At 39.0% G+C, this 144179-nt stretch overlaps 1 protein-coding gene across 3 annotated transcripts; it reads left to right on the top strand.

The window, feature by feature from the left end:
- Positions 1-40353: 40353 nt before the first annotated feature.
- Positions 40354-140182, top strand: LOC131140021 (leucine-rich repeat and fibronectin type-III domain-containing protein 2). Of its 3 annotated transcripts, XM_058090067.1 has the most exons (5): positions 40355-41042; positions 76538-76627; positions 109931-110065; positions 134078-135474; positions 137136-140182. In XM_058090067.1, exons 4-5 carry the CDS (start codon positions 134099-134101, stop codon positions 138124-138126), a joined length of 2367 nt encoding a protein of 788 aa, XP_057946050.1. In that variant the 5' UTR covers positions 40355-41042; positions 76538-76627; positions 109931-110065; positions 134078-134098; the 3' UTR covers positions 138127-140182. The 3 variants fall into 3 exon arrangements, with proteins under 3 accessions (XP_057946052.1, XP_057946050.1, XP_057946051.1); XM_058090069.1 differs by lacking the exon at positions 109931-110065 and having other exon boundaries at positions 40354-41042; XM_058090068.1 differs by lacking the exons at positions 40355-41042; positions 76538-76627 and adding an exon at positions 102839-107725.
- Positions 140183-144179: the final 3997 nt, after the last annotated feature.

Raw genomic sequence — 144179 nt, 5'->3', positions numbered from 1 at the left:
GGGCCTTCTGGGATATGATTGTTTATCATTGTATCATCATAACATCCAAGCATGGACGAGTGAAGAGTCACAATCGCTCGCTGCCATGGTGATTTTTTTTTTTTTTGTATGACAAAGTAGTGTGTTTTTAGAATTCATAAGTGGTTACAGTTTAAAACAATTTGTTGTCCGTGTGCAGAGTAAAAATACAAGGTGGGCTACATGCATAAAATGGAAACATCTCCGCGGCCTTTGTGTTTTCTTTGTCACAGCTAATGCATGCAACAATGTTATTGGGGATTATTGGGGCATGGTCTGTCATGTTCACAACATCAAACAAGCATCTCTGTGTGTGTACTAGTGATGCAGCAAAATAGAACCGCTGCAGTTCACAACATCCAGATGGAGGAGAAAACAATGCAATAGCCTAAATTTTGGCTTATACAGGTTTAAGCATGCCACTGACCATAACCTCATTGAGGTAAATCACAGTAGCTCACAGTAATCACCTTTTGCACAATTGATAGTAAGGTTGATGCAAAATGCTGTTACCTAACTGCTGAAAAATCACGAGCAATAAATACTAAAGTCCTAATAAGTACTAAGATCGATACTTAGATGTAGCTTATAATAGCTTAAATGGTCAGGTTATTCTGAACACATGGATATAATGAAGGAACTCTTTTTTTCTGGTAAGTTTATACTAACAAATCAGGATAGCATCCAGTGTGTTGAGTGTACATGACACTCTGTAGAGTTTGAGTCATTAAGGGGCTCTCAAATCTCAACGTGTCAATACCTTGGCTGAGTGAAGGAGCTCAAGCAATGGATGCCATTGACCATTCAGAGGAGAATTGCTTGTTTATAGTTGTCCTGGTGGAGGAACAAAAAAATGGGCATAGTTTAAATCCTTATTAAAATTAGATCAGTATTTTATTTCATAACGAGAGACACCAAAGACAAGGTTGTGTTTGGAAATGCTTAATATTTTTAGTTAAATTTTTGCACGCAAAAGATATATGATTATATATACATATATATGAAGTGGATGCTTCAAATGTTGAAAATATTGATGTCTGAGAATAGTACAGTCAATGATATTCAGCTGATTTGTACAAATTGCCTCAGAATACAATCGTGCACAAATTTGAAAGTGAGACCTTTCAATGTAATCAGTTTGTTGATAGTTAATGTCGACACCTATTTTAAGCATCTCAAACTAATCTGTTAATCCACTGCTCAAAAACGTATACAAAGCATCCTGACTTGTTCTTACACTTACTCTTCTTTGATTATGGCAAATATGCACATGGGATGATGTGTTTGTTTCTGTTACAATTAAAGAAAATAACATTCAAGATTCAGGCAAACATTTTCATCAATGTATATTTTGCCAGAATACTTTCCCTAAAGAGCCAGACAGATGCTACTTGCCAAAGTCTTATCCCTCAAACCCCCTTAGCTGAAAGCTTTAAAATCATTCATTCTGAGTGAAGTGGTTCACATATCAAATTAAGCCTTAAAAAAGTGTGTTCCAGTGATTTTAATTGCTTGTCTGTGTAATGACATTTTGTCAGGAACAGCCAATTTAATAATCGCAATCTGACAGGCCGTAGTATGTTTCTTCTACACAGCACCACTGACAGAATTTCTCTTTTTTTCCGGACCACCACTAAATGTAACACCTAAACTCCCTTGACCACTTATAGCAAATTAATTTGGTCAATTTCAGGATAACACAGCAAGACACTCTTTTAGAAGGATTTCTGGAAACTAAGATCAATAGTTTCTTTTGTTAGTTGCCTTTACTGAAAAAAACTCTGAGAAGAGGAGTAGTTCACAATGGAAACATTCAGAAAGCTAACCTAATACAACAGGTCTGTTTATTGGTGCTGTATTTTGACAGTCCAACATTCTAGCCAGAAATTATTTTCCATTGTTCATGAATTACACTGCAAAACATTGCAACAGATTGCACTGTAGAGCTGCCCAATGTGCAGCCTGTGCAGAAAAGCTTTCTCAGTTTGATTCTTTTCTCCACTGATGTAAAATGTCCCAGGTTTTTGAAGTTACTGTACATTATTTCTAGAGTTGCTTGATCCCGTCTTTCTTACTGATAATGAAAATTCCAATATTGTCCAGCACAATGTACACATCAGGTATTCTCTCTCAAGCTAAATGATGCTTTTTCAACTGGATGCATTTCACAGTAGTAAGATTATTAGTAGAAGTAAGATTATTATTATTATTTTTCCCCTTTTGCATAACTGCATAAACTGTGCTTTGTATCCGCTTGAAAGTTTGGAATTTAGTTTTGGAAGTTCTTAGTTTTCTAATTGTTTCCTGTTTTCTCCTACTTTGATTTTCTGGCTTGATGCAAAGCTCCTAATATCTCATTTATACGGCAATGATGGCCAATTTTATCGGATAGCCCTTATGTTTCCAGAAGCACACTTGACTATGACAAAACAGTATTTTTCTTTCTAAGCACACTTTACATGCAAATGAATTATCGGAACTGCGGTATATGTTTTACTTTGTATTTTCTCTGAAGTGAATGACAATCATGTCCCTTTCCATGCCTCATTTCACATGAATGAAATTATCATTCAGGAGTACCCAGGAAGTTAATCAGAAATTTAATAAGAAATATTTGTCTTGCTGTGACAACTCTACACCGAATTAAATGGAATGTTTTAAAACATCATAGCTTCTATATGAAACAGTTATTTATGGATATTGTGTATGATCTGTCATATAGTCACTGATGTATATAACATTTCAAATCAGAAACTGTGAAAACAACAATCAGTGCAACAGATATTAATTGTTATTGACCGCAATTCTAATTCTTGTAAACTGTAATTTTTTTTTCCACAGGAGTACACTTTAAAAGTTTAGTTCTTTTGTTTGCTTCCTCACCATTTAACTTAGCTCATCTGGTAGCCCGTCTGACTTTCAGGTAGTTTTTATTTTCTCTTTATTGCCTTGATTTTTTCCCCTTTGATTTTCCTTATTAAATATTCTTACCTTGGGTTGCCTCACCTTGCATTCTGGGATCATCTCCACAGACCTCTTGTGACAGAAATTCCCCTAAAATAGAAATATACATTTTCAAAAAAAACCTCAGTCATGTGTACCTGCACCATTCTTGTTAATCACTTTCTTGATACAAGTGTTTCCAGAAAACTAGTAGGGATGTTGCTCCAGGCGGTGAAGGTGGCTTCTTGGAGGCCTTCCACTGTAAATTTCACTTGCCATTTGTCCCCAAATGTTATTGATTCAGATTCATAGTATCTAGGGACAATTTGGAGTCGCCAATTAACCTAGCATGTTTTTGGAATGTGGGAGGAAGCCGGAGTGCCTGGAGAAAATCCAACCATGCACGGGGAGAACATGCAAACTCCACACAGAGATACCGCACGGAGAATCCAGCCGAGGTCTTCCCGATCTCCTGACCACTTTGTGTAAATTCCAAATAGGCACTTTTGTGGCACTGAGGGAGACAAAGACATTTTCTGTTCTTAAAACTCTTCTCTCGCAGATGCCGTCGGCCCCAGTGGTGAAAATCTGGCACTGTGAGAAAATAAAACACTTTGTACTCAACAAGCAGGATCAAAACTGTCAGTGCTGGACTTTCCAATCACAGCAAACACACCCAACATAGGGGATGTTTACAAAAGCAACCGCTTGTTGCTCATACAACAACAAGACAATGTTACAAAATGTTCTACATATAACAGACATCAATGTTAAACAAACCTTTAGATGGATACTGCTTTATTATGATCATGAACCTTATCTTCAATTTTCTATCAAATGAATATGCACACTGAAACCATAGCCACACTGAGTGGACAAAAAAGTAAAGCTCAAAGGTTGTCTATTCAAATGAAATGGATGCAAATGGAAGGATGCCAACATCAGAGTGGAATAAAACATATGCAGGATGATAATTTGTCTATTCATCAGTGCTCATGTCAAAATGTATCCTCATGTCACCATACAAAGTAACAGTTTTTCACTCGGAATTACTATGAAATGGATTAACCAGCGAATTATGTTCAATATTTCAAGTTAATTAACATAATAAGGTTATGTTTTTGAAGTGTGCAGGAGTAGGGGCTACATGGCTTCAGGTGAAATGTCTGAAGGGGTACGTGATGGTAAAAAGTTTGGAAACCACTGCTCCACCCTAACGTTTTTTAATCCTGTTCCCTCAAACTCTTGTGAGAAAGTCAGAGGACAAAAAGTTCACAAAAGGTGGACTCTTTGAGAAACTGGGAACAAGGATGAAGCTCGTTATTTTGAACTCCTGTAGAGTGTCAGGGGGGATTTAATACAACCCCTCTCAACAATCATACATGTCATTTTTTAAAGTTTGACACGTCTTTGTTGAGTGTAAAATGTCAAATGTCATGTGATACAAAACTATTTTTGTCCACTCTTATTTCAAAATGATAATCTCTCCTTGGCTCCAAATTACACTTTTACACCCCAAAAACGTAAGAACACCACCGCTCGCTAGCATATTACTAATAGTGGTTCTAGAAAAAAATTGCATACAAAAAACTTTCTCTATTCTTCACAATTAAACTGGACATTTATCATTCACCCAAAAACGACTCATTATGTCTGTTTTGTGTACATGCATACGGTCATGCTTTGTTTATCGTTGTTTTAAGTTAGTTCCAGACATGTTTGGGGTAGCAGTGTTGTTCAAGATACTGCTGTAAGTGATGATGATGATGGCTGGGTGTGCTTGAGAGATGAGTATCGTGGAAACAGGGATCAAATTCTGAGCCTGATGACATCGTAGTATGCAATTTAGATGAGTGAATTAACTTCCATCACAAACTTTGGTTCATACTGATGATTTTTGGGATTTACAGTATGCCTTTATTTCTGACCATTTTCAAACTGCAACCTTTTAAAAACCTGAAAAAAAACCCTCTGAGTGTAGACCGATACTGATGGGAATTTCTTGTTTGATTTGTGGTTGTTTTGTTTGTTTGTTTGTTTGTTTGTTTGTTTGTTTGTTTTTTTATTGCTCAAGGCAGGACACTGAGAAAATGGACATAAAAATTGACTAAACACAGTCATGAAAGCTTTACCTTCCTTACATTTAAATACATAAACCCTTTGTTGAGACAACGTTTAGCAAGTCGACATTTTACATGGCTGAAGTTACAAAATGATGCCCAGCTGTCAAAATGTATTTTGAGAAGAATTTTGATATTGGCAGATGAAGTGAAGACGCATAAAGGATGAGAAAGGAGCCAGATAATAAAGAGATAAGCCTGATGTATGACATACTGAACAAGAATCAACAACATTCTGGCAGTAAGCAGATGGAGGCCTAAAAGCTGGCCTAAAACTATGGCCCAAAATACTACTGGGTGATGAGTAGCAGGTGTGAAGTACTAATTCTAGTCATGTGAGAGCTGAGTCTGCAAAGGTAAGATGGAAGTCACATTGATGCCAGGAAACTCAAAGATTTTTTTTTTGGTTCCTTAGTCTGTTTTTTTGGACTCTTATGACATTAATGTGGTGCCTTGTGCTACCAGTGCACTACACTTGGCATAGATGGAACTAACCAATGTGTTAAAATGTAATTTGACATTTGTAGCATGTGTGTTACATTATTCAAACACAGTATACTGGAGGTACAAAGCAACAACACTTAAGAGTTGGCCATTTTTCAGAAGCTTTAGAAGTAGAAAGTAAGAAGGCTGGCACACAAAATTAAGTTTTGGTGTTGCCATATATTATATAGAAAAAACAGACAACAAATAACAAATTGGATACGAATGGCAATTAACCTATGAATTAATTCATTCATTCATTTTCTACCGCTTATCCTCACGAGGGTGCTGGAGCCTATCCCAGCGGTCCTCGGGCGACAGGCGGGGTACACCCTGGACTGGTCGCCAGCCAATCACAGAGCACATATAGACAAACAACCATTCACACTCACACATTCACACTTTTTGGAATGTGGGAGAAAACCCACGCATGCACAGGAAGAACATGCAAACTCCACACAAAGATAGCCAAGGGTAGAATTGAACACGCTAGCTGTAAGGCCTGAGTGCTAACCACTCATCCGCCATGCAGCCTCAATTCACAATTCAATGAAAATCATTTTCACAATTCAAGGCATTCAATAAATGATCAGTTATTCCAGGAAGCTCAATAGCAATGCAATTCAACAGTTCAATGGCCCGAGCAACTGAGTGTCCAGTGGTTATGAGTGAAAGAGGGGACACTTCATGTCAAGGGCCAATAAGGAGCAGGTCACAAAAGGACAAAAGAGGAAAGGGATGGCTGCAAAGCCTCTCACCGGTCCAACCAGAGCAAGTGGATGAACGTGTCCAGGCGAGCGTCCAGGAGAGCTCCAGGGTGTTTGCCTTGGTGCAGAGCTTTTAGCACGCCACAAAACCTGGCCTGTATAAAACAGCACCAGCCTAAATCTGTGTCAACTTCACACATTCTAATAGTTAGAGTTGGTATTCATATTCCACCAGTTCTTGCACTTTCTATCAAAATTTGACCAGATTTTCCTCAAAAATCCCATCTGGCGATTGCACATCTACGTGGTCGTCCCTACCGACCTGTACATGACACCCACTTGGTGTCTGCACAGCACGATCACTGTGAGAGAGAAACCATTGCCCTGTTACGCACATGTCAAAATCAGATACACCTTTGATAGTCCGTGTGATAATGTTCCCAAGACTCAGATCCACTGAGAAGTGAAAGACAACTACAGTTGATATGAGTATGTTGATCAATAACATAACCCACTGGAGATGGAGATGAATGAGAATTAAAACACAGGAATTTTGTGTCACTTTTGTGTCATTTTGTGTTTTGTGTGTAATCTCAAAATGTGCTGTGATTGTACATGTGATATTTATGTTCATTTTCATGACATTGACAAATGGGTCCCAAGAGAAAGTGGATCTCTCTCTTGTCCCCCATGTGCAAGCTTGTAAAAGAATGTCTCTGTCACTTCCCTTTTGTTGTGGACAAAAAGCCTAATAGCAGGCTGTCATTTCTCTTTGTTGTTACACACACCAGTCCTGATTTGTCCTCCACTGAGTGTCCGTTCACGTCACAAAGAAAAACCTTGAGTCACACTTTCAGCAACTTTGTGGGAATTGTTTGAGGAAGGCTTGCTTTTATTCCAGTATAAATTTGATTCTGTCACAGCATAGACAGATGAGTTTGGTGTTGAAGACGTCGAGACCCTAACCACAAACCAGATATTATAAGTAAGTCTTTCAACAGGACAATACTGAACAATTTCTACATAACTGACTGCCAACTGATGCCAACTTGAAGCTCCACCTTTAATCTGAACTGTGGGAATCTCTGGCTTTTGAGTCTACTACTTCACTTTTTGTCCCGTAACCTTCAGAATATTTAAATACATTTAAAATCACTGTCTGACTGTGCAACCTCTGCAGCTATGGTGCTAACACTGCATTATAATAATCTTGGCACATTTTAAGGCACTTTTTGCTTTTGCCATCAGGATGTTATGAATGAATGTTTTCAATAAATTCACAACTCTCTATTTTTTGTCTTTTCCCCCTGTTTCTATTCTATTCTAGTCTATCTAATCCCTCATTTATCATGGTTAATCGGTTAAGGAGCCAACCCTGATAAATTAATTTCCAATATTCATAGTTACAACATAGAAAAGCTGTTTACGACCTTCTAAATGTGGGATTTAACATTATTAGATCCCTGAAATAACACCTCACCACCCTACCTTTATAATTATATTGTAGCAGACATGTATGTAGGAGATATGATACAAGAAAATACGTCATTTACGGCATAAATGAGACACGAGATCATGTGTATTGTTGTAAATGCGTTCTGGTGATAGGGGAGTTGGGAGGGGCAAAGACAGGAAATGACGTCAAGGGGTGTTAGAATTGAGTTTTAGCTTGCCGTGGATTACGATCACAACAGTAACCTGTGTTAAGGATTATTGTGCCTGATAATTCAAACCTGAAATAAAAGCCTGTTGTTCCAGCAATCAAGTCCGGTTCTGGTGTGCCAGGTTAGAATAGCACATATCATCTTTCTAATGTATTTTATTCATCTTTTTATTAATGTACTTACAATCCACCGGTACAAGATACAGTATGTATACTGAGTGAAAACACGTAATCGAGTACTAAAAGTATGCTTTTGTACAATTAAAAATTTGTATTTAGATTTTCACACTACTTTGATGCATGCCAGGCTATGGTTAAACTGATATTGTGTTCATGCTATACGACTATGCGCAATTTAGCTTGTGTCAGCCAATATTAACCTATAGTATTTGTTGGCACACATGGAAGAGCTCCTGGCTGGTACCACCGTGATTGCATATACTTTCCATTTCCAACACTAAAAGAGTCATATTTTTTATATGAACTCGATGGAATGAGAGGCAGTAAAACAAAGTAGTCAAGAGGGACACCTGAAAGAAACTAAACACTACATTGCTACTGATATTTTAGAAGCTCCAAAGACACAGAGAGCTGGACACAAATGACTTTGTCTACCCTGAAGAGACGTTATAAATCCCACAACAGTAAACTACAAAGGCAAGTACATCTTTCAGAAATATCACCTTGCTTTGTCTTTCTCTCCCAAGTAACTGTTTACAAGTAGCTGGCCAAACACACAGTAAAATTGACTAACAACAGTAACCTTATAGTTTTGAGCAACATGAATGTTTTTTTGGCACTTCATGACCCCTGTCTCTGATCAGCTGCTCTGTGTTGAAGCTGTTGTGTGTTGACCAACCAATCAGCTGACGGAAAAGTGCTGATGTCACTGTAGGCCAGCTTGCTGTCCCTGACAGGTGAATCTGAAGTGTGATTGTCTGAAACAAAAACATCCACATTAGATTACACATAGGGTGTATGTGACATGGCCCAGTACTCCTGCTTCCGAAGGTCCTGGTCACATTACATTGACATGAGAACACATACAAGCTGAAATCTGATTGGACAAAAAAATTGAATTGCAACATACAAATATACTAGTGGAAGTATCAGAATTGAAGTTGTACGCCAGTGCTTCTGATTTTTGTTGTTGTTGTTGTTGTTTCTTTCCACCTTTTTGCCATAGCGGATCTTTTGATCCGCATACTGATTTTGGCCTGAGCAATTTATATTCCGGATGCCCTTCCTGACGGAATATAAAGTGATTGTGTTTAGCTATTACTCCTTGGCCACAAATTAATGTTTTTCAACTAAGAAATACAAGAACACCACAACCGGTTAGCATATGTTATCAATAGTGGTGTCACAGTGTTCTCTGACATTGTACAAAAAAATCGTACAAACAATGTTCATATCAATCACAAATATAAGTCAAATCCATTTGTAAATTTTGCGTTTCATCATTTTCATGTTAGTCAAACACACATATAGCACATACAGCATATTGAGCACGTACAAAAAAAAATTATATTTGAAATAATAATGTTTGGATTGACGGCAAATTCATTTTTTAAAATAATATAAAATATAAAATATAAAATATAAAATATAAAATATAAAATATAAAATATAAAATATAAAATATAAAATAATAGTCAGATATTCATCTTTCAGTATAGTAAATAAATAAATAATGGTTTAGTTGCCACACATGGATTAAATACAATGCATGCCAATTTTATTTTGGACTGCTTTTTCATTCATGGCATATGACAACAGTGTAATCATGGCATTTTTAAAATGAGTAGTTTTTTAATGGTTTGCAGGTGTTTAAACAATTCTAAGGATATTTAACGTTTATTTGAGTTTTGTGATTTTTCATCATAAGTTTTTAGCCACATGTTATTGAAATATGAATAATTTATGTGGTGAGACCCTATAATTGACTAATATCAGGCCCTTGTGTTTCCACTTGTGCAACATAGCTATTTGACTGCAGTAGCAACTGATAAATGTTGCAAATTATTCTCTCATTTGAGAATATGCTTTCCTGTGTTTGTAGACACAGTAATTGTAATAAATGAAGTCAGTCGAGAGTCTGATTTGATGCTTTTCTTCCACATATGAATACCAATTAATTCCTTGTTGAAGGGCTCCAGCCGAAGACAAATGGCTTTTCCTTTCTGGTACACATAACACTAATCTTTGCCAAAGAGTTAATGCTATGCAAAGAGCTGCTGACTGCAGAATATTTATCCCTGCAACACAACACTAAACACGATTTGATTTTGTTTTGTGCAGGTTATTGTTTTTTTGACAAAATCTAATTTGACAAAAAACAAATGGGGCCAAGCCTAAATAGTCGCATTCCAGTGTAATTTATTTTTTCTCAGATGCAATTATTTAATCAAATAGTAACTCATGAATTTGGGAAATGTATGTAAAACCGAAAATTATTCATTTAAAAATGTTCTTAAATGAAATTTAAAATGTTCTTATATTTTATCTATGGCACCATATTGCTTCGTTTCTTCGCTTCAAAGTTACATGTTGTACGAATTCCCTGTGCCTGTGTGTTTTCTCTGGATTTTCTGGTTTCCTACCAACGTCCAAAAACACAATGTTAATTGAAGATTCTACCCATAGGTGTGAATGTGAGTGTGAATGGTGGTGCATTGTGATTGACTGGCGACCAGTCCAGCGTTTAGTTGTGGGCTCCAACTCACCCATGGTCTCTGGCGTATTGGATGTGGGACAGCAGCAGAAGCTGACCCAGCCTGGAGAGGAAGTGACCATGACAGTCTTGACATCTTGGCCTAAAGCACCTCCGTCGGTGTTGTTAGGTCAGTTACAGGATCATCAGTTGGTGCTGTCGTTCACTGATGTTTCTCCCGATGGCGTAAGGGCAAGTAGTGTAAAAAGAGATGTCGCCTCACCAACCCCTGCAGCTGCCTTTACTGGGGTGTATACCCCCAAATGTCGTCCTTTCTCCTCAACCACAACCAGTATCTTGTCTTTTCAGCATCTGTCCGTCTGCCACTTAGACCAGCTGGACTGTTGATCTTCCCACATATCCGTGGCATCCAACCATATCAGTGTAAATCTTGTCTTTCCAGCAAGTCTCTTAGCATTCTGCTGCCAACTCATATTTGAGGCGTTTCTGCTTGTATGCGGCTGCCATGCCTTCTTCCCAGGGGATGGTGAGTTTCATGAGAAGGACCATCCTCTCCACCACAGACCACATGATGATGTCTGGTTGTAGCATTGCTGTTGCAACCTCTCTTGGGAAAACCACCTGTTTTCAAGAGTTGACTTTGTCAAATACAGTAGCTCCATGCCATGAATTGACATAAGTGAGTTTCTAAAGCAAGCAGTTTAGCTGAAATATTTTATATGTCTCACACATTCCACACTAATTAGATGGATAAATGGGTAAAAGATCTAAAGGAGTTCTTATAATACTCTCAAAGTATTGTCAATACTATAGGACATTATTGCATACATGCATGATGAGCCATATTAATGGAAATGTGCCAATTTTTTAAAGTGTGTGTGCCTATTGTGCTTTTTCCACTTCCCTGACATATAAATGCAGTTAGAATGTTGTATTCTCATTCACAATGCCAAAGTTTCAGATAATCTGACAAAGTGTGTCCGACAATGAGTGCACCTCCTCAGGCAGGCGAGGTTTGGAGGCAGTGACCACACTTCCCGGTTCTCCTAAGCAGTGCTTGTGACAAAGTGTGTGCGACAATGAGTGTTCCTCCTCTGGCAGGCGAGATTGTTTGAGTTTATACACGGTAAGTTAGGGGTCTCCAGCCAGTAGCTCATGAACTGCCAATAGCTCCTAAATACTTTTTGAATTAGCTCTCTAAAGACTTTATTCATTTATTATCAACTCCAATACCCACTATATTAGAAAGTGGGGTTTGTTTGTAGTTAAAAAGCAGTTTTTCTTGATTAAATTGGTTCTGATGGGTGATAACAGAGGCAGCCATCTGCAGCATCTGCCATCAACGTCCCTGTGCTTGGGTGTCACAATCTCCTGAATCGAGCACGCCCACAACTCCCTCATCAGCTTGTCCACAGGTATGTTCTACATTCATGTCCGCATATGTGTTTCAAACCCTGTGTTCTTGATTGAGTAGGGTTAGGTAGGGTGTTCTGTATCTGTCTTTATTCTTTCTTTGTTTCTCCTCTTATTACTCTGTCATCATTTCTTTCTATAAAATTTTGATGCTGGCTGAACTGGGGTTTCATGAGATATGCTGAGGTCTAGCATTAAGACACTTCAATGCCCCAGTTTTCTTGACATTTCATACGCACTGACCAGTGTTTTTTGTTTTTTTTAAACACATTTCAGGTGTTCTTTGGTTGTCACTGAACTTGGATAACTAAGTGGCAAAAAGACCCACTTTTGAAATATACCAAAATATTAGTTCATCACCTTGTTTTGTGTTGACTTCACTTCATTTTAGATAATGTGTTTTCTGAAGCACACACTGTGAATACATTCATATATCCTTGTGGAAATTTTCTGAACATGAATGATCATGCACTACTTTAGCAGGAAGATGTCAGAGTTAAGTGTCTTCCATCATTCTGTCACTATAACCTACCACAAGGCTTTCTGCAAGCCTTCCTCACTTTTGATTGAATGCCAGTCAAAAAAAGGCAAAGAGTTGAGGGATTTTTTTGTATGCTTAGATATAGAGCTTGCGAAAGTCAGCTTCTCACTCCATCAATGTAAGTCAGTTATTTACACTAGAGAGACCAGACGAAAGCAATTAACTTCATGGTAGACAGGGTCAGACAGGGAACAAAGCTGGCTCAGGTCATTTTATTTTATTTATTTTTTTTGTCGACCAGTCCATTGCCTAAACCCCTGGCGAGAGAGGTTCACACTCTTGCATTCAAAATGTTTAATACCATCATTGCAGCAGGAGAAATAGCCGGCTATATACAAACAATTACAACTAAAAAAGCTGGAAGGCAACAGCCTAGTAACTGAATATAAACAGCACATGTGCCAAGTTTGAGCTTAAAGCATGCTCAACTCAACATGCACAGTCAAAGGTCAACTATCATGAAATGAAAAACATAGGGTGAACTAAAATAATGCAGAAATTAGAGATACTTGATATTGGCTTTCATACCAATATCCAATATTGTCCAACGCTTAATTTCCGATACCAATACCAACCTATAACAAAAGAGGCAGCAGTGCTTACCTCAAGCTAATATCAATTATTCAATAAATGAACACATTATGCTTCCTGGACTGTGATACCACCGGATGCATTTCATAAATAAATTTAAGTTATAGAAAAGTATAACTTGAAAATTAATTGCAAAAAATGTTGTCTCAACAAAAATCCCTTAAGAAATCATGGCCAGTAGTCAACTAAAATGAGTTGTTTTCTTACTATCAACAAGTAAGACAGTTTGTTTTAATGAATTCACATATAAGAATCCAATTAAATAATGCCGGCATCTTTACCATTTGGAAAGCTGCACATCTCTATCTGGCACTAACATCCATATATGTAAAGTATGAAACTCTTGGCTAATGCAATCAGTGAAATTACAAACTGCACTCAATCAGCACATCGTCTGCACTTATTATTTTGCTGCTTGAATGCAACTGATTGATTCTTCCAGCGGTGTTATATTAAATGGCCAACACCCAATATTATTGGATATTCTCGCTGAAATACAATTGTAAGGGTGACATAGTAAGTGAAATTTCAGTAGCTACATGTATTATACTTATATAGGTTATATACATACATAATGCATGCTGTAGTTGTCTCCTTCTTATCTCCCATGTTGGGGGAAGTTGCAGAGCTTTCTTGTGTCTTGTAGAAGGAATAATTTTCCTTCACCAGCGTGCAGAACAGACAGCAGTCTGCCAATGAGCATGCCCTTTGCCTTATTATTGTGGGTATTCTTCGCAAAAGAAATGGACCAGTATTACCTATTATTTTGTCTAGAGGCAAATCACTGCACTAATGGAATCCTACAGATGGAATCCTCGTCTAATCTCCTTGCACTACACTGCCACTGGTACTAAGTACTCTTGAAAGAAATTGGCACCCATTCTGACTAAAATGCAGGTTTGGGTTTGAAATGCTCATTTCATCGTTTGTACATTAGTCACTTTACTTCTAGATCTATTTGAGAGGTCCACAATCACCTCAAAATACACTTTGGCGGAGGTCATAGATTATGGTATAATAACTACAGGTTATCAGGTGCCCAGTATGCTCTTCATATTTCACAGTTACATAAACTGTAACTCTGCACATCAATGTATGTCTGCTTGCTGCAAATTGTATCTGGTCATCCATACATTCATCAAAGAGCCATTATAATTGTTACAGCATATGACTGTCAGCAGTCATGCCATCAAAAAAAATACCATCATTATGCAACACTCGATGACCCACACTTTCCCATGTATTACAAAACCTCTAAATACAAAGAAATAGTCCACTGCACTAATGCCATGTAAAATGCAGAAATGCCTGAGCCTGACATCCCTGTATACATCTATGTATCGTTACAGTATGTGCTGGAGGTTAATAAGAGGTGTGCAAGTCGAGCAGTCAATGTAATGATTTGAATTTGCAAGTAAATGCAATGCAGTAATTTGATTATCAGAAAACGTATGTTAGAATACTGCAGCAGACACTATATATTCCATAATGAAAATGCTGCTCTCCTGACTTCATATTAACTACGTAGACAGTTCCCTTTTCTATTTTATGGCCTCAGTCATTTGTCTGTGTTATATTATGTCAGTATAACGGTACCAGTAAATTAATTTCATTGAAACGTATCAAAAACAGAAATATGACACTTCAGCCTGTTCTCACCATTCTCACTGCATCTACAATAATGTGATAATATTCATTGTTAGTACCGTACTTTTGAATTATTTTTAATTGCTCAAGTGTTTCAGTGTGATGTGATGTTAATACGTACTTTTGAATTATTTTTAATTGCTCAAGTGTTTCAGTTTGATGTGAATGGACTTATAGAGGTTACCTTTTGCTCATTAAAACAGTACCAAGGCAACTTGTGTATTTGGCAGTCTGACTTACCCCACATCTTCCCGGTGTTACCATTTTAGGAATTTTGTTTGCATTTTGTTTCCATAAATCTAAAGTTAATTTAATCCTTTTGGATTTGTCGTAAACTGTTTCTTTACTCTTACGATATCTACTATTGAGTAATATGATTGTAAAGCTTTCTGAATCTTCCAGATTTTGGCACCTATTCCAGCTGTATTGCCTTGGATTTCCAAAATGATCTGTTTTAATTAATTCCACCCATGGCCCCCCTCCGGGCACATCCACACCGCTGTGATTGGCCCCACTCCGATTGTACAGCTAACAGCTTGAACCCGGGCACGGCCATAGGAAGTCACCGGCTGGATGGGCTGGTGACTCACAGGGCTCACTGTGAAGTCACAGTGAGTCGATGTTAGAGAAACACTCTGAGTTTTTTTTAACCGAACGTTCAGAGCCATCCCAAACTTCTTTCAGGGCTCACTTCCAAATGAGCAAACCTCATCTTATCTGAAACTTTTGCATTAACACAAGAATACAACATTCTAACAACATTTATAGGTCAGAAAAGTGGATACGCATAATAGGTCCCCTTTAAAGAATACATAATGAACAAAATAAATTGCAAACAATACAACAAAAATAGATAATTAAATGAGAAAGGTTAGACAATAACAATGCTACATTTTGGAATACGCCAAATATGACTGTTTGAATCCACACATATACAACAGAATGGAAATTGGACTACTAACGTGGTTCTCGGGTTTTGAACTGCTGTGATACTAGCGTGCATGTCTGATAGTGCTGACAAAAGTTCACTGAATTCTCTAGTTATTTGTGTCTATGTTCAAACACTTGACAGATTAGGTGGCACACTGATTGGAGTTGAGGTATTTTCTGTCTTTCTCGCGATTGCAATCTTTCAGGCTGAATAAACAGACATTTGGACACACGCTTAACATGATGTTAGCCACATTTGATGGAGATTCGCTGATGGCTGATGAGGCTGCAAATGTCAGTTTTGGGATGGTGCAGAGATTTTGTTGTTTTTATACATTTGTCCTTGAGGGAGGCTCTGCAATCAGACTCAAATAAGGAGAGTGATTTGTGAACAATGGTAGTGGCTACGTCTGACCACTGGTGAAGGTCAATGTGGCAAACACATTTATTTAGGGAGCCCTTAATCTTTTCTTTGGTTCTCCTCTGTTGCAGGGGTAGTGGAGAGTTCACGAGAAGATATCTCCATACTGGAAAGTGGGCAATATGATCGCCCTCTACATACATATATATATATACTTCAGTGGTGTTTTCAGGACTTTGTTTTTCCCATCATGATGGTCAAGTCTGCCGAAAGCACTCTTGGTGTTGGCCAATTGGGTGTCAATCTTTTCGTCAATCTTTGCATTACAGGAGCTGGTGCATTCCTGGTACGTGAACTCTTTACAGACTTCAGTTCAGACCTGCCAAATATAATGTGAGGTGCGCAGTACACTTCCCCAGGTGCAAATTGGTGGAGAACCTCTGTTTTCTTCATTAGTATGACGAAAGACAAAAACACAATTTCATGCATTTCACAAACAATTTTTTACATTTCATAAACATTTGTATCCATTTCACAAACAATTAAAATTAATCAGATGATTTTCAAAGAACAATCTATATATTTGCATAGAGGCCTACTATCAACAACTGTCAGTCCTCTGCATCAATCTCCTGGTATGGCTGTTAATCCAGGTTAATCATTTTTTTAAGGCTATGAGATTATTAGAAAACCCATAAAAAAATCTAAACTAAAACTAAAATCTCTTACCATGATGTTAACTACTCCCTTCAGAGAGCAGCACAAACTGGGTCTAACAAGGACAGAAAAAGGAGTGGGAGAAAGAAAAAAGCTAATTTTTTAGTCAAAAGTGAGGTGTTTTAACTGAAACCACCCTATGGTCTACTGTCGATTTATATTGACCAAAAAAGATGAGATTTTTTTTCTGATGAAATAAGAGAGTTTAAGGTTTCTTCACATAATTTATGTAGTCCTAAAAACTTTTTGGTGGGTCTTGAAAGTTCAGCAAAATTGCCCCAAAACTCTGGCAGTATGGCGGTCTCTACTCTGAAAATGGCTGGCAGGCAAAGAGTTGATGAAGTGCTGGACAATATTATCAGTAAAAAAAAACAAACAATAACAAGCATTTCTACATTTATACATAACAGTATGTAACAAAGAAAAAACGGATGACTTGTGTGTACGTTTATGGGAAGTTATGCCGTTGACACATTTTCCCTTTCCCTTTCCAGTTCCCTTTCATAAATCATTCAGACATGCTTGCTGAATATTCATTTTCCTTCATGTTTTTAAACACTGTACGATCTGATGATCTCTCCGTGGGTGTCAACACTCGATGTAATTTGTGACTACACCAAACTTAACAAATTCTCACTTTAACTTCTGTTGAGGCTTTTCCTCCTACGCAATGTTTTTTTGAATGGTGTTGACACACTTTTACACACAGTTATTAATTCCCTTTTACGATGACCTCAAAGAACAGTATTTTGCTTGAAAGACAATCAAATGTGGTCTCTCCGTCTCTCTGGAAGGTTTATGTGATTCTGTACCTCATTCAGTGTGACTGCAGTTTAAGCAAACATATTTCTATCCATTCATATTCTATGCTGATTATCCTCACTAGGGTCGTGGGTATGCTGGAGCCTATACCAGCTGACTTTAGGTGAGAGGCGGGGTACACCCTGGACTGGTCGCCAGCCAATCACAGGGCACATATAGACAAACAACCATTCACACTCACATTATGAGTGTGGACTATGAACAATCTGGAGTCACCAATTAACCTTTTTGGGGGATATGGGAGGAAGAACACCCACACACAAGGAGAACACGCAAACTCCACACAGATAATATGCCCAAGCGGAAAATCGAACCCAGGTTTTCCCGATCTCCTGACTGTGTACATGCAATACACTTACCACCGCGCGGCCACAAACAGATTTTATATATGTTATCAAGCTGAATTTCACTGAAATGCTTCTGTACCTAGCTGTTTAGCTGCATTTTGGCCATGCACACATGTTATATAATGTCAGGGAAGTATATAGAGTGGTCATCGCTCAACCTGAATGTTGTGTGTTCGATCCTCCGTCCTGCCGTGATCATGTCGAAGTATTCTTGGGCAAGATACTGAACCCCCCAGCTCCTGATCGTCATCAGTCATCAGTAGGTAAATGTGATAACAGTGTCAAAGCGCATTGAGGCCTTGGAGGTGGAAAAGCACTATACAAGTGAAAGACCATTTAACGAAAGTCGAAAGAATATATTGAAACAATATATTATACCTAAACACGCAGAATATGGCAATATGGTATATAGGCACTAAAACACAATTAGTAATTGGTAATTAGTAAAGTGGGACACAGTAGAAGGTTATATATTTGTTCTTACTTCAAGATGTTCCTTTCACTTCCAAACCACATTCTTAAAAATATATTCAGCTTCCAACTGTAGCTGTATCTGACTAATTTGAAAGTCAATGCGGTCTCGTATTTTTTTCCCCCAACCACACTTCAAGTACTGCATGGAGGTTCAAAACACTTCATCTGTCATGTGCCACCGTGCTGCAATCAGCCATAACATTCCAGGTATATGGCTCATGCGGCGCTATTCATGGACGCTAATTCGCCTATAGACATTAAGATGTGTAACAATGACACAAACAGGCTGTGTTTATCTTTAGCCTTTTGAACACAGTATAATTAATTTCTTCTTATTTTGGCTTCAATGAATACCTTACGAGCGGCACGGCGGTCTAGTGGTTAGCACGCAGACCTCACAGCTAGGAGACCAGGGTTCAATTCCACCCTCGGCCACATCTCTGTGTGGAGTTTGCATGTTCTCCCTGTGCATGCGTGGGTTTTCTCCGGGTACTCCGGTTTCCTCCCACATTCCAAAAACATGCTAGGTTAATTGGTGACTCCAAATTGTCCATAGGTATGAATGTGAGTGTGAATGGTTGTTTGTCTATATGTGCCCTGTGATTGGCTGGCCACCAGTCCAGGGTGTACCCCGCCTGTATCTCGCCTGAAGACAGCTGGGATAGGCTCCAGCACCCCCCGTGACCCTCGTGAGGAAAAAGCGGTAGAAAATGAATGAATGAATGAATACCTTACTTCCAACTTTTTATCTTTTCAATGGCTTGTAAGGAACAAACCATCAGCTGTGCAATTGCAATTCACTCGTAATGACAAGGAAGCAGACGATGAGGAATCTTATAGCAAAAACAAAACCAAGGACAGCAACCAACATCAGTGAACTCAACTGTCTGCTCTGCACGCAGCCGTTCTCCCCGTCACCCACACACACAGTCAGGACTCCACCTCTCACTTTTACAGCCAGTTGAAAATCACCATATTTTTTCACACGACACAACTGCAAGGTTGCTTCAGTATCCTGGATCATGTTAATGACCTGCTCCTATGAAAACAACAGTTATGACTTTAGTGGTTTTATTGAGACGATTTACAGTTGTCTCTCGTTTACAGTATTACAGTTAATTAGTTGCAGGCCAGACTGCAATTACTAAATCTCCGCGCAGTGGGATTTAATATTTATATAACAAATGTTTTTGTAGTTAGCGCATGGAAGCATATGACTTTGTAAATATGTTTTTGTAGATATGAAATAAGACCTCTATAATCACCTTTACACTCCTATAACTCTTTGTTTACACCACATTGCACAGGCTGCGGGATCACTGTAGGGACATAGACATCTGCTGCTAGCATAGCGAGTTACCGAGCTTTCCAATTTGGTTATTCTGAACTTAAAAATGTGTTTCAAACAAAGTGGAGAAGAAAGGCAAAATAAGAAGCCAAAACCACTTCCACACGGAATGGGAGGATAAACATTTTTAAGTCAAGCCGGATGTACCATGGCTGATCATTGATGCCTAGTGACCAGAATATTACAAATAACTTGTCTTTCAATATTTGACTAATAATAGTGTGTAGTCAACCACAAAACAGTGATTATTAATTAGTTAAGATATGTGACATTACTATGTATCTGGTAAGACGCCTAACATAGAAAATGTATTGTATTTAGGATTATATTTCAATTATAGCGTTGAATGAAACAGGATTTACATGAATGAATCTTGTGTAACGCATTCCTTGCTGACATCAACCCTGTACCTATTTTATGCCTGCATCAGCATGTTGGACGACCATCTTCACCACTACCAACCACACACCAAAGTGATATTGACAGCCACTTTGTCCAGCGGACATCTGCAGTTACCTGCTTCTATCGCCATCCATTATCATCACAATACAACACATGGTCCAAGAAAGGTGTCGGGCAGAGTTTCTGAGAATTGCATATCATTGATTGAGATTGATCCCCTTCATGTCCACCATCCACCACCATAAATTGTATGTTGTCCCAGTACACACATACAGAATATCCAGCAGTGGAATGTCAACTCGGTTACTTTTTAGTGAGAAACAGATTGGACTTTTTTATAATCTTCCAATTGTTTTAATATTTTCTTAAGTAAAAATTGCAGCACATTTCAGATTTAAGATGAAGCTTCCGCTAGTATCTTCTCTTTCTCTGCCTTCGTCTCCGAGTTGGATCATGGCGCATGCTATTTTCTGTTTGTTTGAGAAATGTCATAGGCGGAGGAGCTGCAGCACTCTCCTCAAGGGGCAGGGGTGTGCGTGAGCCAGAAGGCGCTTATCACCGCTGTCCCTCCATAGAGAGGAATAAACAGGGATTTTTTGACAGGCAGCTGTAGAGCGGCAAGTCAAATGCATTACATTGATTTTTATACAAGAATGAATAATCTTACCTGTCAAAATAGAGGATCATATATCCAAGCTCACCAGAAGTTCACAACAAAATTCTCCTTATCCTCGAGATAAGGTGCATGTACAAGTGCATGTAAATCATATATAAATTTTGCATGTGAATTTTGACAATGCTGACACCAAACTGCAATGTTGCACTCGCTGTTGAGTCCTGTGAACAAATCCTGATAAGCTGAAACTGGACTGAAATGCTGTAGCTAGCATCCTAACTGTTGGCATGCTAACACATAACCCTGATGAGCTGATGCCAGACTAAAATGCTGTAGCTAGCATGCTAACACCTCGCCCTGGTCAGCTGACACCAGACTGAAATGCTGTTGTTAGCTTGCTAACTGTTCGCATGCTCACACCTCGCATGAATTTCATGCTAATGTTAGCATACTAGCAATGCTAACAAGCAAGCTGTTGGTAACACCTAATAAGAAACCCCTGTCAATATAACGTTATACTTTTGAAAATAGCTAAATAATATATAATATGCTAATTTTAGTGTGCTTCTAATGCTAACATGCTATCTGTTTACATGCTAACACCAAACATGAATACATTGTCTTTATAAGTTTCCACCTGAAAATAACAAAAAGCTAACATGCCAATTTCAGCATGCTAACAATGCATGCTATTGCCTCGTATAACAGCGCTTGATCTTTATATACGTTCATAAATATGAAAATGGCATAAATGCTAACATTAGCACACTAGCAATGTTAACATACTGACTCTTAGCAGATGGCATCTAAAGAATTGGGGTCTCAGAAAAAAAAAAACTTAAATTCATAATCTGCAATGAAAGTGCCGGAAGTAGGGCGTCTTCCTATATTTGAGACAAAATAAACCTTTTTGATAACATACACCGCATATTTTTGTATTTGTCTTATTTTGCACAATTTGTCTTGTTTTGTGAAATGGATCCTTTGGCATCACAATAAAAGAAGCATCATGTGATCATTAATTACAAGATGTGACTTTAGTTAGAGGTAAGAGTTGCTGCCAATACTGGTATCAGTAAAGAAGTGCTGGATTATAGATAATGGTAAAAATCCAACATAGAGCATCTCTAAAATTAATGAATAGAAAATAAAATGTTGAACCTTTGCTTGAAATCATGAACATGTTAACAATATCGTGAATATTCCCACATTTGTTGTGTACTTCAAAGTATTTTTGCAGTGTTTCCAGAGAATCCACCATGCTGCAGCTCGTGGGTATGTTTGGATTTTTTTTGCTCACAGACAGGAATGACTCGGAGGCACCTTCATGCTATAAATACTCAATGGAGAGTGGTGCTTTGTTTCCCCATCTTGTGTAGGCAGATGTTTATTGCGCTCTGCCTGTATTGGCATGTCTTATGGTTGCTGCTTCCACTGAACCAAGAGGAGATGTAAAGTGTTCATTAGAGGCTTTTATAGGTAGTCGTAGGTGGATTTTATGATCACCGTATGGAGTCAGGGGAGTTGTTCATTCCTGCTCATGCAGTAGACCTTTGCTCATGGGTAAATTTATCATTTAGACATTAACATAGTGATGCTCATCTCATCTGACATTGGCAACAATGTCTGGTCTGTTTCTGATTAAATGGTTGCGACTGTTGCTTCCTCAAAATGAGAGGGCAACCTCAAGTGGCACCAGATAGCAGTAAAAAACGAGTTAGCTTAATGGGATGTCAGCATGCTCTATACCTGCCGTGATAAATAGACAACGTTGTATGTTTGTGGAAGCGATGATGAATCCTGAAATTTTATTTTGTTTTTCAGCATTGGTAGAGTTGAGTCTTGTAAAATCCATATTCCTTATTACTAGTGTTATGATAACGGTTTTCCTCCTTTATAGCTTGTATGGTGTACTTGCAATATTATTTGCTTCAGTGCCATGCCTTGGTTTGGCATTTTTACAGTATTTGCTTTATTTGCTTTATTTTCAATTACAAAGAGCTTCAGTATTATGCTGTTTTAGTATGACATGTGAATGTAATGTAGTGGAAATGGATAATCTAGAGTAATTTTACAAGAATAAAGTCAAAATATTAAGAGAAGAAAGTTGTGATTTGGGGAGAAAAGGTCAGAATTTTACGAGAATAATGTCATTCTATGAGAGAAATAACATCATTTTAGTAGATTAAATGGTACGAATAAAGTTAGAATTTTGAGAAGAAAATTTATAAGAAGAAAATTGGCATAGTTGGAAATTTAAAAAAATATAAATGAAAAAAACAGCAACAAAAATACCATCAATGATGCAGTTTATTTATATGTGACTTATATACTGTATATCTACTTAGCATATCTACATATGTTACTTTTCAAAATATTAAAATTATCATTGCATTCTGTCATTATTCACTATGTGTCCCTTGGTGGAAAAAGTTTGGACACCCCTAATGTAATGCATTAAACTTACAGGCAATAATGCCGAAAAAGCAACAACAACGTTATATGTGCCTTTTCACCTTCTTCTTACACAATGTGCTTTTACATTCACAGAGTAAAAGATATATTCAAAAATAATCATAGGAAATGTGCATTTGTGTCTGAGTGGAGCTCTAGATGAAGTTACTACAGTAATAATTAACATGCACAAGCACTGAGACATCATGACCAATCAGTGGTGCGGCTGATTGAAGGAGCAATGACTGAAATGCTGGCCAATCATGGTACAGGCCCTAGAACAGAAGAGAGGACACAATGATGCAGAGAAATCCAGCTGGCTGAGGAAAATTCTGTCACTTACATTTGTTCCTATTCTGATGCCCTGTCTTGCTTTTATAATGCAATTAAGTTAAGAAATGCATAAAGATTGTGGAACCTGGAAGGATATTTGCAAATCCTTGTCAGATACTATGGATGTGCTCGTGGCGAAATGGCGTTGTGGTCGTACTAAAACAATATTTTCTTTGTAAACAGCTTCCAGAGTGGGAAAATCTGACAAGGCCAGCTTGTAGTTTTTGTGTAGACAGCCGATAGCTAAAGTGAACTTTGAGGACAAGCCAGCATCATCTAACTTATCTTATCTTAACCCAGTCGTCATTCTCCTGCTATTTTGTTGTCTTATTCTACAAAACTACTCTTTATGTTATTCCACTTCGCCATAACTCTAGATGAGACTTGTAAACCAGAAGACGGCAGATTTATGCACATACTGTATGTGGTTTTGATTGAGTGTCTGTTTACAGCACCACACAAAGGTGTGACTTGTGTATTACTTTTTGCCAGTGGTTCATTCCTGTCTGGATGCAACTATTAGCTATTTACTATAGCACAGTGCGGGCACTGAACAAAAAAAAACATTACACTGTTTTGTTATTACTGTCGCTTTCATAGGAACAGATCCATGCTCAAGGATATTGTACCGACCTGGCAGTTATGAATGGTGTGAGAGATTTGTCATTTCCAACTGTGAACGTGACAAGCTCAGTCCTGACTCTGCGTGTACAGGAGGATGGCTTCATGCTGAGAGGAAAGCTGAGTGTGCTGATGTTGTCGGCGTGGTTGTGACCTGTTTGTTTTCATATAGTGAAGAAATTGTTGATGGACCACCTCCTCGTCATCCTGAAGTCGACAATTAGATTTTTAGCCTTAAAAAGGGCTTCCTCACACTATTCATATACACAGTTGAAAACATACTGTATATTAATTACTTCAAAAAGTCTTAAGATGGCAAATTGAGATTTATTGGGAAATTGGCTGTCTGTTCTTAATTATTTGATCTTTGGTTTAATAAGTCTGCTAAAACACTGAAAATGTTAAGATACTTGTAAAACATGCTGCTAAATTCTAAATGTATGCCTGTCTATTTCTGATGGTCAAAAGAAAATGGCAAAATATTCATCCAGTGAATAAAATCCTATGCTCAAATATATTTTTATACAAAGCACACTGTGATATTTATCCATGTATTCTGCTCTGCAAATGAGCAGAGAGAGTTCAAACATTGCAGCTCAATAAGCTGAGCAGGAGATGACCAGCAAGGTTTGTGTATAGAACTGAAAGCAAATATAGACTCCTGGTGTTATATGTTCTTTGACCTGAAGATTGACAAGCATCCTGGATTGGATAGCATTAAAAAGACAAGATTGGGCCTTAAAATAGGAAAATCGCCTCCAAAGACAAAGATGATTGAGAATAGCACCCAATGTATTAATAAAGCCCTTAAAAAGCTCTTTTTGCGGATTGATATTGAAATATTGATTAAATTGATACTATAGGTTTCGGCCCCCTCCACAGATTTTCGATGGAAGGGAGGCCTGAAGAGTAGCTAGTCCACTCCAAGAACCATAATGTGCTTCTTTCCAGTCCTTGTTGCCTTGGGAAAATGTTTATATTACTGGAAAACCCATTCCAGACTCCCAGTGTTCTGGTAGACATCAGGAGAGTTCTCATTCAACTATCTTTGGTACCTGGCCTCGTTCATTGGCCCCTCAAAGCGAGGATGTCTTCTTGTATCTTTAGCGGAGAAACAAACCCCAAAGAAGAATATTCCCACCTCCATGTGTGAAAGTGGGGATGGTATTCTTCCAAGCAGTGGATCAAAACATTATTTCCCCCACTGTAGGTACAGTAGCAGCATTCAGAAGCTGATCCAGCTGCTTTTTTCGTTTTTTTTTACCTCGTCCCTGTGCACTAACAAAGCCATTCACTCATCCTTTAATATTTTATGGCTCATGGAGGCTGCTGGAGCTTCGCCCAGTGCTGACATGTTTGACAGTGTAGCACTTATCAGAGGCTACTGGGGCAGAGTGCCAGCATCTGTTGAAATAAAGTTTGCAGCAAAATTGAAACTATATTATCAGTACAGTATATTGAGTGGTGCTGATAAACATGAATATATATATATATAAATATAAATACACAAATACCCCCAGCGTTATGTGTAATAATTATAATAATTTCTTGTGTGTGCATCCATCTTCAGAAACAAACCACAGACCACCAACCAGGGCAGTAAGTAATTATTTGAATCACTGCTGATCGAGAAAAATACAATAACAAACTTAGACTTCAAAGCATTAATAAAAAGTATATGTCTTTCAGTTTATATTACCTCTGAAGTCAAAACAGTACATCATGATTGTAATATTGCATTATTAACTTTTTTCGTCAGTGCTCTACTCTTTGCAACATTAAGCAGACAGCTCACACTAACAGTCAGCTGTGATTGTTTTGTAGATCTAAAACTGAAAACTAATTTGGTTTTGTTTGATATTATACATTCTAATAGCTCTGTGTGTTGTCAGTCTAATTGCTTCTCATATAGAGGTTTTTAAAATGAAACCAACACACCTAGCAGAATCAGAGTTGCACATCATCCTGTCCACATGGGAACACTGCTAAGATATATTTTTTGGTGTATAGAAAAAAATTCACAATCACACTGTCCCAAATTAGTAAATTGCATCCAGATGATCACTCCGTGAAAACAATGTAATACAAAAGGCACAACTACGGGACCCCATGGCAAACCATACTACAGAAGAAAAATGGACACATGTTCATAAGTCCACTGTCTTCTGTTTTCAAACGCTCATCTAGACGACAATGTGGAATTACATGGGCATCATTTTGGGAGTAGACGACAAGAAAGGAAAATGTCAACTGTGGTGAGTCATGACAATTGAAATACTCAGGTATTATGTTGGCTTGTCCTCAAAGCTGATTTTGGGTGATGTTATGGCAATGGGCCGCTGACATCATCACTTTAAGAAAGCAGCAGCTTGCTAGTCTATATTTTCAAAAAACGGCTCCCCGGAACACCTTTTCTGTGTGAATGAAGGGCTGAAACAATTTTGGCCAGAAAAAGTTTCTGTGTGGATCGTAATAGTAAAAAACACAATAGATGCATAGTTGTCACTCAAACCAGCTTAACTCTCACTTTACAGGCACACAAGCTTAGGTTTCACTTTATATTTATATATACATGTACTATGTTTGTTATACATGACATGTACTTTCATTCTGGGTTCTTTCGTCAATTCTCTGCATTGATGATGGATGAAGAGTCCAGTGCTGTAACCAAATATATTGCTCTTATTATTGTTTGTTTTTTTTTAATACAATTTGACAACTTTTCGAAATTGTGCGACCAGTGACCACTTCTCCAATAGCAATAAAAACAAACAAAACATTAGATTCTGGAAAAAAGATAACATAGAGTACATACGTACATGTAGCTCTGTATATGCTGTGCTCAAGGAGTTAAAAAAATCTAGTCCACTGAAAAGAGACGAACTTCCCATCTCTGTAAATATTTGCTTCACCAACAGTAGCAAATTAGAAAGATATGTTGATTCCCATTCAATGCTTACAGAGTATACAGATTATTTAGTAGCTGATATGGCACCACCATTTTTCCTGAAATTGCATAAGGTTTTTTTTTTCTCTGATGGAGATATTGAACAAACAGATCCAGACGTAAAGGTTATATTTGGGACCTCCAGCTTCGATGAATTAATTTCCATATACAACACAGTCGGCTGTTGGCCTTCGCCTCTACATACACTACACTGATCTGATTGCATTTCAGTACATATGTATGGATAATGCATTTTTTCCAATGCATATGCACATATTCTGTTTGAGGACTGAGTGGAATGTAATGCTTGTAAGTATCATTTCATCATTTTATCTAGATAGTGGATCATAAAATGTTTCACATAGAGAGTTGCACACTACTAATGTTGTTGGAGGGCACCGTCTGTGGCGGGGTTGGTGGTGGTACATTTTGACTTCTTCTTTGTGTTTCCCCCGGAGGTCCAATTGAGGTCCAATTCTAATTGATTTACTCATTATTTTTTGATAAATGTTTGGTTTGTAATTTGCATTGATAAATACATGAGATTTAAGTCAAAGGTTTTGAAAAAAAAAAACTTTTGACATTTTTTGTTCATAATGATGAAAAAGTTTTTAGTTTTTTAGTCATGGTAAAATGATATTGTGTATGCAGTTTATTACCATTTATGATGGTGAGGCTTAATATCTTTGGTGTTAGTGGACTGGATGTCACATAATTGCAACATAATTTGATGCAACACAGACCAAAAAGACCGAAACTCAACACAGTGGTCTTCAAAGCATTGTTAGTTAGCACAAGCCCAACACATTTCACCTTCCGCGGAAATGTAATGTCAAAAAAATAGTTCCCCAAAGTGTGTTGTTTAAAAAATAGATCAGTAGAAACATGAATCATAACGCCTATTATGGACATTACAGTGAAAATCTACAGAAACAACACATAAATACTCTGAAGTTCACATTGTGTGTCAATGCGTATGCCAGCTCATTTGTGCAATACACTGTTTGAAGTGTTTTGTCTGCGTTTTTGTCAAAGTACATGTTTTGAATGCAGCAGAATGTGTTTGGTGCACAATGAGGTGTTATACTTTGGGAATCATGGCAGCAGAAAAATAAGGTCCGCTGTTTTGTATTATTTATTTAATCATCTTTGTCACCGAGATCGTCATATCACAAAACGGTCTGAAATTGACACAAAGACTGTGTTTTATACACAAGAGAGATACAAAAAAATGTATCTGACACTGCTTCTCCTGTTTATTTAATATGTTTGCAATATATTTTCACATGGCTGTGTTTTAAATGACTATAGCTTGTGCATCATGCCCCTCAAAGTAACTGTCTCTGGTATTAATTTTAGGAGGGTCACACATATGTCTCTTGAGGTGGACCACAAGTGAACCACAGTGAACATGTCAGCATCCTCATACATCATTTGAGTGACTACCCATGCCTCAATTGTGGTCTATTTCCACACGGCTTTTCTCCACCACAAACATATTTCAAGGAGGCTTAATGAGTGAACACACGTGATCGTCCTGAAAAAATAATAATACATCGGTGTTGTGTGCATCATTACAAGCAGTGCAGAAAACATTTGTCAGAAAAGAGGGTTTATTCCAGACTCTTTTCTGTAAAAGGTTGCGATTTGCATATAAATTGAGCATTTTATTTCTCCTGCTGCAGCCCTTGCAGTCTTTATTTAATTTGTGGTCATGTTAATGAGTTCTCCTACAATGACACGTTGTGGAACTATTGCTGCATATCTGGATGTATTTGTCTGTTTCAGCTTTGGGCTCATTTTGCAGTGAGACATGTTTCTAGTGTAAAGCACTGTTGATGCATGACAGCTACAGAATTGTTTCCCAATGAGCTGGCATTACACAGTGAATGCAAATACTAATTGGCTTTCTTTCTTTTACATTGCAGATCGCAAATTGTATACGCAAATTCAAGGGTCATATATTGCCACCTTATACACACAAACAGTGATTTTACGAGTCAGTACAAAAATTTATACTACATATAATTTAGATTTTGTTCAGTAAGTGCTGTGTGGGTTTCTCCAGGAAGGGACCAGATCTTGCTTCCTTTTCCTTTACCTCCACCCCCCGCATCCTCTTAGTTTCTTGTTTCTCCCTTGCGTGTCTAATGTGCTTGTAACTTTATATGGACGTCAAAATATCTTGAACATCACCAGTGAGCCAACAAGATTACTGTAGGTCATTAATGACTGTTACTCTGCCATGCTCCCATAACCTTGAAAGTGTTGCATTAGCATTTGCTGGTATGACATCTCGTAGGGCTTCCATGGCACAGAATAAGGAAATTAGAAGTACATGGATGAACCGTGAGGACTAATCTGGCATCTTCCTGGTGTGGACACATGGTGTATATAAGTGGTAATTGTCCACTAGGTACTGCTTTGGCACTCCGCCCCCTAGTTGCCCTAACACTTTACAAAAGGGTCCTGAGCTGACAGTAGTTCCTCAGAATGTTGAGGTCCTTCAACACAACAGCACATCTTCTACCATTCAGTTGTGGCCAGCATCATCTTCTGTGCTGTCATATGTTGCAGAGCTGTATTGTAGGTGAAGGATAAAAACTCTAAAAAAAAAAAAAGGCTATATTGGACTAGCTATATTGGAGGAGATGACCAGAGTCAGAACAGAGATCAAAGCTACTGTGAACAATGTCTCTCGTTCCCCTGCAGCACCCCGGACAGCCACAGCAACGCACTTCTGCAGTCTAAATCACGGCTAGAGCATATTCTTTCTGCCAGAGGTAAAACTCACATGTAGGCTCCAGAATTTATGAGTCTCTTTTATTGTTTCTAATTGTTTGAAGATGTACAGTATATTTATGTGGGTGTAAGTGTGTGTGTATATTTTTTTTATGTTAGGACAAATGCATTTGCCCTTTTAAGGGATTAATAAAGTGCAATTATCTATCTATGTTTGCTTTATGCAAATGTCCATTCTATTCTCCTCATACCACTGTGCATATCAGAGGTTGATCTCTGACAAGTATATAGTTCTAGGACAAGCTGCAAGCTGAGCTGATATCCCCATTAACTCTGAGAGGAGAATCTTTGATCATCTTTCTGCAATGCATTTCACCATATTGAAAGCTGAATATGTACAGTATATATTCTCGTATATGTGTATCTCGAGTATCCCGAGGAGGACCAGTATGTAGGCAAGTATGTAGAGCTTGAATCATCATTAAGTGATCCACATTTGCCACCTGATATGCTTTATTATTGAAGTGATGCAAGCTACACAGTGCAGGAAAATGCACTTGTTCCTTCCAGGGATGTAAATATTTTTAAATGTGAATATGTGATGTGAATGTGAATATCTGATGAGAGGTACATTATATGACATGCATAGCCTGTACAAAAGTTTGTCTTGTAACACTTTCCAATACTCAAAATAAACCTTTCAATTACACTGGCAATACTCGGAATGTGTCAGAATGCTTATTTATCAGAAATGCATTAGGCAGCCAAAGAAATGTTTACCAAGCAGTGAACAGAAGAGGAAGGATCTGAGAGGACACTCTGAGAAGTCACACAGATGAAACTGAACTACTCCGCAATACAAAAATAAGGCATTTAAAAACGCTAAATGGCATTTTGATTCTATGTGGTACCCTACGCAGGCCACGATGAGTTACTAATTTTACTATAATGTAAAGCACCAGATTTGATCGCCAAAACAACAGGCTTTTATTGCAGGTTGAAATATTCTCACAACAGGCACAATAAATCATAATAAAAACACAAGTTACAAGTTTGCAACGGCATCACTTCCTGTATGCAACACACACAAGTGTGAGCCTTACTTATGTCTTAAATGGCTTATATACTCGTATTATGTCTACTATATTGGGTAATACAAAAGCAAAGGTGACTATGGGGATGTATTTCATGTCTAGAGAGCTCTAATAATGTTAAAACCCGTACTTAGGAGGTTGTAAACAGGTGTTATATACTCCAAAAACAAGAATATGTAATTTATAAATTAGTAATACTACTTTGCGAAACATTCCCTTATCACAGTCAAGTCTAGAACCAATCAGCTGTAAGCTCAATACGTGATAAGAGTTCTTTTTCAGAAAATCTTGTGCGCACTAGGCCTGTGATGATGATGAATAAATTAATCATATAATAAATGAAAATGAACTTGATAATTTTGTGGGCCTCATTATATTGCCATGTGCATGTATGTCTTTTTTATTCGTCTCCTGCTTCCAAGCAGGCAGGAATAGAGTTTTCTCCATGCATTGGCTGCAGCACCTAGCCATGTTTGTTCCATGAATCGGGTGAGCCCATTTGTCAGTCACACAGCCTCTGTGTCAGTGTCGGTGGGTGGAGGTGGGTTCAGTGCCACACGCCGAGAGTGCAGAAGAGAGTGACATAGTAGAAATTTAATTAGTATGTTGCAATACAGTATATTGTCATATTTTTTTATTTATTTTTGCATTGTACTTTTGTACAATGTTAAAGTCTTTGGAGTAAATGTATGCACTGCACACAATTTGAGATAGGTAAAATGTGTTTGTGTTTCGAATACAAAGATAATTTTGCAGCATGGCAAGAGAGTGTAACCTGTTGAGCCGACATTGGGCCCCCACCTGCATGACCAGGCTATGTGCTCATAATTGACTGTGGATGTTTGTTCTAATTAATGCCTATTGGTTGCGGTTTTTGTTTTCATTGTCAGAGAAAGGCAGTTTATGTGCAGAGTGGAGGGTAATTCAATTTCTGGTAATTATGTATCGATCTAAATCTTAAATGCTGTCAAAGGTGGAATGTTTAATCGGTTCAGGTTGTCAGTCACTTGAATCCTTTGTGAGGGCGGGAGAAAAGATGAGGAGACTCCGGAGGATAAATTTAGGGATTAGTATTGCAACAATACATCATCAGGAGGGCAAGACTAACTGATCACGACGGTCTAAACCCAGCTCACGTTCCTTGTTAGTGGGTGAACAATCCAATGTTTGGTGAAATCTGCTTCATGATGATATGAAGAGCTGAGATGGAAATAAATGGACAAACATGCATGCACACACACAGTTTAGTTGAAAAATTTTTTTTTCCCATTGAAATGTACATTTGTGAGGTTTTGGTGACGTGTCTGTCTGTGTCTGTCAGCCAATTTACCACTGACCAGATTGCGCTTCGCCTGCGCCAAGAATAGAATACAATAGAATAGAATAGAATAGACCAGGTTGGAGCTGGCGAGCTTTCAGCGCACTGTTGGCGCGCTGTTTTGCCACAAAATTGTCACTGCGCCAAGCTGAAAATGTGAACACCTCCCCTGGTGTGCCACCACACCCGTCTAGGCACAGCCCAGTCTACCGAATTGGCTGCGCACAGTGTGGCACTGGACCAAATTATCACTGCATGGGCTGTGCCACACTCTGCCACCCTGTGCCACCGTGCACTGTGCAAAATTAGAGCCCTATGTCATATTATAATGACAGTATCATATGTTGTTACCACTCCCGATCACTTACTGAGTTGCATTGCAAAACGGTGCGGAATAAATTTGTATGTGTTTAGATAATTTACAGTTCAGTTTGGACTGTATTTTGTGCACTGCGTGGACTTGGTATGGGCTGAAAACATGTGTGTGTGCACAATTGTGCACATTCCTGAAATAAGAACAAATTGTTTCAAAATTTTAAAGTTTTTAATGTCTGATACCACATTCCATGGGCAGCTGGCTAGATGATTTTCTGTAATTAGCATTGTAGGAATATGAACAGAAAATAAATTAAATTTCAATTAATTACAAGCAATTCAAGGTACCTCAACCATTACCACCTCACTGGAGCTGTAATTTCTTGCAAAAACAAGACAAATTTACATGGATGACAGCTGGATGCTATAACATGGACCGTGAGTGGAAGTCATTCATCAACAGATGGGTGACTTAACAGTCACGTATGTGTGGATGATAAATGACCCAATGATTACGGGCACTTTAACTGCAGAGACTCTAAAACTTAAATTATGTCTCACTCTCCCATATTTTCTTAGCTGAGTGGCACATACAGTATGGTTTAATCCAGATGTTCTTCCTTACTGGTTTTGCACAATAGGTGTGTTAGACTAAAGGCTGGCGTGACACTGACTAACAGGGTGCTGTTTTCACTACACAAGACTTTTAAAAAAAAAACAACGTTTTGCATGGAACTAGCTGCTGCAGATGCATTGAGGACTTGAATTGTATGTCATTGCATCTTCTTCCAGAGTTATTTCATACAGAATTTTGATAATAAAGATGAAAAATGCAGTTTTGCAGCATGCAGCTTGGGATGCCATTTGCTGCCAGCCACAACAGCAACGACTGATTGTATGCACCTGTGGGGATTGTGTCTTTGCTGTGGAGCAGAACAGCGAATCAATAAGGGTCTTTGATGTCAGCTGACTGATGTCATGTGACATTTTGGGTTATAATGTTGGTCGATTCATGGTGGAACCACGGTATCGAACGGTTTCATACAGAAACATGTAGTGTTGCACAATGCACAATTTTGCAAAATAAAGTTTAAATCTTCTTTGGAAAGGTTTGCTGAATTGTTTGCACTTGTGTACTTCATTTTCTCAATTTCCAGACTTGCCAACCCTGAGTACAATCGGAGGTTAGACCTTTTTGGCCATGCACATCATGTGCAAGAGGGTTTCCAGGGGGAGGAGTAAACCGGTATAACCTACACTGGTGCATCGGCACAGGAGCAGTATCCAGGTTTCAGAGACAGAACTCTAAACTGAAACCAAAGAAATGCAACAAACACGTACCTGTTGTAGGTAAGTAAAAAAATATTCAATCACATAAAATGTGATTGATAGGTTGCGTGTAATTGATGTTTATTGTTTTTTAAACGTTTATAAAAGTCTTGTTGTGTAGCCCCTGAATTCCACTAGGGATTAATTTTTTTTTACAGTTAAATGTTATCATTGACATTATTATTATACTATTGATATATTATTGATATTATTTTACAATCAATTGAACAATTTTGATAATTGGTTTTGTTTAAGTTATAATTGGAATGTTTAAGAGCAAACTTTATGTGCATGTGCACTGTGGAAATAATTAACACTAGTTTGAAAAAATCTTTAATATATGAACAGAACTATCTTACCCAAAGTTAAAGTACTGTCGCAGCTTTTCTGTTAAAGTGACATTTATTCAATTATTATTTGTAAAACAATTTAACTTAAAAATAAGCCTCTTGTGTTCATTCATTGTTTGTAAAGTCAAACATTTTATTAATTATGTGAACTGAATCATGGGAAGATGCTGGCCCGCTCCCTACTATACTTTTTTCAACCACAAAAGCAGAACAACATCAACACTCAGTTTTGCAAGTATGCAGTCGAATAGCAGATCATATTTCTGGAACACGTTGACCTTGTCCTGAGATTATTTTTTATTACCTTTTAACAACACTCTATATGCCAAAAGGGCCTAAAAATCGACAGAAGCATAAAATAGCTTTCAGAATAACTGCCAAATTGCTCCCTAGTGAGTTGTAGTTTCCTCAGTATCTTCTTTGGCATGTCACTGTGGTTCTCTACGTTTCAGTCTAAGGAAAGTAAACACATTTTCCCCATGGATCATGAGGATGGTGATCAGTAAATAAATCAAATGTCAGGAGGAAGACTGATATCTCTCTAGCTCCCAGAGGTGGCTTATTGACTGATTTATACACTGACTGTCATCTGGTCAGTTAATTCATCATTTGTGTCAGTGACACAATCCACAATGCGGCAGTAATTGCTGATGTGGATGAGAGAGCATGTGTGACAGATTTCTCATCGCAACATGATCTGGAACACAAAAAACGATGTTTGCTCATTTGTTCTTAGGAAAGGTAACATGCTTTTTGAGCAGATTGAATGTTGTCCTTAAAAAATATTTGGCAGGAAGTGTATGAATAAAATCAGTGATGTTAGGTGAGGTTGATGGAGTTTTCTTTTACCTCCAGTATTTTTTTTAATGTTAACACAGGTCATCACGAAAAGAAAAGAAGAATTCATGTTTGTTGCTTTGCAAATTGCTTTCAAAGACTGATGTATTTATTTGTATTACCTGAAAAACATTTGTGGTCCTACTGTTTGTTTGTGTATAAAGTACATGAGACCGATTCTTCTCCAAATACAGTTCTGATACTTGAGAGTAAACGCCTGATCACCCTTGAGTGTATTATCCTCAATCTTGGAGGTCAAATTCATTAACTTAGCAGACAATGAGATACAAATATATTTGTTATTATTGTTATTATTTTTGTTATTTTTTATTATATATTTGACTTGCTGCTCGACAGCTAGTGGTGATTGTGAAACAATGGCTTTTCCTCTCTATGGAAGGACGGAAGTGACAAGCACCTTCCAGCCCATGCACGCCCCCACCTTTTCAGGATGAAGCAAGGACTGCACTGCCTCCTGTATGACAGGAAGCCCCACCACAGGTTTCTGCCCAGCGTTTGGCCAGAAAATGTGAAAATTCAATTTTTACATAAGAAAATGTTAAAACCTAGTGACATCATATAGAAAATACATTGATAATATACTTCAGTGGACATTTTCTTTGTATGTTATCATAATATGTTTTTTTTCATTAAGACTGCCAGGACTCAAGTGTTTGTTTTACACTGAAGAGTAAGACAGCCTTTGTCAAAATACTTTTTGATTGTAAGTCTCCATAGATAGATAATAATTGAATTATTCTCCCATAATTTCCTGCCTTGTGAAATGTGGTGAAATGGTTGGAATATATACATCAATCACTCTCAGATCATTTTACAACCCTCATTAAATGTCACCTCATTGATTCTGATAGTAAAACGATTAGCTAGGGTAACCATAATGTCACGTACTCACAGCTTTAATTTACTGAATTGTTTGGCATTACATTTTAGGACTGTCTCCATAGGGGTCCCTATATCAGGTACCTACAACAGGCAATTACAAAGAGTGATACCCTCACAGCCCCGGTGTGCAGTACAGCTGGGATCAACAGTAATAGTCCATCCATCTTTTCTCAATGATGATCCGCTCATCATCATTAGGGTCGTGGAGTGTGTGCTGGAGCCTATCCCAGCTGACTTCGGGCGAGAGGCGGGGTACACCCTGGACTGGTTGCCAGCCAATCGCAGGGCACATATAGACAAACAACCATTCACACTCACATTCATACCTATGGACAATTTGGAGTCACTAATTAACCAAGCATGCATGTTTTTGGAATGTGGGAGGAAAACACACGGATAAGGAGAAGTGATGCCCAACTGTTCCCAATCTCCCGACTGTGTGGCCAACATGCTAACCCCTGTGGCCCAATAGTAGTACTGTAGAATAGTTGAATTCATTGAATACTACAGGATGGTCGTGCATCTTCACAGTACTAAAACCCTTTTATCCCTGTGAGGGCAGTGGAAGACTTAGGGTCCTTATGCTCATTTATATTTAAATTAGTTTGATGATCTGAAGCATTTAAGTGTGACATGCATGCAAAAAAAAAAGAAATCAGGAAGGGAGCAAACACTTTTTCCACAGCACTGTAGATAAAATCCTTAATTAAATGGACTTTACACCACAAAGATAACATGCAAAAAAAAATTATAACATGAAAATGAAAAACAATTCATCTTCATGACACGTCAAACACTTGCTGTCCTTACAGATTGCTATCATACCTCTTAAATTTGTCATACTTGTCTTACTTTATACCACACATATTTGGTATATCTTGGGGTTACTTAATCTTTCACATTTCACAATACTCATTTGATAAGTGTCAAAATTCCTGAATTTGACCATCCCACTATTTTTGCTTCCTATATTGTGGCAATACAATTCACTGAACAGCAGACAAAGCATACTTGTGCAAATTTTACACAAATGGTATTCCTTTTCCCATCTGTGACATTCTTTAACTGGATTCAGTCGTTGTGCCACCAACAATGGGCTGGCCACTGTTAATTGAAATGTTTGAATATACTGCCAAGAGAACCACAGTTACTATAGTGTTGCCAGCACCATATTCATTAAGCAAATGTCCTGTTCCATCATCCCAAAGGTTTTCTACTGGGATGGAGAACAAGTGACAGTGGAGGCCATTTAAATACACTGAGCTCATTGAGATGATCGGGAGACCAGTGCAGGATAAGATGAGCTCTGTGACATTCTCTGTTATGATCCGTCAAGTAGCCATTAAAAAAATGTAGTCTCTGAAGTCATTATAGGGCAGATGCGGTCAGCAAAATTGCTCAGTTGGGCTGCGGTGTTGAAAGTTATGTTCGCTTAGTGCTAAAGGGCCCACATTTTATGCTAAAACGCATCAAATGTTATCACCGCGAAAAAGTCACACATGCACAATTTGTTGTTCATGTCAGTTTCTTAGCTAAGCATCTGTTGGCCAGAGGAGGGAATAAAAAGTTATTTTGGTTGCATCGGCCTCTTTTAACTCTGAGTGTTACTTGGAGTGTATTTGAAAGGAAGATCTAAACGCAGATCAATGGCACAGTGGGCAACACAGACACAGCAGTCACATTTCCAACTGTCTGCATCAATAACAACGGAAGAAAAGTCAAGAAAAGGAGGGAGCCTATAGACTAAAAAGAGACCACTGCCCCTTTTCTACTCTCAAGCACCAGCAGGGATGAAATCCTGCGTCATGTTGACTCCAACAGACAGAAAAGCAGATTAACAAAAATAAGCGGTACGTACAAGTAACAGGAAAATGTCTTCTGTACATTCATCTGTTGAAATGTAAAACAGGGCTACATTTGGTGCAGCAGTTTAGCCGTAGCAGATGTACTGTTTTGCTATTTCATGCATTCACTACCCTTGTCCTATTTTACATTAAAGTCTGGAGGTGATATCCTCAAGATCAGCCAGAGGCTTGGACTGCACTTCAGACTTCATATCTATTTACTTAATTTGTTGTTAGATTTTTTTTTTAGTCCCCACGTACATGGTCTCAAGTGACATTACTCAAGTCAGTGAAGTGCTGAGAGCTGAACCTCTTAGGACAAATGCAATCTGCTTCTTGTGATATTTGGATTTCAGAACAATATTTTTGGATGGAAAATGATGGAAATAGAAATGATCATTTCCATAAGGTAATACAGGAGTAGCCACTCCAAGAATAAAGAAGCACATTATGATCTCGGAGTGCCCAAATTCGTGTGCAGACCACAATCCCATAGATAAGCTGTGAAGGAAGCTGAAACTACAAGTTTCAGCCTTGAAGAGTATCTACATTTTGTAGGAATTATTGTCAATTTCAGGTCATGGAAGTGCTGCAGACCAACGCCCTGTGAATATCCTACGTTCTCCCAACCATTAATCCCCTCCAGTGTGGTGCCATTAAACCTCAAGTCTGACGCTAGCGTTGTGGTAAGGGGTATTGAAATGGGTTTTGTATCTGTGCACTTACACGGTATTCATGTAATGTCAGACATAGTTAATGGTTTCTTTAACGTGTGTGTACGCACAAGATTCGAAATTTATGGTGTACACTTTATCTGGGAAACGATATAGCAGGAAGGAATGTTTACCCGGTCCCTGAGGTGGTTTGTGTTCCCCTCAGTCAGACCCATGGTGAAGTAGCACAGTGCCACCCAGACGTTTTTGTTGCCAGTGTGCTGACCTGAACCCAATCCCTTAACAATCAGCAAGAAGTTGACCCTGCTGATTCGATGATTGCCTCTGTGTTTGCTAAGGATGCGTTGCCCTCTAGTGAAGGTGCTGTAAACAGCAGAGCGACTGAGCCTGGGAAGGACCCCACTAACCCACCAGTGCTCCTGACCTGTGAGGCTCTCTCAAAGCTCAAGGAAGTAAACCATCATTGGATAGATGTTGGTCAGCTGTTACAGAGAAGTCGCAATGTAATGTGAAGCAGACATTTTTTGTGAAGCATGGTGTATTACTGAGATGGTGGGTTACACCCTCACATCGTGCAGTCAACCATGCAGGTAATGATTCTGGAGTGGTATACCAGGTTGTGGTCCCTACTTTGTATTGCCAACAGGTGGTGCGGCTTAGACATGAGCACGTTTGTTCTGATCATCTGGGCATAACCAAACTGTATAACTCTATACAATGGCAACCAGCGCTTGATGCGTTGGACCCTCCTGGCCCAAAGCTACGAATTGAAAATATTGAAAATCAAAGACAATAAAAAGAGCCGACAACATTGTGGCTGACGTGTTGTCCCATGGGTGAGACCTTTAATTTGATACGTCATACAGGTGGCATTGTTAGAATCATAAGGAGAAGGGGTTAATTCTTATGGGAGGTGTTGTTACGTCGGTTTTTCTTTTTACACTTTTGTTACACCCCAATGTAGGACAAAAATAATATTCATTCATTCATTCATTTTCTACCGCATATCCTCACGAGGGTCGCGGGGGTGCTGGAGCCTATCCCAGCTGTCTTTGGGCGAGAGGCGGGGTACACCCTGGACTGGTCGCCAGCCAATCACAGGGCACATATAGACAAACAACCATTCACACTCACATTCATACCTATGGACAATTTGGAGTCTCTAATTAACCTAGCATGTTTTTGGAATGTGGGAGGAAACCGGAGTATAAACCCACGCATGCACGGGGAGAACATGCAAACTCCACACAGAGATGGCCGAGGGTGGAATTGAACCCGGGTCTCCTAGCTGTGAGGTCTGTGCGCTAACCACACGACCGCCGTGCAGCCCCCAAAATAATATATTATTAAAAAAATGATAAAAACTTTCTATCTGCGATTAAATGCAATTAATTCTGAGTTAACCATGGACAAAATGCGATTAATCATGATGAAATATTTTAATCGATTGACAACCATATGTCAATATGTGTGTGTGTGTATATATATATATATATATATATATATATATATATATATATATATATATATATATATATATATATATATATATATATAGTGCGAAACATAATAAACATAGTTTTTGTTAAACATAATTACATTTTTAAGGGAGCCTTTTTGTCCAAGTGTATGTACCTGATAGGCTACTTTGTTCCTGTGAATGCTAAATACCGCTAAGAAGACACTAATCCGTGGTTGGTCCTTAATCTCCTGCACACAGCACGACACTGCAGGCTGCGGAGCTTGCAGCCCAACTGCCTCTTTTACGCACACCCATTGCGCACTTTCCCCCTCCAAGTGTCTGTTTGCGTTAATGCGCTCCTATGCGGACTGACCTGTCTTTTTTTTTGCCCGTCTATTTTTTGCTTGCCCATCCTCCTCCCAGCAGCTTCTGATATCCTTCCCAGTGTGCCACCTCGCTTTACCTATCTCCCGTTGAAGCCCGTTCAACTAAACTTCTCTCATCTCCGGATCTACCATGTCAATTGTTAACTCGTGATATCGGATGGACCTTTGGCAACGAGGAGGAAACATTTTCAAGGACATATTTTCTCACTATACTGCACTACTGAGTAAAAAAAAAAAAGTTGATTGGTAGCAACACTCGGAGAGAGCGCTTGGGAATTTATAGCAGAGCCCCCATACACACCATCCAGCAAGTTATTTTTAATTCAAGGGGAACTACAAATATGCTGTGAAGCTCTTGGTGCAGGTTGGCTCTCAGAAAGTGCATCTTCCAGCGCATCAGAGTACCTTCTGGCGACATTTTTTTCCATCACGGAAGGCGCTGGAGTGACGAAGAGGAAGATAATATGCTGGTGGATAGGCAGTTTTTGGTTCTGCAGTTCGGATCCCGGATTGAGTAAATGGATGGAAGGGAGCGGCTGTAGCCCCGAACCAGGGCGACAATACACATCTATAGAGCCTGAGCTAACACATAATGGATACTCGTCTGTTTGAAAAGGTAGGAAAACACCTTATGTGCAAAGGTTCTGTCAGCCTCGTGTTACGAAATGTCTTTTTTCTGTCTGTTATGTTGCATTCCGTTTGCTTTCTTACGCGCTGTCGAGGGTGTGGGTCGTTTTGAAACGACTACTCTTCAACTGGGTTATGACAACGCTAAATGAGGTTAGCACGGTGTGAGAGAGGTGTGTTTCTGGATAATCACACATAACCCAATTGCAATGGGATCAGTACAACGGAGACTGCTTAGACTTATTCGAGTTCCTGGGGGTCTTGTTTTTGAGTCCTTGCTGTGCTTTAATTGTGTGCGCGGAAAGGTTGCTGCGTGGGAATCCGTGTATGTGAGGATGCGTGTGCCCGACGCATACTAATTCTGAGTGCGCTTTGTGGGTCTGCGAATTGTGCGTGCGTGTGAGAGAGAAAGAAGGTAGGGGAGGGGGTGATTAGCCCACTCGCTTCTAAATATCCCCCGTGTGATTAGAGTGGGCTATAACTTCTATTGAACTCGTAGTCTCTTCTCAGTCTGTTTATGCCATCGACGTGCTCACGATTGATCATGTTGACAAACTTAATGTCCCAGCTGAATAGCAGGCTGTGCGTGCGAATATTCGCCTACACTGCATCTGTATGTCTGGGTAAGGGATCGATAGCCCCCATGAGACTCCATGGGAAACAGTGTTATATGCCCCCCACCCGCTTTAATCACCACTCTTATGTGAAGCAGTTCCTTGAAGGGTCGCAGCAACAAATCTCAACCCGTAGGTCTAAGAGTGTTTCAGAACCATGGACAGTGCAGACAAGTGTGAGCTGCAGTGGGAGGGAGCACCTTGTCTACTTCAATGGGGCATTCATCTCCTCTACCCCCCCTCAAAAAAAAAGAGAAAAAAATACATCTGTTGAAGGGTTCATCTCCAGAATACCAGAATAGAGTGTAAAGGTGTCTTGTTAAAGCCCTGTTTTGAGGACCTTGTTGAAATTCATGAAAACAGAATTGTTGTTGCAAAAATGCCTCACTGACAGTGAAGTGCACTCTGCAGCACTGTTTAGTGGTAGTCATTCGGATTTGTGTCACTAAAGTGGAAGTCTCAACACAAGATACACAAGATACACAAGATAAAGGTGTGCCAACCAGGTGCAACGCAATGGGAATAGATGAATAAAATGTATGAATTGTTATTTACATGTGCGCAAAACTAGTGCATGTGCCAATGAATAGGTACATTTTACTGTCTGAGTCACAAAAGCATCAGTTGAACCATTCTAATAGCACCACCCTTCTGGTCTTTGATCTTCCATGAACAGAAAGTAGGCTGCAAAATAACAAGCAAACACAAATACAAACTGCGCGTGTTTCATGGCTGCTCTGAGTGGCATTGTAGTTCTTTATGGTCATGGTAGCTTTCTGTTTTTGACAACAAATCTAACTGTGGTAAAAAGACGTATGGACAGTACTGTATGTCAAATTCAATGTGCACTGGAATGAAAGATGCCACTGGCTTACGTTAAAGGGAGTGCATGCAGCGGGCTCCTCCAGCTGCCCAGAGGGAAGCAACATTCAAATCCACTGCTCACATTATATTCCACCTCTTTGGTCTTGGAGTGAGCCGACACAACACACATAAGTGCACTAGATAAGTTTGTCAGCTAATGATAGCAATTTGGCAAAGCTTAGCTAATCATTGAATGTACATATAACCTATCAAAACAACACCTCCCTGAGACTGTTTTGTGTGAGTGTGTATATGCACCACGGACATGGATGTCAATACCAATGGCCCTGAGTAATAGTTATTTTATTTTGATTAAATTGAAATTTAGGACAGTTTAATTTGTATGTGTGAAAATATAGAATTTTTTTGTACAATGTATTCTTTTTTAAGTCGGTTTTTAAACTATATAATTTAGACCAAATTACATACAGTCCTTTTAAGTTAATTATCAACCTCAAATCTTAAACCTTGCATACTGTTAGGATGAAATGTGACCAGCTCTAATATATTTACAGGCTGAACGTTGATGACTTCATCCAGAGGTTGAAATATGCCTTGGCACAGACAAGATGTGCATCTGGAAGCAAAAGTAATGAAATAATTTACAAATGAGCACATTCAAATACATTTGGATAGGCAGTGGTGGTGGTGGGGTTTATATACATCATAAAGGTACCTAAGCTGTAATTTCAGTGACAGACTTCATGGCAGCAAGACTTAATGTGTACCATGCCCTTGATCCAATCTTCCATGAGGAGGAGGTGATCATAATTTGGATGAGGATGTGTCAGTACAGGAAACTGATGAGGAACTCAGCAGGCAGCAAGGCACACTTTGTCTGTTTGTCTGCACACTTTGTCTCTTCGCTTCCAGATCAAGCTGCAGGGAGTATGAATGACAGTGGTAAATGTCGTTCAAATGAGTTCAAGACCAACAAGACTGGCTGTCAAATTTCCCATCTTTTCCTCCTTCTAGCCATTTAAAAAGTACATGTAACTGCCATGACATCCATGTAATCAGTCATTATGGTCAAAAATGAATGTGACTAACCTCCAACATGGAGCTTCTAATACTGGTGTACATGGGTCCTGAGGTGAGACTGCATCTAGAGGGGCCACCATGTCCCCGGAAATATTCTGGATGGTATTAGCAAGGCTCGGATTTCTCAGTTGTGACACCTTCATGCCACTGACAAACTGGCGGCAATCAAGAATGCCCGGAATAAGTGGTTGGATGTCTAATGTACAACACTTGGTTGGGCAGTTTCACATCCAGTACACGGTACTGTGTAACAGTACAACATTTTGTCTTAAATTGAGTGTTGTGAAACTTCATTAATACCTTCATTAATGTGACTATTTAGACATTTGAAATATATTGGTCATTTCAAATTAAGGGAAATCTTGTCTGGATCTAAATTGATCCCAACCAGAAACTGTGAAGCATAAAGTACGACCAGTATATAAGGCAGAGGTGTCTGACATTTATCACCATTAGAGCTACTTGGGCTTTATTAATAAGACTGGCAGCATTTAATTGTCTCTCAATGTCTCTCAAGCAGTGGAGCCATTCTGTATTAATTTGGCATTTAAGATGTGCATAAAGTCATAACTGAACACTTATAAAAATACAAAGAAAGTAAATGCAAATATTCTTTCATCAGTTGGGGAGCAACTAGGAATCAGGAAGCAAGGGACGCTTGCGAGCTACCTATGGGACACTTTTGATATGAGGGTTCATTTGCAAATTGACTTTACAATTCAACTGTACAAGTATACCTTTGCTAATTTCTACAGTTAATATTTACTAATCTCTGGCTGCATACCACATACCAGTCTTAATACATAAACATAATAGCCTTTTTTAAAGCTTTTATATTTGCACTATAGCATTTTACTTTTTGACCTTGCTACTTTGATGTTGATGTTCTTGTAAAATAGGGAAAGCATCTGGGACTGTTTCATTCCTTCTCATTCGGTTTGCTTGCATTGTTATTCTGGTCTTTTGTTTCTCATTGCCAGCAGTCAAAACAAAATCATCCCCCATGCTCATCTGGTATGCTGAGATCACTGTTTTCAATGTGTGATGCCAAAATGATGCAGCAGGGTTAATGCCCTTTGTCGAGGTTGCACGGTGAAATTGATAGGCCTGCTTTGACAGATGAGAGAACCTGCTATCACAGGCAAGTGCAATTTACGAATACAGCAGATGGATGCAGACAATGCTTTCTGAAGTAGGCCAGTCTTACCTTGGGGAGAGACTTTACATGCAGAAAACACGTAAGGTTAGAAAAGTTGTTCTTTTCAATGTTAAATCATCAAAGAAAAGGTCATAACTGACAAGTTATAGTTTCCATAACTCTATATTGCTATTATTGCACATAAGGATCCCGTGTACTTTATATACTGAGTTGGGCAGATTAGGTTAAAAAATAATTTGTTATAGTTACTTGTTACTATGAAGTAATTGGATTAGTAATGGAATTAATTACTCCTTCAAAGATGTAGTTTCCAGGCAAAGTGCAAGTCGGACCTTTACGGTGCTGGAACTGATTGCTGCTGTTGACGTTGTAATGTGTGCATTGAGTTGAGTAGGTTTACTGTTCTTGAGTGAGCTGTGCTGGGAGCTAAATGGAAGCTAGTTTGTTGGATGTGCACTTCTAAGCAATGTGCTTGTAATTGTGTGCGTGCAACCTAGGCTCGCAGACTAGTACGTTTGCTTTCACTTGTGTTCATGTCTTATATTGACTGAATATACAATTTGTACTGTGCATGCATTTATTTGTGTCATACGAGTGCTACTGGGCTGCTTTCATTTGCGTTTTTTGTAATTGCATGTGATCCTATTGTTTCGACCACAACATTTATTGTTAATTTAGCCAAACCATCTGCACAATAAAGATGATTAAATGATTCTCTGACCAGAATCCCATGGTGTTCCAGCTCTAAAGGAACCACTACTCCTTTCTTAACATTGGTCTTTCGAGCCGGATAGAGCCCCACTTCTAAACACGATGGAGTCATCACATGTTGGCTCACAGCAGCCCTCTGTCAGACCCAAGAGGGAACGTTGACGCCACGGTCCTTCTCTCTCAGCTGCCTGCCGCCCAAGCCTCCTCACTTCCTATAGGACAATACAGTGAGCCAAGGTCAACCACTGCTAGGAGTGCATTAAGCTATTGGTCATGTGCTCCTTCATGAGCAAGAGACCCTTAGAGCTTAGAGAAAAACCTTAAGGAGTTAAGACAGGCGACTTTCTTTGTGATACACTATTCAGTGCATGAATATTCCTACTGACCAAATTGACCACAGGGACACAAAAATGCTGTATCAGTGAAAAAGTGAAACATGAGAACACCAGAAGTTGTGGGGTAGGGTTTTTTCCAACTCAGCACTTATGGAACATTGCAAGGCCCTAAAGATTAAAACCATAAGACACAGAGTCCCATTTGCATCACTGTCTTCCTTTTATGCCTTTCCAGACACAAAAGTGAAAAGTGAGAGCTGTTGTTAGAGGTTTCACCTTTATGGTTTTCCCACATGAATTCCGTTGTTGCTACTCTTGACCCCTTCGATGAAATTGAGGAATCATTCATCACAGTCAGCGGTTCTAGCTGTAGAGCCAGTGCAAACTGCAAGTAATTGTGTTAGTTTCAATTTGTTTCGGCAGTGTTCTTGTCCAGTAGTTGTGTTGTTAAATGTATTGTTCTTGTTTAAGCAAATATACTTATGTATGGTTAGTTCCACGTATGCTTGAGATGTGTTATTAGTAGAAGGGAACTTGGTTAACATCAATAATTTGTTCCAGAAGGTCAGAAATGTACTGTCACTGAATCATTTTTTTACCATAAGAGATAATGTAAATCCATTCCAAATGTACATTAGTTGGTTCTGTCCTACCCCTACAAATAGTTATTAAATAAATTCACCTTCACTTAAGAGCTGAGGAGGGATTTTGTGGTGACTGAGTTTCAGTAGCAGTTGTGTTTTTGGAGCTATTTTCCCCTAGTTGTGTTTCTCAAAACAAATCCACCCAAGGTGATAGATCAGACTAAAACTCAAAACAAAAAGAGCCATCACACTGCCTCGGTGTCGGACACAAGGGTCTTGCCTTGAACTAGGTCTGGGTTGTGGACTTGATAGCTGCTGGATCTCGACAGCTCATTGTGCAAATCATCTGCTTGTTAAGATAGGAATGTCAGCTCTCAAGTGGGTAAGGAGCTTGATATTGTGCATGAGCTTAAACATATTGGATCTTGTTCAGGTGTATGAAAAAATAGATGGATTGGACTGTTCTAGGGCTGCACGGCGGAGTGGTTAGCTCACCGGCCACACAGCTAGGAGACCCGAGTTTGATTCCAACCTCGATTTGCATGTTCTCCCTGTGTATGCGTGGGTTTTCTCCAGGGACTCCGGTTTCCTCCCACATTCCAAAAACATGCTAGGTTAATTGGCGACTCCAAATTGTCCATAGGTATGAATGTGAATGGTTGTTTTTCTATATGTGCCTTGTGATTGGCTGGCTACCAGTCCAGGGTGTACCCCGCCTCTCGCCCAAAGACAGCTGGGATAGGCTCCAGCAGGATAAGCGGTAGAAAATGAATGAATGACTGGACTGTTCTAACAAAAAGACCAAAAGATAAAGTTCTCTGTCAAAGAATTGAGCTACAGTATGTTCCCCACTCTGACCTGATGTCACACATTCTAGGAAGTGTCAAAGTTACCCATAAAAGTGGCATTAATTAGTTGTTTCAGCTCATCTTTACAGCGAAGAGCTCAGTCATCTGAGACGTTTAGGTGCCATTCCTGACATTGTTAAGAGCCGTTCTGGTGCTTCCCTGATAAGGTGATACCAGCCATTTCCAACCAGGAAGGGAGCTTAGAACACTTCACTTCTCTTAGACTGCATTTCCTTGCAATCCAGACCCCCACCCCCACCCATCCAGATAAGCGGATCACGATGAAAGGATCCTCCTTGTTCTTCACTCAAGGAAACTAAAAAAAAATCATGGTGCAAAAGAGCTATATTAATCTGCTATTATTTTTATTTATTGAATATTAACAATATTGTTTGTTTTGTTGTTGTTGCTGATGTTTCATTCAGCCAAGGTCGAAGCTCAAATCAGCAAGTCATATACTGAACCATTCAACACAAAACGGAAGGGGAGGTCAAAGGTAAACTTTTTTCCCTCATACCGTACGCATTGTCGCAAGTTTTTCCCACTGCTACTTAGTGATCGTCCTTTGAGGATTACACACTATCATATAAGACACTTTTACTGCAGGAGATATGACAAGTGTGTTTCCCCTTGTGAGCTGACGTGGGAGCTCATTTGTGCACAAGGCGCAGAAGAAGAAATTAACTGGCTGTTTAAATTTGACACACAGCATGGATCTTTTGAAAATTAATTTGCTTGTACTTTTAAACACCCAGCAGGTCACGCGCACATGTGATTTGTGATACCGCTGATTTCCTTTCAGATCCGATACTGATTAAACTTCAAGTTGGTATCTGTGATACCAGGCCGATATCGATACTTTGTGCAAACACACATGATGTGAATATATGTGGAATATTTTGTTTAAGTTGTGTACTTCAAATCATAGCATAGTACAGCTCATAGCATAAATAATAGCATACAACAGAATAATTTATTCATTGAAGACAATATCATATGAAATGAGTAAAATAGTAAATCCATTGAAATCCTTCCCCATTGTTAAGAACAGCAATAACAATGAAAACATTCACATTTTGCAATTGGTTCTATTTATGATGATCCATCATTTCATTACACACTTGTGGAAGGAAAGTAGTTACCACCAACTGTGCATCATTTGACACACAATATCAATAATGTATTATGTGTAATGTATGTAGTGATATAGGTTACATTACCTTAAAAGATGAGTGGAAAACAATTGGCAACAGTTAACATGCCCCTAGTGTCAAACTGTCCTTAAAGTTGCTTGCATCACTTTGGCAATTGAGCATTCTACTAAGAAAAACAGACTTTGACTAAATTTGAAAAACTGGAATTCCCACACATGTTCACACTGCTTTGGATAAATTAAGAATGCCTTGAAGCAGACATTGATGACTTGAAGTAGAGTGACGTCTTCTGATGTCTTTCCAGCAATGATGACAAAGACCTGAGATGTTTGATGATGGTCATTTCCCAGTGTCAGAGTATAGGGAGATGCTATGGAGGCCGTGGCCTCACAGAGCTCCTCCACCATGTTTGTTCCTGGCTAAAAAGAAACTATGAAAAAAAGAAAAAACTCGAGTACAGTAGAATTCAAAAATAGACATTGTGAGAATAATTTTTGTAGTGATTGTTTTAAACGGGACCTATTATGCTCATTTTCAAACTTTTTGTATTGAGTTGTGGTCTCCTATAGAACAGCTACACACAATAACCCACACAGAACACTTTTTCGTTTTTTCAGAATCTGCACTTATTCCAGTTGTATTTCCTTTTTGATTTGTGCTTCCTGCCAAAGGGGTCTGCTTTAATTCATTCCACCCACAGCCCGCCTCCGGGTGGTCACACGCCCAAAGTACTTGAACCAAATAAGAAGTTGGAAAATGTAAGAGAAATGGATGAAAAAAAGAGCATTTGTCTTCATGTCAAGCTTTATTTCTTGATTTCTCAGTTCTTGAGAAGCACTGACTTAGACAAATTCGACAGATAAAACAGTGATAAAGCAGTGTCAGGCTGGGAGCTGATTGGCTGACCCAGAAAAGGGGGTTAGCCCAACAGAGGGAATTGCTATGGTAGGTAAACCCAATTAGACAAGAGAGAAGGGAGAAAACACAAAATTATTCAGGTTGCAACCATGAATCCAAATAACAAAAACATAAACTATAGATAGAAATACAGACTGATGTATGCACTATTTTATTTTTAATGATGGAAACATGTCTAGATGGCAGGATATTAAATGACATAAAAATATACACAACATAACTAAACAGACAGCGATAATAAAGAGCCATAGTGTTGCAAGAATCCCCACAGAAACATTTTCAGGCCTTGTAATTTTTGTTATTTTCCATTTCTGAATAATTAAAAGGAAATTAAGATTGCATTTAACCCACTTGCATCAGTAAACACACAAGCAGACAAACCTGCAGCACTTCAGTTGCTTCCTTTACTTGCTAGTGAGCAGCGGGGCCCCAAGGTTGGGAACAAAAATGCTTTCGCTCCAGAGATCTAAAATGAAGAGCTCGTCATGCCGCTGTGGAGTGATAAGATTCAGGCTCTGCTGGGGATGTCACGGCTGTGAAGAAGCTGTAATTTATAGAGGATTTGAAAAGCTTATCTTCGCAGGGCTATGAGCAAAATAAAGAAATATTAGTCAAAAACAGTTCAGTATGCCACTGTCTTTGGTGAAGTGCAGTGTAAACATTGTACTGTTTTTTTTTATGACAGTACTGCTTATTATTTGATGTATTTGATGCGAGCGAGCAATTCAAATACAGTGGCAAGACACTAGAGAGATGGAGTAGAATATTTTAGAGCTCAGACTAATGAATTCAGCAAGTAAGAAGTTATGTTCGGAAGTGCAATACATGCAGAAAACTGATTGTCTGGCTTTTCTCTTTGTTTTTTATATAATACTCTTCTTCGCAGGTTAAGAAATCCTGATTCAGATCAGCAAAGTGTACACTTACAGTACATGTACCGGCTTTGGGAACACAAACACTTTTGTCATTAAAGTTTCAGAATAACCCTCCTTTTTTGTGTAATCCATCCACCCATCCATTTTCTACTGATTATCCTCACAAGGGTTGCGGGCATGCTCGAGCCTATCTCAGCTGACTTCAGGTGAGAGGCGGTGTACACCCTGGACTGGTCGCCAGCCAATCACAGGGCACATATAGACAAACAACCATTCACACTCACAATTATACCTATGGACAATTAACCTAGCATGTTTTTGGAATGTGGGAGGGAACCGGAGTACCCGGAGAAAACCCACGCATGCACAGGGAGAACATGCAAACTCCACACACAGATGCCTGAGGGGGGAATCGAACCCAGGTCTCCAGTCAACTTTAAAACATTTAAAACAAGTGTGATGAAAAACTAACTAATTATTAAACAGTATAAACCTTATTAACTAAAATCTGCTTGGTGCAGAGAAACATTAATGAAATATATTTCTACATTACACTTATTTTATCTACCGATTGCTAAGCTGGAGACTAAGGGAATACATTTTCAGCAATCGAGTGCCCTGATGCTATGGATATGTTGATCTATGACTATGACAGACAAATGTACTTGGTGACTATTAATACATTTTTTGTAGTAAAAACAAAAACTAAAAGTAAGACAGAAGTCACACATTTTTGGCACTTTTGCTGTAACTTGCATATTGCAGTATGTCTCTGATTTTGTAGTCTTTCTTTGTGAAATGCATCCAGTGGCATCACAATAATGTTCATTTCATAACATTAGTTTGAGGGCAGAGCTGCTGCATATATCAATATTGATTGATATTGGTGAAGAAGTGCTAAACAGTATCGATTTGAAGGCCAATATTAAGTATCTATTAAAAAAAAAACACTTTACATATCCAGTATCAGAAAAGGTTACATTGCACTGGCCCTGTCTGCAGTATCTGACTGCAGCAGAGAGAACATCAGGATGACTCATTTAAATCAGAACGTCATTGAGAAAGTCAGAAAGAGGCCGTGTAAATACACAGGACTTGATGGAAGCTGTCCTTTGTGCCAATAGATGGTAATCACATGAGCCATGGGTGGAGAGAGAGGCTGGGGAACTTTATCTTGGCCATGGGAAGGATGTAAATCTTAGGACACATCATCAGTACGCAGTGTACCTTTGAATCAGTGGGTGTTTCGGCCTTTCACCACTAGACACCCTCATCAAAAGCGGCCAACTACAGGGTAATTGAGCCTGAGCACATGCCCAGTCATAAGTAGAGTTGGGAGGAGGCAGTCAGATCCCAAAATCCCTTCACACCGTATCGTGGGTAAGAGGAAGAAGAGGGTGGATTTCGAATTCTATTATGGTCGTCAGGTGAGCATCCTCCTTCATTGGTGTTTTCATGATAGTCCTATGACACCTTCAGAGAGAAACCTGCAGTATTGTTGCACTGAAATGGGCCAAATTGTCCCTACATGTGTCCTTCCATTCTCTGCTGTAAACATATCCATCATCCACCACTGGTCGGTGTGCCGCATTTCATTTTAGCTGGCTAACTTCAATTCCATTTAATCATTTTCAACACACTTCAATCACGCCGTTGGATGTATGTTCCAGATTTCTGCACAATCGTCAGTCTGAAAAATGGCATTGGTGTAGCTATGAATGCTCAGTTTTGGTTTTAAAGTTCCCCATGCTTTGTAAAAAAAAAAAAAAAAAAAAGCTGTCTTTGTGAAGAATATGTCTCAATAGGGCTTGAAAGTTGAAGTACCCTCTCAGCAGCAGCATCTTTGATATAGTTATAGCTATTCCTTTAATCGTGTCATAGATTTTCTCTCCTGATTTGTCTGTTGTTTGTTTATGTGTTTATGTTTTTATTGTCTGTCCTTACACAAACCAGTTGGACAGTCTGAGTTAGCAAGGATGCTGGATGCATATACAGTGTATTAGAAGAATAGAATCGTATCTAGCATCACATTACTTTTATTGATTCAACTTTGTATCTGAATGTTGAACATATGTCTATATATTTGCATTTAGTATTTCAGTTTTTTAATGTTCGTCCCTTGTAATTTGTATTTTTGGTTATTAATAGGCATGTATTGTAAGCCGTCTTTGAATTGAAGTAACATTTGAGTATCTCAAATATGGTCACCGTATTATTCACAGCTACTTACTGCTTATTTAATGACTGCCATGTTGTGGTCAGAGGTAATGAACATGCAGACTCAGATCCTTATTGCTTTACAGTTGTCACCTCTGCTAATTAGTAGCGCTAAATCCTTATCGCTGCAGCGGTTTATAGCACATCTGAAAGGTCGTTATTCAATTCAAGTGGAAAGTGGCTGTAACTTTCTTTTAGCACAACTCATCACTTCCCGCAAGAACCTTTAAAAGAGGGGCAAACATTGACAGTGAATCATTGCATATAATCCTTTTTTTCAAAATGTCATAGATGTCCGTCCTCAGAAAAAAATTCTAAGCAATAAAAGCATGCTAAAACAGAGCAAATACCCGTGTTTTTGGCTAATAATCCCTTTAAAAGGCGCTGGGAAATGCAGTTATTATTCATGCCGAATTACAGAATCTAACGCACATGTAGTAGGAACAGGTAAAGGCCAAATGCAAGTCCATAGAATTCTGTTTGAGAAGGTTACATTTGTAAATACAGGGTAAATTCTCCCCGGGGTGCAAATACAGTAAAGGCTGTACTTACTATTAAAGTCTCAAGTGTAGTAAAATCTGGTCACAGCACATAAATATTGTTTATTTTGTTTCCACTATGGCTAGCCTGCAGCTCAGTTTTGCCATTGTGAAGAGTGGTCTCGTCACGGTTGCAGTCATGGCGTAGCAGTCCAAAGCAATAATAAATGCATCAAACTGTTGTCCGTGGTAACAGCCGCTGGAGTATGTGGCACACCTAGCACACAAAATATATTCCTCTAAAACAGTGAATGTTGGTTTACAAGTGAGCTGAGGGGAAGTTACGACAGGCTGTTAACATCACAAGCTGGCGAAAAAAAGGAGTGCTCGGTTGGCTCACCAGCACAGTACAGGTAATCTCACTCACCTTTTAATTATCGGTTATTTTTTTTATGTTATCGAATTGTCGGTATGACGTCATAATTCCTCGTGGCTGCTGTTTACATTTTACATATCAACAATGGCAAGCAAGCGAAAAGCTCGATTCCATGAAAAATAACAATAAAAACGTAAACTACAGGTTGTCATGAAAAGTCCTCCAAACACCATTAGGGGAAAACAAGTCAAAAGTTCTGTCAGTCAGTTGTCGTCATCCACACATTGCAGTCATTAATCCATTCTTCAGCTCCAAGACTTCTATGACAACATGGGAGATGTCACCAGGTCGGAATGCTAGAAAGCTATCATTTGAGCCAACCTGCCAAGTGAGTGTTGCCTTTTACATGAGATGCCTTGCAATGAAAGACAAAAAAAAAAAAATCCTCTTTCAACCTCGGTTTTAATGAGCAGGTACCATCCATATCTCCCCTGCAGGCTTACTTCTGTCTCTCCTTTTGAGAAAACTCTTTTTTGGCTCACCTTTACATTCTGAGAGATGTAACTGAGTCTGGTTGCGAGTCTGATTCATGGTGATGCTTAATTCAAGAATTCCCACCAGGAAGAACACTTCAGGGGTATTCAAAGTTGAATATAGAATCTAATTTTAGACATTACTTTTTGGGGGGGTTATGAGAACTATACAACCTTTCTAGGAATCCTGGTCATAGAAAAGGATGGGAACTGCTGTAATACAGCATAGTAGCGACAGTAGAAACCCACAAGGACAAGCATAGATGGCTAGCATGCTACGATCACATGGTATAAATCTGTATAAGAAGCACAGGAATCCTGGATGCCTTTGTCATGCATGGTTAAATTAAACACATACACGCATTTACATATTTGAATGTATGGTAATGCTCTTTGCTGATTAGATGAATGCAAATATGGGTGCGAGAGTACTTTGTCTTTCACTGTGTTTTCACTGCATATAGTTATTTAGAACCTGGCAAGCATTACATCACTGTGTCAATGCAAATGTATGGATATTACTTGGATGCATTTATTTTCAAATTATAATAAATATAAAGTCACATTTCACAACAATCCTAGATCAAGGTCGCTTGTGCTATAAAAATATCTGGGTGATTTTAATTTTTAATAGTTATTGGCCCATTTACGGCTGCACGGCGGATGAGTGGTTAGCACGCAGACCTCACAGCTAGGAGACCCGAGTTCAATTCCACCCTCTGATTTTTTTTTCATGTTTGCATGTTCTCCCCATGCATGCAAGGGTTTCCTCCCACATTCTAAAAACATGCTAGGTTAATTGGCGACTCCAAATTGTCCATAGGTATGAATGTGAGTGTGAATGGTTGTTTGTCTATATGTGCCCTGTGATTGGCTGGCGACCAGTCCAGGGTGTACCCCGCCTCTCGCCCGAAGACAGCTGGGATAGGCTCCAGCACCACCCGCGACCATCGTGGTAGAAAATGAATGAATGAATGGCCCATTTACATGATGTCACGGCACTACACTCCTTGTAAGGCTCCTCATTCACATGATCACACACACATGGAGTGTAGTTGTCATTGAATTTGTGTCCTGCATGAAGTGGAACATTTTCAAGGTCTCAGCTTACTGGTTGGCAGGTGTCATTCAGGCAGGTCAAACAGGTTCCCTCATTTTCATTAAGGCTACATCGATGCCCCCATGTTTGGCAGCACGTCTCCTGTATCTTGTCGCCTTACTGTCGGAGTATGGGGTGGGTAGCCACAATGGACACCCAGCTACCTGGCTTCCCAAAGTACATTTATAGTGTTACAAAGTGTGATGTTCTATAGGGGTTTGTGACACAATATAATCTGCAGGCAGAAAAACATGACATATAATTGTTGTTAACATGGACAGCATCTGATCTGATGAGTACCTTTTGCTTCCAAGTTTTCGCAACACCAAACTTTGACAAAACTTTGTGTCCAAGAGAAAAAGGAGGTTACCTGTCAAAAAGTTGCTGTGGCTCCTTTAATTTTCTGCTGAATGCAATGAGGTTAGCAAAACACGCAGTCCTGGCCTCTTGTTGGAAGGGGCACTTGTCGGGTGCTATTATGAGCAGCAGTTATCGGGTCAAACACTGCGCCTGCTGCAGGCTAAATGCTGTGCATGCTGGGACGATTGGCACTCACCTCTCTTCCTGAATGCCTTTTTGTTTTTTTGTCTCTTTTGTTTAGCAACAATCGAGACCAGAGAGCAGCACACACTGCTCATCATCAAGTCGCTGACAACCTCTAGCAGAGCTGCCGCATGAAAAGTAGACTTTAAAAGAAAAGGCCCTCGGTGAACTTTGATGAAGATGAATGAGTCCTTATCTGACACAGGCATGGGAATAGGAGACAGGCAAGGAGGTTCAGCTATTGGATGAGGAAAACTGTGTATATATTGTGAAGCCTTTCCCAACTATTTTGAATGAAAATGATTAAATGAGTGTCCCAGAGTGGCCAAGAGTTGGAAGACCTTGGTTCAAATCTCCGCTTGGCATTTCTGTGTGGAGTTTGCATGGGCACTCTGGTTTCGTCCCACATTACAAAAATATGTATGTTAGGTTAATTGCCGTCTTAGGTCACTCTGAAATTGCTTGACTTCCAAAATTGAAATTCATTCATTAATTTTCTACCGCTTAGCTGGAGCCTATCCCAACTGTCCTCGGGTGAGAGACTGGGTACACCCTGGACTGGTCGCCAGCCAATCACAGGACACATATAGACAAACAACCATTCACACTCACATTCATACCTATGGACAATTTGGAGTCACCAATTAACCTAGAATGTTTTTGGAATGTGGGAGGAAACCGGAGTCCCCAGAGAAAGCCCATGCATGCATGGGGAGAACATGCAAACTCCACATAGAGATGCCCGAGGGTGGAATCGAACTCAGATCTCCTACAACAACTCGGCCGCCGTGCAGCCCGCAAAATTGAAATGTATTCCATAAAAACCGTGACAGCGTTTAAGAAACTTTGTCTTTCAAAGTGCTTTGATTTTACAATATATTGTAATGTAAAATGATTTAAACTGTCATTACCATTATCAAGTGGTCTCATGATAAAGCACCACATCATATTTCAGTGAACACCTTCACTCTGCCAGTTGAAGAAAAGCTCCCCTCACTTGCTGCCATTACTTTAACTGGATCCATGGCTTGTTGCCAGACTCAATATTGTCTTTTCTGATAGTGCTGCTCATTATGTTGGTCGACAGAATGAATAATATGCACAGGCACAAAGCCACTGACAAGCATCCTGTCAAAAGTCATAGAGCGCATTCAGCTGGAAAGAATGAAAGAATTAATTTGATAATTATAGCTTTAAAACTTGTGTCTTTTTGGCTTGCGGTATGCAATAGTGTTGGGTCGGTCGCCAACAAAATGGCTCTTCACTCTGTGAAGAAGTGAAGGGGCCATTTGTTTTTCTTTTCTTTTCTTTTTTTTTGTTACCAACTTTCATTTCTGCTAGAAACATTAGTATTAGTAACTAATGTCCACCGGTGATCCGCCAGGTTTATTATGTTGCTCAGTCAAATGTAACAAGCATAAATAGAGCAGCAAGGGTTCAGACAACTCGAAATCTCTATGCTACAATATCATATGGCGTAGTTCAGAATCAATATTAATCTAATAATGTGACAAAAAAATCTACTCACTAAAGACGCCAATGTGTCTGTCAGTGTAAAGTGGCTTAACAATTTTTAACTGATCAGCCAATCAGAAGATGAAAAAAGTACTGGGGGATCTGATTAAAAATTCTGAGTTAAAAAAAAAAAAGAACAGTGACAGGGGCCAGCACTCTTGATTCTGAAGACCCTGGGCAGATTACATTGATATCTGATTGGACTACCAGATAAAATGTGGTTCAGTCAAGAAAAACGCTACAAAATAATAATGACAGACTGGTGGGAATATATTTCAACAAGAATTTTATGCAACAAGTACTAGAATTTAAATTGTAACTGTACGTCAGTGCTTCTGGTAGTGGGTAGACCAGCAGAAAACCACAGTTATGTATTGTATGTCCTTCAACAATGTCACAAAATCTTGTTGAAACAAATTCATTCATTCATTCATGATGGATGTCTGTAGTTAATTCAACTGTAATTAAAACAATACTGGAATAGTGGACTCATTAATTTCAGACAGTCTGGCCCCGCTATTTCTGCAACAGGAGCTGAGACTGTGTCAGTGATGTACAGGGCAGCGTGCCCAGTCAGAGGGAAGAACACAGATGATGTTTTCCCCTTGGACAGCATGGATTGACTGATTTGGGTACTTGCCTGTTTTTGCTTCCTCTCTTTGGTGATTTTCTACATTGATCTCAGGCCTGAACTCTTAATTTCTTTAAATAGTTTTAAATGTGATTAGCAAGTTGACCGATCATACTTTGATACGGTGGAGAGTTCCACTCCAGCTCTTATTTTAGAGTAATTTTGCTGTATGTGTGGCATGTGGTTAGCAAGTTTCCCTCATGGCCAGATGGTTCTGGGTTCTCAGCTCAGTTTGGATCTGTCTATGTGGAGTTAGCAAGTACCCCCCACTGGGGTTCTCTGGATAATTCAGTTTTTTTCCGTCATTTGGCGTTACATTTAAACTACCCATAATTTTCCACACTGCAATTCAAGGCCTTGCTTTTTTTTTCCTATTACTTTTGTAAGAGGTTGTACTGATTTTTTTCGCTGTCAATCGTACATCCAACATCAGCTTATCGTGTCCTGAAAAACAACCTCCAGTATCCTTTATAAATTGGTAAATGACTGCATTAATAAGCATCACAGCATTAGATTACAATAAGGTTTGCTAACCTCACAGGTCCAATTGTTACTGTTAAAAATTGTAAAATTTAAACAAAACAAGTCAGGTCAGTTTAGTTCCTTCAGCATTATAATTATTATTATTATAACAACACAATTCATTCATTTTTTTTACCACTGATACTTTTCATGCAGGTTTTAGGATGCAAGCACGGGGCCACAGAGGATGACTTACATGTGGTAACCATGTTTTCACTGTGCTGTCCATATTTGGAAGCATATCAATTTAACATGGATAATCTAATTTAACATGTTCAGAGTTGTAATTTGTAATATGATGGATCTGGATATAGCAGCGCAGGTACTGAATTTTCTTTGAGCCATTCACTCACTGATTTTGCATGTGCCAAATCTTCCAGTCTTGGCAGAAGTGTGTGGGCTTACTTTGAAATGAATTAAACACATAACTGTGTTGGCTCTTTTGGGTTGCTGCCATATTTGTGTAAAATAAAAACAAAATGTAGCCAAATTTAACATAAAAAGTCAACCAGAGTTCACATATCTGTATATGAGTGCTGTCTGCTCAATATTGTTCATATCACGTGACTGATCACAAGCAATTGAATATGCTTGTGGTGAATGAATGTCATCAATTACTACTGGTGATGTTAGTTGCCATTATATTGATCCTATCCTTGACTGGCTTCAATAATTTCCCGTTTACTTTTTAATTTGGAGAATAGCTGCACTGATGTTTCTATGAACTATTCTTTCATGTATTCTCCATCTGTGAACGGCTTCCTCCTTCTTATGATCTCAGCCACACTAGCAGCTGTAATTGAGTTTGGAGTGTTTATCCACTCCACTGTAATTTTTCGCCACATATCAAGCACACTTGTAAGCCAGCGTCGTTGGCAGTGACGGAAAATGAATATGTCCATTCAGAATGCGGACCAAAAGATTTGCTGTGGCGACTCAGGAAATCAGGAAAAAGCCGAAAGAAACAAACAAGAAAGATGTCTACTGCCGAGTTTCTTCTGAGATTTTGTTCTTCGGGACTTATTCATGGGTATGGATAGCTTAACAGGGGGGTACCACACTCAACAAGATGTCTTTTTCATGTCTCACTGCACACACAGGCCCATATCCCGCTTCCTTTGCTCATCCAATCAGCAGTCAGAACACAGTCTAGATGAATTCATGGACTTGCTATTAGTTGGATATTTCAAACTCTTTTCAAAAATGCATCTTAGTGTTTAAACAAACAAAACAAACACCTAGCTCAACAAAGGGACCCAAATCACGGAAGGCTGTGGGTTGCCGAACCTTGATCTTGGTTATCAACATGAAATTCACTTGTTTCCACCCCGCCTATACCCCTTCCACCATCACCACCCACAGCTGACTTGACATGGTCATCTGCCCACTTTCCCAGCATGCCCAGTACTGAAATACCCTGCCAATTACTGCAACCTACATGTGGGCTGTCATAAATAATTAAAGCTTAGTGGATTGGGAAAACATGTACCAAAAACAATGGAGCAGTCATACTGATTTGGCTGTGCAAGTTTACATCATATCATTACTCATTAATGAAGGCATTGGCTCACAACCCGCTCTGATTCTTTGAAAGCGATTTTACTTTTTCATGAATATTGGCTCAAGGTTTGACATTGAGTGTCTGTGACATTTTTCTAAAGTTTTGAATTGACTGGAAGCTTTTCATCATTAAGTGATTGAAAGCACAGTGAAGGAAAAGGGGTTAGATGCCAACATGTATAACCCGTATGGGTCCGGCTTGAGTCAAAAATTTGCATTCAATGTCAATCAGAAAATGGCAGTTTATTTGAATTCCAAATCTACAGTACAAAACAGTCATTTTGACCTTATAAATAATTAACTTGAAAAAAACTCTGACTGTCTTAGCTGAATTTTTCAGTATTATGAGCTCATTAAGGAGCCTATTAATTGTTTGCTACTTGATTGGCGAATTAAAAAACAAATTTTCAACATAGAAAGTCTTGGTTCTCTTCTCATACTGCACACGATTATTTATTAAGCAATAGGAGCTTCAAGTTCATCATTATATCTATTATGTCTATTATTTAGGTACAGTACGTTCTGACCGCAAGGCCTGTTTTTCATCATTTATGCTACAAAGGGACATTAACCCAAATATCAAAATAGGTTTCACTATTGTTTAGAATGTATTTGGAGACATAAAAGCAAATGCACAAGTGGCAGCAAAGTGCATGATGTGAAAATACAAATGGATCTTATTCTGAGTACTTTCATTAATTTGGCTGATTTGACTCTGACAACCACCGCAGAAAGCTCTGGCATGCAAAGTCATTCTCTTTCTTTTCTTCCAGATTTTTGGGTAAAATATCATTGATGATTAATGTGTGGTCATACAAAAAGCACTGCCTGTATGCAAAATTAAATACACAAATGATCTTTTGCTCATCATTCAAAATCCTTATGTGAAAAATGAACACATTTCTTTGCCTTTCTGTGCATTCTAGGCAAGAAAACAAGTTACTATGAGTGAGCTAACATGGGACTTCATGGGAAATATGGATTTTGATGCAAAAAGCCTCACAAAAAAAAAAACACTCAAAACACCAACAATGTACCATTTACATAACAGACTTCTATATTAACCAAGCTACAACGATTGTAGCAATAGCAAATTGCTATAAATAGCAAAACTATTTTCAGCTTGCGGACGAACACGATTCGCCATTCGTGTCAGTAGAGACCTAGCTCACAATTTTGCTACAAAGACTCAACAAGATGGCCGTTTGCTGTCAGCGGTTTTTACCTCAGGACTGGAGCAAACGTCTTGTGCTGGAAGACACAGCCATCCCAAGGTGAACGGACATTGTAAGTGTTGTCGCTGTGTCTTATTGACGGACGTAGCATAAGCTAAATGCTTGATGTAAAATCAAGCATTTAGCTTGATTTTAGTTTTGGTAATATTTTAAATAATTGAAATAGGGCAAGATACTATTAGTTATCACCAATGTAAAACACTGTTAGAGGTTGTTTTTTTTTAAGTTGTGTCCCAATGACATGCATTGTTAGCTAGCTCATATTAACTTGTTTCCTAGAATTATACAGGTAATACACAGAAAAGGCTTATCCTTATGCTTCACATAAGGATTGTCAATGATGAGCCAAAAAAGGTGCAGTTCTTCTTTAAAGGGCTCTTAAACAGTGAGATCAAAATTATCTGGTTTGAAACAAGCTGCACTCAATCCAGGTACCGTGTGTCACCCAATCAATCTTGACAGTCAATCCAAGCGGTGGCAGCGTCATAAATTGGGGATGTTTTTCAGTGACAATAACGGAGTCAATTGGTAACACAGTGCAACCACATTGATTTAATGAATGGAAAAGGCAGTTTACCTGACTCCTTTTCATTCATTAGTGAATAGGAGATCTCAAAGGAAGATACGTGAGGATGTTAGTTTGGCTCTTGTAGAAAGACTGGCTTTTTTTATGGTTGCCGATGAGCTCCCTTATAATCAGCGGTTGTCTAATTGAAGTTAAAAGAATTATGAGCGAAAAAGCGGAGCCTTGCGGGATACACACATCGCTGGCTAGGGATTTGCTGCTTGGCATAGCTTCGACAAGAGCTCGCTGGTGTATGTTTAATTCAGCACTGATCTCATGTGCTTGTGGAATGCAGTGAGAAGCAAAAGACACGGTTTTCTTTTCACTGTGGAGGTCAAGGGAAGCATTCCCAGTCCCATAGTAGGTGATGCAGGATCATAGAAGTGTTTGCATGTGCAACAATAGGATGATTATAAACTCACAGTGTCACTTGGTGATTGTGTAACATGTGAGTCAGACCTGCTAGCAAATTAAATGTACCATGTATGCTGCTCATTGCTTGCATTCAGTGTTTCTCTGCAAGATTATATTTTTTTATCCTTTGAGCAAAAGCTGCCAAGCCTGTTTTAGCTCAGAAAACATTTGCAGAGTTTTTTTATTTTTATTTTTTATGTTTCGTTCCAGCTGAATCGACCCAAAAAAGCTTCAAAAGCCTGGATAGCTTATTTAAATGTATGAAGTAGTAGAAGTAAACCATTTGATTTTCCTTCATTCATTTTCCATTAGTTTGTTTTGAGGTGTTGTAATTTCAAATCTGTCACCCTTCAACCTTTCATTAAAAATGGATTAACAATTGTCACCGCAATAGGAAATATCATAATCCCAGCATATTACTGCTGGTTTCTTCTCATGTGAAACTAAACAGGATATTGCAGTCATATTGGTGAAACCCACATGTGATAAGCTCACTATTCATGCGAAGAATAGGAAAAGAGAAAATTGCTGCAGAAAGTGAAGGGATTTGACTGCAGCATATTTGACCCAGTATATAGAGCTATTTGTTGTCTAATACGTGAGTAACTAGAAACGTAGTCTTTCGCCAAACACCATATTTCTCCCACTGTGTGATTTACACCATAAATATTACTCCTACGTTTATTTTGTCTACATATTTAAGTATGCAAAATAATAGCATAATAGTGCCAAGTGTTTATATATGTGTTTCACTATAAAAATGGATATGGAATGTTAACATGCTCATGGTACCAATGTGCCAAGTAAGGCTAAATGTCCATCCCAATGAGGGCGGACATCGTAAGTGTTGTAATCTATGCTGCTGTTGTTGACAGAACGAACATAAGTATGTGTTATCAATGTGTTTCCATAGTAATAATAATCCAAATATGGCAAGGTACTGCAAATATTATATGTTATTGTTATGAGTTTTTTTTCTCTTCACACAAGAATCACCTTGTTCGTTAGGAGCAAGTGGAAGCACCTGTGGTGTCCACTCCCAGCTGAAGGTCTGAATAATTTTTTTCTTTCTTTTCTTTTGTTTTGTTTTCTTTTCTTTTCCTTTTTGTGAGTGTGTGAGAGTCAACACCCTCAGTTGACTCTCTTGCTATTTAGTGAGAATAAACTGTGCTTTGTGGGATTTTTGTGTTTTTGCCTTCCCCCGGTCCACTGATTTCCACTCCTTTCTTTAACTGGGTTTTTTTTTTTTGTTCCATCATTTTGATAGACTTAGTGGGTGGCAGGAAGAATTAACATTCCCCTGCCAGCTTTTAGAACCCAAGACCCAGTTTTGATTTACATGCAGTTTAGGTTAGTTTCCCCCTTAGCAACCTTTATTTCACCAGTTTGTGTTCTACTTGGGAGGATAACATAACATTATAATCAGTGTACGTGTTAATATATGATCATCACATGTATATCAAATGATACAACAGCACAATTCTTACACTTTACGTTGCTTATTTTCAAACCATTTACACTGAAACAGAAAAATGAAGACCTGGACATTTGATAACTTCCAATTTTCCATAGTTGGGTAATTTAGGCAGAACTCACCCAGCATACGGTGACTAAACTTATTTACAATCATCTTTATAAATTCTTCTTCACTTCATTATTTTAAATAGAGAAAAACACAAGTTAACCACCACACTCATTTGTTCATTTAGTCTTTTTAACTGTCATCAATTAGGATGATTGACATTCACATGCTACTCGTGAGGAATAGTCTTTTTTTTTTTAAGAACGACTGACGAGATAGAAGGCTCATATGAGGTGACAGCACTACATATGCAATGCCCAAACACGCATTTGTCACAGAAGAATGAGCCTTTGCACACATAGTTTTTCATTTGTGTGTGCATATGTTTTATTAAGCCTTAAGTGTGTTTTGTTGTAAAGTGCCCCTGCAGGTTGTACACTTGGATGGCTCTTAAATTTTCTAAATAGTCTTACTTAGACAGAGCGGCATTTTCATCATTATAAATGTAGAGAGGTGACTATCTTTCACCTACACACAGATTGTTTAATGGCAGTGATTCTCATCTTGTTTTCAGTGTGTTGTGGGTCTTTGTATTGCACATTTATTCTGAAGTGTTGTTGTTGTTTTTTTATGCAGTAGAGTGTCGTCTATTAACACTCCTATAGGTTGCGACGACTCTCTGTTGTGGTATTTTAAACCCGCTGTTATCGAAGAGGAACAAGGTTTGATTGTTAAATGTGATAGTCTTGTCCCTTGTTGAGCCGTAGAAAGTGTTTGACTGGAAGTATTTGGACTTTTAATAGTATTAAGAACATTTAGAATGCTCATTATGCTCTGAATATGGAAACATTTGATTAGTAAATAAGAAATCCTACTTCAGTCCTATCATGCTCGGGTCTGAAACCAATTAACGACCATATGAAGTCACATCAAGTTGGAATAAATGTCGCATTGTATTGCAAATACTAAAGGTTCATGAAACCCATTAGCAGCAGTGGGCAGCTTGGGAGTGTTTGGAAATCAACCTTCGTGAACTGGGTTGGGTGTTAAGTCTTGAGCATCTATGGGAACTGCCATTAACATTCCAATTCTCCTGGGATTGTTCAAATGTATTTATTTATTCTTACCTAGAAATAGCAGCGGACACCAACAAAGAAGAACTGGCTTCACTTCATCAAAAACAGAGTTCTTGCCTCAGTGAAACATTTAGATTTCCTCTATGCAGTCAGAATCAGGGAAGTCAAACAATAAATGACGTCTGTCTCACGATGTGGAAGTTTGGTGTAAAGAACGGGAGCTACAGCTCGGGAGGTTTATTTGCACAGTACAGTTTAGACATTTCATCCCAAAACAATTCGGGTTGTCACCCTCTTTTAAATGATGTAAACTTTATCACCCTGCCTCTTAAAAGCAGCAGAATCCAGAGTTGTTAGGAACCAGAATGGAAAGGAGGAATTGGAATCAAATCCTCAAGCGTTCAAATTCAAACGATGCCCAACCCATGTTGTATATGGCTGGTACACAGATATCACTGCTTATTATAAAAAACGTAGAATGTCAAAATATGTATTAATGTATAAACTGCACAGAAATACATTTAAAGCTATGGCCTTAGTTCCACTCTTGCAATGGAGCACCAATTGCTGCAATCTCCTTTTTACAGACTGCACAGTTTTGACAGTTTGTTCACAGCATCTTGCCTTAACAATCCCTCGCTTCTTGCTTTTAAACTAGCGTTAAATCTTTGTCAGAAGTGAGGAAGAGGTCATCGCACCATAATAACACTCATGCTTATCCCCCAGCCCATCTCTGACTTCAGTGCACCATAAAGGAGAGTTTTGTTTTGTTTTTATTTTGCTGTAATAATAATTGTACCATGCTTTACCCATCACTTTCAACTGTGGGCTAGGGAAGTGTATTAGTGTTCTCAGCAACACAGAGCACTCACAATCATCAAACAGTTTTAAACTTATTGCAAGCACTCAATAAAAATACTTTGTGCTCCGCTGATTCACACCCAAGGTGACCCCAAGGATACATCACTGTAAATGTGTATGTTTCGAAAACAGATGTCTATTTTCAAATAAACGTAAAGAAGCCACTGTTATCTCCTCAGGCACCTTGTTCCTATGACACATTAAGTGCTGATCAATCCTCATAGTAAGACTGACTCAAACAAATGACGTGCTACCGTAAGTGTTAAGGCTGCAGTTTAAGCTTTAAGCTAAAAAGGTCAGAGATGTAACTAGATCTTTGTGCGCCGATACACTCCTTTCAGTTTCCTACAAAAATCAATTTTATTGCATCTATTCCAGAGAAGATTTATTTTCATGAACTGTTGTTCCACACATTGCAGAAAGTTAAGGCTTAAGGCTATAGGCTGCAGATTAAGCTGCATGTTTAGTCTAAGGGTAGTTATTTAGAATTAATACTTATAGAGTATGAGTTTATGTAAAGCAAGCATACAGTGTAAGAAGTTTGCACAGCAAGTTGCACAGCAAACTCCACACAGAAATACCAGAGCGGGGGATCCAATCCTGGTGTCCTAGCTGTGTGGCCTGCGTGCTAACCACTGGACCACTGTCTACCCAATGATGTTAAATTGTCAGCGCCGTAGCCAAGATGAAAGTCAAGCAAGGAAGTGTAGATCCAGTACGTTCTACAGGTATTATCATGGGAAATGTGGATTCACTACCAAGAAAGATAGACGAGTCGACAAAGAACGTCAAGACCTTCAAATTTGTGCTTAACTGAATGGCTTAGTGCTAGCGTCTCAGAGAACGTGGGGAGCTTCAGTACAGTCTGGCAGCCAGGAACACAAAAGCCCAAAGAAAGCACAAAGGAGGTGGGCTTGCATTGTATGTAACACACTGTGGTGTCATCCTAGCTCTGTCAACATTATAATCTATACAGCATTTATTTAATATCGGTTTTCATTTTTGGGGAAAAAATCCTATATCGGTGGCCCAATATTATTGGCCATCTCTAGTAATAATGTTTTCTAGGTGTGTAGATGCGAGCCGCGCGGTGGATTGAGTGATGAGTATATTAGCCAAACAGTCAGGATGGGTTTTAATCTCGGCTTGGGTATCTGTGTGGAGTTTGCATGTTCTCCCCGAACATGTGTGGGTTTTATCCGGGTACTCCAGTTTCCTCCCACATTCCAAAAACATGCTAGATTAATTGGTGACTCCAAATTGTCCATAGGTATGAATGCGAGTGTGAATGGTTGTTTGTCTATATGTGCCCTGTGATTGGCTGGTGACATAGCAGCATAATTTACTTCAATTTTCAATTTTCTTCAATTTTCTTCAATCACTCTCTTCCTTATTCCTATTCCTATCCTTACCAGTAAATTGGTTGAAAAGCAGTGTGATGAGATAATATATTGCAAAATATGGAATGCCTGTATCCACGAAAAACAGACAATGTGCTTGGCATTGATGAGGGTGCAGAGGAGTACAGAAGAGAGGACATTTATTTTATTCTTTTGTCCTTCAGTTCTCCAGAATAAACCTGAAAACCACCCAATGAGTGTTCGTCTCTTGGTCCACTCACCTCCCACTACACAAGTCCATTATAGAGCTGCTGACACCTGTTACACTGGTACCATGACCTGTTACATATGCAGTGGTGTTTCTTTTTTTATGTCAGCCACATGGGCAGCATTCTCTCTAAGAAAGAGCGCTCATTTGGTCATCATATCAGGATATATGTGATATGGATGTGCCCTTCACATGTGGGAGAGCCACTCCCACACTGCCCACATAAAACCAAAGATGGTAGGAAGAGGAATAAGGTCAGTGCTGGAGCCAAAATAGGAAGTCCAAATAAAACCGATCTGATCTCAATATTGTAGAATATTGACTATATGCCAAGTGTCTCAAAAGAATTATTTCACAAAAATGAGCAAATTATGATAATGGGGAGGGAGGGCCCATTTTGTGGTGCCCAAAGTGAGGGTGTGGTGGGGTTATTGGGGTATTGGGATTGTTGTACAGAGCACCATCGAAGCTAGAGGGTGTTTGAGTTTGAGTTGTTGGAAAAGATGCATGTTTATGCCATGCTGTTTTTAAACCAGTGCTATTGCTGTGTTGTGCTGTGTGTATTGGTAAGGGAAGAACAATCAAGGAACCCCCCCCCCCCCCCAAAAGCATTTATTGCATCTGGTGGTGGTGGTTGGCCTACAGCGAGAACCTCTGTTTTTACGCTGAATGTTGGCCATCAAAAAGAGGCCACTATTCTTGGAATCAAGGCCACCACACTATAGCTTCTTACTATGAACAGGTTAGGATGCCAGTGAAAGGCCCTTGAGCGGCTTAGTGTGTGTGTGTGTGTTTGTGTGTGGTAGCTCATTAGCTTACTGCTTGCTACTCGGGGGTCCACAGACTTGTGTACATAAGGAGAGTGGTTTGCCTAAACCTGCAGTTTGAAAAGCAAACAGAAACATAATGGATTTAGGATTACATGGAAATTCCTTTATTAAAAAAACCTCAAACATTTATGTACTTTATTTTTGTGCTTTTAAGTACTCTGAGGCAATATGCTTGAGGCCTAAAGTTGTGATCTTAGTCTTAAAAAATGAAACTAAACTAATAATAGGACCAGCCTAAGCCCACTCTGCAGTTATAATAAGGTCATATTTACACTCATTACACTTAAAAATCTACATTTACTTAAATGTCAAATATTTATTAATGCTGAGAGGCTTCTTACCTTAGATAAGATAGGTTAAAGTAGTTATAATGACATTAATAAACTGGGAGGGTGCATGTGAGGTTCAAGTAACATTAACAGCAATCTAACTGCATCTGTTAGGTCTATCTGTAAGGCTTGAATGCATAGCCAGTCGGACACTCACATAATGGAAAAAATTAAGCCATGGACTTCCCCACTCCAGCTGCAATAGTCCTAGAAGATGCCACACTTAGAGATAAAGATCACATTTCGACCTTTGCTGCTGTTTTTTTCTTTTTTTAATCCCAATGCAGACATAAGAGGCTTTACCACAGACGAGAGGAGGGTGAACAGGGATAAATTAATGAAACATTAGAAGAGAACACTCCACAGTCCTTTAACAAATTGCTTCTCTGACTGCCAAGCATGGCTCAATTTCAGTAGCCTTGAGGAAGAGTCGAGTAAAAACATGAGAAAAGAAGGGCAGTTATTCGCTTGCTGTATTCTGTGATATATGATGCCCTCTGCAAAATAATTCAAAGACATAGTTGTACCATGTTGGGTCAGGCCTTTGGAGAAACAAAACCTACCGATTTATGAACATGTTTACAGGATGGATGAGGTGACAAGTGAGTCGGTTTGACTTCTGAGCTAAGGCACACACACACCCTTCGATTGCCACAGGTGGCTTCTGACGGCTGGCAACTTTTACTGGCGATATGGGGTGATTGAATTCTGGCCTTATGAAGGGCTGAGGGAACCCTTTTTGTGGCATCACAAAGTAGATTCACCTCATTACCCCTGTCTACCACATAGTGCTCTTAAGCTTTGGATTTACAGCTTGTCACTCAGTAAAGCCTTGAATTAGCTTAATAGGGAGAGCCAGACACATGACTTAAACCTCACGTGGAAAGAAACAACAAGCCAATATGGTGATTCTGCTGGGTCTGGTCTGTTAACCTGGCACACAGATGCTATGGTTCTCAAATACATTTGTGAAAAGCCCAATAGAATAAAAGAGAAACCTTCGGTGCAGGCTTGTCTTAGATGATTGGCCTCTGATATGAGCAGACAATTCAGATACAATGATGGTCCTCTGAAACCAAGGTGGCTGGTGGCTGTGCCTTGTTTGTTACAGGCTAAATGACTTCCTTTTTTTTAGGAAGGGATGCAAGGACAACATTGTATGTAGGAGAAAGGTGGTGTATTGGATTTGTGCTTCCCGTCTGTTTTAATTTATTCCTCCCACGGCCCACCTCGGGGTACACCCTCTCCCCCATGATTGGTCACACTCCCAAGCGCTACTAACGTGTACTACCGTGTATGTACTCAAAGAGTGGTACTGTAGTAGGCACCGCTGCTGTGGTGGAGCTCAAGTGCAGCCAGAAATGAGGCCGCTGCCTCCAACCTTGCCTGCCCAGGGAGGAGCACTCATTGTCGGACACACTTTGTCAGAGGCACCGCTGGTGCCATGGAGCTTAGAATCAGACGTGAGAGCGCCACGTTTACAAACAACGGTAGTGGAAATTAGCAACAGTTTTGCATGCATGTTCACCAAAATAGTCCTGTTTGAATATTTTTCCCTTGCTGGGAACCACCAACTCCAAAAACTTCTGCCTGAGCTTGCCTCACAAACAGAGAAGCAGAGCTGGGGGGGCAGAGAGCGTATCAGGCCTATAGCGCACAAACATATAAGTAAGCCAGCCGATCTGTGACATCACAGAACTCCAGTTTTACAACACCCTCTGAAACCGGGCATTTTCACATTTTCAGCCATCCTAAAATTCTTTCAGGGCTCATTTCCAAATGCGCACACCTCATTATCTGAAACTTTGGCATCGTTTAACACGAGAATACAACATTCTAACTGCGTTTATAGGTCAGACAATTGGAATAGGTGCGCTTTAAGAATAATGTACAAATGTATTTAGCAAGGCTTGACATTGGCTTTCTTACTAATAACCCAAATATCACAAGCACTTCATTACCAATTGATAACAATATCACTGTATGAATGTGTAATGAACAATACCTTATGCTTTTTTACTGTGATTCCACTGGATGCATTTCACAAATAAAAATAATTTGAGTATAATTTGTTTGTTTAGCCATTGAGGCCATTCACAATTGCGGCAAGCAAAAGATAAATTGTCTTTCATAAAGAGGACATGGATAGCCAGAGACAGCAGCTAAATGCCTTTACAAACCTGATTTGTGGTTGTAGAGGCCCCTTGTAAAATAGCTATTTAATCTTATCGTGATGTGCACTTGAGCTGTTCAACTGTTTTCTGTCATACACCATAACACAAACATCTGCGGCATTCTTTTGCTTTGTATTCTAAAAATAACCATCTGCCTTAAAACGGTCCAAAAATACAATGAGGCAGTCATAAAGTTTTACTTATAGTAAAGACATATACAATTGTAGTTTCAGATGCCACACTCAGGTTGTTAGGAGAGCCAGTAAGGACTAACAATGTTGTAATAGTAGTCCTCAATGTAAAGATCATCTCAAGTCAGAGCAACCATTATAACATATGTTTTACACGATCTGTTCTGTGTAACTAGTTGACTTCCAAATTGTTATCATTTATATGCAAGACTTTCAAGTGGAAGTATGGTCAAGTGAATTAATTTGCTCTGAGCACAAATCTTTCTTGTATTCTTTTACATTGTACAAGCAATGTTTTAAGGAACATTTTCACAAGTAGCACGCTAGTTTACCACCACAGTATTTGTTAGCAGCGTATGAACACTCATTGTGTTCTGTGTCCTTGTAGCTATCCATCGGTGCTCTGTTGTATGCCGGTTATTGTATTTACTACTGCTACCACATGCCGTAAACATGGTTGATACCGTCTTTATACAGCAACCTTTTATACCGTATTTTTTGCTGTTCACTCCCGCTATGCAGCCTCTCCTCCTTCATAGCTCCATGGGGATCTACGATCGCTTCGCATAGCGAAGGGGTGCTTCGCTATGCGCAAAGCTAACGGCTGCTCCCGAGTGTAAACAATGAAGCCAGCGCCAAGCTACAAAGGCAGCAAGATAGCTGCACACTTGCTTAAGGGGTCGGTATGGCACAAAAACAATAAGAAAGTAATAAATAAAGTACTATTAAACACTAAAAACAAAAGACACTGAACTGCCTTAACTAGCTTGCACTCAGGTGGCGCCATCTTGAAATATGAGACCTCCGGGTCAAATCCTGTCTATTTCGATATGAACAATGTGCTTGTGTTTGATATTTTGACATTTAATTTCATATAATAATAACCAAGATATCGCCCAGACCTACTTTGTACTAATGACGTGTCCTGTCAACACTTTTCAGTTTAGGCTTGTGGAAAACCACTCTATTAAACCATTAGCTTATGTCTGCGGTCTGGCTGCACTTTTACATACACTCCTCATAGATTTCAAGTATGCATAATCTAAATGGCCCCATGTTCTTTTGACTGGTAAGGCTGGCAAGAAGAACATGGAAATCACATTAGACTCTGCATGCATCGCTATTTCGGTGCATCTGCATACATTTCTTCTTTTGCTGTATTAAGGATTGAAGAAGGACAAAAGAATTAAAGTGCCTGGATCAAAGTGGAGAAATATATACAGAAGCTACTGTTTGTAACACATAATCATTTTCCTCATATACAGTACTTGACTGGATTTATATAGTGCATTTTTTTCTAGATACTCAAAATGCTTTACGCTGAACCCAGCGTAAAGCACTCTACAGTCACACATCGGTGGCCTTAAGCTGCATCTACAGCCACAACTGCCCTTAGGCTGGCTGACAATTTGTGCCAATGGCCTCTCTGACCACCCAAACATTCATTCACATTTGACACAGATTAAATATGATGGGCAGAGCAGGATGAGCCAATGCCACTCCTGCCATTTATATTACAAACATCTTGCACATACTGTATCTTTTGCAGGACATGTTGTTATAACACAACTTAAAACCACATCAACCATTATTTCTTTTATAGCTGCAACATAGTTAAGCATGGTAGATCTTCGATTTTCTACCAGTATAAGACCCTGTGGAATTGTTCGGCCAACATCTGCATATATAATGTCAATGGAATGTGGAACTATTGCTTTGCTCTGCTTGCGTAGTGATCACACTGTGACGGAAATGAGAAAGCAGACAACTGCAAAGACACTGTTTATGTTGCAAAGCTGCAGTCCATAGCTTATGGTGCAAGGGGGAATGGAAGCGTAAAAATAGACTTGGCTTTCTTTCCATGCGTTCAGCACCAGCCACCATCATGTCGCTTGTCTTGAATGCATGCTGTGACTTTTCCATTTAGTCGCCAGTACCAGCAGCATTTGAAAGTATATTTACGCAGGTCACCATGTCATTGCTTTGTTTTGCTGAAATGCACTCTGTGCACCCCCACTTGTATAGTGCTTTGCATGTATAATTTAGTGGTAGGTGGTGCCTATGTTGCACACAGTGTCATATATGCATATTTCTAAAAATATGATTCGCCATCACTCACTCGTCATCTTTCGCTATGCTGTATCTACTACCCGGTACTTTGGATGTGCTCTAAACACCCGGCCACCCAAGTTCTCTGATTGGCTGAAGACGGAATCTTATAAACCTGAGCCAAACCTCATTGCATATGTGGTTATCTCACCCCCTCCCTTGTCACTCGGCAACACTCTCACACTCTCACTGCGCTGCAGATTAGTTATGAAGTCAGTGATATATTTTTAGGCAGCTTCACTAACGTGATGTAACAGGGAAAAAATGCAAATGGTAACAGCCTTATGCTGACAGTAAGAGTAATTAGTTAGATTACCCGTTACTGAGAAAAGTAACGGCGTTATAATGCTTTTGTGTTTATTTAAACGCCGTTATTCCCATCGCTGCATATTTTTGATAAATGCTTTCTAAGCCTACCAAGGCCAGTGTGTGATCGCTCACGTTTGACTTGCATTGAAGTTCGACTATTCTACCATATTAGTTTACACGTTTTGCCTGGCCCCACTATCTCTCTGGCAGCAGTGAGCTAGTTGTAGTTATCCATGTAGTCCAAAATGTGACACTTTTGATTTAAAGAGCCAGTAGCTCGTTTGCATCCCAAAGTATGTAGATTTAATAAAGATAAAAACAAGTTGTAAAAAATAAATAAAGCAAGCAAACATTTGGGCTGGTGTTAATGAAGAGCTGTAACAAATGTAAGTAAGTTTTTGTCGTGATTTTCTTTTTATATACCGTATTTTCCATACTATGAGATGCTCTTAAAACCTTTAATTTTGTAAGAAATTGACAATTCATCTTTTAATCCGGTGCACCTTCTGTGTGCAATGAGTTCCAAAGTCCAAAATGTTGTTGTGCTACTTGGGTAAACACGCCACTTGATTGACTGTCGGACCTCTGCCTACATACACAGGCAGCGATAAACCAATCAGAGAACAATTCATAATACATACATGATGTGATTAAAAATGATACAGGAGTCCAGAATAAGTGGTATAAACGGCTTACTTTCTGATGGTAATGCACCAACACATCGAAAGTCAGCTCAGATGGTGTATGATTCTTTACTGTATAATGCAAATTGTAATTATAATACCGTGAACCCGTCAAACGGTGATATTTTTGCCCAAGGTTATTATACCATGACAATCTTATACCGGCCCATTCCCGTCGACCACAAAGTCCGTGATGTGATGTTGTAAACAGATCAAATGTGTACCAGTGAATACAACAAGAGTAACTATTATTTTGAAAAAAAAAGCGCCTTATAATATCCTATCCAACAAAGCACGGCAACCACAGGGATAGCTTGGTAGAGTGTTTTTCACACACAGTTTGAAATCCATCATCACATTTTAGCGATGCTTACTTTCTAGTTTTCTGAAAACATAGTTGCCACCCGAAGTGAAAGAATAGCTGTTAATGCACCAACACACCGAATGTCAGCTCAGATGGAGTATGATGCTTTGGAGCAACTGTAGAAGAACACTTGAAGAAAGTGTACAGCAACTGAGATCGCGGCTGCCCAATCACATTTCTCTTTAGTAGGATAATAGCATTCAGGTCCCCAGAGGCAAAAACAAGGATGTGTCATAAATTATGAATTTCTAGGAGAACTGTTATGGATGATGATGGTGCCATGCAATAATTGCAAGTCAAGCTCGCTAGTGGTTGGTGAATGTATGCTGCGGGCACCTGCTTTGAAAAAATGTATTTGCCATGTCCGACCCAAATTGGTGCCCTCAATTATAATGTTGAACTGAGACTCAGTGACATGATAACCTAGACTTTGGAAGTAGCAATTTGGGTTAATACTAGCTAAAATGATAACACTAGTCACTCAGTCACGTGATAATGAATTAACAAACAAGTATATGATTAAAAAAACATTTCCGCAATGCCGTTCATGGCATGGCATGGCAGCGGCTTAAAATACGATGAGTAGCAATTGTGAAAGGTGTTTGAATTTTACCGCATAGTTGTTTTATCCATCAACCGCTGGGATTTCATTGTTGCCGCACATCAGCCACAGCGAAGCGCTGCGTTACAACGGATACACACCAATGTGTTCAAGTTGTTATTAAGCCAGATTTGCTTTTGTTACCTTGCCACTTTTTCCAGTTTCTTTAATCTTCCCGCGTCGTCAAACACCTGCTTCCTTCTTTGTTCTCTGCATGGGTGACGTATGCACATTGATGATGTAAGCGGTTCCTCGAAAAAAGTCCTCAAATATATATATATATTTTTTTTAATCAAGGTATTTGAAATATCTGAATAATCATTGCAGCCCTATTTGTAATGTTGACACTTTTGTAATTTACTGTAACATGCTGTTATTTCACTTCTGGGTCACATCCTGACTCATGGCAGCCCATTTTTGCAGAATCAATGCTTGGACTTGGTCAGAATTTGCAGGTTTTTGTTTGCACCCCCCCCCCCCCAGTTTCCTGGCCATGAACCCAAAATGTCAGGGTTTTGTTCCAGAAGGCAGTTGGTTAATGACTTTGAACCCCACGACAAGGTGGTTCATCATGCTGGACAAAAAAACACTGTTCGTCACCAAAGTGTTCTTCGATAGTTGGGAGAAGTTGTTTTTATCTATGGCTGTGTTCTTCTGCAAAATTATGAGTGAGCCTTCTCTCTTGGCGGAGAAACAATCCCACAAATGAATGATTTCAGGACGCCTTACTGTTGGCATGACACAGGACTGATGGTAGCACTTACCTTTTCTTCTTTGGACAAGCTTTTAAAAGGAAATTGTTTTACTTCAGTCCTCAGCTGTCCCATACGTGTCTTTTGCAGAACACCAGTCTCGCCCTAATGTTTTTTTTCCTGCAGAGAAGTGGCTTCTTTGGACCCTTCTTGACACCAGGCCATTTTCCAAAAGACCTCGCCTCACTAGTGCGTGCAAATGCACTGACAACTGCCTGCTACCATTCCAGAGCAAGTGCGGCATTGGTGGTGCCCCAATCTCACAGTCTTTCTTGGGCTCCCTGATGCCTTCTTTTCAACCATTGATTCTCTCTTCTTCTTGATGAAGTGATAAATGGTTGTAATTTATTGATGTCAATGGGATTTATCTGGTTAAGTGAAATAAATAAATAAAATCAATTCAGAAGACAAATTCAAAGATGCTGTGAATGATATGTAGTATTCCACACCGGTCGCTCGTTTCAGTAATTTTACTGTAATATTCACAAAGACACAAAAGTCAACAACACTTATCTCACAACTGGCACAGTAATCCCCAATAAACAAGCTGTCTAATTCTGTGGAATCTAGTGGCTAAATATAGCAGCCTATACGTTGGTACCTCAATGCCCCAGCACTGTGACTGCTTAATAACCCGCCGAAGAGTGTCAGAGAGCGGAGAGGATGCAGATGCGGTTTTGTTCACCACATCTCCATTTTCTATTTTAAGAGTAGTGCGAGCACACCGCCATTGTCCATGCTCTCATGAATATAAACAACGTTGAGAAGTTGTTTGCGTGGTGCGATTCAAGTCAAGTCAAAGTCAAGTGTGGATATCCAGTATACTGAATTTATTCGAAAGTGATTGCAACCACAGCGCAACAGAAAGAACTTGCTCACCTCGAACATATCCACCTGACCAAATTTAGTGTGGTTCAACATCACAGACCTCTGACCTCAAAAGTGTTATTTTATATGAATGGACAAAAATTACCCCAAACACATTCCCAACATCTTGTAGAGAGCCTAACTGGAAGAGTTGAAGCTGTTGTCCCAAAAGAGAGGACCATCAATGTTTTCTTCCATTTTCACATAATGTCGGTGCAGTGATCACATAAGTATTATACTCATACAACACAATAAAGTGTACTGTCAAAAGGTCTAGTTCACCCAGGTAGTCTAAATCCAACTGCTGACCTCAGCCAGGGGTTGACCATACATATCCTGTGTTTTGTATTAGATGTGGCACTGTGACCATTTCTCATTCTCTGCTGCACTCTTCTCTCTTTGATGTGTTCTTGTAGGTTAAAGAATGAATTGATGAGGTGGTGGACTTCTTCTTCAGCACAAAGAGAGGAGAGAATCTTGTTTGCTGTCCACAGTGGGAATTCAAGGTCAGTGTGCACACATATATACACAGTGAAGTTGAGTATGGAGGGTTCTCTTTTTTTCTCTGATCCAAGGTTTCATTCATACATCCTTTAACATCATTTTGCTAAACATATGCTAATAACAACCTAGTTGGAGAATAAATGAGAACAATGCTGAATAACAGTCAGACAATAAACTGATCCCTTTGCTCACTTTTGTCCTTCTCATATTCATTCATTATTTGTGCTTGCAACTGTGTTTCTTTCATTCTTTTTTTTTTTTACTTTAGGCGGATACAAAAATGTATCAACCACTGAAACAAATGTCTATTTTTTCTTACCCCTGTGAACTCTACACAGTGGGAGGAGTTGAGATTTTAATTGCTTCCCCATAGATTGCACCCTTGCTGAGAAACTGGGCTAATTGCAAAAGAAGTGAGAGCCGATTGTGACCTTCAGTGAATACTGCAAATTAGGCTCACTGCACCACACAACCGCAGCTTGTAATAATGGTGATAGTCTGACTGAGTATTGATTTTATATAATTGTGGAAAGCAGTTTCACAAAATGTGACACAAAATGCCATAATTACAAGGGCGTCCTGATGTGATTATTGACAAGGAAATTTAACAGTCTGAATAATTCACTTAAAGGGGTTAGCATGTAGGCCACATTGGGAAGGCCTGGGTTTGATTCTCTGCTTGGGCCTGTCTGTGTGGAGTTTGCATGTTCTTCCCGTGCGAGCATGGGTTTTTTGTCCATAGGTATGAATGTGTGAATGGTTGTTTGTCTATATGTGCCCTGTGATTGGCTGGCAACCAATCCATTCTATTTATGTACTCAGGCTCTAGCCTAAAGACAGTTGAGATAGGCTCTAGCATACCCCCGCGACCCTCGCGAGGATAAGCAGTATAGAAATTGAATGGATGGAGGTTCAGTGAATTGCCTGATTTACAAATCTGACATAGGCACAAAATGAGAATACAAACGTCCCTTGTTACTTTGCGGGTCAAATTTGGCTGCTTCACTCTATCATGTTATTTCTAAAATATATTAACTGATAAATGGAAGCAAATGTTTTACCTAAATTAAGCATTTACAAGCATAAAAATGGCAACATTAACTATAACCGAGTCACTATGGTGTGTTAGTCCATGTCTAGAGGGCTTTAATAATGTAAAAAAAAAACTAATTAGAGGGAAAAGGGCTTTCTACGTGATGAAAACATTTGATTTATAAATAAGGAATCCCACTTAACAGAGATTCACTTTAAACCACGATAAACAAGGGGTGACTGTAGTACATTTTGAAATCCAGTTTAACAATACGTATGCATGTGTGCCATGGTTAGGTCAATTACATGGGACATCAAATGAGAATGCTTTCTACGTTTTTTTAAAGTAGATGAGGACTGTGATGAAATAGTCGGGGTATGTGGGAACTGTTTGAGAAGAATTGGGTCACATTCTAGCAGGTTTAGTTTTGCACTATGATAACCACGAACTAATTGGCAGATATCAAATCTCAAGACTGTTAATTAGTGTGATGAGCATGACAAAAGTGTGTGATTTCACTAGCCATGTGTTGTCTGTGCTGAATCAAATGTTGGAGGCTTAACTACATTTGTTTTGGGTTGTTTGGTTTTCTTCATCGAGAACACATTTACAGTGGTATGAGAGAGTGTTTTCCCCTTTCACGATTTTCCAATTTTTTTCACACTTAAATGTTTTAGATCATCGAACAAATTCAAGTATTAGTCAATGACAACACAACTGCACACAAAATGTAGTTTTTAAATGAAACCTTTTATTATAAAGGGAGAACAAATAATTGTGTGAAAAAGTGATTGCCCCCTCCTTGTCAAAACATAACTTAACTGAGATTAATTGAGACATAACAGACTGGAAACGGTTGTAAAGGCATTTCTAAATACCGGGATTCCAGCAAACCACAGTGAGAGCCTTTAAACCACAAATGGTGAAAACATGGAACAATAGTGAACTTTCCTAGGAGTGGCCAGTCAACCAAAATGACCCCATACGAACCAAAATAGATGCAAGCTGAAGAAAACCTAATAAAGTGGAGGCATTCTGACAAACGTCGAGACATTTTAAACTTCCCAATTTCCAATTCATTTATAACAAGTATCCAGCTCATCCCGAGTGGCCTAGTCAAAGTCCTTACCTGAATCCTATTGAGATGCTGTGGCATGACCTTAAAAAGGTGCATCATGCTGAAAAACCCTCCAATGTGGCTAAATTACAACAATTCTGGAAAGATGAGTGAGCCAAAATTCCTCCACACTGCTGTAAGAGACTGATTGCAAATTGTGGCAAACGCTTGATTGCAGTTGTTGCCACTAAGGTTGGCCCAACTAGTTATTGGGTTAAGTGGGCAATCCCTTTTTCATACGTGGATGTAGGTTTATTATCCTCCTTTTAATCATAAAAAGTTTCATTTTGTGAAATCAGGAAGTGGGCAAATCATCTCTGACAATTTATCATCAAGATATTGCTCCACATTTCCGTATTTAGAGGAACCAACAAATCCTCCAAAGGTTGGTTAAGTGCATATACCTTTGACAGATATAGCTCATAACCTGAATGCATAATGGATCATGCAGTTCATCAGCAAAGGCCTTGAAAGTAAGAATGATTGAGAACCTAGCTTAAGCCTACACTCTCTATAAACTAAACTCTATATAAAATAAGGGTACTTTTAAAAAGATGCAAAAGACTGCTTACCATATTGGCAAAACCTAGTATCAACAGGCAGTGCTTCTTATACTGCTATTGCCTAATCTGACAAGTAAGCCCAAACCCGAGGAGTGTATTTTTTGTGTCAAATCCTTCATATGCATCCACATTTAATTGTGTTTCTGCTTAATTTTGTTAAGGTTACACCTTAAAAGCAGGAATCTGTTATAATTGTTTTCAACACGCCTTTGGAATTGCGAGTCAGTATTGCTTTAGTTTGCACAGTTGTGTGTCATGGACAGTATAAAGAGAAACACAAGCTCCATCAAGAAGCTTTATTATTAGAACAGGAAAAAAAAGAGGGCTTTGGGGACATATCAAAAATGTTCCCTTTTGTCTTAGCCGCATGGTATATGGGTGCTGTGTTTAGCTGACATGTTTTATTACCCCTTTTGTTTGTCAACAAACAGCTTTGCCTGAAGGGATGAAACCAAGTCTATCACATTAAACACACTTGATACTCCAAACAAACACCATCCCACTCTGCTGCTCCTCCCCACACATATCCATCTTCCATAATGAGAACTGCAATAGCATATTGATGGGATTTTAATATGTCACTCCCCTACATATTGAGCAAGTAAAGTAGAGCTCTGGATGGACTGATTGTCTTATTACACCAGGATTATTAGATTTTTTAAATTCTCTTCTCCGCTGTGAGGTTAACCTGTAATCCAACCCAACGTCTAATTATCTACTAATTCTCAAGCGTGAAATCTTAAAGGCATTATACGATAATCAGTTGTTGGTTTTTTTGTTTATTATGCAAAATCAGCATAAGCCATTCATACTTGGAAGCTGTGGGTGGTGGCACATTGTGCTATTGAATTAGGTTTGTCGTGTATGTCGACCTTACTGACATATGCATGTTCCTAATTGCAGAAACTACTGCATTTTTTGCTTACATGTGGCAGTGTGAACAGTAGAATTACCTTTTTTTTTTTTCAAATGTGACCCAGGTGTCTATCATAATCCAATATGGATGCTATGTTAACATGGATGCTACTGCAGTCTGAATGTCCAGGTCACATTTATCAAACATATACTGTATCAAAAGGTGTGTTTTGCCCAAATTGTCCATAGGTATGAATGTGAGTGTGAATGGTTGTTTGTCTATATGTGCCCTGTGATTGGCTGGCGACCAGTCCAGGGTGTACCTTGCCTCTCGCCCGAAGACAGCTGGGATAGGCTCCAGCGACCATCGTGAGGACAAGCAGTATAGAAAATGAATGAATGGTTCCAGACCCACTTCGTTCAGGGGATGGGGGCTCTCGCATTGTGCGCATGTGCATCGATGTATCGATTAATATCGATTATTTTCCACACCCTTAGTACATGCACATCATCCTTGTACAAGCAGTCTATAAAATTAATATAGTACACTATATGTAGTCCTACATTTTGGTAGGCTGTCATAGTATCAGTATGTTGAATGTTGGAGATAGCAGTATTGCCAAGAGACAAAAGTCGTCCTACTTGCTGCAGGAAAACAAATTAACACATGACCCACTGTTATGAAAGCCACCAATTTCTCTAAACAATGTAGATGTTTTGTTTCTTTTACAGACATTTTCAGAGTGGGTTGGTATGAAAGTCTTTCTAAGAGATCTGTTGAATGTGAAAAAAAAAAAAAAATCTACATCAAGTCAGTAAAGCTGAACCAAACTTGACATTAAAATAAAATCTTTAGCAACCCACAGTCTTGCAGATTATGTAAAAAAAACTGCCGATGAAACTGTCAGGGAATCTTCTGTGCAACATTTGTTGTGCCTCCTCTGACTTAGCTTTGATCAGAAAATGTCTGCCTGCTAAAATCCATGAATGTTTCCTACTACAGCTATTTATGAACTTGTCCCAAAACTGTCACCCTGGCTGATGAACACTAGCAAAAGTCCTGGGGATGAATGTTGGTGGGGAGCAGGATAACATCAACCCCAAAGTCATCAAGAATGTTTTGCTGGTCCAAGAGGTCCTGAGAAAAATGTGTTCACTATCTGTAAGCTATTTCCATTTCCGATGCTTTTCTGCCTCACATATACTGGAAGTTAGCACTTGTTAGCACTCTAAACAAAGGTGTTGTTTTGCGTCAATAGTTGAGGCAGCTGGTCCCGGTTGTGCCTGCTGTCATGTGATAGCCAAAACTATTTTTGTCCCCCGGCTGTAAATGAATCAGGTGGCATATGTGCCATCTTTTTTTTAATGAAAATAAACTAAGATATGTTTTGATGAGTTTTAACATATCGAGATTTACAAACAAAATGTTTCATGAATCCTGAATAACATTTCCAATTTGGACCTGGTAGAGCCCATCTACTCAAAGTTTACATTCATAAAAACATAGGTTGTCAAATTTAATGCATTGTCATGCATTAATGCATAATCATAATAAGCTACCTAATAAGTTACCAAAAATTCCCTTTAATGACACTGTTGTTTTTAAAGCACGACTAACATGCACACGTCTGGTTTGAGATTCGGCCCTCCCCGTATTGTGAGGAAATGTAGCGGTGTTATAGTCAATGTGGAGAAAGCAGGAACATTTATTGAGCAGAAAAGGACAGAGAAAATTGTACTTTGGATGGTAAGTTTAGCTTCGGAGCCCTGGCAGATGGCTCTCTCGACAAGACCAAAGTCATTTCTATGTACTGTCGCTGTGAGTTGAGCTGTCACATAGTGCGTCGACTGCCAAAAAGAAGTGAGAAGGTACTGGAGCACTGCCTGTATTTTTTTAATTGTCATTTATACAGTAGTACCAGGGCATAACTAATAAGCGTCCCAACTAATAACTGTTTTTTTTTTTTTTGCTTTGAATTGTAAGCTCAAAGCCGAGGACAGCGATATGGGAGCCTTGTGTAAATGTGTCATAGGTGGTAGTGATTGCGCACACACAGCTCCATCCTGGTGTGGTGATGTGTTGTCAGTAAGACAGGAGTGGATGATGTGCTGAATCTTCTTTTGGTTCAGTGGTGGAGTGCATTAAAGGGATGCGTTGAAACAGCAACTATGTTATATCACACAATTTCCCCAGCCAATTTTCCAAGGTGGAAGTCGCCTTTGGCTTTGAGAGATCTACTCCCCGAGGAGGTTGGACGAAGCAGGATTTCAGGATGCGGTTCGCCGTCTGCACAAAAGCAAGCAGCTTTGTATGCCACCACAATGGCAAAGAAAATATAAATAGACAAAAATAATACTGCAAAAAACACAAGACAGCATCAAGTTTGACATGTTATGCTGTGTTTAGATTACCATAAATCCATATGATTTGAACAGAAGAATTGCTTTTACATTATTTACTATGAGAAAAATGTGGTTTATATACTGTACGTTTCAGTTTATATTTATTTATTTTATTTTCCAATTCCTGACAAATATTTTGCTAAATTTGTCTTGCTGTGTCAGAACTCGCAAAATGAGACACCTCAGGTCTGCCATAATGAAACTCTTCAATCAAAACCTAAAAATGCCATTCAAACAACACAATCACACACACACACGCACCATTTTTGAACAACACGAAACACTGAAGTCAAAATATGTTAATTACTTTTTCTCAAAAAGCTGAACGTTAAAGTATTTAATAAGAACAGTTTAATTTTCTTTTTATATTTGTTTTACAAAGAAATATACATACTAAAATAAGTACTTAAAGAAAGAGTACTGCAATTCCGTGAAATCAAACACACCAAAACAATGACAAGTGTTTACAATACTGTAGTTTACAGTAGTATTTAGTGTGAGGATTACTATTATGGATCTCACCTTCTGTCTGAAACTGACCAAAGGACCTCATCTACATCACAGATTATCAATTGCCATCGCAATTAACAGATTGCTTGAGGTGAAGCAGTGAGAGGACGTGGACGTGGAGATGAGAGAGAAAGATTTGGTAGTGGAGAGGTGGCTGTGGGCCTTGTCAGGTTTCAACAAAGTCAGGGGGGTGGAGGGGAGAGTGCTGGAGGAGACGACAAGGCCCGGGTACCAAGACAGCCACAGCAAAGGGTGTCAAAAGAAATCAGAGCAATGGTTGTGGATAATGTCATCAATCTGGGCATGACAATGAGTGAGGCCGCTGCCGTGATCTAGTAAGTACATGTAATGTCAGACCAATGTCAGGCCTGGATTGGTCATGCCCAGTGATTTCCCCCCTTGGTGCCTGGCAAGGATCCATATCTACTGTAATGTCAGCAAGAATATCTGGCTAACTCCAGAAGAGAGAGTTGATGAAAGGACAAGTAACAATGTTGTCCTTGCCTGAGGAGAGACTGGAGAGTTTTGCCCTGGTTGATGCAAGGACACTTGGTCGAGTTTTCTCCCAAGTAAGCCCAACAACCTGCCTTTTAGATCCAATTCCCACATCACTTTTAAAATCACTTTATGGATTCTTTGAGGAGCAGTTTTTAAACATCTTGAATTGCTCTCTTCAGACGGGTGTCTTCCCCACCGCCTTCAAAACGGCGGTGGTGAAGCCCCTTCTGAAGAAGAGCAATTTAGATCCCAACAATCTTAATAATTACCGACCCGTATCCAACTTGCCGTTTTTAAGTAAAATTTTAGAAAAACTGGTTTTTTACCAACTTAATGACTTTTTAAACAGAAATAGCATTTTAGAGAAACATCAGTCTGGCTTTAGGAGGAACCACAGTACCGAGACAGCACTTGTAAAGATTTTAAACGACATCAGGTGGAATTTGGATAACAAGAACCTCACAGTCTTGGTTCTACTGGATCTAAGCTCTGCTTTTGATACAGTGGACCATCACATTTTATTAAATAGACTTAGATACCTGGTCGGCCTCTCTGGTACTGTTCTTAACTGGTTTTGTTCTTATCTCACAGGCCGATGTTTTTATGTAAGTATGGATACATGTTCCTCAGGAACCCATGAAATTGAATGTGGGGTTCCTCAAGGCTCAATCTTAGGTCCACTCCTTTTTAATCTGTACATGCTTCCCCTTGGGGACGTGATCAGGAGGCACGGCATCAGCTTCCATAGTTATGCTGATGATACACAGCTATACATCGCCGTGTCTCCTGATGACTCAGGGCCACTTGATGCCCTTTTTAACTGCATTGTAGACATTAAGTCATGGATGGCAGAGAATTTCCTGCAGCTCAACCAGGACAAAACTGAGGTTTTAGTCATAGGTCCTGAAGGCCAGAGAGAGAAACTTTTACCAAAATTACAGGATATTAAACTAGCCGACTCTGTCAAAAACTTGGGCGTGATTTTTGACTCTGAGCTAAATTTTATCCCACATATTAAAAATATAACAAAAATAGGTTTTTATCACCTTAAGAACATAGCCAGAGTCCGCCCGTTTCTCTCTCAGGCCAGCACGGAGGTGCTAATGCATGCTTTTATATCCTGTCGTTTAGATTACTGTAATGCCCTGCTCTCTGGTCTTCCCAAAAAAAGTATTTTAAATCTCCAATTATTACAGAACTCAGCCGCACGTGTGCTGACGAGGACCAGAGGGCGGGAGCACATTACACCGGTTTTAAAGTCGCTGCATTGGCTCCCCGTCCGCTTCAGGATCGATTTTAAGATTCTCTTACTGGTTTTTAAATGTCTTAACGGCTTTGCCCCTTCTTATTTATCTGATCTGCTTTTACCATATCAACCCCCGCGGTCCCTGCGGTCCTCCGGCACTGGCCTTTTAGCGAAACCAAAACCCAGAACAAAAACCCACGGTGAGGCAGCATTTAGCCACTATGGCCCCCACCTGTGGAACAGCCTGCCGGAGAGCCTCAGGACTGTGGAGACTGTTGATATTTTTAAAAGAAGATTAAAGACGCACCTTTTTAATCAGGCTTTTAACTAATATTGTTAAGCTTTTATTATGTTTTCATCCTTTTAGTCCTATTTTATGTTCTTATTCTTCACCTTTTAACTTCAGTGTTTTGTTTTTATCTTGTTAGTCCTATTTTATGCTCTTAATCTTCAGTTTTTAACTCCAGTGTTATGTTTTATCTTTTAGTCCTATTTTATGGTCTTAGTTTTTAGCTCCAGCTCCAGTGTTTCCTCAGGGGGGTCCTCCACACTGGGGGCTGTTTGGGTATGCTGAGGGGGTGCCATCCTTGGGTCCCTTCGACACGGCCGGCTGGGGGGTTCCTCCCTTTAATGTGGGGGTCCGCCCGTCTAACGGAGTCGGAGGGCCCGGGTGCTGGTCCTCCGATGGCACGGCCTGCAGCTTCTCCCAGTGTGGACGGCCCCAAAGGTGGTGTTTCCTTGTTCCTCAGTACCATGCCATGTCTCCCTAATGTGGGTGATTGTGTGCTTGCGTGTGTGTGTGTGTGTGTGTGGGTGGATGGGTGTGTGTGTGTGTGTGTGGGTCTAGTATGGAGGGTGGGAAGGAGGGGCTTTCTTTTTTCTTCATTGTTTTCCTTTTTAATTGTGGTAATTGTTTTAATTCTGGAAAGCACTTTGTGTCGCATCTCCTTGCAGGAAAAGTGCTCTACAAATAAAGTTGATTTGATTTGATTTGATTTAAAATATTGTTCACTAATTACAGCGCAGTTCATCAAGTTGAGTTCATCATGTTTATTTCTTTTCAGTTCACCTTTATGGATTTTCTTTGCCATTCATCAAATAAACCAGTTACTATTGTAGTTCAAGCATAAATTGCACATTTTGTTCAATGATTCCACGGTCATTCTTGTTTCGAAGCACAAAAAATAACCTTATTGAAACATGCATTGCAGGAATGTAAGGGACTGAAAAAAAAAATAATACAGGATCTTTTGTTGTGTTCTGTGTGATTGATTTAAAGTAGTGTCCCTACAGTATTTCAAACAAAAGAAGTGCAAGTTTTCTTTAATAATTTGATATACGTACATTGCAAGGTTGTGAAGATATGGTGGGGCTGTGCGTTATAAGGTATTCTTTTAGAGTTTTGAAAGTTGAGCGAGAACATCTGAGATTGGCATCAATGTGATTGTAAAAAAAAATACAATGTAATAGGGATGGCTTAAGGACCCTTTCGGGGTAGCTTCATCGTTATCGCTGAGTATGTGGCGATGTCCCTTGCCCTTTCTGCCTTTGAACCACAAATGCAGGATGTGGAACGCCAAAAGTCCACTAGACTCAACAGCCTCTTCTGCAAATCTGTTTTTAAATGTAGCATAGTCCTAGAACTACCACATCAATACTGTATAATTCTGCACCACTACAAACTAAATATTAAATAAAAGCTAAATATACTGTACATTTTCATTTTCAGTATATATCTATATGTACACTTGGGCTTTCACCTTCAGGGGTCGCAAATCAATCTCCTCCATCCAACCCTGTCTTCTGCATCTGTCTCTCTCACACCAACTACCTTCGTGTCCTCCTTCACTACATCCATAAACCTCCTCTTTGGTCTTCCTCTCCGCCTCCTACCTGGCAGCTCTACAAGCAGCATCCTTCTCCCAATATATTCACCATCTCTCCTCTGGACCGAACCAACTCAGTCTGGCCTCTCTGACTTTTTCTCCAAGGCCTCTAACATGTATATACAGTATATATATATATATATATATATATATATATATATATATATATATATATATATATATATATATATATATATATATATATATATATATATATATATATATATATATATATATATATGTATAAATACACAATTCATCATGTCTGAAAAGGAGTATGAAAAATCTGAGTAAATCCTAATAAAATGGTACACTAGTCCTTCCACACATGCACACAAAAAATCCCAATTAAATCAGACATATCAAATTCAAATAGCTATAAATATAGTACTCATAATTCATATGTACAAGAAAATAAACACAAAGTCATCCAACAATAAGTCAGTGACACATAAATAATTACGTACTTATATAGACAGCAATTATCGTCAACACTCTTTTTGTCATCTAATCAGCCAGAGAAGAAAACTGGCTGCCAAAATGTTTAGTGCTCTGGCATATTGAACTTCAGGAAACATCCAAGTGATTTCCTTTTTGGTTGTTCCATAATGAGGACCAGAGTTTTGTTGACTGCTCAAAGAGAGCATTTTCAATGTTGTGATACGATGGAATGATTATGTTTTGAATCAAATAATTTCTCTACTCTGATAGTAACGTTTTCTATCAGTATACTAAGTCTATTAGAGAAAAAAACACATAATTAGTTGCTGTATCCATTAGCACCTCATGAGATGGATTATAGAACAAATGAAAGATTAGATGAAGAAGCGCTACAAAAAACAGACACCTAATATTCAGTAACCTCAAAGACATCTTTAAAATGAGACTGTTGGGGGACTGTCAGTCACTATCTGTCACCTGCAAAATGTGCAACAAATTAAGACTGCTGAGCAAATCCTGGTTATGACCCAAAAACCAGCTCCTGCATGTCTGGTAGTGCACCTGAACAATGTTCACACAAATTTTTCAAGTGTGTGAGCATACAAATGACCAGAGCAACATCATCAGACGTGCAAAGTTGTAGAATCACACCTGTCCAAAACCTCTCTGGTTCTTCTGTTCCTACATTTTCCTACGGCCATTGCACCTTAAAATTCCTTAATTTACCTTTTATCTTGGTGAGTGAATTTTGCCATAATGCGGGATTAGTAAGAATAAGTAAATACGTGCCAACAGGATCTCATCATTGGCTGAACAGTGTTTGTCATTATATGAACACCTGTTGCTCACACAGTTGCACTACAGAATAAATTATGTGTTTATTTTACTGACATTTCCGGTTGGATTTTATTTTGCTTAACAGAAAGCATTTGCTGTGCCCTGAGAACAAAAGATCAGTGCACAATTACTCATATAAAAGGAACGCTACACATTAAGTAGTTTAACATTTGGATTTTGTACACACAAAATTGATTGCAAGAGGTATTGATTTGACAACTGTTTGTAGGTTTGTTGTTTAAATTCCACAACATTTTCCCAGCCACTCCACCGGGGAAAATCATTCCGGTCGCTTGTACTCGCTATCTTGTTATTTTGGTCACTACCCAAAGTTCACAACCATAGGTGAGAGTATAGGAACGGGGATGGACCAGTAAATTGAGAGCTTTGTCTTTCGGCTTAGCTTCCTCTTCACTACAACGGACCGATGCAGAGTCCACTGCATCACTGAAGACGCCGCACCAATGCGCCTGTCAATCTTGCTTTCCATCCTTCCTTCCCTGATGGCAAAGGACAGGTCTTGTATCAATCTCCATTAATGGAGATGTAGCATTCCAGCTACAGCAAACGAACACAAATATGCTGCTGCAAAATTCCTTCACCTTTTTAGAAGGATTTGTATCTGGTTCATGTTTGATTCATATGTTTTGGGCCTCATACAAAACCCTTGGGCTCTTGTATCCACTGAGATTTCCAGGTTGTTTAGGTCATCTTGCCTCCAATTACTCTCTCTTTCCTGATCTTACAGCCTGCTATTCCAGAAGCAATTACATACACGTTGGCAAACTATCCCAGCCTATCCCAGCTGTCTTTCTGCGAGAGGCGGTGTACACCCTGGACTGGTGGCCAGCCAATCACAGGGCACATATAGACAAACAACCATTCACACTCACATTCATACCTATGGACAATTTGGAGTCGGCAATTAACCTAACATGTTTTTGGAATGTGGGAGGAAACCGGAGTACCCGGAGAAAACCTACGCTCTAAGCACTCCACCGCCGTGCAGCCGGCATGTAACTTCAATATTTTTTTTACTAAGAATAGTACATAGCCAACCACAAAACAGAAAAAAAAACAACCTAACCTAACAATCATGTTTTTGGAATGTGGGAGGAAGCTGGAGTACCCGAAGAAAAGCATGCACAGGAAGAACATGTAAACTCCACACAGAGATGCCCAAGACAGGAATCAAAATTGGGTCTCCTAGCTGTGTGGCCTGCATGCTAACCACTCCTCCGCCGTGCAGCCCCTAGGCAGAAGATGAGATAATTAAATTGTTTGTGATAGATGTTTCCTCCCATGAAGTAAGGTGCATACATTTCTACATTATCTTAATGTTCTATAGTCTACCCTTTTTACAAATTGCAGCGTTTATTGCAAAACAACGAACAACTTTAATAACAACCTACAAGCAGCACTGTAACAACATTTATAAAAACAGAATGTATCAAATATGCATATGGAATAGAAATAACAATATCACAGACTTCATCAACAAATGTATAAATGGTATCAAGCATCATATCAAGAAAAAACTATTTTTTCCTCCAGTTGATGTTCTCTCTCAGATTGTGGAGAATATTTATGTGGAGTAGCAAATATATAATAAAAATATGAATGACCTTACTTTGAAATGCAATAATTATGCGTAATTACTTACATTTTTATGTTTATTTTGGTCTCCGCACTTGTGTCTTGTCTTCTCGGCAAAGGTTGTAGCTCCGCCTTCCTCTTCATTTCAAGGGTGTTCCCCCGACCACACAGGGTTTCAAGCGGTGTATAGCCATTAGCACTCACCCCTTACCCCTCAGTTTGGGGAGAATTGGGACACCACTTTATTCTTGTGAACACATAAAACCGAGAGGTAAGGGGTAAGACAAGGGCCAAGGGGTATAATTGGGATTCAGCTTTATGATGCTTTATTCATAGTCTTCATAACATTAAGATGGTTCCTTTTGAAATTCCTTTATCTGCCTTGAGTCTAGTGCTGTCCACACTGTTTTGATCCTTATCACCTTGTCAGGGCAAAGCATCATTGTAATGCTGACTTGTGTTCACCAGTTGGCTTTGAATGCCACAAGCATTTGCTGCCACTCCTGCTGACTCTAAGTAGCCTGTAATTGAATATCTTTGATGACAGTCCACTTAGCAGAAAGGAAATGGGAGGTCAAAACAGAGAAGGAAAGGATGAATCACCCCTCAAAACATATTAGCGTTTCAGTAGCGTAAAATACATTTTGTCCAAACAAAAGATTCTGGCATTTGAGGACATGCTCTCTGCATCAACATTGTCACACTGAAATTAGTATTTGTCAACAGCGGTCATCATCTTGACATGAAATGTCCTTACATCTTCCGTACTTTTGTAAGATGGTCTTCTTTCTTTTACTACTGGCTGTATACATTCTCTAAACCAATTTCTTCCTGTTTGTTAAGTAGCCTTAAACCCAAATCAAAACCACCCTGTTAATATTCCAACTGCACACTGTTTACTATCTAACCTAGTATATTTTTGGAATGTAGGAGGAAATTGAAGTACCCGGAAAAAACACACGCACACACGGGAAGAACAGGCAAGCTCTACACTATCAAGCAGAGAATCGAACCCAGGTCTTCCTTACTGTCTGGCCAACATGCTAACCACACGTCCATCGTGCAGCCCTCACCCGGAGTCTTTAATGAGAATCTGCTGACAATCTGTCTGCTCAGGTAGCAAGCAGAGACCAGAAGTTAGCCCTTTGAACCGCCCAACACCTTTCCCCTCTCCTGGAAAATCACTGCTTTAATGGGGTCTGTTGTCTATTTGTAGCCTGGCTTTGTAGCAGCTGCATTTCACAACTCGGGATTTTTCAAAGAATCACTACCTCACATGTCGATGGTGTCAAAAAAGCAATGCTATTGTCAAGATGCGTGGTCAGGAAAGGGCCAAAATAGTCCAAAACTTCAATAAAACTCCAATAACACTGCACTGCTCAGGCAGCAGGCTATATATGTATATTTGTATATATATGTTTTATGTTAGTGAAATGACATCATTTTCCCAACCCCAAAAAATTATTGCCTGGCATACGGTGTGTGCCAGGCGGAAACCACAATCTAATGTTTAAAAATAATGCAAAACCTTCAGTGAAGAAGAAACTGTGGTCATAATGATCAAGCTTGCACAGAGAAACTCTGTGTATGGATTTTGTTGCAGAGTGATTTGCAAGGCCTTCATAATAATAATGGATTGCAGCCTCTCGAATCACATAAAATCTGAGGTATAAAAATGATACCCACAAAGAGAAAAAAAACATAATGGAAGGCAAATATATCAATAAATGTATTGTTTGATAACTGACATGGCTGCTCAAAATTCAAAACAAATATTTCTTCCTTTTTTCCATCTACAGAATGTTATCTTAGCGTTAGCTTCATTCCTTAAATGACTCAAACTTGCTTGTTTGATGCACATTATGTAATATTGAGAGTTGGGTCTTTGTTGATTAAGTGCCTCATCCTGGTGTCGTTCAGCTGTAGAGTTTTTGTATCCTTGTTTAAACATATTGCTCCTGTTGTAGTATTTTACTGCTCCTTGTCGTCTTTCATGAACCGAAGATTCGTCTCCAGTATTCCGTAATGGAACCCCACAGTCGCGTGACTTCTGTCTTCTTTCAGCATGTCCAGAAGTCTACCTTTTTGTGTGATGGCTGGATTCCTCTCCCTTTTAGATGCAGAATCTTTCATCAACATGGTTGGCATGTGCAAATATAGAGTTCAGAGTCACGCTGCAGTTGTATGATTGCGAGCAAAGAACAGGAAAGATGCAAAATTGCTGTTTTTTTTCGCACACCGTGAAAAAGAGAGTCAAGGAAAAGGTGAACGTAACTGTATATGTTTATGTCTGTCAGTGTTGGTGAAAAGATACTAGACAATACATCAGACATTATATCAATGACTAAACAGCCAGCTGAATGAAAATCTGAAGTGTGTATTAATAAAGCCCATCAAACGTTCCATTGCATCTGACCCTCTTGGACCGAGCAGCCATGTGGATGTGGTGCTTCAGGAAATTTGCTTAAATCACATACAGTCCTAGCTCTTTGCCAAAGTTGCAGAAAAATCTCATCAATATATTGTGAACGACCAACTGATGCCAACAACCAATCACATTCAATTCAGATATGTATTAATTTTAAAGATAGATAGAGAGATAGACAGGCAGACAGAGTGCCTAACAAAAGTCTGTCACTTGTCCAACTTGGAAAAATAAATATAACTAATAAATAAATAAGCAAGAATTTGAAGGACAACTAAACAATTGCATTGCATTTGCCAAGGCCCACAGTGGAAAGTGGACAGTGGAAAAGTGGCAGATGGTTGATTTTTCTGATTAATCATTCATTAAACTGCATCCCAGTCACCACAAATACTGGATGTCAACATCAACAGCCTGGTATATGCTGACCATTACCTTCCAAATCACATGAGAGGCCCTACGTCAGCCTCCATATCAAAGTTCCTGAAAGCAAAGAAGGTCAAGATGCTCCAAGATTGGCTAGCCCAGTCCCCGAACATGAACATTATTCAACATGTTTGGGGTTAGATGAAGGAGGAGGCTTAGAAAATGAAACCAAAGAAGACAATGAAGTCTATCAGTCGTACAAGACTGCTGAGATGTATGAATGGACTCCTCCAAGCTCATGACAGTCATACACAATACGAATTTTCCTCTCCAAGGCACCATGACTTTATGAGCTTATGTTTTTGGAGCATGTGTGGTTTTTCAAGGGGAATAACATTTCTATCGTACATTATTTTGGTATGCGACAAGACTTTTGTCCAAGTACAAGCTGACCTTTCTGTCCTAATTCAATGATAAAATCTAATAAATGACACAAGAGAGCAGGGAAAGGGTTGGTCAAATGAGTTGTTGACCTGAACAATATGAACCAAACACAAAGAGTTGGTGGTTTCAGCTGCAACATAGAAGCAAACATTTTGATCACTGTTTTCTAAAGTGCTGTTATGTATAAATATCTGGTTTTGCCGAAAGCGCAAATGTAACACAAGGATTTCATGGATGCTTAAGGCAATTTTAAAATACACACCTTTGGGAGGCTGGAATCAGGGGATATTTACAGTTTTAAATAAAGAAATGATTAATTGAAAACCAAAATCGTTGTTAATTAATTGGCTAATCGATTAATTATCGATTAATTAATTGTTTCAGGTCTACTGTACATCAAAACAAGACTTAAATGTTAAGTGAAAGAATAACTGTGCATATGCACACTGAGGACTGACTATTGCTAATTCACATAAGGTGAACTGTGTAGACTGTGTATTAATCCAACAATGAATCATTTGTCTGCCCTGTTTGTTGTAAGTGAACACATAACAGCACAAATAGTCCTTGTACTGCTGATGAGTGCATACATCAGGAATGGTTGTAAACAATACCCTGCCTACACAGCCTCTTTGAGTCAAACTGTGAGGAGGCGTTACTTTGTATTAACTTGAGACATAGACCAATATTTAGTTGATGAGAGATGTGAGTCAGACCATTCAAATGTATCCTTGGTAGATCAATAGTAGATCAGATATTGATTTGTTGAATACAGAGGTAAAAGAAAGGATGGAAGGAAATTTGTAATTTGGTACTTAGTCTGTTCTGTGGCAACTTTGACGGTGTCCTCTATATCATCAGGAATGGCCTCCTTGCATCCAAAGTAGATTTATATCATACTTTCAAGTCAAATACGTCTTGTGAAGCTATTCATTCACAGCAGTCAACAGTGAAACGAACATTGCAAAGAACAGATCATAAGGTGGTGGTCCATCTGGCTCTTGTTCTCATTACTTGCTTCATTCATCAAAGGAAAACAAAGCAAACATAGAGTATCACAAAAATATACAGAACAAAGTGAAATATGTGCCTATGTCGCGATCATAGCTCCCGCCAGGTGATTATAAATGTGACTTCTACAAATTTACTGTTCACTTTAAAAAGACAAACAATGTAGAACATAAATACAAACAATATAGAATATATTTAAGCAGTGTTGCTCAATCATGTCATGTCATATCCACAAATTAGTGTGTCATCAGAAGTGCTCTTGTTGCACAACTCACCGGCCACCATTGTGTTGAGCAGGAAGTGTGCTGTATGCCAAGCTAGGATGCATACATTTTACTTTTTGACTGAAAGGTTACATACACAATAGACAGCAATGCATTTTTAATGTCAAATAGAACACTAACATTTTCGTTTCATTTCGACACTGAAAACTCACTCTCGGTTTGTCATGTTTTAGTCATCACAGAGCCATGTTTTTCTGATAACCATCTCATTTTTGTAATGAAAAAATGAATGAATTGAATGTTTTACTTGTTGATAGGAGGAAGACGTGCTATTTTAGTATTATTTGTGCTTTTAGTCATATTGTTTTAATTGTTAACAAACTGTTTAAAATAAACCTGGCACTTTTTCAATAACTTACATTGCATACCGCGGTATGTGTCTTATTTTGTTTATTTGTGAATTGCATTCAGTGGCATCAAAATAAAACAAGCGCCATGTTTTCATTTATTACTGAAGATCTGCCTGTATATGAATCAGTGGTAATGAAGTCCTGGTATTTTGGATATCGGTTGTTCATGCAAACAAAAATAATACCGGTGCTACTCTTGTAAAAACATTAGTAAATTAAATTACCTTCCTAACTTATAATATCCCACATGAAGTAACATTATTGCAATGGTAATAATAAAGAGACAGAAAAAAAAAACACAACAACAGCAGGCTTTTGTTCTAATGAGACAGCAAACAAAGCTCGTCATGTTTTATTGATAGATGGGTGTTTTTTTTTTTCTGCACCTAATTAACTGATGACACACTTCATGTCACACTGCCAAACATCAGATCATGCAAATGTGCAGCAACTTTTCAATGGCCTCATCAATAGAACTCACTGCATACTGGTGCTAAAATTGGCCTGGTTGGCCTGGTTTCCTCATTCCTCCTTCCTTTGGGAAGATTCTGGTATACAGCAGCTGGTTTGACAGGCTGAATGCAAAGTTATTATGGGGAAACAAAGGCGTGCTTATCATAATTTAATCCATCTTCTCAGTCATCATTTGATAAAGGTTTAACAACAGTTGTAGTATGTCTGTAATATTTATTTCCAAGGTTATTTTACCTGTATAGTGATGTATGTGTTACGATTTTAATGTTGCTGACTAGTGTAAAGGACAGTTCTTTCAGGGCTCACTTCCAAATGTGCAAACCGCATTAAATGCAAACCGTGGGAGAGTCCTGGACAAAAAAATAAACTGCTAATTGAAAGATTAGACCTGAGACCAATGACCAGGATGAATGACAATATTCACAGGCATAATAGATAAATATATAGATATTTAATATCTATCCATGTAGTAATAGCAGTATATAATAGCCATTGAGGCAGCAGTATTGCTCAAGATAGAGTTGTAATTGATGATGATGATGGCTGGGTGTGCTCGAAAGATGAGGAAGAACATCATATTTGGATCGGACATTTTGATGAGATGGTACCGTGGAAACAGAGCCTACTCCCATCACAAACTTTGGGTCATTATGATGATTTTACAGGATGGTTTTATCTTTAACTATTTTCAGGCTACAACCTATTGAAAAAAGTAATGAATAAAAAATAAAAAATAAAAAACTCCAGCGCTGATAGACTTAAAGTGATACTCTTATTATGCATGTTCAGAAGTGGTGGTTGGTTAAGAAGGAAATGTGCTTTGATTCCTCATGTTGTCCGGGGCAATGCAGCACCCAGGTTGATGGACAAGAAGCTAATCTGTATCGGCTGACCCGTAAAAATAGATCATGTATCAACCACCTGAGCCAACCAGTGAACCCAGCCTCTTCACATGTGAAGAATACCCATCTGATACCTTTGGTCACATAATGTATGCAGCAGCTTGTCACTTAAATTCATGGCAATGTGTAACATACATAATATAACATAATACACAATGGCACCTCATTTTTTCTAATTAAAACTTTTCCAACATAAATATGGAGACACACACATATATATATATATATATATATATATATATATATATATATATATATATATATATATATATATATATATATATATATATATATATATATATATATATATATTATATAGAGCACAATTATAGTTTTAAAAGCAGAAACCAAAGTGAAATAATGACAAACGAATTGATAACATGTCTTGTACTGTTATTAAATTCTAATAATACAAATGACTGAGGTGGACAGAAAAGTCTGTTACAAACTTGAAACTTACATGCGTAGCTACTTGCTCACTTGAACCTTAGCATCATGTACAAATGTCAGACTTCTGATTCAACTTCTGCCATACAAAACAATCTTGGGAAGATGACGTTCCCATCCAGGTCCACCGGAGCTTAGTATTTCAATAGCATGGCTTCAATACTGGGAACTTCAGTCTGTTCAAGGACATTGGTGACAAAGTCGCTTCCGTGGATGTTAAAGAGGACTTATTATGCTCATTCTCTGCTCATTTTTTGTGGACTCCTCTACAGTAGCTCCACACGATAACCCACACATAAAGCTTTCTATATTTTCTATATTCTGTACCTCTTTGTGCAGCGTTTCCATGGATTTGCTGCTTCTGCAGCTAAGGGTCTGTGTAATTTATTTCACGCACAGCCCGTCTCCAGGCATACCTACTTCGCTGTGATTGGTCGCACTCCCAAGCGCTCCCGAGGACTTCCGGATAAGTAGGAACCGAGTGCTTGCAATCTGCAGCCCATGTAAGGATTGCATTGATATCACAGTGAGCTGCTGTTAAAAAAAACAGAGCTCTGAAACAGAGCGTGCATATTAGGTTAATTGCTGACTCCAAATTGTCCATAGGTATGAATGTGAGTGTGAATGTTTGTTTGTCTATATGTGCCCTGTGATTGGCTGGCAACCAGTCCGGGGTGTACCCTGCCTCTCACCAGAAGTAAGCTGGGATAGGCTCCAGAATACGAATGGCTGGGTTATTAAAGGCTCCAAAAATCTACACATTTACACTACAACTTAATCTGAAGCAGTTCACAACCAATATATGTATCCATACTTTAACAAACTTTAACATACTAATACTAATACTAATACCAATACTAATACTAATGGAAGCTGTGCAGCCAAGAAACATGCAAATGAATAAAGATAATAGACTGTTGGAAATCAGTTAATATATTTTAATGAAAGAAATACTGGAATTGAACATCAAGCCAGCAGAGAAGGCTTTGCTGGCCCTGAATGCATATCACTGCTTTTTTTTTCAATAGGTTTATTCTGAATATGTGCTTTGTGTCCTGAACAATACACAATGGCAGCTGCTTAGTGTTTCTTTCGGAAGACATAAACTTCGTCTATAAAAAAGGCATCATCAACAAACACTATCATTAGAAGGACAATGATTATGACTGCTCGACAAAGCCGTTTTGTTTCTCCTCAAACATGGCCAGTGGTGTTCGATCTGCTGTTTCAGCTTTAAGTGACAGTAGAGGACAGCAAAAAGGCTATCCAGGAAGTCCTTTCATATTCTGTTTTAACACTTTATGTATTTAAATAAAAGTACATGTTTAATATTGTTTTTTTAAGCTTGTCATGAGGCCAGAGTACATATGACTTGAGGGCCAGCCATTCATTAACTTTTAATTTACACATTTCAAGGTTGAGGACGGGAAAGTCATTTTGGCCCATGGAGCTCGACAGTGAATATTTTGAGATGTCAAACATACAAATGTGCCAACTTCCCTCATCAATTCTGATTAAGCCTGACAGCAACCAGAATCTGGTGGCTGGCTGTCACACTGAAGCACTTGGCAGCTGAGAAAAGGCCACTGGCATTGAGAACTTGTGTTCAAGTTCACACCACATGCACAAACCCAGACATCGTTCAACTAATGTGAGACAAGAAATTGACATGTTAATATATAAACGTTTTTAATTTGACAGAATGAATGATTTGTATTGTCTTGATGTACAGTACATGTTTGGACTTGTCTACTTGACAAGTCAGCAATAGGGTGCACCGTCACCATGTTTACATCCACAAAAAATTTACATATTGCATAAAACTGGTTAAAACCGTTTTTTTTAAATGGATGAAAACCCTTAATTAAATTGTTTGACTTTTTAAGGGTCAGATTATCACACGTAAACCAGATCCCTCTCACATGTATGCACTGCCATTATTTGATGAAAATCTACACATGCACCATTTCTGTGGAGGATAAAGACTAAGTACCTTTTTTTTTTACTCATCCACAATCCCTATGTGAAACAAGAACACACATCTTTACAGTTTCTTTGCGTTCTAGTTAGCCTCCTCATGCTGGCAGTTTTTCACTAACAATGATGCCAGTGTTGCCACCAGGAATTCAGCTATTCCTCCTCTAAAAAACTCGAGAAAAAAAAAAAAAAAATATATATATATATATATATATTTACATGCTGTACAAGTAGATGCATAATTTCCATTGTATAAGCCGCTATTTTTTGCTGAAGTATCCACTGCTTCAGTGTGTGAAATTTTAATGATGGCCAGCATCTTGACTTGTTGCTACAACCTTCTACTATACACATTAAAAGCACGATTTATAACCTAGCATTGACTTGATACCCCAGAAAAGTACTTCCTTGGTGTTGACTCCTACAATAACAATGTTGCTATAGCTTGGTTAATATAAAGGTCATGGCATGTAAATTGAATTTTTTGTTTTTTGTTTTCTTTTTTTTTGACAGCGCTTTATCAGCGAAGTACAATAGGTGAGTCTTCCTTATGTCCATCGTTAGGGAAAAACTGTCAGCATGATGCAGCTGTCGAGAATACCCAAAAAGGGAAATATATGTTCTTGTCCCACAAAAGGATTGTGGATGACGGGCAAATTAAAAAAAAAAAAAAAGCAATTTTCTGTTAACATAAAATTTTTCAGGAAAAGAAGAAGCCAAAGGTCGGCCGTGTGTCCGGCATTCATAAGGTGGAGCAAACTTGAGGAGTGTTGCGGTATTGCACATAAAATGCGATAAGATACAAAGAATATTGTATAGTATTTTGAGGATTTGTACACTGACAGATGTATACAAATATAGTCAATACTTCAATACAATAAATAAGTCAATAAATAGCACAGGGCTGGGCTGCATGGTAGACAAGTGGTTAGCATGTAGGCCACACAGTCAGGAGATCGACAAGACCAGGGTTCGATTCTCTGTGTGGAGTTTGCATGTTCTCCCTGTGCATGCGTGGGTTTTCTCCCGGTACTCCGGTTTCCTCCCACATTCCAAAAACATGCTAGGTTAATTGGTGACTCCAAATTGTCCATAGGTATGAATGTGAGTGTGAATGGTTGTTTGTCTATATGTGCCCTGTGATTGGCTGTTGACCAGCTCACGGTGTACCCCACCTCTCGCCCAAAATCAGCTGGGATAAACTCCAGCATATACCCTAGTGCAGGGGTGCTCATTAAGTCGATCGCGATCTACCGGTCGATCGCGTAGCGTAGGTGGTACTGGTCGATCGCGGCGTGACATAAAAAAAATATCATCCTAGCATCAATGCCGTCGCTTGATTGATATACAGGGCAGCCATTCAGATGACAACTGAATGTTGCCCTTCGGGTGACCAATCAAATCAAACAACGTCTCTAAGTGCAGCAGAACTTACGATGTCAGCCTATCATCCATCCCCGTTACTTGATTGACATACAGGACAACCAGTCAGATGACAACTGAATTTTGACCTTTAGGTCACCGCTCATGCGTAAACAACGATGCAAAGTGCTAAGCTATTCGGCGAATTGCGAGATTTTAAGCCCTCCCTAAAGTTTATGGTCACTAAAATGAGTGAAGGAGCTGGACCAAGTAAAAAGGCAAAAACATATCACTTCCATACGGAATGGGAGGTGGACTTTTTTTTCCACAATGTCTTTTTCGAAGTGCGTTTGCCTGGCTAACCTGGCTATCAGCAGCTACTGTCCGGACTATGCATCCCTGGCTGATTCAATTCAGTGCAAGTCATCAAAGTAAACTCAGGTAATTACAAAAAATGTTCATAGTTAATTATGTGTGTTTTGCAATATTGGCTCATTTGGTTATGTAAGGTACATCAACATACATTGTACGTACAAATAATAATAATATATGTTTTGCATTTTTGTAGTGGGTAGATCATTTTGACTCGGTCATTTTAAAAGTAGCTCGCATGCTGAAAAAGTGTGAGCACCCCTGCCCTAGTGAGTATAAGCAGCTTATTGGATGGATATCAGATGGTATAAGTCTATAAAATTTGATCTACCCCTTTACTGGGATTATTACATATCTTGGCAGAACCTCATACAAAAGTAACATTTTCATCCGATAGACAATCAACCTTATAAAATCATACATTCACATTCATTACTGTATATTTTGAACTCTAAAAAGGTAGAGAAAAATGCTGAAGCAAGCAGCATTATCCATTCATGTAATGAATATGTCATATCTGCTTGCATTGAAATGCATATCACATGCACCCGTAACACTACTGCCCACACAAACACTGTATGCCACAAGTAAGGGTCAAAAGAAAGCATATGAACTCATTTATTGTGTGGGGTGACCTTTTCAAATGCCATCCTTCAGCTTCAAGGAGATGACCTTCCACCACAGGAGAGCACTGTCGCCACTGTTTTTCCATCAGGGAGGTTCGAAACTCAGAACAGATGAAACAGTTTATTCCCGAGTATCATGTACAAATAATATACAGATGACATAATGAAATGTGTAGGTTATGGGCGAGGTCAAGGGGACGGAAAACTTTAGCATATTAGCATTTAGCGAATCAGATTTTGCGTTTTTTTTGCATGTCAGTTTTGTTTGCTTGATAGCGTTTACACCTGTGCTGAGTTGCCGTCACTGACCATTCTATTTCTATTTCTCTTGTCCTTGACTGTCTTTGCAGAGAGAGGCATTCTTTCATTTCCTCAATCATTTCATGTATTTTTTTTTTTAATCGGGAGAATAGATGCTGAGACTTTTATGAATGATTCTTTCATGTATTCTCCATCTTTAGAAATGGCTTAATAACCTTTCCAGACTGATAGGTCAGAATTAATTTCAGATTTAAGTTATTTTTTTAAACGGGGGGATCACTTCATGTAGGTTTGGATTTTTTTTTAGTCCTTAGTAAACTACATTTTGTGTTCAGTAGGTTGTCATTGACTAATATTTTAATTTGTTTGATGATGTGAATGTTCAGGTATGCTATGCTGGTGCCATGCATGGCAGTAAGACCACTGGCTCTTTGTTTGACCTTATAAATGTAGAAAATCTGTTTCCAACGTTGTAAATACTTACAACATTTCTACATCTGTTGTGCATGAATAGTCCTTCAAGTTAATGGATGTGCCCTTCCTCTGTTATTAAGCATTTTTAGGGTCTGTTTTGAATGTTTTTTTAAGATTTAGATCCAACACACACAGTCAAGTGAATTGAAATCTGACAGGAGATAAACATTAGCTCAAGGCCCAGGCTCTTTCATGCAAGATAATCGCAATAAAAAACAAAAAAAAAATTCTTAGTGAAATTGAAACATATTACATATGCAACAGTGATACCACTGTTGCATATGTAATGAATTTCACTCCCTTGTGTACTTGTCTTGGACTAAAATATTCTATCTAGTGCACAACACTGGAGGGTTTAACTTACACAGTCAATTACTGGATGCAGCTTCATCATATAGCGTCCATGCAAATGAGTCTATAAATACACTAACGCAGCTCTCAGATGTATCACCGTGTCAGGGTGTTAAACAGCGTGTGGTGCCAGACGGTGTTGAAATGCTTCTCTCTGACTTGATCTTATGCTTTGAAAAGTGAACCTGTGAAGTTCAGGGGGAAAATGGATTTTCTTCAGACTGTGAAGCTTCCATATAATGCTGTTTTACCTTTTGCTGAATAGAACTCAAAATAACTTAAAAATATTAAGGTAGTGGATTTTGCAATGCTCTTCTAAGTTGACTACAGCTACACAGTGAGTTGGGATTTAAATATCAGTATGTTTCCATGCACTAAATTAGTCAGAAATAATTTGGTTTCTTTGGTTTCCACACCTCAGCGTGACATCCCTGTTTATATGCATTACCTCATACCTTATATGCATTACCTCGACTGGCTTTTCCAGTTGATCTGTTACGTTTTAGAAGCAAATTTGGGCTTGTTTTTTGTAAAGATGCCTGCTAATTCTTATGATGAACATGACCTGGTAGCAATTTGCAAAGAAACAATTCAGGTCACCACATTGTGATGAGTACTTTTTTACATCACAAAGTACGACCGTTTAACTTCCTCCATTCATATATGGAGAATCTCCATATATGTCTTTATTAATGGTAGACACTCTTGTCTGTTTTTCCCGGCAAAAATTTTGATTTTACCTAAAGTTAAATCCACTGGACATGGACACATATGGATGTGAACAGCTATAAGCAGAACCGCTACTAGCAATGTGCATCCAGTGAACATTGAGCAATTTCTACACAATCATGACCCACTTGGCCACAATTAATGGCACAGGACAGTGACAATCCAGGGATTCCAGTAGCAATGCAGTAGCACATGCACGCAAGAGAGAGAACTACATTTCCAATTGCACAATCTAGGTATGTTAATCTGACTTTTAAACAGCCATACAGAATCTACTAAAGATGGTTACATGCATGTTTAAAAGCTAGTTTTACACCTTTTTTCAAACTATCTTAAATGATCTTAAACCAGGCCACTGACGGAAACTAGACATTAAATGCATGCAAGTTGTTATTCATGTCAAAGATATAATAGAAGCTGTCTTGCACAGTACATTGTGTGACATATATATTTACATAATGACATAAGATGTTCATGTCCAACAGACCACATGTATCATAGTAACAATAGTTTGGGTGACCAAACATCCTGTTTTCCTTGGACAGTGAGTGTTTTCACATGCCCCGGCTTGAACATTACATTTTTTATAAAGTGATGAAAATAGTTTTCATTGTTTTTCATTGGGCCACAAAATTGATCGGCATTAGGGAACTCTGCCGCATGCAAGGCTTTTTGAATTATTGTTGCCAACAAGCCAAAGAAGAAGCAAAAAAACTATGCACCGTGGTAATCCTCTGACTCATAAAATTGGGGGTTCAAACTTCCAAGTTCTTGCAACCTATTGTTCATTTCTGACCTCAGGTTGCTGTGTCGTACTGTTTCTAGAATTGCTTTTATTCCGGTTTTGTAATGTTCTTCCTGTGTAATTTGTGTTTTTAGCTCTAACAATGTAAAATAAATGATTTAGAAGGCTGTATACAGGCTTTAATATATCAACATATAGGAAACAAGGACAGTGGGTATCTGAGAAGACTGAACTGAAACTGGTGAACTAAATCCTCTCAGGATAATCGCCCATAAGAAACAGCTTGGTGAAACTCTTAAGGCAGGTTGTGAGCTGATTGGCTTAAAAATAGAGCAAGGTGGGGCTTTGGACATTTTTTCTACAAAGAAATATCAGACCAAAAGACCCACAATGGCCACAGAATAAGTTGTACAGTTATTATTTATGGTAAAAAGATGCTCAATTAGAAGGTTACTGTGTCTTCAAAACTTGAAATAACTTGAAAACTATATCTTGATATATTCTCCTAGACCTTACAGTGAGACAAATTGGCCCTAAAACGTTACATTTTGAACTAGGATATCGTTAAAGCCTGTCAAGCACACAGAGATAAATTACATGGAAAAGGCCCCACCGATGTGATCCTCTAGTTGCTGCAGAGCTAAAGATAGTAACAACAACAGCACAGTCTCATCACTACTCTTACTGCTTTGTACATGTTGGCCTCAAAATAAGGATGGTTCGCATGCCACAAAGCTGGGAACTCTTTTGCACAACATAGATTATGCATATAGTAATGTTATCCTGAAAACAACCATGTACATCCAAAAGAAGCAGTTTGTTTAAAAATGTATGACGCTTTTAGACCACACAGGCACAGGAGGAAACAGCAGTGTAATTGGTAGACACAATGTGTTAGCTTGGTGAGAATATGATCTGCAGGAAGGTGGTTTTATTTTAGACAGTGTGCACTAACGTGTGAGACTATAGTCTGCTTTCTTGGCAACGCCTACATTGCATTCGTGTTGACATTTGTTCCTTTTCCGCTTACTTCCCGTCAGGGTTTTGTATTTACTACTGTTGAACTTTATTATGATGATAAGTGTGGTTTTGTTATTTCTTTCCGTACAGCTGAATACATGTTTCGATGTTGTTAACATGACTTCTACTTGTTTTGATTGCTGTTCCTGTTTGTCTCGTCTCCTTATGTTTTCCACTGCCTGGGCAAAAGACCACAATTGCATAATTGTTTCATATACTTTACTCCAACTCATCCATTTCTCATCCTTTTCTTCATTTTGTTCTTTGCTGACATTTTTTATGTCAGAATTGTATTATTCTTCTGGGACAGGATATTCTCTTCTCCTGTGTGTCAATCGGTTGCTCTGCAATTACTTTGTCTGCCAGCATCATTGAGCTTGGCTATCGTGGTCAACATTTGTGTTCAGGAAAAGTGCCAAACATATCCAAAACTCATAAAAAAAAATGTGGACCTCAGGCCATCAGCTTTCGTTCTCCTCAACAGAAAGTGGGAAAAAAGAGACTATAGTGAAAGTGAAACTGTGCCATGAGAGTGGGAGTTTAATCATTAACATTCAAAGGGACATGCTCAGCCCATACCTGGCAATGCAGCTCAAAACATACCCAACAGGAGGGCAGAAGGAAATGAATTGCATGTCCTCTGTCCACAAATCTGTGAGATACCTCATTTTCGGCCTGTGTCATATGCAAATCTCTCCAGATAGATAGTATCGTGGTACAGGATACTTAGCAGCCTGTCATGTTATCAGGATGGGTCTGTTTGCACAGAGAGATTGGATCTGATTGAGAGGAACATCACACCAGCCCGTTGATGATCTGATGATTTAGGTTGAAACACTAGTAGGACTAAAGTATGCACTTACTGTACCCTGCATAGTTTTGAAAGGCTTGACAAAGTCATCCCTTGCTGCTTTTTTATGGTACAATAATGAGGGGAACTCCACTATTAAACTGCATGGACAAATGTGCCATTAAACTTGCCATTAAACCTGCAGGAACTGAACATGGAAGCTCACGTGGAGTTGGTCTCCCATTTGCAGTGATAACAGTTTTCACTTTTCCAAAAATATTGAAACACAAGTTATATGTAGTATTGTGGTCACTAGGCACCAGTAATGAAAAAAATATTGCAAAGGCTTGACATTAGATTAGATGACTTTAACAGTGCATGTAGCATGTCCGACATGACAATGAAAAAAACAATTATCCTCCCATTATTTTGTTGTCAATTTTTGGTTGGCTGTGGTCATTATGTAGATGATATAGGTAAGTGTGTTGTACTTATGGAGCAAGTGATTTGTGACACCCACATGCTTGTGGGTCGGTAGCTTGTAGATTGTGAGTGCGGCATACGGCTCATGCATGTTAGGTGCGCTTCATGTAAGGTTGTGTGTGGGCATCGTACGAGGCTTGTGCAGCCCACTCATTACATTTGCAAGACAGGCGTACTGCCACATGGAGTGGGGAGAACCACAGTGTTGGACGTGAGAAGACAGGTTTTGTATGATGTAACTACGGAAATAGTCAATTTAATTATTATTGAATCCTACTTTGCATACGTTCACTTATCGCAGGCCAGTCTGAAGCCAATTAACCACCTTAAATGAGGGTGTCACGGTGCGGCTTGAGAGTTTTAAGGTTCGACCCCAGGATGCAGAGATTAGAACCCAAATGCAGGTAAAATATATTTATTAATGCTATGCAGCAGGATGACGCAGTAGCATGGCAAACTCAAACACAAGACAATGAACCGACAAAGGGAGCGCGCACCTGAACTAAATAGCAATCAGAAATTGAAAACAGGTGCGGGAGAAAGTGGAGAGGAACGGAAAACAGAACAGAGCAACAGAGGAAGTGAATACAAAATAAGGGCACGAACGAGGAACAGAGAAAAAGACGAAAACTAAGAAAGCTGTCACGACGTGGTGAAGCCCGATCGTGACAGAGGGACAGCTGTAATTGTCCAGAAGGGAGTGAATGATGCCTTTGGTAAAAAAAAAAAAATGTGGGCAAAATGCTCTCCTTTGTAGTTCATCCCAAAGGTGTTTGATTGGGGTGAGGTCAGAGCACTAAAGTGCTGCCTGCCAAACCTATCCAGGCACGTCTTTGTGCATGCATTGTGTAATGGCTGCACAGTCATGCAGGAACAGTTTCTATTAAATTACATTACATTAAATTACAATTAAATTGCATGGCTTGCACTGGCAGAGGAGGAAGAGGATGGTGGTAAGTGACCACACTGTTTAATTCCACTGCTGTTCACATAGTTGATAGCCATTCACGTCTCTACCTTGTTTCTACTAAAAAAGCTTAGTAAGATTTTATTTGCATAACATGCTTAATATTGACTCCATGTTCTTATGTTCATATGGAGCAATGCAAGGTTGGAAAAGGCAATTCAAGAACATTATGTTCACTCACAGTTGGGAAATTCTTTTCCAATGCGTGCCATGTTTCACTCCGTCACTCTGACTATAATCTCGAGTGGCAGCTATTGATGACCTATGTGACACATACGCCAACAGCCAAGTCTCAATTACACAGTGTGAAATTGTAACTGTCTGAATTGTGGTTGAACTTTTACAGCTTCATGCCTCTTTGCACTCAAAACAATATATGAAGCCCGCCATCAAGCAGTGTGGGCATTCTCCTATGCTGCCTGAAGAAATGCAGAATGCAGCTTGCAGCCTCTGGAATCCAATTAAGTGTCTTGTGTTGCCAGAATTGATGCAGAGGTGTACTTGGCAAAAGGCTAACCTCTACAACCAAAGGAGTCAGGAAACCGCTGTGGCTTAGCAACTGCAACTCAGCAGACTGAGCCTTTCACTGGGATTTGGAAAAACATATGAACGACCCACAGCTCATACAAATGACTACTTCTGTGTAATACATATTTATTTACAAATTCAACACGACAAGCTATTGATGCTACAGTATGTTGTCAATGTGATATTGTGGAACAATAAGGTAATATCCTTATCTTTACATCTATTGTGATTAATATGAGGCCAGACATGAGCAAACTACAGCCATATCTAGCCGATTAGGCCAAACTTTTCAATATTGTTCTTTTAAATTTCAAACATTGATGTTCTAGACGGCAATAGGATTTGCAGTGCTATTTTTAAAATACTAGTCTTGAAGTATAAAAATAATCCCACTTATTTTGAAACCAGACACTGACATTTCCAGTAGTATACAGGTCAGTACAATAATCATAGGGCATCACAGTATTTCTGAGACACGAGGCTTTTATCCAAAAAGAAAAAAAACAGAGTGGGTGGGGTTTGTTTACAGAGTAGCGAGCCATTGTGGCAGACAGTGCTAAAAAACAAGCTTTCTATGACAACATTATACAGAAAAGTGATTTTTTTAAAGGTGTTTATTGGACATGTCAGTACTTTTATCCTGTGTTTAGCGTTTGGTCATGTTGTTGGCCTGTTTTTGCTGTGTTTTTACTGGATTGCCCAACATTTCCAAGAAGCCATCTGAAAGGTAAACAAGGACAGAAGTTCAGTGTTTTATAGTTCAGAATTCATGTGCATTTTGGGTGTCTTTATTTGGTAAAACAACAAAAAAACCCTGTAAAATTTAATTTTTGTATGTTTTGGGAGTTGGTTTGTCATTATATGCTGGTATAAAACTTTTTTTAACCTGTTCTGTTCAGCAGTGTACTGTATTTTGTTGTGAGCCTGGTGTATTGCTCCTTTTCAAGTTGTATTGCAGTTTTAATTTCCTATGTTGGAATATACCATTTGTGACATTATCATTGATATGATATGGATTGGAGTCTGCATGGGGGATAGTGATGTGGGTAGGGAGAAAGGGGGGGGGGAGTAAAAAGCAGCAGCAAATAATGAGAATGTCATCTTCATCGCCTGTTTGTGGACAGGCCAGATAAGCATCGGGTGCAGAAATAGCAGGGATCTAGTCATGCAACCCGGCTGGAGAACCTGGGTATGGTCAGAGAAAGAAAAGAGAGTGATGTCTAGCAATAGATATACACCTTATGCAGTGATGGAGAGAAAGAAAATAACCAAGTGCTCACAAAGAAAATATAGTAAATAAATGAAAAATAAATGAAAATAAAAATGAATAGATGAATAAATCCTGATTATTTGAGTAAAAATACGGCAAAACATTGAATAATGCATAAACGAATAATTTAGATTAACCATAAACTTATTAATCCTATGTTGATGTTGTTGATCTGGATATATCTGATGAATAATATAACTTTTATTGCTGCACATTACTTCTCTTTAAGTCCAGTAGTCCACTGTGTTGAAGTGTTGTTGATGACTTCATTGCATCAGTCTTTGTATGCAATGCTTTTCACAATTTCAATAGTTCTTCAAATATGTTTAATATTTGTATTTCTGCAGTGATGGCCATTAGTATAGTTAATCATGCCAGACGGTACTGAAGCCAATGGTGTCAGTAGCAGATTTGCCTTTAGAAATGAAAAAAGTATACATTTTGAGAAGCTTTTATGCACGGAGAAAACATATTTCATATTTCGGCTACATGGAAGTTGAAACCCTCATAAAACTTTACCATATTCATGTACAATATATAACAGCTGTTACAACTCATTCATTCATTTTCTACCACTTATCCTCACGACGGTCGCAGGCATGCTGGAGCCTATCCCAGCTGTCTTCAGGCAAGAGGCGGGGTACACACTGGACTGGTCGCCAGCCAATCACAGGGCAAATATAGACAAACAACCATTCACACTCACATTCATACCTATGGACAATTTGGAGTCGCCAATCAACCTAGCATGTTTTTGGAATGTGGGAGGAAACCCACGCATGCACGGGTCAAAGCTAATGTGTGTGAATATACACTATAAATGTATAATATTCAGAACAATATAATATTGTTTTGCCTAAAACACAAAAATAATAGGTCTACTTTCATGGATAACTGAGGAAATTAAAACACGAAAAAAAAAAACCATTCACATTTGACAGGATATAGTTGAATGTTTAAATAAAACGATTAATCAAATACCATAATAGTTGTTGACTAATTGGATAATGGTTTAATCATTGATTAATTATTGCAGATATGTTGATAGTGATATGTGATTTCACATTGATTTGGAGTCTCTTGTCCATTGTCATGAGACTTACGTATTTCCTTTCAGCACAATGTTCTTTGTTTTAGTGTTTACTGTCCCAACTGCCTGTTTTGGATGAGACAGATGTCTGGCAAACTTTAACGAGAGCCCTATTCTTAGCCGAAAGATGCATTATTTAGAAAGGAAGCAGTTATTGTGCTGAAGAAAAAAAAATACTCATCTTGGTTGGCTCAGGTGAAATTATTTTTGACCAAAGTCAACATAATAAATCCTTGCGGTGTCTCTGTGGCCGTGTGCTTTTATCTGGGCCTATTAGTGGTCCTGACAAGCAATGTGTTCTGTGAGATCATGCGTTCTGGCATTGGGACACAATTTAATGAGGCAACAGTTTAACCCTCTAAAAAAAAACAAAACAAAAAAACAACAGAGACATTCTTTTCTTGTACCCTTCAATTCAGTGGCATAAATCAACATAATACAGTGTGCTAAACAGGCAGTCTATTACCATTCAGCACTTAAATATCAACTAATATTTAAGGTGTTCTCTGCATTCTGTGACTTGTTATTTGCAGCCCAGATAATATAGCTCCTCTGACCTTCTTGTCTCACAGGTGACCCCTAAGACCCAACAAATGTGACACAAATTTGACTTTGACAAAGAAGAGGAACTCAAATCTGCCTCCCACTTTGACATGCTCAGTATGTGTCTGGATACCTGAGTGGGCCAACCTACAATTACTATCACTGTGAGTATTAAAATACCAGTAAGTCTCATATTTCTGAATGAGGTCAGTAGGCATCAGTAATGTTACATTGATGAGACAGCTGCCACAGGAAATATGTGTGTAAAAGATCATTAACATTTTTTTAACATGCTGTAAATGGCGAAAATATTTGATTTATGAATAAAGAATCTTAGGTTACTGGAATTCACGTATCATTAATATTAGCCATGATAAATCTTAGATTACTGCATTGTGTTTCTAATATTTTGGATTCATTTTTTGCCACAGGAGAGTGGAAAACAAATCATCTCTCAGGGCATCACAATTTGATTCAGTCTATACATAACCATGTTGTACCATTGTATAGATCACAACATCAAATATGGTTGCTTTTGGTCAAAGCCCAATAAATACCTATTGCATTAGATGGCATTTTGTGAGACTACCCTAATAGTCTGCTGTCAACACAATTCAAAGACTGACATTGTGCTACATTTGCCTAATTTCAGTTTTTGTTGTCTAATGAGGCTTTCACAGGGCCATGTTGGTATAATTAACTGTGGTGTCTAATTGCAGCCCAATTTAGAAACTTGTCAGGGAAAACAGTCATTATCTTTCATTTCTGATTTAAGTGTCTAATGGTGTTTTAATATCGCATATTTATGGACTTTTATTCAAATTGGTTGTTCAAAAGTGTGAAATGTGGTCAAATACTTTTGATATTCTTTGTTTACAACACATTGCACAGGCAATGGGATCCCTGCAGGGACATAAGAGACAGCCGCCACTCATAGCATAAAGCAAGCTACCGAGCTAACTAGTTAGCCTCCAATTTATATCTTCTAAACTTAAAGAAAGTGTTTCAAGCAGAGTGGGGAAGAAGGACAAAGTAAAAAGCCCAAAACGTACCACTTCCACAATGAATTGGAGGATAATTTTTTTTCCACTCTATCATATCCTACATGCCATGGCCATGGCCGACTACATGCAGTGTGAAGATATAATCTATGTCTCATATGACATGTCATACAATCATTTTTTTATATAACAACAGGCCATAACAAAACAGTGATCATGTATAAAATAATAAAACCATGATAGCGCGAGGGACAAATGTATACGATACTGTGTATTACATAAAACATGTAAAATGGTTAACTATTCTTCCATGAAAAACTTTTGTTTCATCAAAACATAAAATGACAACACTCAACAAATTTTGTAATCTAATCCTCTTCAAACCTATTGTACCTTTGTCTAACCTGATGAGGTGATACAAATCACTGAGTGGATCAAAAACTCGGTAAAGTCCAACACATTCTGATTTACAAACTTGGATTAGGGTCTTAAGCTATATCCCCAGATTCTCTCTTCCTTTTCTCATTCCATCCATCACCCTTTCTGTGAGAAAATTGGCACCATTTACTGCTGTCGCTGCAGAGCTTATTGTCTCCTTTTATCCTAGGGACAAAGCTGCCATGACATTGAAATGATCCTTGCTTGTTTAAAATTTACTTTTGGGAGGGGGAAGAAAAATAAGGATTCTGGTACCTCGGGGGAGTAAAATGGATTACAATGAGTGGGACAGTTGGTAAAAAGACAAAATGCAATCTGCCAAGGAAATTGTGTTGATATTGTTCAAAAGTCTCAGGTAGGGGTTGAGTACCTGCAAGGTTTGTGTGGGTGATGGGATATACCCGTACAGTAGACTTTGATTGTTTGCCACATGCTAGACAAAAGCCCTAGCCCTACCAACATGTTTTCCATCTTTTTTACTGTAGAGTTTTAAATAACTAGTCAGCTGTGATATGCCTTTGTCCTGGGGTCTGACCATTAAAAGTGCATAATAATTTGAGATGATGGATATATGCTAAATGGAGAAAAGTCACAAAGCCTTTAGAACTATAAGAGCTAACTTAAAGGGATATTTTTGATTTTTTGACATGAAGATGTACAGAATGACAACCCATCAGCAGCGTAGTGTATCAACTGTGACTTACCCTCACATTAGTATTACAATTAGTATAAATATATTCCACAGCGAATGAAGATTCAAGCATTGCAGCCATCTTCAGGAGATAGCATGTGATAGCTCATCCTCTTCCAACCACAGAACACACCATGTCTGCGAGAAAAAATGGAATAGAGAGAAGCGGCAAAACCCCGAAATGACACCGTCTGACGTACACATTTAAGTGGAGGCAGAACACAGAACACATATAAAATACACAATTAAAAACATTAAATACAATAATTAAACAAAACAATATTGATTAATACAATCAAAAATAAATAATTCCTGACTTTTAAGTTACTTACACCTGTGGTTGTCTCGCACACAGAAAGGGGCGCTGCGTGCAAGTGAGAGACCTTTTAGATATTCAAAAATACCATCTTAATTCTCCAGCATGGCCATACCGTTTGAGCGGCTTGGACACGATGTTTTTCTTTGCTGTGCTACCCTCAGAAGAGTCTGATTCACGGTTCGAGGACATAATGGAGGTTAAAGAGAAAGCGAACCAAAGTGACCTTGTCCGACTTCAGTGTGAGACATGCAACGAGTATGATGACCAAAAACATTTTGGCTTTATCAGACTAAATAATCTCCTTTCAGTATACCCTGGAGTCTCCTACATCCTTTTTGAGTAAGGCAATAGTTGCATGGACATTGAAGCTTTTAAGCCTCTTCTGTGTGGGTTTAGTTGCCTTGGTGACCTCCCTCACCACTGTCCTTTTGCCTGGTCACTCACTTTATGAGAACAGCCTGTTCTACGAAGGTTTATAAAAGTGCCATATTCCTTCCATTTCATGCGACTGATTCAGCAGAACTCCAGGGTATTTTCAGTGAGTTGAACCTTTTCATCCAGCCCTGACTTTTCAATATTTCAATATTTTCTGAGTTGCTAAAGTTGACAAAGAAGAAATAAAACATGAGGAAAACATCGGCAAATTCTTGTGGCCAAACATTGCGCTCGAAGGCCATTAAGTTCAGTGTCTTGCCCCCTTCAGTGATGTAACCTGTAAAACACACTTGCACTTATGAAATAATTACAGCATTAAATATAAGAATATGAGTTCATGGCCATGAAAAGTTCCTTGATGTACAACCTTATGCCTCTTTAAACCGTTCACCCACACTTGCGTCAGACAAGTCAGCCGAGTCAACCACTAAACCATGAGTGACAGTTTGGAAATGAATTGAGTCCCAATGTATTTGTTGCTATGATATTATTAAGTGCTTAGCTGAGATCTGAGCATAATTTGAGGCACAAGGAGTCAAATGCATTCCTATGCATTTGCAACACAGAGGGCTGTAATTTTGTGGCGCAGCGCAAGGTGCGCAGAGTGGCGCAGAGTGGCGCAGTGTGGCACAAAGTGGTGCAGCCCACGCAGTGGTAATTTGTTCCAGCGCACCATTGTGCGCAGCCAATTTGGTAGACTGCGATGGAAGTGGCAGCGCACCAGGGGAGCTGTTTCAGCTTGGCGCATTGACAATTTTGTGACAAAACAGCATGCCAAAGGTGCGCTGAAAGCTTGCCAGCTCCGACCTGGTTTATTCTTGGTGCAGGCGAAGTGCACCTTGCGCAGTGGGTAATTGGCTGACAGGCACACAGTGCAGACATGTCACCAAAACCTGACAGGCAGGTTTTTTCAGCGTGTCGGGCATGGGATGAGGATGAGATACAGAGAATATACTATCAAAGGTTTGGCACGGCGCAGGCCAGGTGTGTCTCATCTATGAAATTAGAGTGTTGTAGATGAGCTCTGAACCACTCCTAGAAAGCTTTTGTGATCTTTATTGTGATTAATACCGGCGTGTCTTGATAATTAATTTCCCCATCTGTCTAATCTACTAAAATAAGACAGAGGCAAAATAAATCACCTCTCACAGGTGTTAAAAAATGCATGTTCACAATTTACAGTGCATAGAAGACATATTTATTAGTATTAGTATCATTATACAGTATGTTGATTGCATTTGCACAAGCAAGCTACATCTGTTACCTGTAAGAAGTTTCCTAGAAACTGAGGTCAACCATCCTGAGGTGAATTGTTGCGCCCCATCCAAATCAGCCCCTCCTATAGAAGCACACAAAAGCCCCACCACAGATCCCTCATCTCTGCAGTAAAGACCTCAGTGCTCTTGTTACTGTCCATTTATTCTGACAGGCCTGCACCAGCCTTTCATATTTGCAAGCGAGTGCACATGCCATGAGCCAACATTTTCTTGTGGTCGGAAATCATCTATAAATTAAAGGGCTATATCAGGCTGCAGCTGGACTGTTTACCACTACCATTCGTTCTACTACACTCGTTGCATAGTCTACAATTGAGTGACAAAAGAGTGCTGAGAAATAAGAATGGAATACAAAATAGCCTGAATTGCCACTATTGATGAAGAAACAATGATGATCAATTTAGCAGCTCTTTGTTTTGCAGCAGGTTCGAAAGACTAACTATGTAAAACCAACTATATACTATATTATTCCCTTGCCACATCACTGTTCACATTTAGTTTAAATAATAATTAAATAAATCACAGCTCACGCTAGCCTCTTGTCTCACTGACATCTTAGCCATGACTTTCTTTCTGCAACTTGTCCTGTCAAACCTGTAGCTTGATGTCTTCTCTTCAAAGCTAAAACTTAGATTTGCTACAACTATTAAGCTCTGCTTGAAGCTGTTGCCTAGCGAGTCGCCTATCATGCCAGCCGTTAATTCTCAGAAAAGTGTCCTCTGATTCAGTTGTGGCTTTGGGTCGTCCAGACCTCTTCTTATCAGAATTTGCCCCAGTTTCTCAGTGCCTTTTGATGGTGACGGGAACTGTACTCGCTGACACATTGGCTTTCTTTGCAATTCTACTGTAGGAGAAACGTAACACTTTTAAGTGCAGAGATGGTCTGTCTCTTTTCCATAGTAAATGGGCTTTTTGTTGCCATTTTTGTAGCAACACATTATTTTCTGCTGCATAGTACTGTTCAACTGATAGTTGATAGTTCTTGCTATCATACTATATGCTAGAGAGAAACTCGGCATTCTGTCTCACATCAGTCTGTAAATCGGATTCCTTTCATGCGTGTGGAAATGTGAGAGGTTCCTAATCAAGTTATAAAAGTCACTGTTAAATTGTGATTTTGCTTTTTTTATGCATGGAAGCTTTCCTGCTGAGGCTCTTGTCCCTTGTGAATTGCTCTCTTTTAAATAAGCACACTGTACTTCATTCATTCAATTACAACACTTCAACATAAGAATACATTTTTATATATTTTGAGCAGAAAGTCAGCTTCGCTGCATTTCACAGGAACAAATGCGTGTAAAAACAACTATTTGTGGGGGCTCCTACCTGCAGCAACATTGCATCTCAACTTCACCTCATACATTTTAATATTCACACTGTCAGTCATCCAAGTTTTTACGTTGTGCCATTCATGAATAATCCATGTGTCCGGGGAAGGTATGTTTGGATTTTCAAAAATGTTTTGTGTATTGGTTTACATATTTTTTCAAAATTTTCCATATCTGCATATTTATTGTTAAGCTACATTTTGCTTCAGTAAGTGTCATTTTTTACATTTTAGTTATTTTAAAAATCATTATTATTTGATAAACCAAAAACCAGAGCGATTAAAGCTACAATGTCTCCTACCGCAACTATGCAGACGAAACTCAGTTGTATGCGATACCGACGGCAGGTGAATAATTTCCTCCAGCTAAAGTTAAAACAAAACAAAACCTCATCATAAGGTTAGAAACCTAGGGGTAATAATGCACTCAAACTTGAACTTAAACCTTTACATCCTCATTAATTCAATATGATCGGCAGCTTTTTACCACCTAAAGAACATTGCCAAAATCAAGGAAACAGTGTCTAAATCCAATTTAGAGAGGCTAAGCTTTGCCTTTGTCTCCAGCAGATTAGACTACTGTAACAGCCTTCTCATTAGGCTATCCATAGATTCTTTAAAACAGCTGCAATACATCCAGAATGCTGCTTGAGTCTTGACTAGAACCAGGAAATATGAACATCAATATAAACAATAAAAATACAATATAAATATCACAAGGAAACATATTTCCACACTAAAATTTTGAATCTTTCTTAGGACAAATATCCCTAAGGACAGAAAATAAAATCACAAGAACAAGAACATGGCACTTTCAATAATTGTGGTCCCTCAAAATCAATGGACAAATTGATGACATTAGACGCTAGTTGCCCCAAGGATGTTTTCCTTTTGTAATTTTACACTTCATTTAATTTATACATTAAAGCGTTGTCCGTTAATGTGTCTCTATCAAAAGCCTCAGTTGCATGTTATGTCTGACTCCAGGTTTTGCATGCACTGCACGCTCAAAGCATAAAGCATAAAGTTGCCAGACCCATTTTTCTGATCACATCAGGTGATCAGAAAAAAAAACTGTATCGAGTGAAACAGTGATTCTAGTAATTCAGGTAATACCTTGGTATAGAAGCTGACCATCGTCTTGTTATTTTCAGTGGCCCATAAGGGATCTGACAGACAACAATGTCCCACCGATTTTGTGTACCTCCCCTTTTCAAAACACTTCCTATCAACTCTCTCCCAGATGGATCCGAGAGACACTAGACATATACTGAAAAGGTATTTTTATTGTCTTGACGTGAAAAAAATAACAAATCAACCTTGCCTTGCTTCTTCGATCCAGAAAGTTGCAGAGGAACACACACATATATATATATATATATTTTATATGTTTTTTTGAATTGGTACTTCAACAGAGTGGCACATTGGTGAGAACTGACAGCAAGACAGTTATGTTTTTAAATACCTAATTCTTAAGTCCTTAATTTCTCTATATCTGTGGCCTTGTTTCCGCATATTAATATAAAAATTATCACTTCTACCCAGGCTTTCCACTCTCTCACTTTGTTTTTTTAGTGATTGCAAGAATGCTTCATTGTGTGGAGTAGTGAGTGAAACGGTGTTAAACACAACATGAAGCAAAAATACCCTTTCTTGCTGGCTTTTTTAATTACCTGGACAATCTAGCATGTCACAGTACTCCAACAACTATCCAAGTACATTGTGAAGAAGACATCTGGAGCACATAATCCTCCTTCACACAATGAAAGGAAGACATGCTGGCATTATGCAAAATGATAACGGCACACATACTAAACTACATACTAAAATTGCTCAGTAAATGTCTTTACTGTTTACACTATTCCTTGTTTTATGTCTGTAATATGGCATTCATGGTTAAACGTGATTGGTTCATTTGTCAGTTGGTTCAAGGTCTGAGCGCTTTCAAGAATGCATTTGGAAAACGGATAATCTCTTCGAACACAGTGATACTGTATTGCGACCTTGCAACTGTGCAGTCAAATGTAAAGTATTAAAAAACAATGTGTTTGAATATGTACTATAAATACAGAATGTTGTTTAAAAGAAACAATAGCTGTTTGTATATGAGTCTAAATCCCCAATCTTGCTGGTACGCATGGCGAGTGTTATCTGCACTATTGCCAGCATGCAGACAAGTGTGCGTCTGTCCTATCTGTTAATGCTCTCTGAGCCGGCCACTGGCTGCACAAGTGACACAGATACGGCGGTGAATCCTCATGCGCATCATAATCACTGTGTGTGAATTTGATAAAGACTTTTTATGGGCAATAGCACCAGCCTTGTGGAAAATTAGATTACACCTCTGCACAGGAGGTACAGTACAGTGTGAGGCGTGGTTGCACAGAGAAGCTTGTCACTAAGTACCTAGTTTGCCTTTTAATAAAGTATGGGGAGGCATGGAAGCATTTTGGGTGGGTTAGACTACTGAATGTGTGAGGGCATTGCTTACAACCCTTTGGTACGTTTTCTGACTTTTAACATAAAGTTAAAATATAAGAAAAACATCCAACTAAACAACTGGTAGTGGCATTTTTCATACAAAATATGGAAATCGGCCTGTATTTTGCAGCTATTGCAAATTATTGTATGTTTTAAAATGTTTATGTGTATAATGTATAACCAACCGATGTGTGTGGTGGTTGTTATCGCCTTTGGAAGGCTTCATTTAGATCAATGATTCCGGTAGGTCGCGGGCTCTTTGCAGAAATACACAATATAATGACACAATGTCTGAACACACCTCACATCTGTACTGTACACTTGCTACACCACCACGAGGTGCATGCCATGTCTATGGGTAACGTGGTCATCCTTGAACGGGAGGGGAAGGACATCATTTTCATTGTTTAAAGGTTGTACCTTGGTTAGTGTATGTCCTGGTTCACATGATTTGTTGGTTTAGATCAATCCACACCAAAATGTTTCCACAGTTCATGTACATTTCCTGGTTAGAGTACAATGTGCCTTAGGTCTTGTTATGTTTTGAATGTACTGCGTGAGTCCAGCTGTGTTCCTAACATTCATTCATTCATTTTCTACCGCTTTTTCCTCACGAGGGTCACGGGGGGTGCTGGAGCCTATCCCAGCTGTCTTCGGGCGAGAAGCGGGGTACACCCTGGACTGGTCGCCAGCCAATCACAGGGCACATATAGACAAACAACCATTCACACTCACATTCATACCCATCGACAATTTGGAGTGGCCAATTAACCTAGCATGTTTTTAGAATGTGGGAGGAAACCGGAGTACCCGGAGAAAACCCACGCATGCACGGGGAGAACATGCAAACTCCACACAGAGATGCCCGAGGGTGGAATTGAACCCTGGTCTCCTAGCTGTGGGGTCTGCGCGCTAACCACACGACCGCCGTGCCGCCCATGTGTTCCTAACATATTTTCCCAAAATGCTAGCAGTGTCTTAGCATGGATCCGGCATCATACTAGGCCAGTACCCTACCCGGTCAACAAAGGTCAGACATTCGAAGGCTCCTCCTCCAGTTGCAAACCAGCTTTGTGATTTCAAATGGTCTAGCCTTCTAGCCTCACACTTCCTGGTTGTGTCATTTGTTGTCATGTTTACCCTGACGTCCTGACATAATATCAGCCTTCAATCGCGACAGTAACGTAAGACAAGTTAGAAAGGAGTAACATAACTAAAGTGAAGGTGAACAAACAACATTGCCATTATAAAAGCAAAGTTATTAATTTTAAATGAGTTTTTTTTTATAGGAGGGACAAGAAATGTTATCATTCTACACATTTTTCTGCAGCTCATATATATATATATATATATATATATATATATATATATATATATATATATATATATATATATATATATATATACGTATATATATATATATGTTAACATTGACATTTAATCAAAGTAAGAGTGTTGTCAATTTGCTCCTTTCACTCATCATTTCAATGAAAGTCATTTGAAATGTTTTCTGCATGTAAATCTATGATTGTTAAGGTTAACATTTTGGTTTGAGTTCGACCTAGAAAAAATTAATGATGCTAACCAAGGTTTCATTGTTTGTTAATAGTTGGTATTTGCACAGTTTAATATATGCCATGCACTGGTACTTGTACTGGTAATTTGAAAAACTGTGTACCACAGTTTTACCCCTACAAAGCAGTAAAAATGGTTGTCAGTTGATTTGTGTTCAACATAGTGCCTAAACCTTCGCTTTGCCTCTTGGTCCCTGGTCCATTGTGGTATTCAGCTGTCTCCACAGACACGGATGTGTTATCCTTTATGAACTTGTCAAGATGACGTCCATCAGATGACATCCCGGAACAAATGAAGCCACTAAAGCCGCAAATAATTTCCAACATTGCAGTGGTCCCTGTTTCCCACAATGACTTTATAGAAAGCTTCCCTTTCTGCAAGAATGCCATCATGTTGCTGAGGTGTCTTCATTGAAGCTTCAAGGACAGCGTGATAAAGATTGTTTACTGTTGTGTTACAGAGATCCAAAATATCTCCCTGTGTGGTCAAGCTTTTAATATACAGTATCGCCTGCGGGTTTGTAGTGTTGTTTTATTTAGTGACCATTTTCTCACTTGGTTATTTTGGTCCGACTAGCTTCAGTCAGTGTTTTTTTAAATGCAATCTGTGTAGAAGGAACTTGAAAGAACTACTAGATGAAGATGTACTGTTAGTGTCTCAATAAGGCACTTGGATGCCTTCGCGACTTGTCCTTGAGATCTTCTAATGGGAATGTATAAGGTTACCAGCATTAAGGCTCCTCATTGGATCATTGTGATAATATTGCAGTCAGGGGGATCTATGCAGTGTTATTGTCTCTGGGGTAATCATTTAGTGCATCTTGGGAACACTGGGATTGGCAGCCTTAGAACAGACAGGGACCTGTTAAAATTGAGGCTTAGATTGTTCTTTAAAGGCCGCCATCATTGAAAACCACCAGATGAGCTGGATATGGCTTACAAATAAAAGAACTGCACATTGGCTCAGCAGAGTGACATTCTCTGCAAGATCACAGGGGATGAAGAAGGGCGGTGGGCGTCAAAACTGCAGTGAGTCTGAACAGAGAATTAGGTGTGTCATGAGCCCCACTGAGTGAGGCGTGTGTGTGTGTGAACATTTCTGATGCAGACTCAGTCGACGCCGGCAGAAAAAAAAGCTAGACTGTGTTCAAGCATGTGAAGAAAAAAAAGGTCTCAAAATCATTAAATGTTTATCAATGACAGTTTTGTCATTTATTCAATTCAACAAGATCACATTTTAAAGTACCACAGTCCCATGCTCAATGACAGCTTTCATTCTCTTGAGAAAAACAAGTAATATATACATATGTACACTATTTATATAATATGTACATATGTACACTGTAAAGTCGTTATGTTATGTTTTGACATAAGTTACCATTGAGATTTATTCTGCTCCAACCAGGTCCTGGATCTATTTAATCTCATCCTTTATCTCAATCAGTGTGTTCATTGTGTTGGTCAATGTTGATGTGTAGTACATACATAACCCAGAAGGCTTTGCACCTTGAAAGGGAAATTACGAGTGAGTAATGGTGACGCGCTTATAAAGAGTTCATAGATATTACTGTACATTGCTGGACCTGATTTGTTGAACAAACAACTTAACATGAATGAACTGTTTAATATTGTAATTATGATGGTTTCAGCAGAGCCATGAGTGTGTATTTGTACACTGTTTACGTACAGAGTATTGCGCAATACCTTGCCACGGTTTCTCGTTTTGTTTTATGATTGTGGTGGTGTTTCCTTTCTTATTTTTGCTCTCCGGTAAGCCTCTATGAAGATTGACGTTTCCGTTGGGGAACGTAAATCTGTGACCCAGTGATCGATATCGGGTCTATTTAAGGAATTTGCATATGTGTACTGATCAAGGATTGGTTTCACCTGGCTTGATGAATCCTTGTCCACTCATCCTGGCTTGGGCTTTGTACAGTCAATGAAACCGAGATGCTCGTGTGATGCCCTTGTTTTGGGTTGGTTGATCTCAGATCAGTCATTTATCCTGAAATTATGAATCCTACTTTTGTGCAACGGGACACAGGTGCTCATACATGAACGGAAACATGAACATTTTTCGCTCAAGTCATGTATACAAGTGTGCTGACATTGTCTCCAGACACCCACACGTATTTGCAAAGCAAACACACAATGTCACTCCAGGAGTGTGTGTTTTTAAAAGCAAACAACTCGCAGGGCTGACTGGCCATAAAATAAAACACGGCAATAATGCATGTTCCTTTATTGCCAAGATTGCGACTCTTGGGAGCTAAGGCCCTGCTGTGCTGTGCTTAGTTTTGCAAAGAGCAATCTAACCTCCCCAAAAGCATGCTCTAAGGAGATTTCCAATGGCTTTTGTTTGTCCATACATCAATTTTCTATTCTGCTTGTCCTCATTTGGGTCGTGGTTGGAGCTGGAGCCTATCCAAGCTGACTTCAGGCAAGAGGAGGGGTACATTCTGGAATGGAAGCCAGTCAGTGACAGGGCACATCTATTACAAATCATTTACACTTACATAAGAACAATTTGGAGTAAAACTATTTGCATGTTTTTGGGATGTGGGAGGAAGCTGGAACTCCAAACTGCAAAAGGGAGATCCCAGATCTCTTGACTGGGTGGCAGATGTGCTAGCCATAATGCTTTTCCCTAGTTTTAAAATACAGTAGAACCTCGGTTTTCACCATTAATTTGTTCCAAAAGGTCAGATGAAAACCGGAAAATAGTCAGCAACAGTGAGTCAGCAACGCATAAAGTACGTTGTTTGGGTACTTGATATTGCATAACGATCCAGTACATATAGGGGTGGACAGGGACAAAATTCAAGCCCTTCAGTCTTCATAGAGAACAGCATGTTCCATTACACCATCAGCACTAACAGTAAAGATAGTGACTTTTGCAAATGTATTCTCTCCTCTCTCTCCCTCTCGGTTTTCATGTTTCCCCACATGCCCACGTATTTTTTACTCTGGTTTCTTCCCACAGTTCAAAAAGATGCACACTACATTATTTGTAGAGTCTATATTGCCTATAGGTGTGAAACAATCACAGCGTTTGCAGCTTAGCTTCCACATACATGGACAAGAAATGTGGGCTGAAAAAAGAAAGTAGGTGCTGATGGCACCTAATCTGGAAATAGTAAAAGAAAATCTAATTTATTTTTCATACACTGTTGAGATGGACTGTCATATATCATGCAATTTCATGTATTTTCATGGCTCACCAAAGATGAAACAATAATATTCAACGACATACAGAAAGTCTCCTGCGGAATGGACCTCAACCAAGAGAAAATATAAACCATCATGATATAGACATCAGGTGCACTCTCCCCTGGTTTTCTTTGGTGAACAGTATCGATGACTATGGTTTTAGTTTTGTTGGATATGCACCAACATTTTTATTTTGTCAATAAGTTCGGCATAAGTGTGTTATATTATTTACGTAAAAGCAAAATATTTTTTAGAAATTCAGACAACATCATTCAATCGTGTTGTGTGCATAAACACATTAAATTCATTTACAATGAACACATTTGCATTTCATCCGTCATTGGAGAGAACCTCACCTATTTATGACCTTTGCTACTAAGGTAGGCAGAGATCTTCTCCATCTTATCGTAGCATCTGGCAGGGGGTTATTTGTCAATGTGGCCTGAACAGCGCAGCCTGAAGAGAACATCACAAACTGCCTTCTCATAGTTTTAGGATGCAGTGTGTCATTGTGTGGAAGTAAGCTACTGACAGGTTGTTTTTATTTTTTTATTTCAAAGACGGCTATTTCTGGACACAGATACATGTAATAAATGTGTAAAATATGTCAGGTTACTTTGGTCACTTTGAATGGTTGTGTGACTGCAGCACTGAGTCACTGTTAATATAATCCAATAAAGTAATCCCTTGTTTATTGCAATTAATTAGCTGCGGACCCAACCTGATAAGTGAATATGGATGAATAATGTATATGTTGTCTATAAAAATGTATGTACGTATGTGCATTCATTTATTTTGTCCTCAGAGTTTAAAATTCTGGTATCGGTATTGGACCATGCGGGATGTTCTTGTTATGTGCCTGGACCATTCTAGTTTTCATCTTTATGATGGTAAGCAGGTTATTATGAGGGCCTTTTGCTTTGCTGATACTGTTACTGATCTCCAGGTTTGTTCAATTCAATTAAATATGTGGCTTGTTAACATTATTTTAACAATTATTTTATTTAATAAATAAGGCTGTAAGTAGCCTTCAAAGCAAGTGTGAATGTCGTAAATATGGAGCTTGAGTGTAATTAATATGCATTTTGGGTTCTTTTAAACAAATCTTCTAAAGATTTTTTTTTGGGGGGGTGTTCAATATAAAATCCTGAACCTCTTTTTTTTATCTCTGAGCAGCCGCAAAAATATACCAAGGACCACCATAATAAGCTCTAACAAGTCAGTATGCCATTATCATTATTTTTTAATTAGTAAAGTAAAGTTTGGATGCTACACTGCCCTCAATTTTATTTGAAAGTGTCCTGCATTCTGCTTTCAAAAAACAACATTTACAAGGCCAAGCACATTACATTGATATCATAACCTCCTACTTAACAACACATTTTACCCACTTTTATTGGCAGCAGCTATGGCTTATTTTCCAATAAAATTAGGATTTTTTTCCAAATTCACATATCACGGTCCAGTCTGGAACTAATTAAACAAACAAGGGATTGCTGTATTGGCTTTTACTGGCTTGAGTAGAAAAGAAGGAGACTATTATTGCTATGGAGTAGAAAGAAAAAAGGCAGGATACAAAGAATAGTGGTCTGAGCATTATAGTTTTACTTTAGGGGTTGTTGAAATTGAGTGCTTAAAGTATGGTGCTTTAGCAACGTCCTTTTGAGAATCTAACCTTGTCAAAGAAAGCCGTGAGCAGCCAATGAGGATCAATAAATGAACTTCAGGAGCCTCCAGTCCCACCACTCAGACGACACAAACAGTCCTCCTGACACACTGCACCTAATTGTTAGGTTTCAATCAATGAACCCTCCTGATTTGACTTTTTTCAGTGCAGTCATTCTGACTGCAGATTCATTCAGCAAGCATTCTTTAACCATTTGTAAGACTCATCATGATATTTTGTATACTAAATCAAAAATGAAACCATAAGCTTTATTTTAAATAATTTTGTAATAATCCTGATCATTACGTTTAGGAAGAAATGTAATCATCGAGAACATTGTGGAGTGTGAGCGATATCATCGCAGCACATAATGAACCAAGTTGCTTATTATTACAGTATTGTTCATCTGATGGCAAAAATTTGTGGATCTTTAAGCATAAGAAAAGCGTCCATGCAACACAATTTGGCAATAACTAATAAAATGCCATTGCAAGAACCATACACTTAATGGAAATGAAATGAATAAATCCTGCATGGAAGACTGAAGCAATGATAGACATGGGAGTTAACACTTGCAGATAACATTATTTCACGTTAAAATGCCGTATAATTAGATATTATATATCTATTAGATAATGGTGGACATGTGGATTAATAGTTGCATCTACGCTTGTTTAGCTGACAGATGACCAATGTTGAGAAACTCTTAAAACTTGTGCGACAAACACTACACTACAATGTTCTATGTAACGGGCCTGGACAGCGTGTTTCTGTTATTCTCATGGGGCAGTAAAGTGTAGTATTACAGTATATTGTCTTACAAAGTTACCATGGTGTAAAAAAAAGCAGTTTCTTCCATTTGTCTCGTATTCTCTGCAACTGTTGAGTGAGGCACTCAGATTTGATTTAGAACTAATTAATTTTACATTATGTGTATTATCGTGGTTGTAGTTTGCAGATGTCATGGCTGCATTTATGACAAACATGGATTGATAATTATTTTTACGAATTCATGTTCAATGCTGACTCAACCATTTTTTCACATTTTTTGCTATTTGCCCAATCTCACAGCACCCAAGTCAGACTCAAGAGTCCATATCCAAAGATTACAGCCGCTCTTGACGGTAGCTTGTATGTTCATGTCCCTACCAGTCTCCCTCAAACTCAATGTTATGTTCACACACACACACACACACACACACACACCGCAAGCTCACTGATGTCTGGAAAACCACTGTTGCTGGCAATGAGCTTTCACTGACATCTTGAAATAAAAAAAAAAGTTAAGTTAAGGAATTGAGTGGTTGCCAAAAACCATGTGTGCATGCTGGTGCATCTGTCAAATGTGTGTATGTCTGAATGTCAACGCAAGTAGCTGTCCTAAAGCAGAACACATGACAGAGAGAAACAAAATTGAGTTTGGGCTCTGTCAACCACATACTTTCAGCAGCCTGTCAAAACCTAATCACATATGGCATGATCAGACAGTCGGTTTCACTACAGAAAAAGGTTTTCTGCCTTCCACGTGTAAAATTATGAAGGCTTCCACCCACACTGAAAGACCGCCTCTAGGCTTTCGCATACAATGTGCACATGAGTGGCTTTGCCGCTGGGCCTGAGCTGTATATTGGCACTGCAACAAAGGTGATGGATGAAGCTTGTTACTCACAAGTGATTTGCATCATCTTCACCGTTGCCACAAAGATGACATGGGAAAGCAACATGTACCCATTTTTTCCCTGCTTTTGGCTGTAAAAAATCACATTCTGTCAGAAAGTGAATCTGAAGTTGGCTCTACTTTTGTTCATTTGTAGCCTCTCAGGCATGGTTTTGGAGGAAAAAGAAGACAATTGTCCAGAAGCTACTAAGCCACGTTCACTCGGCCTCCCTCTGCTCTAATCGACCTTCCTCTGCAGGGTGATACATTTTACCTTCTGGATGTTCACAAGCTGTACCTTTCGTTTTTCCGGTCTTTTTACCCTCCCATTCTCTCAAGTGTGCTGTATCCCGGTCTATTTGCCTTGCCTCCTCCCCAATGCATGACTGTGTGCTGCGTTGCACCTTCAGGCGCTGTGTGGGATGGTGTTGTAGGCAGTCGCTGATAAGAGGGTGAGTGAGCTGGTGCTGTATTCCTTCTGAAAGAATTATTTCATATCGGGGGTGTTCGAGAAGACAATTTTTCTGTGTTTAAAGGCCCTTTAAGTAAAACTGACAGATCACAAAGTTAATGCAGCACCCGTGTGTGCCTTCTAGTTAAAACAGTTGTCATATGTAAGCGCTAAGTTGCTGCATTGCTCATATTACAGTCTATCTCAAACAGTGGTCAATTGGTTTGGCCCACCATCACCCATAATGATAAGCTTGTGACCCAAATTGCGGAAATCTTTTAACTCAAATCAACTCAACTACTTCGCACGAGACAGATTTTCTGTAATGGGAAATATCTTCACACTTTAATCTTCAGGAACCTCAGTACTTACCACAAGTTTTACCAAGCATGCTTTGTTTAAGATGCGGTTATGCATGAATGTTAGTGTGTGAGCGTTATTTTGATACCCACAAAGTTTGTGTGGTGCAGGTGTTTTGTTTGCACAACAGTTTCGAGAGATGTCTATATTAATGGCCTGTTTGTTTGTTTTGTTATATGAGATAGTATTATTATAATTATTGCATATAAAGAGGAATCTGCCTCTATTTCTTAAGGGACTTGAACGCTCCACAATGTATTAACAAACTTTGTTGTTGTTTTTTTATGACTCCAGCATAAACCCGTGACCCTAATGAGGATTATCGACATAGAAAATAGATAGATAGATGGATATACAGTATAATACAAAGATTCTGAACTGCAGAGGAGCATGCATGAACTATCTCAATGACATTGGTGTAATGAGGACCAAAACCGAACAACACATTGTAATTGTCGTTTTTCAACCACGGTTTTTGATCAGCCCTACCTCTTTCTTTTCATGTGGAGGAAACACATCCTTGTTTCTGTGCAACGTGCAAGCAACCTCCTCTTGCTAGAAACCTAATCTAAAAGATTCAGCACCACATCAATGCCTAAATAATCATGGCTAGAAACTATTTCAAGTGTAGAAATGGAGGGCAAAAGTTCACATAAAAATAACACATCTCAGCTTGATGTTAAGATTATCTCATAAAGTAAAGTGTGTATAGGTTCATCGAATTACTTCAGCATGCTCGAGAATCTAAATGCAATTTAGGCTTTCACACTTGACGGCACAATGTGAATAAAAGTAGCAGCTGTAGAAGTCCTGCGTTGAATGCAAAATGAACTTCATTGTTGTGTTTGTTTGTTCCTATTGTAAAAAGACAATATGCATTTGTATTTATTGCTACTAGCATAACAAATTATTTTATCAGATGCTGTGAATCCAACTGTATGAGATACTCTCCAGAACCATGCAAATTTCTTATTTGCTGCTGTTATAATTTGATGTTTTGTTTTTTTTTGCTAAAGGAACTAGTGCAACAGCAAAAAATATTTGTTTACCTTTCATCCCAGAGCTGCCTACATATAAAAAATGTACATTCACATTTACTTTTCACCACAATTGTAAACTGGTCAAGTCAAAATGATTAAGACTATTAAAAAATCGATTCCAAAAATCACAAACCCAAGATACAAAACGAGTAATCGGTTGTCTTTGTTTAGCTAAGATTGAAATTTGACATGAAAATCCATAATATTATTCTAAGATTTGTCGAATATATCTAGTAGGAACAAAAATCTAAATGTACTTCCTGTCACCTTGCTATGCTTTTCCATGGTCGAAGTTCTTCTGAGTTCTTCTTTCCACTTTTTGTATTGCCAAATGTGTCAGTGATTGTGTTTTCATGTACATATCTCGGTCTGGGATGAGAGAAGATGGTCGGGTCAGCTGATGGTAGAAGCTCTCTCCCTTAATACACTTTCCTTTATCTGAGGCACAGTATCAAAATACATGTTCTCGAATACAACAAGAAAGAATCTGACAGTGTCAATCGCACTTGTCTATCCACTGGTCGTGGTGAATTGCATCTTTTGGAAATGTGACGCTTACTACTAGGCATAAGCGACTACACCACAATCTGTATCTGTTCACCCATATAAATTATCTGTATCCGAGTGGGAGGGGCACAAACCAAAAATGGGTGTGGTTGAACTGGAAATGGGTGGGGCTCATATTCAAAACCACCTGCGAAACAATTTTAAGTTTGCAACGTGCATACTGCATCATATTGAGCATGTCTTTATACATGAATACGAATAATGACGAAATGTACTCATATCCGTCAAAAACGCATTATCCGTAATGGACATGGATACAACATCACTTCCTCCGGTGTGTTTGATTTTGAATGGCGCAAAAGGGGTAAATATGTCAACATTGGAGCACGCATTTAACACAGGCTATATGCCTTTCACTGTTATTTTGTAGAGCAAAAATTACGAAATTAACATAAAATATGGTGTCATGAGCTCTTTAAATACTAATTTAAAATTAGCTGATGAGAGTGGTGACAGTAACAGACCTTGACAGCATTTGAGCATTAAAAAATGAGGTGTGTACTGGTGAATCAGTATAACAGACCTCAGATTTTGTGATCCTGTTCCATGCCTTATTGCAGTCCATATAAATTATAGAGATGGATAGTTGGTGGTAGTTCACCTGGAATTACAACATACTCCTTCCCATACAGCCATCAAACAGTTAAGAAACCAAGATCATAAAAGTAGTTGAACAGAAAATTAAACTCCACTCACAGTCTGTTTGTCCATCTGTGAGATTCATGTCATAATCATGCTGTTGGCATAGTCCTCAGTATCTCTGACAATTACTCAACCTGCTGCTGTTTTAGTAGATGATAGATTCTGTTCACTTCCACTGGTACATTTGCTACAGAATACAAATTTGGCTCATATCACATGGGGCTGTAATTTATAATATCACAGTGTGACTTCTTATTTTTCCATTAACCTTAAATTTGTCTCTTTATCTCCTTTCTTTCACTTTTTCTTATCCGTTTCATACAAAGTCTGAGCATCCCAGACATTGGTTTGGAGGGACAACTCAAAGAGAGTTACAAACAATTACTAGAAATTAATTAATTTTGGAGCTTTAATGGGTAAAGGCCAAAAGCAGATGAAGGAAAACAATAAAAACACACTGACTAATCAAATAACGGTTAATTAGGTAATGGCCATTTTTAACCGGTGGCCTCAAGCTGCATCAGTTTGAGACACTTTTGGACCCTGTGCATCCTGCATTTAGTGTGAGGGGACCAATTGGCGAGGAGTGGTTTCATACGATGCTCAACATTAGCTTCATACAAACATTTATATCTACATATATAGATCAGCACTTCATCACCGATACAGATATTGGAAGCAGCTCTACCCTCAAACGACTTCCCTCAAAAATGGCTAAATGAACTACAAATATAAGGTATTCAGAAGACACATTTAAAGACATGTTGTAATATGCAGTATTCTGCACTGGTCGCTATGTGTCAGTAATGTTATTTTGATGAGACAATATGAGACAATGAGCCATCACAGGAGGTCCTGTCCACAAACTGGACATAAAAATGGAGCAACAAGGAACTCTCCCACTGTAAGGTAATCTAATCAAATGTAAGGTAATCTAACCATACACAGTAGTGACATAATGGTGATTTTTTTACAAACAGAATAAATAATAATCATACATATAACCATCAAAATGGTGATATACCATAACAAAATAATCAGCTGTAGTTGATTGGTTCTAGACCCAAACATAATAAGTAAATGTCACTGGCTGTCAACCCTATGAATTATTCTATTTGGGAAAAACATTTATAAAATGAAGCCATGAAATTTGAGTGGCAGGGGATATAATCTGAAGGTCGTAAACAGGCTTTTGATGTTCTTAACTGTGAAAATATTCAATTTATTATTATGGATCTTACATTGCGGAAATTCACTGATCACCATCTAGTCAACAGATTAACAGTCATCTCTGTTAAATGTTGAACAAAAAGAAATTAGGTTAAACACCACTGTTATGTACCAAAACGGGCCAACCTTTTTTAAGAGATTATATTTGGCCTATCAATACAGACGTATAAAGCAACGACGGTACATTGCAACAACAGTTACAAAAAGCAGTTGCCCTGTGACAAGCTGAGCTGCAGAAGTAGAGATTAAAGATGTTGGCGAGGTCAATCCGGTCACATTGCACCAACGGTTTTCGAAAAACTGTTGCCCTGTGACGTGTTATCAAAGCTGAGCTGCAGAAGAGATTAAAGATGTTGGCTAGGTCACTTCAGTCAGTGCTCATACAATCATTAAGCGATAGCAGGTGTGTATTTCACTCCACTGATGTGATAGCCGATTCAAACTTGAAGTTGATAAAAGAGGGGGGGGGAAAAAATCACAAAAGAGATCAGAATAATATTTTCCATTTGAACCTTTGGGCTGATCATATGGCTGTCGCTCTCAATAACAACTTCATCTCCCACATGGAAAACTCTATATATAGTGCACTTTCTGTGTAACAGATGAACAGATGGCAATGTGGCTTTCCAGTTTTGTATTACTTCAACAATACACTTGGCACACTGTTCATCTGACAATCTGAAAATTCTCTTAAAAAATAGGTCAGGTGTTGCTACCTTTCAAGAACACAGTTGAATGGATATTGGCACTAGGGATGAGCGAGTACACCACTATCTCTATCTCCATCTGTATCTGTGCACCCATCTAAAGTATCTGTGTCCGTATCTGTACTCGAGAAGAGTGGAGCATAAACCAGAACTGGGTGTGGTTTAATGTTTTTTGATGAGTGGGGCTTAAATCTCTTAATCAGAAGTTGCTATATGTATTGTTTACTATTCAGCTATATATGTGTACTGTGTGTGTGTATGTGTGTAAGTGATCATTGAGACTTTATTCATTCATTCATTCATTCATTTTCTATCGCTTATCCTCACGAGGGTCGCAGGGGTGCTGGAGCCTATCCCAGCTGTCTTCGGGCGAGGGGCGGGGTACACCCTGGACTGGTCGCCAGCCAATCACAGGGCACATATAGACAAACAACCATTCACACTCACATTCATACCTATGGACAATTTAGGTCCATAACCTAGCATGTTTTTGGAATGTGGGGGGAAACCGGAGTCCCAAGAGAAAACCCACACATGCACCGGGAGAACATGCACACTCCACACAGAGTGTGGAAGTGTGGAATTGAACTCAGGTCTCCTAGCTGTGAGGCCTGCACGCTAACCACTCGTCAGCCATGCAGCCCATTGAGACGTAATTATTTATAATTTAATAATTTTCTTAATGATGTGCGTGAAGTTGCTGATTCATGCAAACATGGTAAATAATCTGTCTGTTGACTGTATTTTTCAGTCATACAAGCAGTTTTACAACTGACTTTACATCACCAGCCAAACCAGCCAAAGAGCAAGCAGATGAGGAAAACAGAGTGACTGATGCACAATCGCGCCCACTGTCTTGCAAAATGCACAATGTCCGTTATGAAACAAGGTTAATTGCAAGGTCCCTACTGCAATGTATTGAGAGAGGCACACTCATGTCAGCCATACATGCAGAATGCTTGGTGCCACTCTTGTGCGACTGTGCAAGTGTAACCCACTGTTGTGGCCAGTCCATGCATGTTACCGAGGCATTCGCTGTGTGTGACTGGCCAATCACAGAGCATCAAGACTGAATACATAATGAACATTTTCTTTAAACACGAATACGGATAATGACGAAATTTTGACAAGATTTTTTTTTAACTTGATATTACAAATTTTGTATACTTCTTGCTTTCATGGATGATTTACTACAATCTAATTAGAAAATATCAGTACTGGCTTCTTTAAATGCTATGATCTTCCAGTAATGCTTTTTCTTCTTTTGCGATAACATATTGCACATCTAAAAGTGGAAAATAGCTCTTCATATCTTGTCTCCAAGGCTGCATGTGCCGGTTGATGTTTTTGAAGCCTGTTTTGACCATGTCAGATGGCGCTTCAGCCTCAGAAAAGGCCACTAGTAAATTCATGTGGGCCTTAAACATCATGTATGTTTCCTGTTCTCTTGTGAGGAAAAAAAAAAACAATCTATTCCAGAAAGGTCAGTTCTACTAGTCGTCAGTTTTGCTTTTTTCAATCCCTTTGTTGTTGCATACCTAAATGTCATCCTTTTCTGAATAGCAAGATATCATCCATCCATTTTCTATACTCACATTCACACCTATGGACAATTAATTGGTAATCCAATTAGCCTAACATCCAGGTTCCTTGGAATGTGGCAGGAAAACTCACTCACTTACAGGTTGAACACATAAACTCCACACACAGATGCCCAATCTACTGACAAATACCAAGATTAAAGAAAACAAGAAATTTAAACAAAAAAACAGTTACATTTGTAGTGATTTTTTTTATCAGCAGTTTTTATCTTGGGTTCATCCCGTTTGTTAAAAGAGTCCTGACGGTCTAGCACAGTCATGCTACGGCTCGACCGGGCGTAGATCCCAAGATCCCATGTCAGAACCAAAAATATTGTTTTCCAAGTCAGTCCAAAAAAGTATAACAAAACTACTTTAATGATAAATTAAGGATAAATAAAAAGCAATGCTGTAATAAATGAACAATATAAGTAGTGCCAACAAATGGAAATGAACATGCTGCTGTAAACCCATCAGGTACTAATCTTAGCGGACTCACCAAACAAAGACCATTGCGGAATAAGGTAGATACAGGCAGATTACAAAGGAGCAATAACAATGTGAGAACAGGCAGCTATCATGGAACAGGTGAGTACTAGGACAATCTAGCGCTGACTAGTTGTGACTTCTCTGCTTAAGAAGGTCTGCAGGAACAGCGTGCACCACAACATAGAGCAGACAAGCGGCAGCAGAGCAACAACACAAATTCTGACACCAGGTGCTGAAAGCCCTGATGAGGATTATCTTAAGATCTGCTGAATTTAGGTCAGATGAACACTTGGAATTTGCAAAGGATCCAAATAAAATATGCATTTTTTTTTTTGTGTACCTTGGTTAGCATTAATTCCTTCCATAAGGTCTTACTCCAACTCAAACCTACTCTAACTGAATACATCTCTTCCAAAAAGCCAACAAAATATTACTTTTACACTGATTGGAGATCAGTGTCAATGGCCCATCACCTTCCCCTACTGTGAAGAGCACAATTATGATTACAAGTATGCTTAGAAAATAAGACATTGATAAATGCATCCCCAGGTATGACAGAAAACATCATGTCAGTGAATCTTCTATTTCCAAGGCATCCATCATCATTATAGCTTCAAAAATATCCTCTAAGCATATGCATTATTGAAAGTAGCTTCTGTGAATTGAGCTTCATTCAGAGTACCCTTGTGTGATTACCACACCTCCTTTGCAATGCTAATTTTTAGAGTGCATGCAAATCTCTGAATGGATCTTATTAATTTGAAAAAAAAAACAACTTTAAAGGTGATAATCGGACCAGTTCACCAAAACCACAACACGTTTGTCTTCAGGGTCTAAAAAGCTTGATAGATGAATCACTGTTTCGACATGCACAACCACAACCAAATTTGTAGGTATTTTTAGATAGCGAGCAAGTGTTTCTTTTTTTGTGATTATTTATACAAATTGAACTAAACAGAATCAGAAATACCTGTACTGCATCCACGATTACTATAACATTTTAATTAAGCCATTGTTTTGTTTCATTTCTGCAGGTCCCCTTTGTATAAACTAACATGGACAAAGTGGTCATCAGTCTCCTGCTTCTGGGAATTGTGTTTACAATGGTCCATGCATGTCCCAAATACTGTGTCTGCCAGAACCTCTCGGAGTCTCTGGGGACCCTTTGCCCCTCCAAAGGCCTACTCTTTGTCCCACCGGACATCGATCGTCACACTGTGGAGCTACGATTGGGTGGCAACTTTATCCTCAAGATCACCACTCAGGACTTTGCTAACATGACAGGTCTGGTGGACCTCACCTTGTCCCGCAACACCATCGGCGCCATCCAACCCTTTTCCTTCATTGACCTGGAGACACTGAGATCCCTTCACCTTGACAGTAACCGCTTGACCGATTTGGGGCCGGATGACCTGAGGGGTCTGATCAACCTACAGCACCTGATCCTCAACAACAATCAACTGAGTCGCATATCCAAAGTCGCCTTTGATGACCTGATGCTGACACTGGAAGATTTGGATTTGTCATATAACAACCTTCGCAGTGTGCCTTGGGACGCCATCCGCAAGATGGTCAACCTCCATCAAATGAGTTTGGACCATAACCTTATCGCATTCATTGCCGAGGGGACTTTTACAGATCTGGAAAAACTAGCTCGTTTGGATCTTACTTCCAACCGCCTGCAGAAGCTCCCACCGGACCCTATCTTTGCACGTTCTCAAAGCAGCATAGGCATGACCACTCCATACATCCCTCCACTGTCTCTAAGCTTTGGTGGAAACCCATTGCACTGCAACTGTGAGGTACTTTGGCTTCGAAGGCTTGAACGAGAGGATGACATGGAAACCTGCGCTTCTCCTACAACTTTAAAGGGCCGCTACTTTTGGTCGGTCCGAGAAGAGGAATTTGTTTGCGAGCCTCCGCTCATCACACAACATACACACAAGCTTCTTGTGCTTGAAGGTCAAACTGCTAGTCTACGCTGCAAAGCAGTAGGCGATCCAATGCCAACCGTACACTGGGTTGCACCAGATGACCGATTGATCAGCAATTCTTCTCGAGCGACTATATATGAAAACGGCACCCTGGATATTACAATCACAACATCCAAGGATTATGGAACCTTTACTTGCATAGCTGCAAATGCTGCTGGGGAATCAACAGCCTCAATAGAACTATCAATTATTCAGCTCCCTCACCTGACTAATGGGACAAACCGTACCACGCAGTCCAAGTCTGGTCTTTCAGACATAACTAGCTCTACCAAGATCAGTAAGGGGGAGCCTAAAACTCTGCCCGACAATGTGGTATCTGTCTCAGAAGTGTCTGCTGTGTCAGCCCTGATAAAATGGACTGTGAGCAAATCAACTCCAAAGGTCAAAATGTATCAGCTCCAGTACAATTGCTCTCAGGATGAAGTACTCATTTACAGGTAAGAATTAGCAACACAATGATATCATATCCAAGCAGCGAATGACTTGAGCTTCAAGCTCTCTTAACCCTGGAACTAAATCATTTTGAGTCTCTGTTTAATTATTTGTCGGATTGGTACTTGAGACAGTCAATTTCTCAAGGTTTCACTTGAAAATCAACATACACTCTTGTTTAATTATTCTTCAGATTTTCTCCTCTTTTCCACAATGTCAAGTATTTTTTTCTTCGCCCTGAACCATTAATTAAAAATCAAATACAGGATTAGCGACTTCCGAAATAATACATTCCACTTGCTACTCAAGTCCATTAAAGCTTGGGGACTGCAGCTGGGAAATTCTCAGCTATGTGAAATACATTTCCCATGACAAATGAGACAGGAAAAGCAATAACATCCAGAAAACGATAATTGAGCTTGAAAATAGAAGAGATCAATTTTTATACATCCTAAGATGTAATTTTTAGAAACACACTGTGTGTCAGTGCTCCAGGATGTTCCCCAGTGTTTTTGCCATATACTTTGTATTACTTTGTTTCTCGAAATTCAGTATCCCCTTGGGCTCATAAGTCTGAGTGCACGTAAACATTGAAAGAGTCGCCCCATGGAATAACACACAGAGGAACGCTAAACATAGTGTTTATGTCAACTAAGTAAATATATGTACATGTTGTACATATAGTTCACAACATGCTTCTCCATATTGTCAATAGCCTGAAATAAATGGAATACATGAAAGCAACAGTCTTTAATATCAATTGTAAAATCAGACTGGACAATATGTTTGCACCTTTTAAATTATATTGAATTCTGAATAAATGCCCAAAGCTAGTTACAAACATACCATTATGATGCTATTTATGAGCATACTAATTAATACTCCCTCACTGTAAATGTAAAAATACAATGTTAAAATATGGTTTGCCTTTCTGATATGTCTTTTAATAATATAATTCATCATCAAAATATATATATGAATGCACGGAGAGGCAAGGTAACCCCTTAGTTGGTCATACATTTTGTCAAGGCAATGTCCACAGTAGAGCAATGATAATATTAAATATCAATCACAGGCTTGTGGGGGAGGAAAACGATTGCATGAGTTCCCTCATGCATGAGGAAATGTAGTGTCTTCCTCATTAGGGAAAAAGGCAATTAAGGGTGAATAATAGACTGTAGCAGCAATGTTGTGTGTGTGCTTGTGTGTGTGTGTGTGTGTGGCGGAGGGAATCCAGAAGGTTCAAAGGTAAGAATAGAGGTAGATAACAGGAGCATTGCCTATTTATAGCTTGACGCAAAATAAATGGGTTTCATCATGACACAAGGAGCAAGAATTTTACTGTAACTCTTTTGCTACTGTTTGAGACAACCAAAGTCCAATAGCCCAAACGTGTCCTGATTGACATTTAATTTTATATAGCATCCTACTTTAAAAGCGCAAACATTAGTTAGTTCATTTGGCTACATTTGTTTATTTAGTTACAAAAAGTATTCAATAGACGTTTAAGAACAATATTATCCAAGGAATATTACAATCAAACAATTGTCCCAAAGGCTATTTTCATATATTATCAATGGAATATGAACTAGGAATTATTACAGCCACATGAACTACAGTATTATACAGTTTTTAACACTGTCATTTTACCTTTGTGTGTTCACAGGATGATTCCTATGACAAATAGAGCCTTTGTAGTCACCAATCTTGTGCCGGGGATGCAGTATGATCTGTGCGTCTTGGCTATCTGGGATGACAGCGCCACTACTCTTACCGCCACCAACATTGTAGGCTGTGTCCAGTTTATGACCACTGATGACTATACCCAATGCCAGTCTCTTCACAGTGGTTTCTTGGGTGGCACCATGATCCTGGTGATTGGCGGTATCATCGTGGCCACTCTACTGGTGTTCATAATCATCCTCATGGTCCGCTATAAAGTGACCAGTGGCATCCAGACTATAAAATTACCCTCTGTGAGTAATACCTACTCGCAGACCAATGGTGGTATGAACAGATTCAATGGAGCACCACCACAAGTCAAATCGGCTGTGGTGGTCATGCGTGAGGAAATGGTGGAGTTCAAATGTGGATCCCTCCAAAGCAGTATCTCCTCATCTTCATCCTCTTCTAACTCATTGGAAAGTCAAACAGGAAGAAGGGCTGGTGACTGCTACAGCATGCAGGGAGCGGAATGCAGCACCCTGCCCAGCAGCAAGTTCCGTAGGCATAGGCACATTTCAAAACCACAGCCAAACCTGGACCACCTTTTAGGAGCCTTCACTGCAATGGAGCTGCGAGGTGTATCAAGAGACCGGCAAGGGGTCCCTAGTCCCTCTACTGCTTCCAGTGCTATGATTACAGGAGCTGTAGCACCCCTGTCTGACAAAGAACCTCTACTTGGAAGGGCGGAGTCCACCACCATGTTGGGCCGTCTGCTGGGGCTACCCCAAGAGGGTAAACCCAAAAGGAGCCATTCCTTTGACATGGGTCATGTGGGGGCCACACAGTGTCGCGGCACCCACCCTCGCAGGATCAGTAACATCTGGACTAAACGCAGTTTGTCTGTTAATGGCATGCTACTACAGTACGATGACAATGAGGATGATAAGCCTAGTTTTGAAGGATCTGAGTGGGTAATGGAGAGCACAGTTTAAGTACAGTTGAACAAATTGTACTTTGCCAAACAATTCATTTAAATCAAGAACTAAGGAAACATGAGTTTGAAAGAGCGGAGGATTCCACAGGGGACCAATTTTGGGGTTTTTCATTCATTTCAAACGTGTACACTGTTTGACAAAACATTCAACTCAGACAGTCTACGACTGCAGATCAAAAATAGCTCACCTTTCTTGAGTCTTGGATAATGCAGAAATGGCCTGGAATATCTCCTCTTCAACTCGGCACTTGAGAATATCAAAAAGGGAAAAAAGGAGATGAAAAAATTCCGAGTGGATTACTGGGTCTTTATCAAATGGCTTGAATGCCAAGTGGATTTGCTTCAGCTATGGTGAATGGGATGTACTTTTGTGTGACCCACTGCGTGAAATGGGACTACTGCCACAGTTGATTGAAGAACTACAGGATCACTATAGGGAAATTTCAAACTTGTTACATTTTACTTTCATCTAGGTTTTCTATCATTTTTACTATTTATTATTTGGGGGAAATCATTGAGCAACAGTGTGCAGTTTACCAACGTGGTTATCCATCAGATTTGAAGTATAAAAAAAAAATGTGTCCTTCATAAAACCGTTTGATATCACATCATATCACAGCTTTTAATACCAATTACCACGTGACTTTGTTCTCAGTGTATCAGAAAGACGTGGGAACATCAAGCTTACCTTGATTTCTACCTTGGGTATTGTATTTTTCACAGAAAAATTCAATAAGTCTATAGTCATATACAAAGGTCATAAATAGCTCAACTCAACAAGAAAAATTGTTTTCACACAATTTAAAAATATGTAGCACCAAACGACTCAAAAGCATTTTTTGTTCAGACTGTGACATCTCATGTTCAATTGTCATAATCCCAGGTGAGTATATCGGGCTAGTATGAGAAATAAATCCAAGCACTTATTTTTTTGACAGTTTGATCTAAAAAAAATACAACAAAAAAACTAAATACAGCAAGTTTCATACTAGTTTTTACACCAAGTCCATCAAATCATTTGTTCTGCTATGTAATCTATCTTTGGTTTACTTTAGCAATGCACGGAAGAGGTATAACAATTATTCCATATGCTTGTCATGCCTTCTCTGTTTATTAAATGGAGCAAAGTAACAAACCTTACATATGATGAGAACAAGAAACAGAAAAGCACACAAAACTTTACTGGTTTATGTATCAGGTTGATTCATCCAATGAGCTCTTTAACTGTCATTCTTTTTCTTTTGTGGATGACAATAACTGAATTAGTCGAATTACAGCCTGAAATATCCTGTCCCCACTTTGATGCCTTTCTCAATATCCTGTGGGTCTTTGCTGCAACTGATTATGTGGGGTGTTTATATGTTTTTATAGTTTTCATCCCTAGGTGTAGCATTCTGTATATTGGCATATTTTGTACAATAACTGGGTGAGAATGTAAAACTGGGGAACTTGTTTGGTGGTGTTTTTATTTCCATTGCAAGCAAACAGTGAAGGTGCTTTACTGTGGTGTACTAACTTGGTCATTTTTAGCTGGCTCAGTGAAATGGGATTTTCCATGAAACTGCACAAGACAAGTGGGAAACTTCTTGTTCCTAAAGTATCAATCAACCCTCATTGTGAAAAAACAAAACAAAACAAAAAAAAACATTTATTGATTCACAAAGGTGGTCTGTTTTCCCCTAATCGCTGGTCATACTTCTGAATTGGTCACCCCGGGTCGCATTACATCTTTGGTGTTTGGTTAAATGATTAAAATCTCTAAAAAAGACAAACTACAACTGCAGTATTTCCCAGATGTGACACCAGTGTTGATAAAAGAAAAAAATGTATTTTGTGAATGGACCATTTACCTTGCTAGTTCTTCTTGTGTCCTCTTGTAACATCCCTGTTCACGCTGCTAACTAAGAATACAATTTTGTGCGTGACTTGGCACAGTCATGATTGCCACCTAAAACTGAAGGGAAAAAAAGAACAAGATTTATGTGTGAAAACATTTTGCTAAGAAAAATTATATGAAATGTTAATAAATTCTTAATGATTTTCTGTGTTCTTACTGTGGTGTCTTAATGGTATTCAATATGCCTTGAATTACACGTGTAGCATACATTGTGTAGGAACTTGGTGCATCTCCCAAGTTAGAAGTGTTGCCTGGGTGTCCTTGCATGTTCATTGTCATTTTACTAGGGGTGAGTCAAGGTGTTTCTTTCCGAGGTCCAGCTGCTATAATCAGGCCAGTTGCTGCTGACTCACCTCAGCACTGTCCTTATTACACATCACTAGTACATGCATCTCCTTGCCAGAGCCCATTATAAGGCCCTAATTCATAATCTGCCTGGGAAGGTGCTTACCCCAGCACAAAATAAGTATAATCTCATGAACCAAGTGTTGTGAGAGACTACGGAAGGTAGATAAATTGTCTTTGGGTCAATGATAGAGGATAGAAAAAATATTTAAAGAAAAAAAAGACTAATCAAAATGGTATGACTGCAAATGTTTGCAAATGCAAACAGTATATATATGTTATATACCAACTATAACAACTGTAGCTTGCATTTGTGAGAAAGTCAATGCCTAGGTTACCAGAAAGGATCCGGCAGCTACCCACCCATTTATTATCTGAGCCACTTATACTGTGCAGAGGGGTTGTAATCAAGGGCAGATTATAACAATTACAGGGCAAGCAGACAACTTGCAACATCCTTTATTAATTAATTGCAAAAGTAAAACAGATTTACTTAGCTTGTAAATATACTGCATATATCATCTGTAACATGTATCTTTCGTTGGAGGTGGGGCCCATTCCTTTTGATTTGGTGCAAGAGGAGTCTTTACACCCTGACCTGATCACCAGAACAAATCACAAAGCTGACACTTGCACGGCACACATGATCAAAATTGGTCAAAACAGACAAAAGTGATAAAATATATAAATTTGTTAAGAACTAACAAATGAAAATCTAACACTTGAATTGTGATTCAAGTGAACAAAAATGGTTAAACCCTTAATTGAGCACTTCCTGTACTCTCACTGAGACTCCAACACTTGTCAGCAGATATTCTGGTCAACTCTTCATGACAAAACTCATGTTTGAGGAGTTTCAAGAGATGTTCAATTGGATTTAAATCAGAGCTCATAGAAGGCCACTTCAGAATCCTCCAATGTTTTGCTCTTACCCATTCTTGAGTGGTTCTGGCGTTCCTGTTTGGTGGGAGGACCCATGACCTGTGACTGAGACCAAGCTTTCTGACAAAAAACATCTGGCTCCAGAATTCCTTGGTAGTCGTGAGATGTCCTTGTTCCCTGCACAGATTAAAGACGCCCTGCATCTGATGCAGCAAAACTGCAACATAAGCGACTCTCAATTCACAATATATGGTTTTCTTTTCTCTGCATCCTTCATTTTTGCGCATGTAAACATGCTGTTGAGCTGATGTGACTTGCCAAAAAAGCTCCAAATTTTATTCTAGAAGCTTTGTAGCTTGTCAGTGTGCTTTTTGGCAAATTCCAATCCAGTCTATCCTCCCACTTCCACGATTCACATTCTCATTAATTCTTGTTTCTTCTTTCTTCTGTCAATCATCTCACATTATCATTCACCAGTGGTCATTACCTATACATTTTATACTTTCAACGTGGTTCATATGTATGTGACGTATATTTAGCCATACGTACGTTACATCCAAGTGCTTGAGACAACCATATAATTACTTGTCGATAAGCCAAGCACAGGTGGCAAGTTATGATTAGCTGTCACAGATGAATTTCTAGTGTAGACACTCGAGTCAGATATCACAGCAGACTTTCTGTCACTTGAAGCTGCATCACACAGCAACCAACGGTCTAAATAATTCAGGTTGAGTTATTGCAGTTAGTCATTCTGTGTACTGAAGACTCCCTAAATGGTAAGTACGCAATGATGGACGCTAACCAGCCTCAATCATTGTCATCTCGGGCAATGATTCTAATTCTCATTTACAAAGTGGAGAAGAAGAGGAAGTGGAATTTCCGGTAGTTGCGCAATGACAATCAGCGATTATACAGAGACGCCCAAGTGGATAATCAAACACAGGTCTTCCCGATCTCCTGACTGTGTGGCCAACATGCTAACCACTCCTTCAGAGTGCAGTGTTTTTTCAATATTTGTCAGGATTGTTTTGCAGTTTTATGGATGCATGGACACGCCTGCTTTAATATGACTTCATCAGGGTTGAGCATGTGACATTGTGATCCCAGGTTCACCCAGGTGAAGTCATCTGTGGAGCTGGGCTGTATGGCCATAGAGCAATTTGTATACACAAAGGAAATAATGTCTTACAAACTGACTAATCATTGCCTTAATGGTCAGCTTTGCCACATAATTTTTTTTTTTTTTTGTATTTTCAAGGGGGCAGCACGGCGGTCGAATGGTTAGCGTGCAGACCTCACAGCTAGGAGACCAGGGTTCAATTACACCCTCGGCCATCTATTTGTGGAGTTTGCATGTCCTCCCCGTGCATGCGTGGGTTTTCTCCGGGTACTCCGGTTTCCTCCCACATTCCAAAAACATGCTAGGTTAATTGGCGACTCCAAATTGTCCATAGGAGTGTCCATGTGAGTGTGAATGGTTGTTTGTCTATATGCGCCCTGTGATTGGCTGGTGACCAGTCCATGGTGTACCCCGCCTCTCGCCCAAAGACAGCTGGGATAGGATCCAGCACCCCCCGCGACCCTCGTGAGGAAAAAACAGTAGAAAATGAATGAATGAATGAATGTATTTTCAAGGCATGCTACACACAGAGACTTAACGCGTTGTGATGCTCTAGCGTCATGGCGCTGTTTGAACATAGAAACTAAAACGTAAAGCATAAACCAAAGCATACAAGTGTATTCAAGGCTCAAAACTGCATACATCTTGGCAGGTGTGCTATTACTAATTCTACTGCTAGCCGCCAAACCAACGCCAAGTAGAACTTCAACAAAAAAACAATGATCAGAGAGGAAACAAAGTAGAACCATATTCAACATGAACATCAAATTCCCAAAGAGGACACTCAGCACAATGGATATCAGCAGGATGACTGAACCACAGCAGGATTTCTGTGTAAATACAGCATTGCTCAGTAAATAGAGCGGAGGGAGCAGATGTGATGTTGAGTCTTAGTATGTTATAGCTTTCACCCCCAGTGTGACTCCATTTTCCTCTGTGTCACCCAGCTGGTTGGGAAGATGAATGAGATAATGCCATTATGCCCAACAGTAACAGGTATGTGTGCAAAACCCATGCATAAAAATTACCTGGATAATTGAGAAATTGAATTTTCCCGCTCTCGATAATGTGAATATTCCATGGCACAGTCTCAAGTCACATAAGCAGAAGAAGCTCCAAGCTAAAAGTATGATTTCTTGGACAGGTCATCAGTCATCCTCTGGTTTGTTTGCCTTTACAAGTGTAGACATTGAAGGGATATCAGTGGCATTTCCAATGTTCTGGTGCTTCTGCATAATGCCCAAAAAGTACCGTATTTTCCGCACCACAAGGCGCCCCTGATTATTTCAATCAATATATCAACTACGGGGTCTATTTCTGTACTGAAGACATACACGAGGTGCACCGTATTATAAGGTGCATGCTAAAACATACGGTTGAAGCGCCGAAAACGGGAGTCTGAAGCCGAGTGTCGGATGCAGGGGCAAACTTTATTTTCTTGCTCAACAAAAGGAGAGCTTGAAAAATGCAACCAAATGGTTCTTCCTTCTGCCACACCCTCAACTTTAATAGTTCCGGGATCAATTACTGTATGTACCAACCCCTACCGCTACATGGAAGCTAAACAGTGAGTTTAGTCTAACTTTATTGTACTATTTAACAATACACTCACTTTTTTTAAATTAATCTTCTCCCACAAATCCATCAAAGTCCTCGTCTTCTGTATCTGAATTGAACAGCTGGGCAATTTCGCAATCAAACATGCCGGGTTCCCTCTCATCATTGTTGGAGTCAGTTGTCAGGTGGCTGCCCTCGTTTCATACTCTTACTCTGCAAAAATGCATTACCTTTACTCATCTAAAAC

Source organism: Doryrhamphus excisus, chromosome 13, assembly GCF_030265055.1.
Source record: "Doryrhamphus excisus isolate RoL2022-K1 chromosome 13, RoL_Dexc_1.0, whole genome shotgun sequence".
NCBI classification, from domain to species: domain Eukaryota; kingdom Metazoa; phylum Chordata; class Actinopteri; order Syngnathiformes; family Syngnathidae; genus Doryrhamphus; species Doryrhamphus excisus.
Note: the sequence above shows the minus strand (reverse complement) of the source record. Positions and strands in the feature narration are given on the sequence as shown.

Excerpts from the sequence above, each read along its gene's own strand:
- LOC131140021 (XM_058090069.1), top strand. The coding sequence starts at position 134,099 with ATGGACAAAGTGGTCATCAGTCTCCTGCTTCTGGGAATTGTGTTTACA. Across the intron at positions 135,475-137,135 it reads GATGAAGTACTCATTTACAG|GATGATTCCTATGACAAATA; the intron begins GTAAGAATTAGC and ends GTGTGTTCACAG.